At 43.2% G+C, this 144,179-nt stretch overlaps 1 protein-coding gene across 1 annotated transcript; it reads left to right on the top strand.

The window, feature by feature from the left end:
- The first annotated feature begins 77,676 nt into the window (after positions 1–77,676).
- GAP43 (growth associated protein 43) lies at positions 77,677–130,164 on the top strand. The gene is made up of 3 exons (XM_033146540.1): positions 77,677–77,813; positions 105,718–106,330; positions 129,590–130,164. Exons 1-3 carry the CDS (start codon positions 77,784–77,786, stop codon positions 129,676–129,678), a joined length of 732 nt encoding a protein of 243 aa, XP_033002431.1. The 5' UTR covers positions 77,677–77,783; the 3' UTR covers positions 129,679–130,164.
- Positions 130,165–144,179: the final 14,015 nt, after the last annotated feature.

The raw sequence follows: 144,179 nt of genomic DNA, 5'->3' as shown, positions 1-144,179 counted from the left end.
AACCAGGATGTTAAACTAGGACCAAACCATGGTTTATGATCCTTGTTTGCAAATTGATATTTATTCCTTTCTTCTTCTACTTCTTCTTCTTCTTCTTGTTTAGTTGTTTAGTCGTGTCCGACTCTTCGTGACCCCATGAACCAGAGCATGCCAGGCACTCCTGTCTTTCACTGCCTCCTGCAGTTTGGTCAAAATCATAGAATCATAGAATCATAGAGTTGGAAGAGACCAAAAGGGCCATCCAGTCCAACCCCCTGCCAAGCAGGAAACACCATCAAAGCATTCCTGACAGATGGCTGTCAAGCCTCTGCTTAAAGACCTCCAAAGAAGGAGACTCCACCACACTCCTTGGTAGCAAATTCCACTGCCGAACAGCTCTCACTGTCAGGAAGTTTAGGTGGAATCTTCTTTCTTGTAGTTTGAATCCATTGCCCCGTGTCCGCTTCTCTGGAGCAGCAGAAAACAACCTTTCACCCTCCTCTATATAACATCCTTTTATATATTTGAACATGACTATCATATCACCCCTTAACCTTCTCTTCTCCAGGCTAAACATACCCAGCTCCCTAAGCCGTTCCTCATAAGGCATTGTTTCCAGGCCTTTGACCATTTTGGTTGCCCTCTTCTGGACACGTTCCAGCTTCTCAGTATCCTTCTTGAACTGTGGTGCCCAGAACTGGACACAGTATTCCAGGTGAGGTCTGACCAGAGCAGAATATAGTGGTACTATTACCTCCCTTGATCTAGACGCTATACTCCTATTGATGCAGCCCAGAATTGCATTGGCTTTTTTAGCTGCTGCATCACACTGTTGACTCATGTCAAGTTTGTGGTCTACCAAGACTCCTAGATCCTTTTCACATGTACTGCTCTCAAGCCAGGTGTCACTCATCCTGTATTTGTGCCTTTCATTTTTTTTTTTTTTTTTTGCCCAAGTGTAGTACTTTACATTTCTCCTTGTTAAAATTCATCTTGTTTGCTTTGGCCCAGTTGTCTAATCTGTCAAGGTCATTTTGAAGTGTGATCCTGTCCTCTGGGGTATTAGCCACCCCTCCCAATTTGGTGTCATCTGCAAACTTGATCAGGATGCCCTCAAGCCCATCATCCAAGTCATTGATGAAGATGTTGAATAAGACTGGGCCCAAGACAGAACCCTGTGGCACCCCACTAGTCACTTCTCTCCAGGATGAAGAAGAGCCATTGATGAGCACTCTTTGGGTTCGGTCAGTCAGCCAGTTACAAATCCACTGAATGGTAGCATTGTCTAGCCCACATTTTACCAGCTTCTTTACAAGAATATCATGGGGCACCTTGTCAAAGGCCTTGCTGAAATCAAGATAGGCTATATCCACAGCATTCCCTTCATCTACCAGGCTTGTAATTCTGTCGAAAAATGAGATCAGGTTAGTCTGACATGACCTATTTTTCATAAACCCATGTTAGCTTTGAGAACACTGTCCAACCATCTCGTCCTCTGTCGTCACCTTCTCCTTGTGCTCTCAATCTTTCCCAACACCAGGGTCTTTTCCAGGGAGTCTTCTCTTCTCATGAGGTGGCCAAAATATTAGAGCCTCAGCTTCAGGATCTGTCCTTCCAGTGAGCACTCAGGGCTGATTTCCTTAAGAATGGATAGGTTTGATCTTCTTGCAGTCCATGGGACTCTCGAGTCTTCTCCGGCACCATAATTCAAAAGCATCAATTCTTTGGCGATCAGCCTTCTTTATGGTCCAGCTCTCACTTCCATACATTACTACTGGGAAAACCATAGCTTTAACTTATTCCTTTCTTACCTTGTACCTATTTCAGATGTCACAAGGAGAGACCAAAATTGAAGCACTGAAACTGGTACCTGACAGGTGCAGGAGGCACATAGACCTGATGCTTCTTTCAGGTTTAATAAACAATTATTTATTAAGTTAGGAATGTTACATCCAAACTGGCTCCATGCGTGATATTTGCCATGGATTAAAGGTTTGCAGTGGTGGTCTGTCAAGGCAAGAGTAGTGCTTTGTGTGTCTAGAGTATTCTGGCAGATGGCTGGGATATAAATGAAGAAAGCAGATAAATAATTATTCAGATGCAAAACTAGTTTCAAGTGTGGTATTCATTTCTTCACATGAGCTATTTTGTCTTTTATGAGGAAGAAGAACTTAAAGTGCACAAAAAGAATTTTCACTGAGATCGTAGTGAATCTGTAAGAATTAAGACTCTTTACATAAGGTTGATAATTGCAATTCAGTCTGTTGTTGTGGTTGGCATCTGTCTGTCTCTGGAGGCACTGAAAGGGTGTACATTCAGGGGTTAAGTCAAACTGTTGGAGTGTTATAGCTGTGGGTGTAGAGACCCATATGGGAGAGACATGTTTTATTGCAGGTGGGGCAGATGAAGGCATCCAGTTTTGCCGCTCTAGGTGCACCATGATATTTCTTTTCTCTGTGCTCCTCCCAGCAGTCCTTCCTCCTCTGATCACTGCTGTGGTTACACAACTTGACTGTCTGTCTCCAGGACATCTCTGTAATGCCGAGTTGGTTTGCCAACAGGCATAGTGGCTGAAGCCAGCTCCCTGTAGAGCATTCCATGGGGAACCCACTCTTATAACCTGTACTGAACGAAAATGAATGTAGCCTTTCCAGCACTTCTAGCCTTCAAGTATTAAGACCAACCTTTACATCTAACATGAGTTTGGCCAAACTGCGAGAGGCAGTGAAGGATAGGCGTGCCTGGCGTACTCTGGTCCATGGGGTCACGAAGAGTCGGACACGACTGAACGACTGAACAACAACAACAAGGATGCGGGTGGCGCTGTGGGTTAAACCACAGAACCTAGGGCTTGCTGATCAGAAGGTTGGCGGTTCAAATCCCTGCGACGGGGTGAGCTCCCGTTGCTTGGTCCCTGCTCCTGCCAACCTAGCAGTTCGAAACACAAAGTGCAAGTAGATAAATAGGTACCATTCCGGTGGGAAGGTAAATGGCGTTTCTGTGTGCTGCTCTGGTTCGCCAGAAGCGGCTTAGTCATGCTGGCCACATGACATGGAAGCTGTACGCTGGCTTCCTCGGCCAGTAAAGCGAGATGAGTGCTGTAACCCCAGAGTCGTCCACGACTGGCCCTAATGGTCAGGGGTCCCTTTACCTTTACCTTACATCTGTATATCACTGCTTGCCACAACTGGATAGTGCTAATGAGGATCTTTTTGCATTCAGTGGTAAATATTGATCAGTAAGCTTTAATAACATGACAGCTGTTGGGTAGCCTGAAGGCCCCTTTCTGGAATTGCTTGATTCTGTTTTCTTTGGAAAAACAAGTTTATGGTTTTGCCCAAATATCATGCAGCAAACCCAAGAAATGTCAGGGGCACCGAGGAATACTGTATATAGTTTTAGCTGCATTCGGACAGCACTTTCATCCATTTTCCTGATGTTTCCTTTCCCTGATAATTGTTGTGCTTTTTGTGAACTTACAAATGGCAAAAGCCACTTATGGAAATCTAGTAGAATCTAGTGGAAGTTTAGCACTCATTTCCATGTTAATTGCTTCCAGAGAAAATATGTTTCCAGCACTTGTAACCCAGAAAATAATAGGACTTTTGCGCTGCAATTTCCTCTCAGTTTTTCTGGATCGCACCACTGCTGCAAACATGACAAAATTTGGCATTTTGGCATACAGTTATTTTCCACAATTTTCATCGGTGAATCATGGGTGAACAGAAGAAGAGAAGAAGAAGAAGAGTTTGGATTTGATATCCCGCTTTTCACTGCCCGAAGGAGTCTCAAAGCGGCTAACATTCTCCTTTCCCTTCCTCCCCCACAACAAACACTCTTTGAGGTGAGTGGGGCTGAGAGACTTCAGAGAAGTGTGACTAGCCCAAGGTCACCCAGCAGCTGCATGTGGAGGAGCGGAGACACGAACCCGGTTCCCCAGATTACGAGTCTACCACTCTTAACCACTACAGCACACTGGCACACATCCACATGACAACATGTCCAATTACACCTGTTGCGTTATACCTACTGATGTGAATAAAATTTAGCATGACATCGATCAAAAAGCCACAGTACCACAACACAAGAGGTAATACAGTACAAAAGGAACATTACATACTGGGAGAGAAGTGCCAACTTTATAACCAGGAAAACTAACACAACAATTCTCACATCTGAATGCACTCAGCATTTGTTTATTTAAGATCATACTGAGTGTGGCCTATTTGGGTGGGTAAACTATTTTCCCATTGACTCTCTGCCAAAGCTTTTGGAATGTGCATAATGGAGTACAGGAGGAGCATATTAGACCAGCCACAGTGCTGCCACTAAAGTTGCCTCCAGACCACAGAATGTGCTAAATGATACACAGGATGGAATGAAAATGTCCCTCCCAAATTCACCATTCCATTAAGCACTAAGGAGGGGGAAGATCTGCAAAAGGCTCATGGTAGTCTTTGGGGTTTGCATCTTACATCCCATAGGCAGGAGAGGTACATGTTCAAAAATGTTGTGGATTTTTTTTTTAAGTTCCACTGTTGCTATGGCACACACAACATTTGCCACAAGTACAGCACACACACTAGAATGCCCTGAAACTATGATCCAGCCAGAGTATTTGGGCAGGGTGGGGAGAAATTAGGTCCAGCAGCTGGTGGCTACTGAAAGGAGCTCAATAGTTGCCTGAAGACCATTAAAAGAAGAAGTTTGCCACAATGGCTTCCTGCTGGAATGTGCACACTTTTACGAAACACTCTTGGATTGTGTGTGATTATTATGGTCCATTAACAAATGGGAAGACTGAGCCACTAAGGAATACACCAATCTGATGATGGCTATTCTCTGAACCAGACACAGAACCCAAAAGAAGTCTTTAGAGCCAATCCCCCTAACAATAAAACCAGGCCATATGCTTCTCATAACATTGGAGCTATTGAGCAATGTAGACTCTTACAATATAATATTTCATATCATTCCCTCCCCCTTGTACATTCTGTCTAAGAAGGAAGGAAGGGAGCGAACTCTCAAGCACTGTGCGTGTGTGTTAGACAGAGAAAGAAAAATTCCTCAGGTTGGGAGATTAATTTCACAAACTAGAAAATACATTTTGGACCGGGGGGGGGGGGAGATAAGTCTTTGACTGGCAGCCATTTTATAACACACATAGCTATTTAATTGCTTTCCTGCAGTTTCCCCTGGGGGGGGGGAGGGTTACCCTCCTTCATAAACACCTAATTTCATCTGTCCAGACAGGTAGTGAGTGATATTGCTCTTCCAGAGAAATGATGAATGGAAATCATTAATAAGAGTATATCCCAGAGACAGGAGATTCACCTCAAATCTAAATTTAAGTAGCTGTGTCCTCTGTGGCACCAGGGAAGTTCCTTAACACAAAGCATTTGTAAGTAGCTTGCAGAGTTGTCTCCCATTTCACAGGGGATGTTCTTTAAGTGATATTTTGAGAAGCAGCAGCAGGTTGGGGAAAATGAAGGAGAATGGGATTAGTTTGTATTTAGCAATTCCTTAAAAAAACACACGCTTCTGACAAAAAAAAGGTTGTCAGTTTTATTATTTTACCATTATAACAAATGGGCTACTAATAGTTATTCTATACATCAAGGTGTTTTCGTGGAAGTGATCAATGAACACCCAGGCCAATTGGGAAAGTGTATGGTCGGGGGGGGGGGGGGGGGCGGACCCTGTTGCACCAGCAGAAGTCTTTGTGTGGGCTTGTGCTAATGAAACTTATTTATTTACATTACATAAAGTATAATAATATATATTATTATTTACTGATATACAATATTCACCCGCACACAGTTTAACTTTCAAGCATTTCTTCCAACAAAATCATCATCATCTACAAGAGTCAGTTTATCAATTTCAAAGGAAAGCATCTCACTTTAATGTTAAAAGGTGATATTATACCTCATCTCAAATCAATATCCAACAAAATGCTTAGGTAAACCACAGCAAAATAAAGAGATAAATGTTTGGGTATCAGAAAACATTTTGGAAAAATCTTCTACCAAAGGCTGTATAAACCACACCAGTATCTTAGGAATTTTAAATTAGGTTGAAGATGTATGCTGCAAAACTGTGATGCATTAGAAAGTACCCAGAAGGATATTTTCTTCTTTTTAATTCCTAATATAGAAACTTAGGAATCTGCCAGGTCAGACTGTTCGTATAGCTAACTCACAAACTGGCAGCAGCTCTATAAAATATCAGACTAGTGTCTTTTCCGTCATCTGCTACCTGTTCCTTCAGCTCGGGTGTGGGGAACCTTTATTCCTACAGATGTTGTTGAGTCACAACTGCCACCATCCCTGTCCATTGGCTATGCTGGCTGGGACTGATGGGAGCTGTAGTTCAGCAGCATCTGGGGGGCAAAAACTGCTCCACACCTGCTTTAACTGGAGACATCAGGTATCGCCTACATGCAAAGCATATTATCTTCTAGTGAGCTATGGGATTTCCACACCCTCTAAACCAAGCAGTGGGCCTGTTTACTGAGGGCAGTTGTTCACTTCAATAAGCAGTAAGAAGCATCAGTCTGACTTATTTCAGGAGAGAAATAAAATATCTTTAGCAACATAATTCACCACCTGTCATTAGCAAAAGGAAAAGGAGAACTCAAGTGTCCCAGTTTGTGGAATGATTAACCATTATCTACTTCGAATACTAAGCAGCTACTCATAAATGATGTAAGTGGAATGTAAAGCACACATTTCACTGGGTTTTAAAACATGTTTAATTGTACATTGGCTTGCAACTGTAGTCTTTGAGGTACATCATATATGGAAGCATATTAACAGTCAATCAGTACAAAATGCCATGCATGTTGTTGTTGTTCAGTCGTTCAGTCGTGTCTGACTCTTCATGACCCCATGGACCAGAGCACACCAGGCACCCCTATCTTTCACTGCCTCCCGCAGTTTGGCCAAACTCATTTCAGTCGCTTCGAGAACACTGTCCAACCATCTCATCCTCTGTCGTCTCCTTCTCCTTGTGCCCTCATGTTTTCTAACATCAGGGTCTTTTCCAGGGAGTCTTCTCTTCTCATGAGGTGGCCAAAGTACTGGAGTCTCAGCTTCAGGATCTGCCCTACATGCCATAGATGTAGCCTCTACTAAATTGATCCTGGGCTGGTTTAACATTGAGGCTCATGCAACCAGGTTGATGAATTATATACTGAATGAACTTTTCTAGAACCTAATTGCCACTCTCTCCTACATTTATGCTTTATATGTCATAAAGCAGGACTTGGGAGCCCTTCTGCGGATCTGAGCCATTCTTATGACACATGGAAGTGCAGTTTCCTATGCGGAGCAGGAACAGCATTACCATGGAAACAAAGTTTTCTCAGGCTTTAAGTGACAAGATATTACTGTATACATATAAATTATGTCAGTAAGGTCAGAGACCAGCCCTAGACCATCTGGCTTCCTTGCTTCCATTCTCACTTAGTTTATGTGCCAACTGCCTAGCCTTATTTGACCTGACTACTGCAGCTTCCACTTCCAAATACAATTGCTTCTGCCCTAGTCTATGCCCAGATGTCTTGGTTATTAACCTTTGCACAGCTTCCAGATCATGGTGAGTCTTATTGGAATGAACTTTTCATGGCTATCTTCAGCCCTTCATAGCACACTGTAGAGGATGGTCGGGCTTATGACATAACCTTTGACCTAGAGGGCAGCTTGGATAAAAAAAAAATGAAGCATGCTAGAAGGATGGCGTAGAGGAATCTGTGTGAAATGTTATCTGTTGGAGGACTGGACCTCTAAACTCATTCCCAAGTTTTTTCATACCCAACTAGTAATCTGAGGTTGCTGTGCTTTTTTTGGCCCAATATTTGAGTACATAATATTATCACATTATATTATCACATAATAGTTGTCAAAAGATGATTAAAAGCTGAAAACAGATACATGAATTCTGTAAGACAAATTGCCACCACTAGAGGGTATAATGTTAATGATAATTTCGTAAGAAATTGTTGGAAACAGTCTAATTGCATCCTGGTTCCTCCAAACACAACTTATACGAAAAAAAAGAATTATTCAGTATTATATTCCAATGTATTTATCAAAGGATATGAAACATTTTTTAAAAAAAAATTGATCAAAACTGGGATACAATATATTATTGAGAGTGATTCTTCAGTTCTAATATGAGGTATAATGTTTAAGCAGTAAAGACAATAGATGTGTGTGGTATCTAAACATTGAGAAAAACAAAGGAACCAAATCATATAGTGACACCCCCCCTTTTTTAAAAGACAACATAATTTTGGAAGGTTACATAGTGAATGATCAGGAACTAGACCTATCATCTGGTAACTGCAGAGTGCTCATTAAGAAATTGGATAATATAGGATCAAACATGAGAATGACCACATTTAATATGCTAAGTTCCATGATACAGGAAAGTAACAATGTTATCATCACTGTCTTCCAGGATAAATCATAAAAACAACTCAGTTGCTTAAATAAATAAATAAATAAACTTTATGTGTTAAGAATATGGATATGGATTACATCTAAGAACATTAGGGTATGCAAATATAATATATGGAAAAATGTAAGGGGCACATTCCAGTCACCCTTCAGTGTCTCCAAACCTGTGAACAAGAAAGTTCTGCATATCTTTGACTAGATTGGGCACGTGCATACATGGATCTACATTAAATAAAATAAAAAATACTAAGAAGGAGAAATGTATGGACAATATTTTTCAATGGAATGATAAATTGAGTGATAGAAAAAGCTCTACAGTCTCCACTTTTCTAGACAAAATGTTGGATAGTGGCAATTAAAGAAGATTTCATAAACACGGTTTCCACACGAAATTATAGCGAACACAGTTTCAGGATGAACCAAATAAACATGTACATTAAGATGATACTTCGACATCAAGCACATGCTGAAGGTTAAAAGAGAAAACAACAACTGCTACCTCCCCAACCTTATGGGAGAAACACTGAATAGACGCATAAAAGGATAAACTTACTGACCTCTTAGAAAATGGCACCATGTGAAGTCTTCAGAAAAACACAACAATACTACTACTAATAATATCAAAGGAGAAAAGAAATGGCATAGAGTAACTTCAATAGACAACTACAGCAACTGTCTCTTTCTAGGAACTTGATAGTTTTCTGCAGCAGCAGTCCAAATATACTAGAGAAAGGAGTTTGCAAAAATAGGGAGCAAGAAGGTAAGCATGTATGTATATGATTTACACCATAAGGTTAATTGAAGAGACTATTATAAACTACAAGCCAGCTTTGAAATTGGGGCCACCAAGAGGGAGAAACAACCCATTGCAGATCAAGCAACACATGTGTGATTAAGGCCCAGGTAATCTGGAAGATGGCATGTCCCATCTAATCAATAAAACTAATCAGAATTTTTATACTGACCAATTTTATCGATGGGAGAAGGAGGGTTATGGATATTTCTAGTGCTGTGATTTATGATAAAAAAATCTAGAAATACAAATTGATGATTATGGTGAAGGGAGCTCTCAACAAAACCCTGTGGGTTAATTCCAGTTCCCAGTTTGCCAGCCAGCCCAGAATGGAATTATTGTAGCACTGTTTGCACTCACAGTGTGGGCATGATGATTATTTTTGGGGAGAGAGGAAAAATATGCCTTATTTTCACCCACCCTCCTAAAACGTTTTCCCATTCTTCTATATAGCACTGAAGGGGAGATGTTTGTGGTTAGCTGATAGGCACCATCCCAATGATTAGACACACTCTTCATGTTGAAAAAACTCACAGATCCCAATGCCAAAGCAGGACCCCTGTCGTGCAGTTCATCGGAGTTGTCCAAAGGGAAATAACATACAAAATAAAAAGCAAGATTGACTGTTCATTGCTGGAGGAGCCAGCATCAGAAAGACATAATGAGTCAGAGGGGCACATATAATTTTCATATTTGTATTTATGCAATCGGGGTATTATTGACAGACTGCAGAGTGATACCAGGATGTGGCTGACAGACATTTTATGCTGCCTCTGTTGTGTTATGTGCTCACTTTCCAGAATGAGAATAGAACTGGCAGTTCTTATGGTGTTTTGGAGATTGTTCACCAGCTAACTGAGATCCCTGTTTCCTCTAATTATTGTCCAGCCAATTAAAATGTTTCCTCAAAAATGCATATACAGCCAACAAGAGAAGATAGCTCAGAGCATGTTGCCCCACGTAAGCATGGCTTAGTCTCTCCAAACCTTGGCAGAACTCCAGCACTAGTAATTCTGTGAATGTTTATCGTCAACAATTTGCTAGCCGTTCAAGTTTCATTCAGCACCAGCTGTATCTGTTGTTCAGTATCCTCAGGTGACACGGAAGAAGGACCAGCAAATCATAGTCAAAGCCGGGTTTTTGGTTTAACCAGGAGAAAATGTTGTCATTGTCCAACTGCAATTTCTCAACATGTGCCAAGTCAGTCCTCGCATGCTTTTTCTGGGTATTTTGGAAATTGTAACACACTCACTCTAAGCCATCTGGGTTACCCAAGAGCCTTGAGCTTTCTTACACGAGATCTGACAGATTGCAGGCAGAGTCCAACGCAAAGTCAAAAGCACTTAAGCTCATTACGTCAGCCTCAAAATTATGCTAACATCTCAGGAATCATTAGAGTTAAAGATGTAATACATTTGAGCTTTCTTGTAAGTGCCTTGCCCAATAGATGGAGTGTAACCTCCTGCTCTTTCGTCTGTGGTCCTTGACTTTCAAGCTCTCCCCTCTCTCTGCCTATCAACTCTTAAAAGGTATAATGAATGTCTCCCTTCTACCAATACTTCAGAGATGTGGATCACATAGCCGTGGTATGAAGACAGTGAAAAGGAAGACAGCTACACATGCATATGGTCTAATTCATTTTTAAAGGATTGTAATTCATCCAGGAACATTATCAATAATTACTAGAAGAATGCCATAATTCACATCAAGAAGATCAGTTTGGCAGGAAGCCTGCATTGTGCTTAGAAATATCACATGTGTACACACAGGACTGTGGAGCATACTAATTGCCTGTAGGGGGCCAGGAGACTCCCCCATAGAGGCAGATAAGAGCTCTGGTATGTTGGTCAGGGACATTCTGAATAAGCCTTACAGCTACACCAGGAAGCTGCTTTCAGCAAGAGAGTAATGGCTGTAGAGGCAAGACACTGGAAGCCATCCATTTAGCTTTAGTTCTTAGGATTATGCCCCATGGTATTTTTTTTGGGAGGGGTGCATTTTTACAAAGCAAACTGGAAAGTGGCTGGAAGGAGACAAAGACATGTGATAATTCAAAGCAATCTGGCAAAGGAAATCATCTCCATTCGAAGCTAGTTCAGTTAAAAAGGTCATGTAAGGTGACACTCCACTTGGGAACTACATCTCAAAAATTTGCTAACATGCTCTGATTTATAAAACTTGGTATGGTATTTTCAGATGGAAATATTGTATGATAATAACTATTTAATTCAGCATCTTTATGAAGCTTCTAGGAGACACTGACGAGTGCTTTCAGGGGCTGTTCATATAGAACTGTACTTGTCTTCTAGAGGTTGTGGCTGGAGGAGGGTTAACAGGTTGAAGCTGTCAATGGCAGACATGGCAGAAGTCCGACACCCTTAATGGTGGGTGGGGCTTGAACCCAAAGGAGGAGGGCCACTCTCTTTTCTCCCTCATTTTCTGCCATCCCCTTTTCTCTTTTTCTGACACACAAATCTCTCCCCCCCCCCATTCTTCTTCCTTGTCAGCTGCATTAAATCCAGCTGAAGGTCAAATGAAATTAAGCCAAGGTTCCCCACCCCTGTCCTTAGGTCTACTTCACACTTTACTGCCATACATTGCCACCATCTTGTGGCCAACCTCCCACACCTCCTGCCAGTTTCCACCTACAAGGTTAGGCAGGTCACCTGGGATTACTTAGTACACTAGCACTGCTTCCGGCCCTATTCTGAGATGTTATGAAAATAGTGTGTCACTCATGACGCATCCTAGAAAATGTGGATAGAAGCTGCATATATTACCAGAAATGTTGTGGGAGTGAGATATGGCAGCCATGGTTTTTTTTTTTTTTTTGCAGGCATGGAACAGGGAAGCTACATTAGGGTGCTCTGTTGTATGTGCATTCCAGGGCTCCTATGTGAACCAGGTCTCTATGAGGAGTGGGTGGCGCTGTGGTCTAAACCACTGAGCTTCTTGGGCTTGCCAATCAGGTTGGCGGTTTGAATCCCCGCAACAGGGTGAGCTCCCATTGCTCTGTCCCAGCTCCTGCCAACCTAGCAGTTCAAAAGCATGCCAGTGCAAGTAGATAAATATGTACCATTGCGGATGGAAGGTAAATGGCGTTTCCGTGCACTCTGGTTTCTGTCACGGTGTTCTGTTGTGCCAGAAGCGGTTTAGTAATGCTGGCCACATGACCTGGAAAGCTGTCTGTGGACAAACGCCGGCTGTCTGTGGACAAACGTCGGCTCCCTAAGCCTGAAAGTGAGATGAATGCCGCAACCCATAGTCGCCTTTGACTGGACTTAACCATCTAGGGGCCCTGTACCTTACCAATGGGGTACACACAGATAACCAGAAATGGCTATCTGGTCCCTGGTTCTGAAGGAAACAGGTCACACCACCTTGGTGAAGCTAACCAGCTCTGTGTCTTGATAGTGCTTGGATGCAAGACCACATGGGAATTACACCTGGAAAAAAAGACATGATACACATACATGCATAGTTTAATTCAAAAATGCAGTACCCACCTACTAGGAAGGATTAATGACAAAATTAAAGAGAACAGAGTGATATGTGTGTGATATTTAAAATGCTGTCAAACAAACAATTCATATTTTGCTAGATAATAGGAGCTGAAGTTCGCTGTGTTTTCTCGTAAACGTGCTAGAGAGAACTCTGTGAGAGACACTCCTACTGTGCCCTGATAGGGGAGGGCATGGCAATATATTCTCCTACCTGCCTGGGCAAACACTCTTTCTCTCTTTCCATCCCTTTCCGCTCTGCCAGCAACATGACAATGTCTGCCATGTCTGAGCTCCAAGCACAGACTACATTTTAAACAAGATTTAGGCACGTCTTTGTAATTGAATTAGCATTTTAAGCCTGCCTGAACAAAGCTGCTATATCTGTTACTCTTCAATAAGTATTCTGAGTGAATAAATGTTATTTTTACCTTTTACAAGACTGTTTGTGTGATCGGCATTTTAAGGGAGCAATGCCAGGAAAATCCAGTCTGCCTTAAGGCATCCAGGTTTATTTAAACTAAAAGGCTAAAACTAGCCTATTTAAGCTTCCCCTTTAAGCTGCAAAGGGATGGCACTCTGCTAAACTCACAAATGTGAGCAAGGAAGGATAATATCTAATAAATATATGCTCTCCTAGCTTTTATCCACATCCCAACAATATGTTTATCTTCAGTCTTTTAAAATCAAGCATTTTCCAGGGTAAGATACAGATACAGAAATGCACTGGATGAGCCGGATTTGCATTGTATCCAGAGATGTGCTACAGGCCAATTTCTAATATGTTTTAGGATACGCATGTGCTATGTTTCATGCATGCTTTGTAGAGAACAGAGAGGGAGAGAGGGAGGGTGAGCCGAACCCTGCCAAACCCTGCATCTCGTATATCCTAATGTGCCACTGGCCATCTCTTTTCCAGAAGACGGATGTTTGTACTCTGAGTACCTCTCCAGAGAGCTAATGGCCGACATGGCATTATTACCAGCTTGCAATGAGCTCCATTTTTTTTTTATGATGGTAATTTGTTACACCGGTTTGCCACACACCCGCTGCTTCCTTGTTAATCCAATAATCTATATGAGAAAAGCAATTTGACATTCCCCCTTCCCATCTGCCGCCCATCACCCAATCTATATCTTAACTATCAGTGATTTATTAATGGCATCTACATTAAGCACATCTCTGCTTGGTTGGCGCCCCCCCCGCCCCTTTCAGACACACTCCTTGGCTATGTTTAGAGAGCAGAATCAGCAAGGAGATAAAAAGCAACAATGAGATCAAATGGGCTGCTGGGATTCATTCAGATAATTCACAGACAAGCAGGCAGGCGGGGGTTGTGGGGGACGGACGTACCCAGCCAGTCTGGAGGCCATTCCCCCAATGCAGCACACAGGACCTCTCTAGCTCACAACATAGCCCATTATTGCCAGTCCAGACAGAGTTTAATTAATGTTAAAAAGGCAGCATATTGTTCTAATATTAGAGGTGGCTTTCACTCTATTGCCATGTGAGCAATACACACGAGCTGTATTCTTACAATATCAACAATGTAAGGCAAGTTTCAAATTGACATTGTAGTCCTAAGAACCAAGGAGAAAGCATCACCGACTTAGATAGTTGTGGAGTCAGGTGAAGGGTAGACTTTGAGAGTCTGCCATGTAGCTGTTTCCTGGAAACCTGACAACCTACCTCTTAGCAAGCCACAGTGATACAAGTGACAGATTGCTCTGTAGCCCAGAAAAAATGTTCCCCAAGAAAGTTGCTTCTGAGGCAAAAAAGAGGGGGGCGGGGGCGGCAGACCACCTATACTTTTACACTAATCTTCAATTAACCCAGCTTTCTGGGTTCCAGCTATGTGCTGACTATATATACTAATATATATCCATTTCTACCAACTGTGCAAAACTGCTTTTGAAAAACCCATTAGCTGCAGATGCTCTAATAACAGGCATTTGTGTTCTCCATTGTATTCTGTAAGATCCCAGGTAGGTGTGAGCACTTTTGGACATATTGGAAAGAAACATACCGGTATGTAGCTAATTATTTGATTTTCACATATTGATTTCTTCCTTTTTTGAAGGGAAGCAGAAGAATCAGCTTCCCACAGTGCACAGTCAGATGCCTTTGGGAAGCCTACACACAAGGCTTGAGGGCAATAGCTCTTTGCTACAGTTGCTTCCCAAAGGCTAGTATTCGGAGAGGTATAAACCTCTGTACACTGGGGTTTCTTGGAGCTATCTTGTCCATTAACCTTAGCCATTGATTGTCTCATCTTCCATGATTTTGTCTAGTCTCCTTTTAAAGTCATCCAAGCCAGTGCCCATCACCACATTGGTGATTTCCAAGAGTTGATTTATCCATTGTCTGAAGAACTACTTTCTTCTGTCTGATCTACATCATCAACTTCGCTGAGTAACCTGATTCTAGTGCAATGAGAGAGGGAACAAAAGCTCTTTCTATCCACTTTCTCCACAACATGGGAGCAGCTTGGGGCCAGAATACCTAAAAGATCATCTCACCTCTTATATGTCCACTCAATGACTTGCTCTGCTGCAGAGGACATTCTGCAGATAACATTTTTTTTCTGCATAGGAATTGGGCCTTCAGTACAGTGCCACCTAGCCTTTGGAATTCCATCTCATTAAATATTAGGGCAGAACTGTCTCTGTTATCTTTTTGGCACCTACTGAAGACCATGAGCCTCAAATGTGATTGGATTACTCATAATTTTTTGAAAGGGGTGTGGGAATACTTCAGCTCCTAGAACATGAGTGAGGAATCTGTGCCCCTCCAAATGTTGTTCTACTACAATCAACCCCAGCCAGCATGTCTAATAGTTAGGGATTACAGGGTTTGGGTTTATTCTTAAACAATCAAATGGCATGTAACCTGGATGAAATAAGTAAGTAAATAAATGAAGTGGGAGCAACATCTAGAGAACCATGGGCTCATCTCGTTGGATGTCATTTTCTGAAACTTCAATAGCTCTAAATATTATTTAAGAGATGAGGGGACCAGAACAGAACACAGCATACCAAATGTGGCTGTGGGTGAAATATCTTGTCTACCTACCTACCAACCTACCTACCACTGTGATTAACCAAACAGAGGTCCAATTTCTGTTGCAAGATGTTTACCTTCATCCGCTGCAACGTGGCTGCAATATCTATAGCTATGCATTACGATACTAGCTGCTTTATTTTCAGTTAATTTCCTAATAATGTCTAGCACGAAATTTGCCCTTTTCGCAGCTACACCTGAGCTAATGTTTTTCATTACACTGTCAATCACACCCCCAATAACCCTTTCCTGGTTAGGTGTCAGGTGCACGTAGAGTTTCCATCTCTTTCTTTCTCTTCTTACACACAGGCACAATTATACGAAGTGTTTTTCATCCAAAATGTTCCACTTGACAAATAATGTTGAAAGTCAGCATTTCAGTGACTGAAAGGAGGAGCTTGGCTGGTAGTCGGTACCTAATTCGTGGGAGCGAGGGCTGGTGATGGATTGCCTGTCCTTACTGGGAATACCACACTGTGCACAAGAGCTCATTTGGCATATCTTGCAGCAGAAAGATTTCATTAACAGCTTCTAAGGAGACACAAGTGAAATTCAAGAGAGAGTAATTTGTGAACAAAATTGCCAGCAAAGAGACAGGATAACCTCATGACATTTGTGCTTTTGTGCGTCGCTCCAGGTGTCTCTCTCTCTCTCTCTCTCTCTCTCTCTCTCTCTCTGTGTGTGTGTGTGTGTAGGGAGGCAGAGTTATATGAGCTCACAATGCTTTAACCTCTAGCCTGTAATTTAAACTATGCTTGAATTTTTTTGCATAAAAAATAGCTAGGAAAAGTGTTTTGCCAAAGGAAAAACTGAATAATGTACCATCGTGTTAAAAAGATGAAAGGATTTAGCTCACTCTCCTGTTGATCCTGCTCAATGAGTCGTCATCCATGATATTTTTTCATGTATGTTTAATAAAACATATCTACCTTGATTTCTGTTTAGTATTCCTGCTCATTTAATGGCTGCCCTTAATTTGTCAGAATGCTTGCATTTATTTCCTTCTCCTATTCCAAAATTTGTGTATTTATACTTTTATATTATTTGTTCAGTTTTTCGTCAGTCCTTCTGGTAACAAACTCTTGTAGTGAGAGCTGACAGAATTATAGTCCAATGACAAACAAGGTAGCGATCTAAGCATTGTCTTGAAACCCCAAGGTTTGCAGATAAGGGGCTTGTATTCAAGAAAGCTCTAAGGCTAAGGTTCCATCTAGAATTTTCCTCAAGTGAGGAAACTCTCTCCCCGCTGCACCCCTAAATTTGTTCTGGGGTACCCCAACCTTCCACAGCAGATTTGGAGACAGTACATGGAGCATGGAGGAGAGAATGAGGGAGGGAATTTCGTTGACTATAATCTATGGATGGCTTTTAACTAAGTTTTAATCAGAGTAGACCCATTGAAATTAATGGACCTAGCTTGTGAACACTGGAACCAGGTGACTGGGGTCACTTTTATCTGTCTTTCCTACCTGACTGTTGTCCTTCCTCCTAGCCAGTCAATGGCTGGCCGCAGTGAGGGGGCTCTCGTGTCACAGCTGTTGTATGTAAACATAGCCTTAGGACTACATTTCAGTAAGTGAAATAGGAAAATGTTACATTCCAGTAAAACTATAAGCCCAAACCTATGAATTCCCAGCAACTGTTCTCTGAAAACAGTGACCACAAGGACATAAACAAATTGCCCTGCCTCAGGTCAGTGTCATGCTGATGGTTGATAAAGCTGTTTTAATCAGAAACATGACCTTTCTATATATGACATTAGGAAACATGGGTCTTTTTAAGTGAAAAACTAAACAGTAAGGACTGCTTAATTAATCAGCTGTTTTAACTGATTTCAGTATTGTATTCTTATATTGTTGTACCTTGGCCTGGGAACTTAAGGTGAAGGGTGGGAAAGAAACAGCAGCAGCAGCAACAACAACAACAACAACAACAACATTTACCTAGCAATAGGTGCATTTCTTTGCAAAAGAATGGGGCTAGCAGATTGGCTTCTTAATCCTCCATAAGCACATAACATTAGTGTATAGAGCGGCTTGTGTCTATGTAGCTACAGTGGCGTTGAACACTTGCAGGTGCTTCCTGCTATGCCGCCTGGGGAATGCAATCGTATTATGAAAGATTAATGCCAAGTATTCAATACATAAAACTGTGCTGATAAAAATGCTTCTACAGTAGGCAAAATTGATTTGATGCCACATTTAAGATTATATGTCCTTATGCTGGTCCTTATTACATCCCTGTTTGTTTGTTGATTAGGAATTTATAAGCTCAATATCCAGTCTAGAACTATATCACCGCTTTGAATAATGTCACACTCCCCCGCCCCCCAAATATGCTGGCACACCACTCATTTTAAAGCATGTATTTGGACCAGGCTGCTTATATTTAATGGTGCAGTTTTGTTCCAATTCAAAGATTACCAGGTTCTGATGCTGTATAGGAAGTATTCCCGAGGAAAATAAAGTAACAGATGGAGAAAGGAAAATTCCAATTAAAACTGGATGAAGGTTGAACATTCAGTAAAGAAGAATGAACAAATTAATGAATAAACAAACAAACACAAACAGTCTGTGCAATAAGCAAGGCTGCAATCCTGTTCCACGCAGGCCACCCCTCTTTGGCTTGCTTTAATCAGCCATGATAGGCAAGGGTCAAGAGGGATTGTAGGTTGTCTCGATGGCTGCAAGCACCTTGTCCATAACCTTCAATCATAATCCAGCCTGCTTCGTTGCCTAGAGCTCTCAGAATACTGAAGAGCAACCTGGGCTCCACAACGCTGAAATGGACACAGGGAGGATTGTGTTGATGATGCAGCATGCCATGCTACTCCAAAGGGAGACTAGGGCCTTAACAGAATGGCCAGCTCTGAATTCCTCATGCCCCTCACCCCAACCCTGCAAGGGGAAACTGCCACCTTGAGACCAAATCCTACTAGGATATGGTCTGACTATGACATCTTTGTTCGGTTTTTCTTAGAGCTCTCCTCTGGGAGGCAAGTTTGGACTAGAGTCTGATAAGTAAGGGATCCGTGGCAGAATTCCAGTTTATTCTGGAATTTGGTGACAATTCTAGGAGAAGAAACACTTCTTAGCTGTGTCACTAAAAGCAAAAAAAGCCACTGGTGTATTACTCTTTCCTTGAGAATGGAACATCTAGTCACTCCGTGTTAGACTGTGAAATCCTTCTTCAGGTCTCATTTAGCATGCAGTTTCCATATTTTTGATTATGCCTTTCCTCCTGCACTTTGTTATATTTCATGATCTCATTGGATCACAATCTTACTCCCATATTAGCATTAGTCATTAAGCAGAAAGACTGAGTGGCATCTGAATAATTCCAATCATCACTTCCCCTGAATGTCACTTTGCTTCATTTTCATGCCTCTCTTTCCCATGCATGGGTATGTAAACAGGCCAACCATCGACACACAGTATAGCAGAGGAACAAATGCTTATATTGTGCTCTGCCTTGAACAGTACCGCCTCTTGCTACTTCCCATATGAATTTTGTATAGATCTGGATTTCTTTTACCCCTCAGCTATCCAGTAAATCAGTGCTGGGCCCTGTAATCTAAATACTGGACTTGACTTGCATTTTCTTTCTGAATGAGTCCAAGATAACTTTCATTTAGTTTTCACACTATTATATAGGATGGAGCTAGAAGGCAGGTGTAGAGACAAACTTATATCAATGTTAACCGATAGCAGCTACTAGTGTCAGATTAAATTAATGGAAGTTAGACTTCAGTTAAATGCAAGGATACCTAGTGAGGGCAAGGCTGCACGTTTTAAGTTATAAGAGGGCAGATTTGGATTGAACATTAGGATAAATTTTTAATGGTCAGATCAATTCAACAATAGCACTGGTTGCTTGGGCTGGGCTGCAGGTCTTCAAACGAAGGTTCCACAGCCACCTGTTGGTGATACTCCAGCTCTGAATTCCCTGCACAGAGCAGGAGTTAGGCCAGATGGCTTCAATGCCTTTTCTAATTTTGTGATTTTATGATTAACTGGTAAAATGAATCAACTAAATACCTTGAATCGCCTAAAAGGTTGTGCTCTATTAATCAGGCAGTGGCAGAAATACAGGTGTGTGTGTGTGTGTGTGTGTGTAATATTAGTATTTATAAAAACTGCAGTTGGCTTAGGTAAAGGTAAAGGGACCCCTGACCATTAGGTCCAGTTGCGGACGACTCTGGGGTTGCGGTGCTCATCTGGCTTTATTGGCCGAGGGAGCCGGCGTGCAGCTTCTGGGTCATGTGGCCAGCATGACTAAGCCACTTCTGGTGAACCAGAGCAGCGCATGGAAACTCTGTTTACCTTCCCGCCAGAGCGGTACCTATTTATCTACTTGCACTTTGACATGCTTTCAAACTACTAGGTTGGCAGGAGCAGGGACCGAGCAATGGGAGCTCACCCAGTCGTGGGGATTCGAACCGCCGACCTTCTGATTGGCAAGCCCTAGGCTCTGTGGTTTAACCCACAGCGCCACCCACGTTGGCTTACACCACCTTAAAATAAGCATCCACTTCCCCTTTTCTCTCACACAGGAATGAATGCCAACTCTAAATCCATGCCAGCTGACCCAGCTAAATAGCATGCCATCTTATTTGCGGGAGGATCATCATTCAGTGGCAGAACATCTGCAGGAAATTCCTGGTTCAATCCTTAGCATCTCTAGGTAGGAATGGGGATGACCCCTGCCTGAAACCTTGAAGATCTGATGCTGGTAAGTGTCAACAATGCTGAGCTCAATGGACAAATAGTCTGACTTAGTAGAAGGCAGTTTCCTATGTTGCATTCACCCCCAATATTCTAAAATGCTTTTGGAGAGTCTATCAATCATGTTATGTATATAACACTGTACTATATTCAATTATATAGTATGTGAGAGATTATAATTATATAGTCAATTATTCAAGTGAGGGATTTCACTTTCTTGGGTTCCATGATCACTGCAGATGCTGACAGCAGTCACGAAATTAGAAGACGCCTGCTTCTTGGGAGAAAAGCAATGACAAACCTAGACAGCATCTTAAAAAGTAAAGACATCACCTTGCCGACAAAGGTCCGTATAGTTAAAGCTATGGTTTTCCCAGTAGTAATGTACGGAAGTGAGAGCTGGACCATCAAGAAGGCTGATCGCCGAAGAATTGATGCTTTTGAATTATGGTGCTGGAGGAGACTCTTGAGAGTCCCATGGACTGCAAGAAGATCAAACCTATCCATTCTCAAAGAAATCAGCCCTGAGTGCTCACTAGAAGGACAGATCCTGAAGTTGAGGCTCCAGTACTTTGGCCACCTCATGAGAAGAGAAGACTCCCTAGAAAAGACCCTGATGTTGGGAAAGATGGAGGGCACAAGGAGAAGGGGACGACAGATGAGATGGTTGGACAGTGTTCTCGAAGCTACTAACATGAGTTTGGCCAAACTGCGAGAGGCAGTGAAGGATAGGCGTGCCTGGCGTGCTCTGGTCCATGGGGTCACGAAGAGTCGGACACGACTGAACGACTGAACAACAAAATATTCAATTATGCTAGATCAGCAGAAAAGGTCCAGATCTAAGTAATATGGTTGCATATATGCCACGTTATAATGCACTGTGTTTATACATACACAGTGAAAAGTTCTATGTAGAATAAGAGTTACCAACTGAGAGCTGTTCCCCTGTGTGAGTCTTTGTCTCATTTCTTTTCCTAAAAAAAATAAATCTCTGCATATCGGTAGCAAGTTTCACGAGATGAGTAAATGAGGCTGGTGTTAGACACCTAGTGCTTTGCCGTTCTCTAAGGTTTGCTAGTAATTGGATCAGAGATGTGATCTCTTTGGTGTCCCTGGGGCAATGGGAAAAGATAGCATTGACTCTTCTCCCCCCACCCTGCATCTCTGCTCTCCATCCTCCCAGCTTTCCTTTCCTTGATGTTGCTGAACTGGAACCTTGTGACCCTTTCAAGGCAACATGGCAACCTTTCCCATCTCTTCTCAAATTGAATTGTAAATTGGGGGGTGGGGGTTGCCTTAGTGGGAGGCAAGACATCCATTTCAGTTCTGCATCCTTGCTTTCTCTCTCCCTTCTGAGACAAACTGAGACCCAGAGGAAAGGCTGCTGAGCCCGCCTTTATTTACAAAGGCCTCTGATCAGATTTAACTCCATGCTTAATAAGAGCCTGGCCACTTGGTCACATCTGCCCCATTACAGTTCGGGTCAGCTGGAAGCCAAATGCTTGAAGACCAGCACAACAACAGATTCTTAACAAAATTTGCACCTATCCATCTATTTGTGTGAGAAGTGTGGGTTTATTTACACGCCACTTCCCCAAAGCAAACTGTGCCCAAAGGGGTTCACTCACAACAAACAACAACTTTGCATTAAAATATATTTTTTTTCCTGGGGAGGAGGGAGGGAACCCAATTTATTACAAAATGTTTTGATAAATTCAGATAGGATAATAACAAATTTAAAAGCATAGTATAAATCCATGATGACAAAGGAGAAATCTGTTCTAGACATAATGTATCCATGCAGAGCATAGCTGTCAACTTTTCCCTTTTCTTGCGAGGAATCCTATTCGGAATAAGGGAATTTCCCTTTAAAAAAGGGGGAAAGTTGACAGCTATGATACAGAGCCAGATCAAAGATAACAGACAAAAATAGATAAATAAAGCTAACCCACACTGGAAGTGCTGGTCTTGCTGCACTCCATTCAAAGGGCCAACAAAGCCTAGCTTAGGTACAGTTCAGAGGGTCTTCATATAAGACTTCATGATAAAGAAGACCTGCTCAACTGGGTATATTTTCAACAATACTATCTCAGGGGAAATGCAAATTAATCAACCTAATTTATGCGCCTGGATACTGCTTGTTGGTTTTTCTTTTAATTGTCAGATTAATATAGTAAAGAGCATTCTATAAAATGTTATGGTGCAGTTCTGTTATTGCCCCCCCCCCCCCGGCTGTGAAATGCCTTTCCCTCTGACATAGGTGAAGCAGAAAACGCTATTTGCTGCAGATGTCTTATATCTTTTTACCCAAGCTTTCCATGACCCATAAGGCTGGAGCCTGTTTTGTCTGTATGAATTCCCTGAATTCTTGCTTTTACTTGCTTTCATACTACTGTTTTATTGGTTTTATGTTGCATTCTTGTTTTAATCATATTGCTTACTGCTCTTACGTTGCTACATTGCTTAGAGATTTTAAAAACTATTAAGTGGAATATACATGTTTTAAATTGTTAAGTACAATATATTCCAGGCTAAACTGAACCAAAATGCAGCACTGTCTTCAGGAGATAGCTCAGAATTTGCCTGCTCCTATCCTAAGGATACCAGCACAAACCTGGCAGCAGAGAAAGCCCCATGTGCCATTTGTCTCCTTAGATGCTGGGTGATCCTGCCCCATGACTCTGAAGGGTTGAGAGGTCAGAAGAGGAAGATCCAACAGTGTCAAAGGTAATTGAAGAATATACAAATGAAAGAGGAACTTTCGGTATGCCTTGTATTAGAGTTTCATCTGCCATTTGTTTGTTTGTTTCTCTCCTCTCTCTTTCTCTTGCCATTTGCCCTTCTCAGAAGCAACCCTTGTCCTTTCAAATCTCATGGGATGCTATTTGACGATGCCAGTGACTTATCTCTCCCTTTTGCAGCAACCACACCAATTGTACACACACAGCAGCAGCAGCAGCAAAAGCAGCAACATTACATTATTGTTGCTTAAGCTGCAACCTTGTGGAATTGAAGTATGCTGACTTACATGAGCTTTCTCCTACTGAGCAGAAATTATACTCCTAATTGGTGTTTTTTTAAAACAACAACAACAACACACAACCATCTGTTTTTAGCTTACATTAAATAGGGATAAATAAATAGGTTGTGGGTCAAAATATGAAGTCACAGGTCCGTGGATCTGGGAATGATCTGAAAGTCTGTTAAAGATAAACAGAATTTTAATGCAGGACTCTCTATATACATAGGGATTCCTAATGAATTGGCCAGTACAATTCAAGCTATGGCTATCCATATTGGGGGGGGGGAAATCAATGGGAACATGTAGCAAAAGGGCAAACTCAAAAAGACAAGCTTCCTGTGACATGGTAGACCTCGATATGCAGGGTCATCAGAGTCAGCTACACTCCTGGTGGTTGGGTACTTGAGAACTGCAAAACAAGAGATTTTGCCGGTGGTTTAATCACCTGCCATGATGCTGTGTGATTGACAGGTGGGTTGACCCACCCATCCAAGTTGTTCCCTGGGTGTGGAGCCAGATAATCCTTAACACTAGAGTTCATGGACATCCAGTGAAACTGAGTGCTGGATAATTCAGGAGAGATGCAGTTCACAGTGATGGCTACCAACTTGGATGGCTTTAAAAGAGGACCACACAATTCGAGGACAGTGCTATCGACAGCTATTACCCATGATGACTATCTTCTACCTCGACTGTCAGAGGCAGTATGCCTCTGAATACTAGTTGCTGAGAATCTCTAGAGGGCAGAGTGCTGTTGAGCTCATGTCGTGCATGCAGGCTTCCCACAGGCATCTGGTTGGCCACTGTGAGAACAGGAAGCTGGTTTAGACAGGCCATTGGCCTGATCCAGCAGACTCATCTTATGTTCTGATAGATCCAACCCCCCCCAAACCTAAACTGCCTTGAAACATTGTTCTGATAACCCTACCTGACCCTCCACAATCTCTTTAGAGTATAATAAATACAGGGGAAGAGGGCAGATGGAAGGTAGGAATTGGGATTGGAATGTTGAAACTGTTGGATAAGATGAATGTATGTATGTGTGTCCCCTCACCCCAGTATAACCGAATCACTCAGAGGCTCCACTTAAAGGCTCTATTTGTGGAATTTTAGTAATTAGAAGGTAGATTATGAGTGTTTGGGATTTAAGAAGTTACGAAAAGGTATTCGCAAGGGACGCAGGAGGAGGGAGCAGGAGGAAGTTCCACTACAATGTGAGGAAGTAATATTAGGTATAAGAATTATGTATGTTATTATGTTTTGTTTTTATTTGTTGTTTATGTAGTTTTGTTTTAAGTATGTATGTTGTAAAACCTTAATAAATATTATCTTTAAAAAAAGGCTCTATTTGCAATCCAGCGGGATACAAATTTTGTTAAATAAACCACATTCACTTCTACCATGCTTGTTGCTAGCGAAACCTGAGAGTATGCATTTAGTTTCTTCCATCTCCCCCGTGTGTGCTTATTATGCACGATACCGGGCAATGGGACTTAATTTTCTCTCTTTGTGTGACATTTTGTTCTCAAAAGGATTTTCTTTTTGTGCGTCATTTTGTTCTCAGAAGGATTTCACAAATGGAGCTGAAAGCCTAATTTATTTTTGTGGTTCCCCCCGCCACCTCATTTTGTTTTGAAAGGCTTTTACAAATGAAGCCGAGAGCTTACTTCAGTATTTTATAGGCAAAATGGGATCACACTACTATTTAGTCATTGAGGGATGGGGAACTGGTGGCCTTCCAGCTGCTGTTGACTCCAACTTCCTCCCAGGACCTCCATGCACACTGCCCAGGCTTGTGCCCCGGAGATTTGACTTCACTGCCAGAGGGGCACTCCATTCTCTCTTGAGACAGTTCGGTGCCAACAACAACACCCCACTTTTCATCCAAGGGGCTCCCTCATACATGGTACTCCCTTTCTGCATTTTATCCTCACAACTCTGTGAGGTAGGTTAGGTTGAGAGACAGTGACTAGTCCAAGGTCACCCAGTGAAGTTCATGGCTGAGTGGTAATTTAAACCCTGGTCCAGCACTCTCAAGGATTGTAGGCCACCCTCCCTCTCACTGAGAGCAACATATCTTTGTTTATTGGGTATTACTGAATTAATTTCACCACCCTGAAATCTAGCTTGATGAAGGGTGGCGTATAAACGTTTAATAAAAGAAATGTGTGTTGTTGATTTTTAGAGATGTCATTGAAGAAACACTGCTAGTTGAATGAGCAATCATTTTTGCATTTGGCAAGCAGTGTTTCATGAGGTTCAAAGGGGAACTTACACCACTTCTCCCTGCTCCCCATCCCACTGAAAACTGGTGCATCTTGCCAGGATTAGACATGTGCAGATTCTCCTTTGAGCCTTAAAAAAAGCACCACCAGTCCTACAAGTGCTTGTGTATCTGTTTTCCCTCAGCTATTTTTGCAATGCCTAAACTACTCCTAGTCACATCCCAGACTGAGCAAGCACAAAAGGGTCATGCAGGAAGTTTTGCTTTCTGTGGATATGCTATTTGCTTACTACTATGAATAAGGGGAAAGCTTGCCAACCGTGAATTTCCTAAAAAGACAAAGGATTTTGTTTTAGGCAGTGAAGCTTGAAGCCTAATCAGGACTAGCACTTGGATGGGCTCTGAAGAAAGCACAAGGGTGTTTGTGCATGAAATGGGGTTGGGTGGGAGAAAAATGCCCTCTGTGCTATTGGCGGAGGCTTATGAGCAGTGCTGTGTGCAGGATGCATAGGCGCATGTGCGTGTGGTGCAGCATACTTAGTTTCCATGAGTGACAAGCACAAGTCAAACGGAAATATGCCTTTGTGCCCCCTGGGACTCTGCATATCCTGGTCTCGGAACTTGTTGGCACTCCCCCCCCTCCTCCACCAGCTTTACGTGTTTCCATTCCTCTGGGGCATCTTCACTTCAGCTGCAGAATGACCTCCCCTGCCTCACTCCCCACTCTTTTGCCTGCAGTCTTCAAAGGGGGAATTAACACAGGCGAAAACACAAATAATAAAGGCGCTGAAGCGCACATGGGAAGGTCTGTCACAGAAGAAGCTTCTAGGTGTCTGAACCTGCCAATTCTGTCCCTGGAGGATGTGGAAATGGGACAGTTTTTAGCCTTGGCGCCACCGTGTCAACCGGGAATCGCACATGCTTTAATTAGGAGACGCCTTCAGCATCTCGTAGGAGACTTATAGGGGTGGGGGAGCACTGAGAATCTTTTTCAAAGATGAGAAAGGCAGGATCGGAAGCAGTGATCTCACGCTGCCCAGATTGTCTGCTCTTCTGCATTCCATGGAGAAAGTCCTGCCGGTACACCCTGGGCAACGGCTGCTTGAAGGGCAGAGGGCAAAGAACAAAATGTTGGCTTGAAAAGAAATGGTAGCAATGAATCTGTTGTCCTCATCCTAGTTCTTAGGGTCTGGAAGATGATGACATCACCACCCAAATCTCTGGATGAGCTCACCCAGTGGTTTCAAGTAGGTTTCGAGCAATGCTATTTTCTAGAACAAGAGCTGCTGGAACTCCCCACAACCACCTCCCTCATTCTCTTAGGATGGCAATAGGATGGCACCTGAGAGGTGCCGGAATGGAGCTCCTGAGACACCTCCCCCCCCCCAGAAAAAGCTCTGGTTTTGAGTAACATGAAGGAGAAAATGATATGGACCCTTTCTGCATGCCACATGCTGAAGTCAGCTGTTCCTCTGCACTGCCACCAAGAGCACAGTGCCCGCCCAACAAGGCAGCTCAGAAGGCATTGAAAAACATCAAGAAACACAGGGGAATCAGGAGGGATGAGTGCCCCTTATTCATTTCCAAGCCTGTATTTTCTAGCAGGAGCTAGATTGAAACTGATCCAGGTGATCAATTTTCTTTGCATTGCAACACTTTGTGAGGGCTAATGGCTAATGCTGCCTTTTATCAACAGGTTACTGGTCTACTCAGAAGATGCTTATATCCAGTGCTATTTTTCTAGAAAAAAATAGGTGCTGGGACTCACCATGGCGGCCTCTGTTGTTCTCTTATAGTGGCAATGGTGCCCACCTGAGAGGTTCTGATGGATCCAAGTTAGCCCCATAACCTCCAAACAAACTTTTGAGGGATTATGGGGTTAATGTTTATAACTATTTTTTTACATTTCTAACTAGTTCAAAACAGCATAGTAAAATACCAAATTGTTAATTTCCTTTACATCAGCTCTATTTCTTTTTACAAGATAACAGATGACAATTTTTTTTAAAGGAAAACAGGAGGCTGATTTATAATGAGTCAGACACTTTGTCCATCTAGTTCAGTATTGTCCACACTGACTGGCAGCAGTCTTCAGGACTTCAGATGGGGGTCACCCTCAGCCCTACCAGGGATCTTTGGCTTTCAAAGCACATTATCTACCACTAAGCTCCAGTTCTAGTTCTTTATTACCTTCCAACTACCACCATACTACCGTATTGAATAGTGCCAATACACTGAGTTTCCTAAAACCATTTTTGCTTGTTCACGTCCACCTTTCCTGCTAAAATATTCAGAGATATATTATTGTGCTAAATTTAATCCAAGTTCTACTTTTAAAATACTTTGGCAAATCTAGAAGGTGCTAATTAAATTTTAATTTATTTTACAAGTGACTACTAACATTTTCTGACCAGGGACTAAATCTGCACAGTGTCAAAAACCTGCAATTCTTTACTCATGATCCAGAGGTTCCATTTGATTGCTATGAGATAATACCTCAAGGGTACATTATTGCATCTCTGCTGGAGAATATTTGACATTCTTCATGCAGAAATTAAAGATCATGCTGGCCTCAAAGGGTAGCTTCAGTACTGGAAGTGTCTTTAATATATCTAAACTAGTTGATCCATCTTTACTTGCTATTACATTGGCCAAAGCTAGCTCAGTTCCATTGCAGGCTTATATCAGACTATGGCATTTGCAAAACCCTTGTAAAGATTTGCTGTGGTCAAATATTTGAAAGACTATATATATAAAAACAGGAACAGGAATCCTGGGCACCCATTAGCTTTGCAAACACTTCCTTCTGGAGATTGAAAAAATGTGTATGTTATTTGCTCACAGTGCAACCCTACTTGTGCTGCTCAGAAGTAAGTCCAACTGAGTTCAGTGGAATTTATTCCATAGGATCTGTGCTTAGTTAAGATTGCAGTCTTAGGTAATAAACACGAGGATCTGAGGGGCTTCTCAGAAGTAAATATTCCCGAGTAATATACCTAACATTCTATGAAGGGTCTAGTTTGATCAGGTTACAGGAAATCCTGGAAAGAGCATCACTTCACGGCTGTGTTTTTTTTATTATTACTAAAGAGGAAAAAGCCCTCTTTCCCATGTCCCCAATTCCTTTTTTTCATTAGCCTCTAGATGCCAACCTCCAAATAACTTCTAAAGTAAAGAGCACATCAATATTGCAGGAGTTTCCAATACTAAAAGCTGATAAAGTTTATTGCACTTATAAAATAAATAGAAGGAAATGCTTTGGGTTCCCTATTTATAGACCTCCAGGGAAGTCTCAGGTATGATTTATTGCTTCAATTTTTGCAGTGTTATTCCCTCACTTACACACTCTTGTGCACATATATACTAAGTTCTATATATCTTGCTTCTCCCACACTCAATTACCTCTTCCTCCTTGCCTGCATAGTCTGTGTGGTCTTCTCTCACAAACACAAAAAATCATTTGCATCTTAATACCATTTCCAGTCTACAAGTTTGTCATCCTGCAAAGCATGGAGTGACCTCACCACTCAGTGAAGTCAGCAGATACACAGAGCACTTGGGCAGATGCTAGCAAATCCTCAGCAATTCTTAATACAAAGGAAAAGGGTTGCTAACATTTTCCTTGCTCGGTCAATCAACCCCCGTCTTCCCTTGCCTTTGAGTCTCCCCATTGGTTCTCGGTGACACATGATAGAAAAATCCAATCTTGGGTCCACTTGCAGGGTTGTGCACAACTAAGCATTGGCCTTCAACTCTGATCATTTTGATATGTCATTTGTCACAGTCGACGTCATCTCCACCTTCCATTTCCCTTTTTCACTACCTTTCAATTCCACCCCTGCCCCTCACATATCAGAGCCTATGGCTCGAATACTTTCCACTTTCCTCTTTGCAAAACCTACCAACAACTTCTCTGGGTTCTTCACTCTCCATATTTCACGAGGGTGAACATCTTCAGCAGCAGTGCTCTTTTTATTTTGCAGGTTTCTGATTTTGTTTTTGCTAGGAAGTGAAGTCAAATTAATTTGACATCAGATTCTAGTGGAACTGCACTGAAGGAGGAAGTCTGCCTCCCCCAGATGTGGTTGGAGTACAACCCCCATCTCCCCTGACCATTGGCTGTGTTGCCTGGGGCTGACAGGAGTTAGAACGCAATGGCATCAGGCAGGCGCTAGACTGAGGAAAGTTGGCATAATGAAGATACCATGGCATTTTATGGGTAAGGCCTCTCTTTGTTGGATGCATTTAATAGATGCACATCATTGCCAATAAAAACATTAATAAGCCAATTGATTTGAAAAAATCAAGATTATCTTCTGCTGCAAAAAAAGTATATGAGAGAAAAAAGGGCCTTGAATAGTTTGGTGACCTTGGGCCAGGCACGATGTGCTGGCCCCAGGGGTTTGTCCGTGAAGCGAGGTCCAAGTCCAGGGGTCCAAAGGAGGTCAGTCCGGCGGGGAGCGAGGCAGGGAGCAGGTCAAGGTCCAAGGCAGTTGCAGGCACGAGGTTGCAGGTCAAGCATACGTTTGCAACTAAGTTGCTCACGCAACTTGGGCTGGGTCTGGCTGGCTTTTATCTGGCCCTGTGGCTCCGATCTTCTGGAGACTCGCCTCTCCTCTGGGCCTGGAGGCGAGCACTCCTCCTGTAAGCACTTAGCTCTCTTCGCCTCTCTGTCCTGAGCCTCTGCAGCTCAGGAGAGGCTGGTGGGTTACTGGACCCAGGGGCCGCCTCAGCTTCCTCTGAAGAGGCTGGGAGTGGAGCACCTGCAGGCAATGGGTCCTCCCTCCCATCAGGAGCCAGAGCTGACTCTGCTGATGCCTGCACCTGGGGATCCAGCACAGGTGGGGATCCTTCAGGCTCAAGCCCTGGCCCTGGCTCAGCTAGTTCTGGAGGCGGGGAATCCTGTGCAGGCTGGGATCCCTCAGGTTCAGCATCTGAGTCTGACTCCCAGGCCATCACACACGATTTGTGCCCCTACCTCATAAGGTTGTTGCGAGGATGAAGGTGGGGGAAGAACCACTGAGCTTCTTGAAGAAAAAGCAGCATAAAAATGCAATAAATAAATTGATGCCATAGTCTAAAATAGTAGTGGAATGCCCTCCCATCACATGTCAAACAGATAAACAACTACACCTGAAGGCAGCCTGGTATTGGGAAGTTTATAATAGTCGATGTCTCACCGAGTTTTTATATTATGTTGGAAGCTGCCCAGAGTGGCTGGGGCAATCCAGTCAGATGGGTGGGATACAAGTAATACATCATCATCATCATCATCATCATCATCATCATCATCATGCTTTACCAAAAATACTAACAGTCATTTCCATTTTTATTAATGATGATGTTAAAGCTCTGCAGCCTCTTTATGGAGAAAATAGAACTCGTTTTTCAAAACAGTCTCAATCTTGTTGCCCCAACAGGGACAAAAAAGCCTCAGAAAAGAGGATTAAAGAGAATGAAGACAATGTTGTAGAAAGGAACTGAGCTGCATCTCTCTACCCCCCCCCCCCCAACTTTTCAGTTCTGGAAGTGCTGGCAAGCTGTGTGGATACAAAGCTGATAATGATGTCCTATAGGGACCGAATATAAACTGCGGAGTTGCTGTGAGTAGGGGAGGACCCTTCAGCTTACTGCCTGAATCACCACCAGTCTCCTTCCCCACCTCCCAGGTATCTTCACAACAACACAAAGAGATAAAGTTCAGAGCCTCATTTCATTTCAATGGGGATTTTATTACTAAAGTGCCAAGGATAAGAAAAGACCAATTTGTAGTTTTATTGATCTGACTAAAGGTCAGGGGCAGATGTGTAGGTCACAGCGTTTCTTCTGAATAGACATGGCACCATGCAATATTCCAGCTGCTTCTGTCTATGGAAAATTGCAGAGCGAGGAAGCAGGAGGCGAAATAATCTTGCCTATGTTAATGAAGTATTAAGACAGTATTTTAATTATATAGATATCAAGATTTTTTTTGTTACTAATGCTTACACAGATAACTGAACCCCCTAAATATGGAACAAAATTGTTTTAAAATTAGGATGCTGCTAGCTTCAGACTGTGTGTGTAGGATGGAAAGGAAGATTGGCATAAGTACAAAAGGTCCCGTTTCTCAAAGCTTATTTAGTCACTCAGAGCATTGAAAAGTGTGAATTCAGTGTCTAGGCAGGGACCTTGCAAACACAGTAACCCCTGTTCACTCACTTAACACTAATTTAATAAGAAGTCAGTTACCCAATAGGGACAAAGAGAGAGGGGCGGCGGCTTTTAATTGTAGCTAATATGAACAGGACTTGCAGATCTTACAAGGGTATTTTTGCATTAGTTTCACTTTGTGCAGTAATGCTCAAAAACGACACCTTGTGGGGTGGGGTGGAGGCAGCACCTGAGTGGTAGGGTACATGCTTCACCTGTAGTGTTTTGGTTCTGGCATGGTGAGGTTATTCAGGGCTACACATCAAACCTCTTGCAGTCGCACTTTGTTGCTTCCCTCTCTGACCTCAGTCTCAGCGGTTTCATCAAAAGTCACCCCAATAAACCACAGAGAGAGGCCAGCTATGATCTGAGTTGTGCTACAAGTGCACAAAATGGGCAAATTAAAGTGAAGTGAGTGTGTGCGCATGTGTGAAAGGTGCTGATTAACTGTATACAGTACCTCTTGTTTGATTGTCAGCCATACTGTATTCACAATACTCATTAATTAAGTTGAAAATAGTGATTTACTATAAAACCCAGTATTAATTAAATCCACTCTGTCTCCTTATGCCTCTCTCTGCTTTATCAGAAAGCAAGCTGAAAGGCCTTTAATTACATTCTCGGAGGGGATAAGTAATATATTCATTGTAATGACTTCCAGAATATAGTTCAATCATTATGGTCACTTCATTCTCCAGCAATCACAACTGCCTAATCTATGCTTTCAAATTAACATAATTCTTATAGGTGGTCCCAGAAAAAGGGGAGGGAGGCCACTAAAGCATCTAATAGGAGTGAGAACCCTTGCAGACAGAGGGGGGAAAGGTGTACTTGCCTCTCAAAAGTATGCCATGCTCAGGAGTAGCATTGCAATCTGAGATAAAACGGGTTCTCCTTCATGCAGAGCACGTGTTGCGGTGGGGGCCAGCAAGTCACCCCTCTGTTGCTGGGCGGGTTAGGATAGATGGCCACTCCTGTAATTGGGTCCTGGGTGGTGTTGGGGAGATTTGTATGTTGCAATTGTCAATGGACAGCCCAGGGACTATATATTGCTTGGCTCGCAGCACGTTTTCCTCTTTGCTGCGTGCATCGGATCACCTGCCCTCCCTCCCTATTTTTAGGCCTCTGTGTATGACCTTGCTATGCCTGTCATGGAGTCATCTGCTTTTGGGGCAGGGGCCTGGTAGGAATTTTTCCATTTGGCTGATTGGCAGGTGCCATCTGGTTTTCGCCTACTGCATAGCAATTAGTCACAACTTGTAAGGTTGGCGGTTAGGCATTGGTTATTATTGGTTGGTGGAGGGGTCAGAATTGACGGTGGCTGCCCCTCCAATGCTGCTGCTGCACGGGGAATTCCGTTAAAGGAATCCAGGGGCTTGCCATGCTTTTGTCTGTATCCCCCGGTCGGGGGCCAGGGCCATGCAAGAACCCTTGGGAGCATTTGGGGAGAGGCGAGGGTCAGACCCCCGGCTCCCATTCTCTCCCCAAAGTGTTTTCCCCTTACTGACGAATGTCAGTTCTGTCCCCAGCGGGACAGATAGTCTGAACCAATGCCTAAGCAACCACTCACATTATTTGTATTTCAATAAAGTTGTGGCCAAAATAATGCCAAAAGCCTTAAACTTAAATTTTATGTCTGAAGTGTGATTTATTTGAGGGGTGGTTTGGGGACCTCAACACGCAATTAGTGGTTTTGCAGATAAGCATATGCATTCCTGGAAATCACAAATGTGTGGTTCACTATTATGCCAAAGTCCTGTTTGGACAGAGAATGGCTTGGTTTCCTGATCAGCCAAAGTCAAGAGGGTCATCTGCAGCAGCTTGAATGACAATAAGGACCAGTAAAGAGAGTGGCATCATTGTGATGTGACTTCATACCTTCAAAGAGAATGGTGATCTTAGAGGACACAGTCAAACACTGTACAGCACAACTTGATTTTATAAATGGTTTGAATTAAAAAATTAACATTTAAATGCAAATGTGCTGTGAATAAGTGTCTAATGGGTGGGCAAGATGCTTTTGTCAGAATATTTGATTTTTTTTAAAAAAAACTTTGTATATTAAGAGCATACCACAAGCAGAATGAACAGAATGCAAGCGTTTTATACAGTACAGAGCTGGCAAGACAACACCTGACATTTTCTATCCAAGGCAGTTTTGAGACGTGCTTTGCCTAACTGCCACTCTTATTAGATTGCATGAAATCTTATAATTAACTAATGGCAATGAGTGAGAGACATTTGGAAAGTGACGTTGGGCAGCAGCAGCAAAATCAAAATCCGCATATCTGTGCATTAAGGGATGATCCAGCTGTCAAGTTCTGGGAAAGCAGAAAGCAAGGTTAGAGTCATGCAGAAAGCTGACTGAGGTGAGCCATAAATGTAATTCTGCATGAGCAAAAAGTGTGCCATGCCTACTGCATTATCACAATACTCCCAACAGCCCACAATGTCTGGGATCTTTCCACTGAACAGGGATGGGTTACAGCATGCTGCTATGATATTCTCCTTTGAATTGATTCATCACAAGGGAGGAGGAACATGCAGCCTATGAAGAATGACTACTTAAAGTATTAAACCATAAAAGTTCTCAAAATAGTGGGGTAAGGCAAAAACTTTCAAAAGAAAGAGTCCTTCCTGACTTGTTATTTTGAGGTAGGATTTGAACACACCTGGTTAAGCTCAGGTAGCAAAATTAAAGTTGATTTGAGGTTCTAGTGCAGGAAACCTACTAACCCCCACAAAACCAGACTTTCCTTGACTCTGACACTCCTTCTATTTGCTTTAGTGGTTTATTCCCAGGCAGCATCCGTGTAACCTAGTAGTTTTGGATGGCTGTTGGCTGGCAGTTTAAGAATACAGCTCTTGGTTCCCTTTGAGTATCTAACAGCTCTTTGGTTTGCTTGTTGTCATTAAGTAGAGGAGCTTTCCTATGGCTGACCTGTATTAGTTGTTGTCTGGCGAGAGTTCAGACTCATTGTTACTCTTCAGAAAGTCAATAATGTGTAACAGCAGTTGTGCTGGATATAGTAAACTTTCATATCAAACCCATAGAGCAAGGCGGTCCAACACGTGGTCCAAGGGACACATGCAGCCCTTGAGGCCTTTTTTTTGGAGGCCTTCATCAATATTTGATACCCCTCCCAAGCCCTTGCACTGCCTTTCCGAAGCCGAGTAAGGAGGCCTTGAACTTAACTATGGGAAAGGGGCATGAGGGTTTTGACAGGGTTCTGGAGTCCTTGTGCCTCCTTCTCTAAGCCAAGTTAGCATTTCTCCATCTTTGGGAAGGAGGTGGGACGGATCTAGGAGCCTTGCACCTCCTTCCTAAAGCCTAAAAGATCGTTTAGCCAGCTTTGGGAAGGCAGCATGAAGGCTGGGGGCAGCATCAAATTTTGGCCTCGCTCCCCCCCTTGTGTGCGACAAGGCAACATGTCACCTGCAGGTTCCATTTTGAAGTACTATTGCAGCCCACTTGGTATGAAAAGTTGGACTGCCCAGACATAGAAGGAGGCCTCTAAGAATAGATGCCAGTGAAATAAAAGGTACTTCTAGACAGGTGTTTATTATAGGATGGGTGCTCCTCATGCATGCAATTATTTTTTCCAGCAGCCACATGACGTCATTGGTATCAAAATGCCACCTTGTATTCCACCCCACCTCCCAGTTTAACTGGATGTATCCTTTCTAGGAACACTGAAATACTGTGGTACCTTGGGTTACATACGCTTCAGGTTACAGGCGCCGTTAACCCAGAAATAACGCTTCAGGTGAAGAACTTTGCTTCAGGATAAGAACAGAAATTGTGCTCTGGCAGCACAGCAGCAGCAGGAGGTCCCATCAGCTAAAGTGGCGCTTCAGGTTAATAGAATCATAGAGTTGGAAGAGAGCACAAGGTCCATCCAGTCCAACCCCCTGCCAAGCAGGAAACACCATCAAAGCATTCCTGACAGATGGCTGTCAAGCCTCTGCTTAAAGACCTGCAAAGAAGGAGATTCCACCACACTTCCTTGGTAGCAAATTCCACTGCCGAACAGGTTAAGAACAGTTTCAGGTTAAGAACGGACCTCCAGAATGAATTAAGTAAGTAACCAGAGGTACCACTGTAAGTTTAAAACAAAACAACCTGTTGCCAACAATCTGTTTGCAATTATTAAATGCAGGAGCAGCTTGCACAGTGGGGTAGAGCTGCCACAATAGCCTTATGGCAGCAGCTTCACTGATGCTTACTGGGGCAGTGAAGCTGGTGAGGGGTGAGGCAGGGGGTGAGGCTGGGGCTGTATATTACCTACTGTCCCCTTGCCCTCATCTTGTTGGTTAGCTGTAGTGATGCTCCTGGCAGTAGGATATTGCTGTGGCTCTCCTCAACCAGACTAGCTGCTGTTGTCTGAATGACCTACTTGCAATATCAAGACCCCATCTGGGAACCCCCCAAAATGTGGCAGCCCTATTATAAAAACTCTTTTTCACCAAGAGATGGAGAGCCGTTCGATGTAATCCTCATATACTGGGGAAGGTTTGGGTGTCACTCATCTAAACTTTGCTTTTCCTTGCCTGCTAACCTAACGTCGCCTCTTTAAATCCAGCAGCATATCTGAAAGGGTAGAAAATAAGTCCTCTTCCAGGAAGGTCTCATGCCCTTCTGCTGCTGCTGCAGTTGCTGCCTTACTGCCAATGACTTTTCTCTGAGAATTCTTGGCATCCTCAGCACAGCAGCCAGCTGCTTGTGTTATGGTTTCCATGGTGACTCGAGCATGATGTAAAGGTGGTGGCGGTTGTGGGAGCTGTGGGAGGACAGGAGTGAGAGGGCGGGGGGGTGTTCTCTGCATGTGAATGAATGAAAGTGGGTGAGGGGAAGAGGGAGGAAGAAGAGAGAAGGAAAGCGAGAGACAAAGTTATCTATGTGCCCTGCCAATGATGCTGCCATGTTATTTCAGTCCCACAAATCCTAGAATAAAATTCATGGGATGGATAGATGCGCACACAACCCCCCCCCCTGCACAAATCCTTACAGAGTGTCATGTCATGCTGAACCAGGCTATTTCTAGAAGCTTCCATTTTTCTTCTCCCTCTTGATGTCAAATATCCCTGTGTCTGAGTATTGGTTGAAAATAAGACAATCTGTTTATTGAAGATTCATCCTGTTTTGCTTGCACAAAGCTTACATGGAGGTTAGATCGTCTCCTGTCTTTATGAAGAATTAATTCTGATTTGTTTACACGGTGGTTACTTATGACAATGAGCGTTCCATTCTGATTTGCTTGCAGGGTTTTTACACATCTCTTTGTTAATCATTTCTTCATCCCACACTTTCCAATACATTTCCCCATCATTTTCCAAACCACAAAAAGTCTGTTGTTGCTTTTGAAGTGAATTCATTGCAGTAGGGCAACAGAGCACTTACATCTATTTTAATTGCACAAACCCAAAGTTCTGGAATGTGTTTGAAATCCCTCCTGCAGAACAGTAACAGTCTGGAGTTATTCAAGATCCAGTAAATGTGAGCATTAAAATAGAGTACGTAGTTACCAATTCAGAGAGTAATTCTATTGATACATTACAAGTACTAATGCGCACAGTGCTTTAAAGAGTAACATAAACGAGCTAGGTTTCTGCCCCAATGAACACCATGGAGGCAAGAGTAGCAGGGAAGGAACAGATATGTACTTCTTACGTTTAGTTTATGTAAGGGGTGAAAACTGAATGGTTTAAACCAAAGGCTTTATGGGGGGAAAGCTGGATTTTGAGCAGGGATTTGAAGGAAGAGAGAGAAAGAAGTGGTACAATGTAATGCCCTGGGAAGGAGCTCCAGTAGCAAAGAATAACAGAGCCAAGCAGATTCATTTAACCATCAGTGTAATTAAATATAAGATGTGAGCTTTGCTTTCTGTACTCTGACAATCTTTTTTGTTGTCCCTGTTCATCTGAAGTAACTGTGAAGTAACACTGACATATATTTCACAAAAGGTCTTTCATACGCTATGACCTAGAATGCTTTACCAAATAAAATGCAATCTGACGGCAGATCGAAAGAGGGAGAAAGAGAGAACCATAAGGAAGAAAACAGTACTCTCTTTTAAAGGAGCTTCAGCAAGGTGGGGAGACCTTAGTGTGGGGACCATGTTGCCTTCCAGATGGTGCTGGGCTCTGAATCCCATCTACTCTAACCAGGGTGCCAACTTAAATAAAACCTTGGAGGGGGCAGGTAAGGCCCGCCCTACATAATCGATTACAAGATGAGGTGCACATACACCATTTTAATAGCAATACCCACTAACCTGGGGGGGGGGGCTGGTCCCCTCAACAATTTTTGTGGGGGTGAAGGGACCTTGATTCCTAGGAGTTGATACCTATGACTCTAACCATTGGTGAGGCCGACAAGGCCTGATGGAGTCTAGAGTGGGTGAGACCATGCTTTGCTGCAGCAAAGGAACAACTAGGAGCCCACTTTAAGCTCCTGATTCTTTCTTTGAAGCTCCACCCTTACCCACCGTACACCTGGTGATCACCCGTGTACGGTGGCCTGGTGGGCAGAATAGGGGTGCCTGGTGGACCATGGGCTGGAGGTTTCACACTCCTGATGTAAAGCATGTGCTGAACTCACATTTTGAGCTGAAATTCTGCAAGAGGGGAAGGAGCAATGCATCTCACTTTGGTTGCTTCGGTTAAAATAGAAATATGTGAAGTGGGGGGGGGGAACACCCCCCAGAACTCTGTGTAACATGAAGTTTGAGCCTGAGAGACACACAGCACACTGAAACAGCAGATGGTTTTAAGCCCCTGCTGCTTGAATATTTCAGGAAAACGTGTCTGCTTTTTCAACCTATTTCACAGCATGCCAGATCTTTTTTGTTGACTGCCCATTTGGATGAATAAAGCTGTGCTTTTAAAAAGCCAAGTGAAATTGGTCAAGACCAGACTGATTTCCTTTTCTAATTTCAAAAGAAGTGGATTGATTTGCCTTGTTGCCATTTGCCCTGGCACATTATAAAACAGAGGCATTTTATTCATAAACTAAATTCTCCGGTAAACTCAGTGAATCTTCCAGGTGGAATGATGTTGTCATTGTTGATAACCCATGAGTTGGGAATTCAAGTGCACTCTGTATCATTTTGCTATGCCGGAGCAGGAGGAAAGAGTAATCAGGTGGACTAGATAGGATATCATGACATGCAGGGCATTTTTAAAACCAGCTTTCTTATTTTGATAATGCTGGAGTCAGGGAGGCAGGTAAGCATTTAAGCAGGAGAGCCTTGACATAGTAAGTACTTATAACCCTTGAGATGGGCACTAGCACATCCTGTCTAGGTCTGTGCCATTCAACTGGAGTACAAGGTGGTGCCCAGATTAGAGAGCCAGCCAACAAGTTGTTTTGTGTGTGTACTGAAAATCAGGTCCTATCAGAATGCATCTCAGGGCTAGACAAAGACATTTTGCTGTGGGACAGAAAAGCCCCCTTCCTATTCAAGGTGAATATTATGCAAGACCAGTCAGAGAGGGATCCAAGGAGGATGTGCGATGGGTGGAGATGTCTCATTTAGATTCCACCATATTGGTAGAAGGAGGGGGCAAGTTATCTTGTGTGTGAAAAGAACAGCAGATTACCTTCAGAGTGAAACCAAGAAACACACAGGGAGCTGAGCTTTAGGTTCAGTAAGCTGACAACATTATTTGGGGACTTGGAAACTTGATGTAAGAACAATGGACTTTGTCTGCTTTTTAGGAAGAGGCACAACTTAATCACTCCATGGTCACTCAGCCTGTATATTTTATAAATAAACATAAATGTTTCAAAATGCTAATAAACCTCCAGTGGCCTCCTTCCAAAAGGAATCAGACCTGTGTGTTAAATGCTGCACCCCTTGACCCTTCTCATCTTTGGAGAAATGAGGGGAACACAATTACAGGCTACTTCACCTGTTCGCTTGACAACATTCCAGCCACTATGAATAGTTGCTAATTGTTTACCTTCATAGATTTGCAGCTAGCACTGTTCCAGGTCTCAGATTGGACAACATTAGTTATGTATAAGAGAAATACCCCTAAAGGACTGAAACTTAATGTCAGTTAAATTGAAAGACTTGAATTTAAGCCATTTAAGTGACATTTGTGTCAATAGGACTAAGGTGATGTTGAAAACGGTGTATATACATTTTTGTACTGCAGGTGTTATTGAGGGAATTCCCGATCACACAGTTTTTATGTACCAGTCCCCACTTTCGCTGAATGAGGTTTTAATTTTTATGCTGCTTGCATGAAAGAGGCTTGCAATATAGAAAACAAACCAATACCAATGGTTCATTCAAAAAGAACCGAATAACAGCATCTCAGTTGGGTTGCCATATTTCAAGAAGTAAAATTCCTGACACCCGCAAAGTAGTTGAGCTTCTTTTAGGAAGACCCCAAAATTGTTAAGCTTTTATTGGGGAAACCTACCTCAAAATAGGGATTTTAAGGTTTTTGAGCTGTTTCCACAGCTTTTTCCATCGTGTTGGCTTTCCCCTGACATTTTGCTGGTTCAGCAGAATTCCCCCTGACACCATTTTTACACCTGAAAACCAGGACATGTCAGGAATTTTTCTGACATATGGCAAGCCTAATCAACACTTCAGTTCTGTAAGAGGTTCCACCGATCAGTTCTGTGAGGTGCATTGTGTTCAGCGAAACCACGCAAGGATACCCCAGAATTCTTTTCTAGTTTGCTTTCAAGCTAGAACATAGTAATTTGCTCCATAACAGCAGACTAAACTTGCTGGAGAAGGTTCCACTCCAATACCATATTTGTTTTAGAAATGTGTAATGCTGCTGAATAACAAAATAACTCAATGAGAGGCTTATAATCAAAGAGAAACACTTCTGTAAAAAGATTAAAAACATATTTACAGGAATAGGATACAAACTCCTGTCTAATAGGAATAGCTGCCTGTTTACCTACCTACCAAAGATCACATGCTCTTCTCTCTTGTTATGTCTTAACTCTTCAGACTAGGAACAGGGGTTCAAGAGTGCTATGATTCTGCTAAACTCATGCAAATGTTTGTGTGAATATAACTTGAATCTTCTTCTTTTGCTAGAACTAGGGGTTGTGGATCAGGCTGCCTATTTGATGAAAGGCATCAAGGACAAAACATGATGGAGCACCCAGTAAAAATACTAGGAAAATGTAAGGTAGCTGAGGAACTCAATCTCTTCCCACTGAGTGCCTCCACCCAGATTATATACATACACGAACACCTCTAACCCTGGTAGCATCCCTCTCTACTCTGTAATTCTTCACCCTTTTGGCCACTATGCGTCAGCCCAGAATGAATAAGGATTTCACAAAAACAAGTTTATTCTGCAAAGGTAGATAAGGGCAGCATGTTACCTTTCGTGTGTTGCATCTTGCTGCTGCCCTTGATTTTCTCAGTAGGGGAATTACGCTGAATTGACTGATGTGACTGCCATAGGCTGATAGGGTGGGGTGAAAAATCTTGTGGGCTATAAGGAAATGGTTAGATCACCAGTTGCAATGGTAAGTGACAGTGCATGGCTTCAATCATTGCCTGCCATTCCTGCACCACTCTCACTTGGCACCCAGCCTGCCTTTAATGGAATGTGACCCACATCTGGGAATGAGCTCATCTGTAATCCACTTAACAGAACTGTATGAGCAAGACTCTGATGCTACAGTTACTGCCCATCTATTTTTCTTTTTAGCAATTGCCTTTCCCAGTACTGTGCTTGGGAGGAAGAAATCTGATGCATTCCTTAATACATTTTAAAATTATTTTGCAAGGGACGTGTGCAGCTTCTAAATAATTTCCTGAAGAAATCCTAATTTATTTATTTTTTGGAAACCTGATATTTTTCTATTGCCTTTGGGAAATTATAGTTCACAGCACCAGCCATGTTGGAAAATTCAGTCAAACTCCCCCCCCCCCCAACACACACACACACACACAGGAATAAGAAAGTTTTTTCTTTCTTTCTTTCTTTTAAGTTTTGGCTGTGCCACAACAACCACATCAAACCTTTTCAGGAAAACATGGAGAGAATCAACCCTAATGGAGAATCATAGAATTGTAGAGTTGGAAGGAACCACGAGGGTCATCTCATCCTACCTCCCACAGTGTTTTGCCCATGGATACTCTTCAAACAAAAGGCTGCTTGGCCAGCTATGTAGTTCAAAGCAAAGAACTGCTGTCCGCATGCCTACAGGTCAGCTGGCTTTATAGTACACCTGTTTCATAGCAGTCAATGAGAATTTGAGCAAATGTTGGATGTATGGTCTGCTGAATGCATAGTCTGCGTTTACACTCTGGACTGGAGAAGAACCTCTAGAGGAAATGACACTTAAACATGACCAGTTGAGCAAACGTGTATTCTGAGCCAGGTAAATATTAACTTTGGTGACACACAGAATGCCACATTCCCTATGAGAAAAGGTTACAACGTGCAGGGCTTTTAGTTTAGAGAAATTGCCTCTGAAAATCAGTTGTTGGGAATTGCAAGTGGGCAATGCACTGTTAGGTGGGACACGGGTGGCGCTGTGGTCTAAACCACTGAGCCTCTTGGGCTTGCCAATCAGAAGGTTGGCGGTTTGAATCCCCGCGAATGGGTGAGCTCCCATTGCTCTGTCCCAGCTTGTGCCAACCTAGCAGTTTGAAAGCACGCTAGTGCAAGTAGATAAATAGGTACCGCTGTAGTGGGAAGGTAAACGGTGTTTCTGTGTGCTGCTCTGGTTTTGGTGTTGCATTGCACCAGAAGCCGCTTAGTCATGCTGGCCACATGACCTGGAAAAACTGTCTGCGGATGAACGCCTGTAAAGCAAGATGAGCGCCGCAACCCCAAAGTCATCTGTGACTGGACTTAACTGTCAGGGGTTCTTTACCTTTACCTTTTAATGCACTGTTACAAGGTAAAGGTAAGGAACTCCTGGATGATTCTCACTTCAGGCCAAGGGAGCCGGCATTTGTCCACAGACAGCTTTCCAGGTCATGTGGCCAGCATGACTAAACCACTTCTGGTGCAATGGAACACCGTGCTGGAAACCAAAGCTCATGGAAATGCCATTTACCTTCCTGCCACAGTGGAACCTATTTATCTACAGGTACTTGCACTGGCATGCTTTCGAACTGCTAGGTTGGCAGGAGCTGGGACAGAGTGACGGGAGCTCACCCCATCGTGGATTCGAACCGCCGACCTTCTGATCGGCAAGCCCAAGAGGCTCAGTGGTTTAGACCACAGCACCACTTGCGTTGCACTCAGGTTCTGCTTGCAGACTTCCCACAGGCATCTGGTTGGCCACTGTGTGAACAGGATAAACTCTTGGCCTAATACAGCAGGCTCTTATGGTTTTATGCAGAAATTTTTTTAAGGGGAAGTAAATAGGCCCTCTTTGAGTTAGGTGGTATGGGGAAAGGTCTGCTGTTGACAAACTTGTTTAGGAAACAGATGGTCTTGACTGCTGTTGGGTTTTTGTGTGTGTGCCATTTTATTCCTAAGTTCTCAATGCTAAGTACATTCATCTGGGAGCAAGCCCCTTCGAACATAGCTGAATTTATGTCTAAGTAAGCCTGCAGAAGATTAGATTGCATGTCTGCAGTGCTAAGCACACTTTTTACAGTGTGAGCCCAATGGAGCTCAGCCGTTGGACTTCAGGGACTGAACACCCTAGGAAATGCAACGCTGGTAAAATGTACGTGCTAAATTTTATTGATAACCGTCATATTGTAATGGTGTGGAGCTGAAAAGAGGAAATGTTAAAAGTTCACCTCAGGCACTATGAAACGTTGCCCAGCTCCAAAGTCACAACAGCACATTTTAATATATTTAGAGTTGGCAACTGTCTAGCAAAAGTGAAATTAAAAGTGCTGGTCATGGTGGGGAGTGGAACATGCGGTCCAGGAGGAGGCTAGGCTCATTGTTGTTGTTGTTCAGTCGTTCAGTCGTGTCCGACTCTTCGTGACCCCATGGACCAAATATAATTTACTGTGATATTCACATGTAGCCAATGTCCCTGGTCCTAATTTCTATGGGTATGTATGTATGTATGTATGTGTGTGTGTATTTTAAGGGAGAGTAAATAAGGATGGCACAAAGCCATGAAGAGCAACAAGCTGGGTTGTTTCAGCTACCAGTTTTGGCTGCGCTCTGCTTCTGAATATCAGGGAAGAGTGCTGTTGCCCTGAGTTTCAGCTTGTGGGGGTCCCACAGGCATCCGGTTGGACACTATGAGAACAGGACGCTGGACTACATGGGCCATTGGCCTGCTCCAGCAGGCTCTTCTTAATGTTCTTAACTTTGGAACAGAACCTACACAGCAATATGGTTATACCCACTTCCCTGTAGTCTTGCTTCATGTATCCAAGCGCAGGTAACCTCCCGCTTGGATTAGTGCAAAAGACTGTCCAATACAACCATATTATGATTGTGCTTTTCTGTCTGCACTGTCTGTGGCTTGGGACCTGATTACCTCTTCTCATATATTCCTACTTGGATCCTGCACTCACCTTTCTGTGAGTGCCCCCACCAAATGAGGTGTGGTGGTAGTGGCACCCCTGTTATGGTATATCCTCCTCAGAGAGTCTCACCTGGGTACATTATAGTTCTTTTGGTGCCAGTTGATGATCTCTTTTATTTTCCCATGTGTTTCAAATTCTTGAGGGTTTTTTTAGTATTTATGCCTGCTGTTCATATGGGATATTGCTGCTAATTTCATGACTTTTCTGCTTTCATGGAATCATAGAATTGTAGAGTTGGACAGGACCATCAGGGTCATCTAGTCCAACCCCCTGCAATGCAAGGATCTTTTGCCTAACGTGGGGACTTTGATATTAAGCATCTCATGCTCTACCGACTGAGCTATATTCTGTATCTTTTTAATTTTTATTGTGATTATATATCTTGATTTTTGCTGCTTTAAAAAAAATTAATGGCTTTTCTTGTATGTTGTTCACAGTATAGCGAACACTAGTTATTGGGTGGTACACAAATATTAGTAATAATAACATCAGTCGTGTGTGTGGAAATGAGTAAAACATGTTTTGATAATACTTTGTAGCATCGCAGACTTCTGCTGGTTTCAGCTGAGGGACTAGATATAAAAAGGAATTTTTAAAAAAATGACTGTAACCTTTTTGCAAGCATTGTCTTAGTGCTACACTAATTTGCTTTTGTCTGTAGTTAATGGGCCCATTTAAATCACATGGGGATGGAGAATGGAAAAGTAGTAAGCAGTTCTCTAGATTTAGAACCTGTTGTTCCCAAAGACAGGAATTAATCTCCTTGCAGTTCAGAAGAGAACTGAGCAAGGAACAGAACAGATATGGGTGCTAAAAATGACTGTGGACCCTGGGCTTTGTAAAATTGTTTTTTATTTGGTTGAAACCTACTCATATCGGCTCAGAATGGGCTGGATCTTTTCATGCCTTTTGGAGAATTGCCAGGAAGAAACAGAACCTCTCTCCCCCCCCCTTAGCCAGCCCTCCTACCTGCTAGTGTTTCTTTTGGAAACTTACAGCCACCCAGAGTGGGTGGGGAAACCCAGCCGGATGGTCGGGGTATAAATTAACAACAACAACAACAACAACAGCAACAACAACAACAACAAACTGTGGTGGAAGAAGGGAAGAAATGTTGGAATTCATATTTAGCTAAAACTGTACCCTATACCTATGTTTCTATTTGTCCGAATGGGAGGCTTCTGAGCTGGCTCAGATCTCCAATTCTGGGAACTGTAGATTCTTATTTCTCCTGTTAAATGAGTCAAGTGGAATAAAACAACAAATTCATTTCCCAAATGCACCAATGCAGATTCTGAGCATGCTCAAAAGCCTCCACTGATGAGTCAGGAATGGAACAAACCTTGGCTTAATTTTGTAAATGGCATTTTTTAATTTTTTTAAAATTGTTGCTAAATTTCACCTGATCAGTGGACCGGGCCAAAGTCCACCTAATCCAGCATCCTCTTCTCATAGCAGCCAACCAGGTGCCTATGGGAAGCTCTCAAGCACACTGCCTTCAACATTGAAGGGAGAACTTAGGTATGGCAGCACTGCGATGAATGATATTAAAAACTTGTCAGGTGGTTTCTGAATCGGATTTAAAGGGTTCACTAGGAATGCTGTCTTATTCAGGGGTTTACTGTTGGATAATGAGGCTATCAACTCTTCTGCCTCTGCACCTGAGACATTAAACTATAAATCAGTGTTAAGGGAATCATTAGGATTCAGGAAAAGGACCCTGAAAAATCTTGTTGAATACGGCTGGAAAATGAAGTTCCCCCTCTGGATTAGACATGTTAGATAATAACAAATTATTGTACTCATGGCAGCCTTACGAATTTAATTACTGAAGCTTTTGACTACGTAGCCAAATCCAGACGTGGCCATAAATATCTCTGATAAGTAATCTTTTTAGGATTAATTTGTTTAATCAAATTACGAAACTGTAATTGATCAGTGGCTCTATTTTTTAAAGTGTACTTCTACAGTATTCCAGTGTGCCAAAAATGGTTAGCTAGAGATTGAGTGAGTGAATGTTAGTAGGTAGAGATCCTCTCTGCTTTCTTATCCCATTGGCATATATTTCAGGGAATTATGATAAATGCTTGCTGTTCATTCTGGGATTTAGTACACAGGAGAATGTTCATTTCCAACTTTCATTTCATGTCCAACTTACAGTGCACAAGCATGTAAGAGACGTGTTGCAAAAACTAATATAAATATGGTTCAGCAAAACAGTCCGTCTGAGAAAGCGCGGAGTCTCTACATAGGAACTTTATTGAATTATTGATTGCATTTCAATCCCACCTTTTCCTCCAAGCAGCTCCAGGTGGTGTACATAGTTCTACCCCCTCCTCATTTAATCGCCACAACAACCCTGTGAGGTAGGTTAGGCTGAGAGGAAGTGACTGGTCTGAGTGCCCTCTGGGCAGCCTTTCAGTAGCTGGTGGTCAATGTTGTATGATAATGTGGCCATCCCTGCACAAAGTACACCCACCCACCCACACATACACACCCACACCCCATACACATGCTCATATGTATACATTTAGCACAAACACAAAAAAGCTATTAAATCTGTTTCTCTTCAAAGTGCCACAAAGACTCACTGTTGCGGTCCCTTAGGAAGTCACTAAAGTTTTCATGTCTTAAAGCACAAAAATAATTTACATGTAGCTCATTTGAAAGGAAGAATAGGATATAAATTTGATATTTTATGGTGGTTTTAATCTTCAGTATGTTTAATATTAGGGATGCGGGTGGCGCTGTGGTCTAAACCACAGAGCCTAGGGCTTGCCGATCAGAAGGTCGGCAGTTTGAATCCCTGTGATGAGGTGAACTCCCTTTTGTTCTGTCCCAGCTTCTGCCCACCTAGCAGTTCGAAAACATGTCAAGTGCAAGTAGATAAATAGGTACTGCATTTCCGTGCGCTGCTCTGGCTCACCAGGAGCGGTTTAGTCTTGCTGGCCACATGACCCAGAAGCTGTCTGCGGACAAACGCCGGCTCCCTCGGCCTATAGAGCGAGATGAGCATGCAACCCCAGAGTTGTCCACGATTGGACCTAATGGTCAGGGGTACCTTTACCTTTATGTTTAATATTACGGTTGTAATTTTTGGTGACATTTCCCCCCCTTTCTTGTAAAGTGATTTTAGTTTTTGACTGCAATCAAATGTGTGTGTGTGTGTGTGTGTGTGTGTGTGTGTGTGTTAAATAAATAAATAAAGTAAATGTAATAATAAAATAAAAGATTTCTTCTTTACTCCAACCAAGAGAGAATGCCTGTGTTTTCTTTTTCCTCGTTGTTGCTAGAACAAAAGAGAACAGATACATGGAAAATCAAATAAAAAAGTATAAGAAGATGGTGAATGTGGACAAAAACGAATAATATGCTCCTGTCACTGTGATAAGTAGCTTTGCTCTGAATGCTCAATGCAAAAGCAGCCATGGGTCAATCTTGTTAGAGCTAACAATGGAATAGCTGCAGACTAAAATCCAAACAGAATGTTTTCACAAAGTATTCAAATGTAGGTTTTTCTTATGATGATGTGGCCAAATCCCACAAGTTATAGGAAATAGGATAGATCCTCGATAAGGATGGAGAAGAGACAGCTGCATGTCAAGTCTTCTGCTTAGTATTTTGCTGACCAGAAATGAATGAATTAGATCAAATGAATGGCCACAGTGATAAGAAAACCAATATGGATTCATATGAATGCATTGACAAGATCACAGATGACCACCTCTTGGTTACTCCATATACAGAAGTAGTTGACCACCCTCTATGTAAAGGACTGAGCTGGCCCCATATGTTAGACTGTAGTGTATCAAGTGGGAGATCTTTTTTTGTCTATCAAGCTGAGATATACCAGGTACTTTATTACCTCAGGAGGTCCTTAAAGTATACATATAGTACATACATACAAAACACACACACACACACACACACACACACTCCCCCCACAGCAACTAAGTTTTTAAAAGTATTTTTAGTTTTTGAAGCCAAATTGCCACAGAGGATGTTGCTGTTACTGAGGATTGCAGCTGGGGAGTGAGAGTTAAGCCCTACCTCTGAATTTTGCCCACAATAATCAGATTTCAAAATAGCCACTGGAAGGACTTCTTTTTTAACAGGCCTAAAATGCCATGGAAAAATATTTTCACATGGTGAGGGGGGGGGGTTGCGAGGGGAGAATTACGCTCCACTCCAACTGTACCCCCTCATGCCACAATTCAGCTTGAAAAAGCCTGCTATAGAGGTGGGGAAGCTGTGGTTGTGAGAGGAGAGACAGACAAAGCAACCCCTCTGCAGAATCTTGAGGGGACAATAGCTGAGGAGATAAATAAAGGGTCATGCTACGAGGATGTAAAAAAGAATCTGTGAAGATATAAGAAAGAATCTACTGTGCTGTTACTACTTTGTGGGACATAAAGAAAAGATAATAAGCCAGAGACTAACGGTTTAGTGAAATACACATATTAATCCATAGCAGCCTGCTGTCTTTAATAAAGATTGCAGGGCCCACCTGGAGACAGGTGTAACTTTTTTCTATTCTTTTTTTACACACACTTCCTCGCCCCCTTCTTTTTACTGCTTTAAGCTCCTGGGTTTATTGGCACAGGAGTAAAATGCTCAGCTCAAGCCTTCCTTGTTATAAATGTATGCTGTTAGTAAGGACTATTCCTACAAAACTGCCACCATCAAAGTGTTAAAGGTTGAAGTTATTTAAAAGAAAAGAAAGGGGGGAAGCTTGGATACCCCATAAATAAACAAAGCTGGAAAAGTGCTAACTAGGCTTTGGGAAGGATGCATGAGGCATTTAGGACCATGTCAGAGCCCTCACATCTCCTTTCCAAAGCCCAGTGCCTCACTTACCCAGCTTTTGGAAGCCAGTGAGAAGGCTGGAGGGGGACAGGGTGTCAAATTTTGCTGAGGGCATTGAGGGTTGGCTGTGTTTTGGGCCACCATGTCTTAAATAAACAAACAAAGCCCAGGTCTGGGTAAGGTTATGGTGACGTGTACCATCCCTGGCTGCTACATTCTGCATAGTAACACCACCTATTAATATTTGTACTGTGAATTCCAGGAATTGCTGCTGAATACTTCTCTCGAATGGTCTGATCAGTTCCTTCCAGTCATTGACAAGGTCCAGAAAATGAAAGACGCCTAGCCCTTAGAGCTGATGGATTTATGAGGGGAGGTATGACCTTTAATTCTGTAGTTTAGTAATGCCAACCCAGGTTGTACCTAAGAAATAATTGCAAAGATGAGTCAGGTTCATCGTAACTTTCTCTCCCATCCCGGAGCTTTTCAGTAGTGGTAATATATCATTTATGTGAGAATCTAGATCCTGCTTCTGTAACAATTTATGGGAAAATGTGGAGGCAAAGAAACTCGCACAACATAGGGCTTCCTTAAGATCTTTTGTGAGTGATGGACCTTTCTCACTGTGGATTAAGAGTTAATCACTTCATTGCCAGGAGCACTCAGGAAGATTGTTGTTTTATCACATGCCTTTATTATTCAATGACACCAACCATGCACTACATGAGGCGACAGAACGTTTCCAGTACCAAAAAATGGCTAGTGCAAGATTAGATGATATAACACTTTCGTGGATCTCCAAGATCTCTCCTCAAAATTTGTCAGTTTTTTGTGTGTGTAATAATTTGTGGGGTTTGTTTTTTTGCTGATCCTCTGGGTTCCCCCTAACGCCAAATCTGTTTTTGGGGACCCCAATGACCCTCATCTTTTTAACCTAGGTTCAAATCCTCACTCTGTGATGAAGTTCACTGGGTGACTTTCTCTGAGCTGAACATGCCACACAGGAAAGTGTTGTGAGGATAAAGTGGGGATGAATTATGCATGACACCTGGAGCTCTTTGGAGGCAGGATAGGATATAAATGCAATAAATAATAATAAGTAACACAGCATTCACTTGTATAACCAGTATCAGAAAGTTAAAAATACAGAAAAATGATGTGAAAAGAAGTCTATCCAGTACAGAGTTGAAGGCATATGGAAATGCAAAATTGGGCTTTCCCCAGCCCCCAGTGGTCAGCACTGTAGCTATAACTCCCTGTTGTGGCACAAAGTCGTAAAGCAAATCGATACCTCTGTACGCTTAAGAGAAACATGGAATACTGAAATGAAACATGCATGGGTGATTCAGTGGAAGTATGTGCATATGATTGTGATGTGGAAAACTAAATCATATGCTTTAAAAAAATGTTACTATGGTTATTCTATGAAGCAACAGAGAACATACTATGAATATGTTCACAGCTCTGTGAATGACCATTGCCTATATATGTCTATTTAATAGTATGGGACTCAATATGGATCAGTGGTTCAACCTCAGGCATACGGGACAAATGTGGCCTTCAAGACCTCTATATCTGGCCCTTGGAACTCTTCCTAGGTTGCACCCCTAACTGGTCCTGCTTTACACTCAAGTGTTTCGCCCTGCTAGAATATGACTGTGAACTCTGAAAATGACTCTTCCTTGCCTGGATGGTGGAAAAAGAGGGGTGTGTGAGTATGTGTAGAAACCAGTCTTCACATTCATTGCTCCACTCACATTTGTCCCTGGTCCCATCCAGCAACCCTTTCAGCTCTTCTGATTTGGGGAGAAGGTGGGTGAACTTCTCCCCTGTTCTCAAAAGAGGAGCCCTCTAAATGCTGCCTCCCTCCTGGTTGCATAGCATCTCCCTCAATGCCATCTATCTCCTCCCCTCCCTCTGCCTGTGAACTTTCCAAGTCTGCTGCTGTATCTGAGTCTGGGAACTCTTGATGAAGAGGGGCTGAACTAACCCACTCCTGCTCTGTCTGTGACTACATTCCCTTGTCTTCAGAGTCAGACTCTGGCTCTCTCTGTATTGGCATTCCTTCATCCCCAGAGTCTGACTCTTCCCAGGCATTCAATTCAGCCATGCCCCTGACACTACCTTACAGGGATGTTGTGGAGATTAATTGAGGAGTAGGAGGACCATGTATGCCATCTTGAACTCATTGGAGGAAAAGGTGGGGTATTGGGGGCGGGCCAATATCTGGAGGGCCTCTGGTTTCCCATCACTGCCATAAAATATTTAGCTCTCCTTACATTTCTCTCTTTGTTTAATTCATTAAATATATATCTTGCCTTTCCTTCCAAAGGATCCCGGGGCAGCAACATCTACATGTTATGTGCAGAGCGACATTACTTACAAGACAGTAAACAAAAGTCCTTACAGAATTACCTTCAAACTCAATCGCCAATTAAAACAATGGGAAGTGACACTACAGTGGTACCTCTGGTTAAGAACTTAATTCGTTCTGGAGGTCTGTTCTTAACCTGAAACTATTCTTAACCTGACGCACCACTTTAGCCAATGGGGCCTCCCGCTGCTGCCGTGTCGCCGCCGCATGATTTCTGTTCTCATCCTGAAGCAAAATTCTTAACCCGAGGTACTATTTCTGGGTGAGTGGAGTCTGTAACCTGAAGTGTCTGTAACCTGAAGTGTCTGTAACCTGAGGTACCACTGTACTGCCTTATGAAAAGCTTATTCCTACCATATGCATTTCTTTTTGTTTTCTTTTCTTCTGGATTTAGACAGGGCTGATTATCTCTCAGAAGATAGCAGTGTAACTATACATTATGATTTGCTCATATTTGAATGTGCCAGTAAAATGTTTGACAATGCTAATAATGTAACCGTTAATCTATTTTTTTTAAAAAAAAAACCACATCATTTGAGTTTCTCGCTGTTTTATCATGAGATAGATTCTTGATAATAGCAGGAACAGTTCAGGACAGTGAATACAGTGCTCAAACATGTTACTTAAAATACCAGTTGAGATGGTTGCTTTTTGCTTTGAGCGTTGGGATAAACTTCCCCTACGCAGAAGAATTCTGCATACCGAAGAACTGATTTTCCTGGAGAAAAGCATACTGTGTTAAGTAATTCTAGAAGTATGCAATACTGTTCAAAAGTCCCCTTGTTACACAGGCAAATGCAAAAAAGAAGAGAGGAATAGAGGTACAGTCAAACATCGGTTGTCAAACGTAATCCTTTCCGGAAGACCGTTCGACTTCCGAAATATTTGACAACCAAGGCGTGGCCTCCAATTGGTTGCAAGAGCTTCTTGCACTCAAGTGGAAGCTGCATCGGATGTTCGGGTTCCGAAAAACATTCAAAAACCGGAGCATTTACTTCCGGGTTTTCGGCATCCAAGAACCTAAACGTTTGAAAACAGAGCTGTTCGAGAACTGAGGTTTGACTGTACTTTGTATAATGGGAAAAGTTAAGCTAACTAAAGAGAACCACAGAATCATAGAGCTGGAAGGGACCCCAAGGGTCATCTACTCCAACCCCCTGCAATGCAGGATTCCTGACCACAGCTGTCCCTGGGTGGGCTCGAACCACCAACCTTTCGGTTAACAGCCAGACACACTGACCATTGCACCAGATCGTGTCATGGTGCAATTGTGCACATAAGTTAATTCAAAACAATTAAATGCTGGAAACAAAATGCCATTGGGTATCATAAAGCTTGGCCACAGATCTGTTCTACAGAAGTGAAGATAAAACCCAGAGGTGTGGATTCAGGAGAATTCTCATAGCTGTTTTTTAACTTGCTGAAAGAAATATGAATATCTCTATTTTCAGAGGATATGCTGAAGTAGCCTTGTCAGTAGTTGAGTCCACCAGGGAGCTGGTGCAGCACAGAGAATCCCCGCCCCCCCTGCCTTCTGCCATGGGCAACATGAGTAATGGGACTATGAAATTGTTGTTGTTGTTAAATTTATTTATATAGAGGTAGCTACCCTGCTCAACAAGCCCTGTTGCTCCTGGTTGGGACTTTGGATTGCAGCCTTTGAAAGTGCCAATATAGCCATGCAATACGTTCTGATTTTAACCACATTTCTTAAAAAAAGAAAAGAAAACTAGTACATGCTGAAATTTTGTTTGCATTTTGAAGTGTTCACAAAACAGAGTCAAAACACCTGGCAATGTGCTTGCCAGAATGTAGTGCCAAACTTGGAGGAAGCTCTTTTTATGGCTAGCCTGCTGCTTAAAACGTTGAGCAAAGTATTCATCTACTGATGGCATCTTTGCTAGAGACAGGAATATATTGAAGAGCAGATTTCAAAAACTTGTATGGATGTGTTCTATAAGGAAGCATGTCTGTCACAGGAGAGATTGCAAGGATGTGAAATTTGAAAGAGCGCACGCCAGAGATCGAATCAAACTATCAAAGCTGATATTACATCTTCCTGGATATAATGAGATAAAAATGCTTCATAGTTCCATTTTCTAAGAAGTCATACTAGAGGTATTCATATAATCATCACAATACCCTCCTCGGACCTGATTTATTTATTGGATCAAAACTCGAGTGCCAAGTATGCATTGCTACTCTCTCTCTCTTTTTGGAAGCAGGTAAAAAACCCTTTACATTTCTTTATGCAACTCTCCTGATATGCTGCTCTAAACATTATGTTTGTGAGAAATGAGCCAATATCTGGGTTTGGCTTCATCTTTCATTCCCTTAATCTCACTGTCCCCCCCCCCCCCTTTCTGTATGTGTATTGTGTGAGAGCGAAGCCTGGCTCCAAGGGAGGCCTGTGTGTTTTGACCCCAAGTAAAGCTGATATGGAAGGTTGCAAACTACATATTCATGTGTATCTTATTGCCCAGTGCCTGGATCTAATCTTGTGCTTTCTGCAACAATAGCCATCCCATTCTTGTTTCCATTTCTCTGATATCATTCCAGTAAGCGCTCCCTCTGGGACATTTACAGGCCGGGAATGAAATGTTATGTAGCCAAAGAAACATGAGGCATCATCTTCTAACAAGGCATGCTGGGAAAACAAAACACCGTAAAAAAAATATTATTATTATTTATTTAAAAAAGCATGTACCTCCCTCTATCAGACAAAGCAGTGGCAAAATCTATCCCACTCAGAAGGTTTTTGGATTCTTTGATGGAGCCAGTCATTCATCAAAGGGGCAGAATGGGAGAAACAGCCATCTTTTCACTTCTGAAGTAGTCAGTCCAGTTCCAGACGGGAAGCATTCCAAATCTCAAAGCCAGAAATCATTAATTCAGTCAAAATTCTGCTTGGATGGAACTCCTTTGGCATTAATGTGGATATCCCAATGTCATTCTGGAGGATTTCTACTGTAATTTAGCACTAATTAACTTCTGCATGCATGAGTGGCTTGCTGGCCTATTGCCACATCATGCTTTCCAGCTGGGGGCTTGGTGCAGCTAATTGTAGACAGAGAATCTTCAGTGCATTTCTGTGTTTGCCTCCGCATCATTTGAGGGAGGTAGAGAGAAAAGACTTCTAACATCAATACCAACAGACACAGAAAACCGAAAGGACCTTTGCCAATGCTTTTTTTTTAATGCTGGCAATTTAGTAATGTGGTGCAATAATAACAGGAAAGATTTATCCACTTGCATGACCACACTAAATATGCACAGAAAACATGATCCGAAAGCTTATATATGCCAGTCTCGTGAACCAGAGCCCCAAACTTGCATCAATAAATTTCTGTTGCCGTGAGCAAAAGACTTGAGAAAACATATCATTTGTATCTGTTCTAGAGTTAACAGGAAATTCTTGCTTTGCATGTAACCTAGAGCCACTCTCCGTAAGCCTGCCTCTGTGCTCATAAGACACATAAGGATCGGATTATGAGTCCCGAGCTGTGTTCCTGCAGTGGTTTTGACCACAAAAGTAAAGCTTATTATTCAAAATATGCCTAATATAAGGCTGTGTACGCACTATACCTTCAATGCCTGTTTGAAGCACATTTCCCCCTCAAAGAATTCTGGGTGCTGTTGTTTGATAAGAGTTGCTGGGAATTGTAACTCTGTGGAGGGCAAACTACGCCAGCATCTTTCATAGGCCCCAACTCTGTTAATAAAAGAAAAACATTGGGCCTGGTGTCTGCACCTGCCGCTGCCACCATCCTCACCCCCCACCATGCCATGACTAGTTCCTTCTCATGGAAACTCCCTAAAGACTAAGGACATGTTCACATTAATGTTTACTCTGCAACCAGTGTGTTCCCACTGCTAGTTTTTTGAAGCGGTATTCACACAATGTTGGCCACAATCTATATTGATCCTGTAGTTTCTTGACAAAATACTGCTTGATGCATTTCTTCCAAACCAGTTCTAGTCTGACAAGAAGCTGCATGTGGAACATTTGGACCAGCCATCACACATGTGCCTATGGAAGCATCCTTGCCCCCTCTCTGATGTGAACAATGGTGTGCAAATTAAGCTTGAAATGCTGCTGGGAGGGATGATCTCTCTGTATTTTAAGCTGCTAAGGTGTATACATCCTTAGTCAGACATATTTCCAAATCAGCTCATTCGGATTGTGCTTTAAGCGCAGGCAAGTAAGCCTCTGATTTCCACTCCCAAATTCCACAATATTAAGACAAATTTGCAGACTGAATCTTGTCCTTTTGAAAGGGGGTACTATTTCATCTGCATAATATTTGTCTCGCAATGTGCTGTGCAAGCGAAAGGAAGCTAAGCGCATCTACATCTCATCTAGGCTGATGGCACTTAAGTGCACAATTAAGCTCTCAAGTCCTACATACTCCAGCAGGACTTTAAAGTGCCTTGGGTTTGTTAGACTGCATCTGAAGGCTTCCTACAGTCAGGATTTGTATTTCCTTTGGACAGGATTTGAATGTGTGTGTGTGTGTGTGTGTGTGTGTGTGTGTGTGTGTGTGTGTGTTTGTCTGTCTCTGTGTGTATAAAAGAGAGAGAGAATGAATTTTTAAAATTATTTCCGTGGGCAAATTTATAAACAGACTTGTGGGCAAGTATATAGGCGCAGACACTCCTGCAGAGGGTATTAATTAATTTGCTACATGTCTATACTGTCCATCAACTAAATCCTCTGGGCGATGCATACATTTTGGTGTGATCAAAGAGACCCTTCTTATCTCGACACTAGCCCTGTGCTGTTGACACATCCGCCGCAGCCCACTTTCCATCTTATGTCTCCCTATGTTTTTCATAGAAGTAGTACTTTAATTCTGTCGTTTAAAAAAAAACCCACAAACCTCCTCCCACTTTCTCTTCTCAGCCCAAGGAAGTTTTGTTTTCACTGGTGTCTGGTGTTTGTGCCTCGGCAGACAGAGAATGGCAGGAAGACAGTGATGTGAGCAGAGAGAATAACCAGGGAATAAAGCAGAGCTGGCTGAGAATCTGTAATTAGAAGCCCAATTTCCGCTTCCTTCCCAGGCACTTTCTAAAATCCCTTTCCGAGGTTTCTTGACTGCTTCAAAATGGAATGTCATTGAGATTTTTTTGCATCTCCTGTTTCCTTGGCAACAGGTTGGTGATGCTTCACCTAGAAATATGCTGTGTCTCCGTGGAGATGCTGGCGTGGGTGTGCTGTGGCAATCACAATGGGCACACAGCTTTGCCAGCCCCTCCTCTCTGCATCTATTAAATGAGACAGAAGAAGTGGCATTTTATTTTTATTTTTAGCCAGATAGGTGTTAATTTGATTAATATTCAGCACCCTTACCACCAGGACACTGGGTCTTAAGATGTACAGAGCTCAGTCATTACATCACCACCACATAATAACGACACTCGGGCATTTGTACGGTGCTGCACAGTATTCAGGTGTGTCAGATATCCAGGGACCTTTTCATACAACAACCCAGTAAAGCAGATAAATATCTTTTCTCCCAAACTGAAAACAAGGGCCACAGTGAAAAGTAATGTTTTGACCAAGTCTGCCAACTGAGTTATGGCAAAGAAGGGATACTAGAAGTATGGACTGAAGGTTCATAACTCTGCCTCTTAACCTCCACATTACACTAGGTCTCCAAATAATTCATGTTAGAGTCCGTTAGAGTCAAATTTTGACAACCTAAATTACTAAAATGTGAGCCTTGCTGAACTCAAGACTAAAGGATGTGTACTGTTTAAACTTTGCACCTTCAACATCACATGTACATTAAAGGTAAAGGTAAAAGGACCCCTGACCATTAGATCCAGTCGTGTCCGACTCTGGAGTTGCGCCACTCATCTCGCGTTACTGGCCGAGGGAGCCGGCGTACAGCTTCTGGGTCATGTGGCCAGCATGACAAAGCCACTTCTGGTGAACCAGAGCAGCGCACGGAAATGCCATTTACCTTCCTGCCGGAGCGGTACCTATTTATCTACTCGAACTTTGTCGTGCTTTCGAACTGCTAGGTGCGCAGGAGCTGGGACTGAGCAACGGGAGCTCACCCCGCTGCGGGGATTCGAACCGTCAACCTTCTGATCAGCAAGCCCTAGGCTCTGTGGTTTAACCCGCAGCTCAGTAAAACCGGAAAGCTAGAATGTGTTTTGAATGCAAGAACTCCTCTACTCAGTGCTAGTAAATCAGACGCAGTTCACCAATGAGGGATTAGGAGCCTGTGAGCCAGAGCAGTCCACTCAACAGGCACTGCATCCAAAATATGGCCTGGTGCAGATGAGGAGGGGGAAAGAACACAAGGGCTGCAGAACCCAGGACAGTTCCCAGGCTGTAGAAAACTTGCGCAGAAGCATAGGAATTTGTCTTACTTATGTGGGGGTTCCATTCTGGCCCACTGTGCGTGTCACTGGGATGTGTGCAAGTGGGGATTCCCTTGCTCCGCCCCCTTTGGGAGTAGTTTTTGGTGTGCATGTCATTGGGAGTGCGTGTGCTGATCACGCACAAATGGGGAGACACCTGTAGTGAATCAGGCCATTGGTCCATCCATCTCAGTATTGCCTATACAGATTGGCAGTGACTGTCCATAGGTTCTTTCCCAATCCTACCTAGAGATGAGGATTGAACATGGGGCCTTCTGGGTGCAAAGCCAGATGCTCTACCACTGAGCTACAGCCCTTCTCCTACCTTGCTTTGACAAGTATGCTTCTGCCTGTGGGAATATGAAGACAGCCCCCAGCCCTGCTCAAGCCTACCCAGGCCTATGGAATGCAACCAGCTTTCTTTGTTGACTCTACTATTCTTGTTTTCCCTCCTACTGCCATTTCTATTCTGCTTTCATTTTTGGTTATATTGTGATGTTTTTAATGATATTTTACTATTGTGTACTGCTGTGTACGTGATACTATATTCTTAGCTTCTCCTGGTGGGAGACAAACAAACAAACAAAGATGTGAGCCTACATATGTTCTCTATACAGTCATACTTATGTGTGGAAACAATAGAAATGTGACCTCATTCACACAACTGCTTGGTTAAGTCAACCTTTGCAGAGCTTATACTTGACCCAGGACAGTATAGACAGTCTGGTGAACAACCAGGGGTGAAGAATGCCATGATCCTGCTCTCCACTTCTGCATAGGTTCACCCTGGGACCTCAGAACCTCTGAAAAGGGCTTCAGCAAGATTTTGTTCAACTCACTTGTGTACAGCAGCAGCAGAGAGCTAACTGTGAATCTTCAGCTAATCATACAATTCCTTCACCACATAAGAATATATTTGTGGATATTCATTCTCAACACACCAGTTTGGTTTTGGGAGAAGGGGAGTAAGATGGAGAAAGTTGCCCAGTAAAGGGACTTCATAACGTTGTGGCTCCTGCACCAGAAAGCGTTAGGAGATGGAGGGTAGGGAAGAAATAGCTCTGTAATTGATCTGAAGGGTGAAAGAGTGTTGCAAAAAGAGGTATTTCTTTCATTTGAAATAACATTCTGCTTCTTTAATTCTTGTTTCCAATATACTCTGATGATCAAAGAGAAACCACTACCAATAATATCTCCTCCTTCCCACACCAAGCAATGCTAAACAAAGAGCTGGAACTTTATACTTCATGCATCTGATGAAGTGGACTGTGGTCCATGAAAGCTTTCCCCATAATAAAGCTGTTAGTCGTTAACGGTGCCACAAGGCTCTTTGCAGTTTTTTGCATCTCTGTAATGTGACTGTTTTCTTGTATACACCCTTTATACTCCAGGCAAAACGTGCAACCATTTGATGCCCATCAAAGACGGCAAAGAGTCATGTACAAAGAACTTCCAGTTAGTTCTCTGTTGTTGCTTCTGTGATGGGTCAGTAATGCTTTTAAATACCAGTTGCTGGAGGGGAGAGTGCTCTTGTGCTTGGATCCTGCTTGCAGGTTCCTCACAGACATCTGGTTATCAACTGAGAGCAAAATGCTGGGCTACATGGACTGCTGGCCTGATCCAGCAGGTTCTTCCTATGTTCTTATGTACTCCTTTCCTCTGCATATTATGCACATCTTCTACTCTTAACAGCTACCAGAGTTTCTCACACACATTGCTTATCCCAGTTCCACACTTCATCTATGGTTGAAATACAATAGATAAAGGGCAATTTTAATATCTGAACTTCCTGGGAGCTACACTTGAAGAGGAACATAAAGTTCCTATGGCACATTGTGGCCATTTGCAGCCATAGACAGAAGGAATGAAAGCTTCCTAGTTAATCAGAGTCCCTTTTCTCTCCACTGGCTTTTGCTGATATCAGAAAGCTTGGAAGAGCCCTTTAGGAAGGTTTTAGCGGACATTTTCTAGGATTTTTTGTTTTGCCAAATGAGCACAAAGTAGTCACAGCAAAATTAACTCAGATTCTTGGCCATTCGGTGCTAATACCAGCCATGAAATTCTCCTCCATCAGAAAGGCCAATTAAAGGATTAACTGTGACAAATTGAAACCTGCAACATGACAAGGTTTCTTTTTCTTTTTAAAAATGTAATCACTTTTGTAGAGCATTGTTCTGGGGCTCAGCATCCTCAATATTTTTGCTACATCGAGGGAAAAAAATCTGAGTAAATTAGAAGCATTATTTTAAAAACAACAACAGACTGTTATGAAGAATAACCAGAAACTTATTCTGTGAGCCATCCTTTGAAAGTCGATGTATCACAAGCTTGTTCACCAAGTTTTCCCTGGGAAGGAAAGGTCTACATGCCTGCAGGGAGAGCGGCGCACAGCTATAGTCACCTGATCTCCCTTGATGTCTGACTACAGCAACAGAGTGCAAGCAGGTAAGCTGCCTAGAGCAGAAGTGAGAAAAGACTGGGGATAAAATTATTGGCAGACTTTATTACTGTGGAACCTGCAACCTTGTTTACTAGACAGGATCTTAAATGTGCCTTTGCTATTAGGATGCAGAATTTTTAAAATGCATAATGTGTCTGTTGTTTATTTTTGGGGGGAGGGGTGATAATTACTGGGAACTCAGCAGGCATGCAAGAGGGAATTAAACCATTTCATCATATACTTTGATTCTCAGGGGAAAAAAACAACACCCTCATTTCTGAATTTGCTTGGGATTTACTTTGGGGTGGAAATCCCCCTTTAGAGCCAATGGGGGATTTCCTAACAATGCAACTAGAACTGTCAATCCTGCCAAGGCCCTTGCCTTGCTATGGAGCATTGAGATGCAGAGGGCCATAGGTATGATCACTCCTGAGTGCCCAGTCTGGTAATGTGGAACATTCCCTGGCATACCAGTGAGCTAGATGCAATGAAACAGGCCAGGCAATGGCTAGCATGTAGGTGGTGGAAGTCCTGCTGCGAAGATGACTGAAAACATGCCTGAGTTGTGGTCTTTTGCACCAGCAAATCCAGTGCCATGAACCCATTTCATCTCATGTTGTCCATCCTTCATTGTAAAAATGCATAAATTCTTTTTAAAAAGTGGGCTTTTAAAAAAATTTCCCTGCTGACTGTGATGATTTAACATGCAACCCTAACTCACTGACCTCCTTGCAGATAAATGGGGTATGAATGGGGCTATCATTATCTGCAACACTGTCTCTTTCTAATTGATTTAATTGATTATTGCTGTTTTATTGGATTTTTTATGTGATTGGCTGTCTTGGGTGATTTCAGTGGAACGGCAGGATACAAATTTTCTTAACGAACAAAAGCAGATCAATAAATAAATGTGCTGGCAGGATAGGAATAGAGCAGTGAGTGAGAAGGGGGGGGGAACACCCTCATTTCTTCGGTTAAGGCAAAACAGGCTTGGCCGTAGAAGAAATGGCCCAGAGGCAGGGCTCATAAATTAAGATTAAGCCATGAACAATGCTGTATGAACAAAAGAGATGTACACAGCAAATCCTTATGCAGTAAGACAGTGCTGCATATACTTACCCCATCACCAACCAAGCTAGCTGATTCTGAAGCATCTGACCAAAACCTGCCTTTAAAAATGAGCTTGCACTACAATTCTAGAAAGACAATAATTTCAATCTAATATTTATGAAGCATGCTTTGCATTGGAAGGCCCAAATGATTCAGGAATCTGCCCTTTCAAATAAATGTTGTGCAAATATTTTCCCAACTGCTCTTTTTGTTTCCTCACTGACTTCCTCACAGTCACTTCCCCCCCTTGCTTGTCATTTAAGGAACACCTGTAGAATGACCTGTGCAGAAAGGTATTACTGCTATAGTACGAGAAGAGGGGGAAGGAGACATAGAACTTTCTTTTTAGTAGGAGAAGGTTTTACAGAGGGTGGAAGACTGAGGAAGGAACAGCTTAGAAGTCATTTAGAGGAAATGGCAGAAGCCTTTGGCTGAGCAATGGAGCATAAGAAGCTGCCTTATACTGAGACAGGCCTTTGGTCCATGTAACTCAGTACTGTTGACACTAATTGGCAGTGGATGTCCAGGGCATCAGGCACAGGGCATTCCCAGCTCCACCTAGAAATGCCAGGGGTTGCACCTGAGACCTTTTGCATTCAGAACAGATGCACTACCATTGAGCTATAGCCCTTGCCCAATAGACTGATACTGAATTGGTCCATTGGTCCATCAAGCTCAGTATTGTCCATACAGATTGGCAGCAGATCACCAGGGTTTTATACAGGGGTCTCTCTTAGCCCTACTTGAAAACGCCAGAGATTGAACTGGAGATCTTCTACACGCAAAACAGATGCTCTGTCACTGACCTATGGCCCTTTCCCAGATGGACCAAATGGCAACCAAATCCTAGAAAGTAAGGAAAGGTATGAGCAATCGCAATTGTGCTTTGCCGGGAAGCTGCTGAAGGATAAATCCTGTCATGTTACGAATTTAGTGTATTGCTGTCAACATACTCCAAAACTCTGGATGGCTCCACTCTGGTTTCATGTAGATGTTAAACAGCATGGGGGTAAAAACTGAACCCTGTTGAACTCCACACTGAAGTCTTCATGGATTGAACAATATCCCATAAGAGGTTCCCTCTGAAAACAACCATCCAAGTAGGGCTGCAACCACTGGAGAGCAGTACCATCCACCCCCATTTTGGACAGTTGCTCCAGAAGAGATCATGGTCAATGATACTGAAAGCTGTTGAGAGATCAAGGAGAATTAACAGGAAAACACACACACACACACACACACACACACACACACACACACACTTTCCACCCCAGCAGAGGTCATCATACAGGGTGACCAATGCTGCTTACTAACTGAAACTCATCCAAAACAACAGGACTAGAAAGTGTTCTGGATACTTGATGAGACCCATCTGCTGTAATAGTGGAATTAAGGTTCTGGAGGGTGCAAGCAATGTTGTTCTCAAAATGCTTTCCAAACAAGTCACAGTGAGCCACCGTTGATTCTACCACCTGCTTTGGGTCAGACTATAAAAGGCCCCATATTAGACTTGTGATGGGGAGGATTGGAACATAAAACTGTGCAAGTGAGGTATAGGTGAGTGGGAAGAGAATGGGCAACCACCTTTTCTCTTATACAGATTAGTGTGTGTCTGTGACAGGAGTGGATAGCCTATGGCTCTCCATATGTTGTCAGACTACATCTTCCATAAGCCGTAGATGGATGATGGGAGCTGTTGTCCACCAGTATCTGGAGGCCACAGGTTAGCCATCCCTGGTCTGTATGACACTGAAATTCAGTGCCTTCTGAAAAGTACAGATTATATGTGAATGGAGTCATAAGTATATTAAACTGCGCTAACTGAAGATTTTGAGAATCTGGGATATGTTTCACTGAAGATCTCATAATTAGAACTAGGAGGCCTGTGCCAGAATTAGAGTTTGTGATTAACGCACACAGCACTTTAATGCTGCCACAAGCATTTGCTTTTCCTCTGACCTATTTTAATTCAATCGCCAAACACAATATCTGAAAGGAGAAGCTAAGGAACTGGCCAGTTCAAGCTCTCCAGATGCTCTGGACCACAGTTGACACCATCCCAATTAGCACATGTTGGCTCAGCCTGATGGGAGATGATGTCCAAAACTTCTGGAGAAGTGCAGGTTGGGGACAGATTATATATAAGACCTATTCAGGCATATCAAATGGGATTTAAACAGGTGGCCCTCCAAGATGTTGGAATCCAGCTCTCATAATCCACAGCCAGTGTGGCCAGTGGAACAGGGATGATGGGCGTTGTAACCTGGATAGCCTGCTTTGAAAGTCTCAGGCAAAGATTTCTTCCATTCCTGCTGCCAAATATACTGTTAACTGGAGATGCTTAAAATGTAACTTGTGATCTTTAGGATGCCGAGCATGTCCTCCTGCTACTGAGCTAGGGCTATTCAGCTCACTTTGAAATCTTCAGATCTGATACCCAACACCTTTGCACTTTGTTGTATCGTTCAATTAGTATTTCTTCCTGCCACTGGTTGATTTTGAATCTAGGTGATTCTGTCACTGCTGGAACTCCCGTGTGTGTGTGTGTGTGTGTGTGTGTGTGTTTGTACCTAATATAGCGACAGCCTCCATACAAAAGGCCTTTTAAAATCCTGTTATTTTTTAGCTATAGCAACTGGATATTTTCATTCCAGAATGAATTGCCCTCTCAAAAGAAGAGAACAGCCACGACTGGGACTAGATTTGGACCCTTTTTTATCATTCACATATCTTAAATTTGAAATGACAGGAATTGTCTGAGGAGGAGTTAAAATAACTGCCACAAGGTTCTTTTGAGGGAGAATATGGGTTTGTTTGAAGGGAAAGTAGAGGCTAAAAAAATATTGCTGTAGAATCCTGTCTAGTCATCTACTACATATTTCAGAAAGTTGTTTGTTTGCTGTGCATTGAGACACCTCTCTTGTAGCATTGTAACCACATTTTGCATTGTAGTTCCTGAGATCAAGTAGCAGGTGTTCATCTGTGTTTGGATACAATTGGATGCCATTTTGAATTGAGATGGTGAACTGAACCTTTCAATACTGTATTAATTTTAACCACTGATTTCAAAGCTGATTTTTCTAAGAATTCCTGAACAATGCCGGATATGAGGCTGCTAGTTTGTAATAGTTTCTACAAAGTCATTGATCTTGCGAAGTGTTTATTCATTGATGTGCCCAACAATCTCTGAGATGGTCCATGGCTTTTCTCATTTTACAAATGGCAAACCAATGGCGCGACTGATGTTGGCTTAGTACACTCAAACCTACACTCACATTTTCTCCCCCACAGAACTACTTGTGAGCTCTGATTCCCTCCCTCATTCCCTGGTTCATCATACTTTACTTTGCCATGATATCCAAATTGGGAAAACCACCATTTCAAAACCGAGTTTCCAGTTCTGGTTTGTAGTAACATCGCCCTCTGACATTGCTCAGATGAAAATAGGGACATTCTATTCTACAGCTGTATCACTGCCACCGCTGGTGGGTTGCACATTATTAAAGTTTTCTATGATACAGACACCCCCCACGAAGCTCAGTTAGCTCCAGTGGCCACTCTCAAGCCCAATAACCTGATTGCCCCCCACCCCTCAAACTGCAGCCCCTGACAGGCCCACTTCCACCCCACCATATATACCCTTCGCCACTACCTCAGCACCCCCAGGGATTTCTCCTGCCCAGGGTCTCCTCCAGCCTTCTCTTCAGTTCTGACTTAGCTCATTTTATCCTTCTTGTTTTTATTTAGCATTGCTGGCTGGCTGGGGGGCTGGGGGCCCCCCGGGCCAGAGAGTCTCAGCTTCCCATGGCGGGGATGGTGGTGGTGGCATCGTCCCCATTGCCTCACTCCACATTCTTCGTCCTCCTATTCCTATTCCTCCTATTCCTGATACTGCTGCTGCTACTCTACTCCCTCCCTTGGACCCTGTGCAAGCACTGGCGAACAGAGCCGCTTGACCGCCCAGAGCGGCAAATGTGGGGACACCCCCTGGGGGTGGGGTGTCGCTCCATAGCGCGCATGTGTCACTATTCATTGCCCAATTCAAGGCCAGCTATAGTGAATGAGGAAATGAGGTAGGGAATCCCAATGCAAGAGAGAGAGAGAGAGAGAGAGAGAGAGAGAGAGAGAGAGCGAGCATGCAGCATATAAGCAAGCATATGAGGGGGAAATCCATTATTAATTAATTAATTAATTTTTACCCTTTTAATTGTATTAATGGTGATGTTTTATGGCAGGGCTGGGGAAACCTCTGGCCTTAACAGCTAAATGCATCCTTCAGGACTTTCTATCTGACCTCAGAGCTCCCCTTGATCAACACACCCCTCTCCCAAGGCCACACCCCTCATGCTTCTTGCTCTGCAGCCTCCTGGAGTGTTTCTATGTTTGTGGAAGCTATGATGCCTCTTGCTTACCTGACTGGAGGATGGAGAGATAGGCATGTAGAAACCTCTGACTTTTGTGTGGCTGAATGTAGCTCACAGTACAAAGATAAGAATTGTTTGTTTGCTGTACCCAGTTGTGCCTCTGGTCATGCCCACTGTCGCGGGCCCTTCGCCCTGTACAGCCCACCCCCGGACGTTTTACGGTCTATGAGTGCTGCACCAACGACAAACAGTCCCCAGCGGCAGCCCTTCAGACTACTAGCTGGATCCTGCTTACTTCATTCACCACAGACGAGGATATTGTGAACTAAAAAGATGTTTATTGCGTACAAAGCTTGTGGTTGCTGATAAATAAAAGGTTGTTCAATAAGCTTAAAACAGTTGTCCTATACCGGCCTAATACCTCTAAATATTACCGGCCTAATACCTCTAATAGTAAACTAAATATCAATAACAACGCGTTTCACAATCTCATTATCCTCTCTGCTAACATCCACCTAAGACTCTAAACTCCCAGCTCTATCTCTTGACTCACACTTCAACTCCCCGCACTTAACTAACTCACTGCCCACTGGGAGGGGTGTTTTATACCCAGGCTAAGCCCGCCCCTGAGGGTTCTAACTGTCAGAAAAAAATTAACCCCTACCTGGCCTTGGGCTAGTTCTCCACATACCTCCCTCCTTTTTAGGTTTGTGTCAGAGGAGTTACTAGCCAAAGTATCCCTCTGATACAAACAACATTTTTAAACATTAACATAAACAATACATTTTATAACTCTTACCTATATTACCTATCTATAACATAAACAGTTACATCTTCAGTAAAAGTACATATGGTTGTGAACATTATATACATGCAATATTACATAGTACCAGTGACATGCAATATCGTTGTGGTGATGTCTTGTCTTCGGATCAGCCGTGGCTCCCTGGTTTTCGAGACAACGCATCAGCCACAATGTTCAGGGTTCCTTTTACTGATTTGATGGTGAAATCAAAGTCTTGCAAGATTAATGCCCACCTCATTAACTTGCTGTTGGTCTTCATGGATCGTAGCCAGATCAGCGGTGAGTGATCCGTACAAAGTTCAAATGTTCGTCCCCACAGATACGGCTTTAAACGTTGCAGAGCCCAGATGATGGCCAAACACTCTTTCTCGATCGTCGACAGATGTTTCTCCCGAGGCAACAACTTTTTGCTGAGGTAGACGACCGGATGCAGTTCGTCCTCAGCTCCCGGCTGGCATAACACAGCGCCAAGTCCATCATTAGACGCGTCAGTGTAGACCGTAAATGGCTTGCCAAAATCAGGTGTAGCTAGTATTGGTTGGGATATCAGTGCGTTCTTCAGCTTGTCAAAAGCAGTTTGACAGGCTGCTGTCCACGTGATGGGGTCTGTTATTTTTTTCCCTGTCAGACTAGACAAAGGAGCAGCTATTTCACTAAATTTGGGGATGAATTTACGATAATACCCCACCAGTCCCAAGAATGCCCTCACTTTCTTCTTGGTTGTGGGTTTCGGCCAGGTCGCGATGGCTTCTACTTTTGCAGATAAGGGTTTAATCTGCCCATCCCCAATCATATGACCCAAATATTTGATAGAACTGCCCCCAATGTGACATTTTGCCGCCTTGATGGTTAGGCCTGCCTCTTGGATTCTTTGTAGCACTATTTTCAAGTGCCCTTTATGCTCCTCCCAAGTTTGACTAAATATGGCGATATCGTCAAGATACGCAATTGTAAAGTCATATAACCCATTTAAAACTTTATCCATGAGGCGTTGGAAAGTGGCTGGTGCGTTTTTTAGACCGAACGCCATGACTGTAAATTCATATAAACCAATAGGACTTCTGAAAGCGGTCTTTTCCCTATCTTTTGGGTGCATTGGAATCTGATAGTATCCTTTTGTTAAGTCCAAACTAGATATGTATTTACAGCTTCCAATTTTCTCGATTAAATTGTCGAGCCTAGGCATAGGATAGGCATCTGATTTTGTCACATGGTTAAGACGGCGAAAATCCAGACAAAATCTTATAGTTCCATCGGGCTTATCTAATAAAAGAACAGGGGCTGCCCATGCACTGCTCGAAGGAACAATAATGCCTGCTTTTAACATCTCCTGAACTTCCTCGGTTACAGTCTTTATATAATGGCCTGTAATCCTGTACGGAGCCAATGCAATGGGTTTGGCATCGCCCGTATCAATCTGATGCATTACCCCTTTAGCAATACCTGGTTTATTGCTGAACGTGGGTGCATAGTGTGTCAAAATTTGTTTTACATCTTCTTGTTGGGACTGCGTTAGTTGGGGGTCCAACTTAATGTCAGTTATTGGACAGGGTTTCTTCTCCCTTTCCCAACAAGGTATTGGCATGTCTTGGGGATCTTCTTTAATAGCAAATAATGACCACCCTTCTGCTTTATAATAAGGCTTTATCATGTTCACATGCACGACCCGCCTGCCTTCACCGTATTGAATTATATAGTTTACATCATTCATTTTTGAAATGATTTTAAAAGGACCTTCCCAGGTCAGTTGTAACTTATTCCCTTTTACTGGTCTGATTAATAAAATATCCTGTCCTGGCTCAAAAGATCTCACACGTGCCTTTTTGTCATACCAAACTTTCTGTTTGTGCTGAGCAACCTTGCAATGTTCTCCTGCCAGTTCTAGTGATCGTTTGAGAGTGTTTTGCAATTTAAATAGGTAATCAACTACATTCTCCGAATCTCCAACCGGCCGTCCTTCCCAATTAAATCTTAATAAATCTAGGGGACCCTTGACTTTTCTCCCAAACAATAATTCAAAGGGACTAAAACCCGTGCTTTCCTGGGGTATGGATCTATAAGCATATAATAAGGCTTGTATATTGTCATCCCAATCGTGAGGATGTTCCGTTACATATGCCCTCAGCATTCTTATCAGGCTTCCATTAAAACGTTCTGCCAAGCCGTTCGTCTGAGGGTGATAAGCGGTACTGGTGATATGTTTTATCCCACACCTCTCCCACAAACGCTGCATCAGTTTAGAGGTAAATGAGGCTCCAAGGTCTGTCACGATCTGTTCTGCAAACCCTAGCCGACACATATAACTTATTAGAGCTGAAGCCACTGTTTCAGTCTCTATGTTTCGTAATGGAATCGCTTCCGGATACCTAGTCGCAAAATCCACAATAGTCAATAAATAATGATGTCCCCTGCGACTGGCTTTTGGCAGTCGTCCAATAATATCTATTGCTAAACGTTGGAAGGGTTGGGAAATTATAGGCAAGGGGCATAATTGTGCTTTCGTTTTATCTTGCCCATGTCCTTGTAATTGGCAAGTATGGCACGTTCGACAAAATAACTTTATTTGCTTGCCCATCCCAGGCCAAAAGAAATTTTGGGACACCCTTTGTTTGGTTCTGGTGATTCCCAAGTGACCTCCAAAGATACTGCCATGTGCATGTTGTATTATCTTGGTTCTGAATTCAGTAGGTACTATCAGTTGCCTGTGGATCTCATTACCCCCTCTATTAGGCTTTAAAAGAATCTCCCTGTATAGCAACCCATTGTTGACTATAAACCGCTCCGGGCTTTCAGGGGTTAATACTGTATTCACGGCTGTGGCTTGAAAAGATTTCTGTAAATCTGTATCTAGTTTCTGCTTGGCTGCAAAACTAGCTGCTTGACTATTTGTAACTGGCATTATACTTGTATCTTGTGTCAGTTCAACAATTGTATCAGGCCTTTCCTCCTGAGGTAACTGTCGCAGTTTTTGTGCCCTAGTTATTACAAATGCACTCTGTACATGGTCAAGTAAATCCCACCCGATTAACATTGGAGCTGGGATTTCTGGTGAAACTGCTACTTGCCATTTTCCAGACCATTGTTTATATGTCAGATTAACTAATGCGACTGGCAAGATTTCTGGCTGTTTTGATATTCCTTTTAAACTGATTGTTTTGCCTTTAATAAAGTCTTCTGGCTTTAACAAATCAGGATGTACAATACTAATCTGAGACCCTGTGTCTTTTAAGCCTTTATATGGTTTACCATTCACCCAAATTTCTTCTCCTGTTTTGTGTAATAGCATGTCATCTTGTTGAATTATATAGCACCTCACAACTTGGGCCACTGGTAACTCATCAGCCTCTAACTGGGCCTCGGTTGTCGTGGCAACCATGTTGGCAGTTGGCTCTGTCTCCACAGTTTGGACACAATATGTCTGCTTCTGAGGGATAGTATTTGCACTCCTAGTTCTGATTTCAGTTCTACAGTCCAGTTGTCTATGGCCTTTTTTCCCACATTGCCAACAGATTAATTCAGGCCTTTTACCCTCACTATATTTATTTACTTTTCCCTCAGTCCCCCCCGTTGTCATAGGCGTGTTATGGGGAACATTTGCATTGGCGGGAAAAATTTTCTTGGCAGTTTCTGTGGTAAACTTTGTGGGCTGTTGCATTCTCTTAAACTTATTTGTTTCCCACTGTTTGTCCTTATATTTTGGGGCATCATAAGCGTGTTCTCGGATTTCATTTATTTCATCTGCCAGATTAGCAGCTTCCAGGATGGTTTTAGGGCGTCTTTCTTTAATTAAATACTTCAAATGACTATTAATCGTGTCATAAAATTGTTCTAATGCGATCACCTCTTTTATTTTCGCCACGGAATCGGCACCCTCCTGTTCTAGCCACTTGTTTAAATAATTTGTAGTTTTAGCTCCTAGTTGAGCAAATGTTTCCTCTCGCACTTTTTTTATTGTTCTAAACTTTTGTCTCAGTTGTTCTGCAGTAATTCCGAATCTAACATAAACCAACTGTTTAAATGCTTCAAAATCTTTAGATTGATCAGATGGCATTTGAGAATAAATCTCTGTTAATGTTCCACTAATACGCGCTCTCAGTATTTGCATTTTCTCCTCATCTTTTACTTCAAAATCTTCGCAAGCCCTCTCAAAAGAAATGATAAACGCTTCAGGATCGTCTTTATCTTTGAAGTCAGGGAATCTTTTTAAATCCACCCTGCTAGGATTTTGTGTGGAACTATTGTTGTTGTTTCTATTTTCTACAGCTGATAATTCAAGTCTTTTCATTTCTAGTAAATATTCTCTTTCTTCCCGTTCTCTTTCTCTCTCAATAGCTAAGGTCATTTCTTTCTCTTTCAGTTCTCTCTCTTTTGCCTCAGCTTGTAACTTTAATTCTCTCTCTTTTGCCTCAATAGTTAATATCATTTCCTTCTCTTTTAGTGCTCTTGCCTCTCTCTCTCTTTCAATATTTAAGGTCATTTCTTTCTCTTTCAGTTTCATTTCTTTCTCTTGTGCCTCAGCTTGTAACTTTAATTCTCTCTCTTTTGCTTCAGCTTGTAATTTTTTCTCTCTTTCCTCAGCTTGCAATCTCATTTCTAATTCCTTCAGTTTATATTCTTGTTCTAGTTTCCATTTCTCAAATTCCTCTGAGGCTTTAAAACTAGTCCCCTCAGCAGGATTTTTGTTAACTGTTTCAGTACTGGTTTCCTCAATCTGGGAAACCCCATTTTCTTCTTCAGAGCTTTCTACTTGTGAGTCCCTAAGAGCTGTTTTAGTCTTTCTAGGTGGCATTTTCTATTTATTTGGTGGTGTTATTTCTGTACTTAAATCAAGGATGTTTCAGTTAAACTATTTCTCCAGGCTTAGTTTCCACAGTTTAGGTCCAAAGTCACGCCTAAAGTTACCTCAGTGCACTTTGTCCAGCGTACTTTTCCGACCTCTCACTATAAACCTTTCTGCCTGAAATAGTTTTAAACGCAGAGTATCTTTGTAATTCTCTCACAATCTCACAGTCTTAGGCGCTATCACACCACACCCTAGGGCCAGGTAATTCCTCTCTGAATTCCCCTTCTCCCTTTCCAGGTGTATGCGATCCCCTTCCTGACTAGATTGTAGAGTCTCACAGAAGTTTGCTTAAATCCTCTTTAAGCCTCACACTTCACACAATGCGTCACCCTTAAATCTTTCTTGTACCTTGGCACGTTTTGCCAACACTTTAGATCTATATTTGATCCTGATGTGACCACCACTTTATGTCTATTTTTCGTCCCGACGCTGCCACCACTTTAATGTCGCGGGCCCTTCGCCCTGTACAGCCCACCCCCGGACGTTTTACGGTCTATGAGTGCTGCACCAACGACAAACAGTCCCCAGCGGCAGCCCTTCAGACTACTAGCTGGATCCTGCTTACTTCATTCACCACAGACGAGGATATTGTGAACTAAAAAGATGTTTATTGCGTACAAAGCTTGTGGTTGCTGATAAATAAAAGGTTGTTCAATAAGCTTAAAACAGTTGTCCTATACCGGCCTAATACCTCTAAATATTACCGGCCTAATACCTCTAATAGTAAACTAAATATCAATAACAACGCGTTTCACAATCTCATTATCCTCTCTGCTAACATCCACCTAAGACTCTAAACTCCCAGCTCTATCTCTTGACTCACACTTCAACTCCCCGCACTTAACTAACTCACTGCCCACTGGGAGGGGTGTTTTATACCCAGGCTAAGCCCGCCCCTGAGGGTTCTAACTGTCAGAAAAAAATTAACCCCTACCTGGCCTTGGGCTAGTTCTCCACACCCACCACTGGCATGTGGCCCCAAGGGGTGGGGGTGGGGGCTTGGGCTGAAAATGGTTCTCCACCTTTGCTTCATGGCAAACCATAAAACTTATTTCCAGTTACAGGTAGGTAGCCGTGTTGGTCTGCCATAGTCAAAACAAAATAAAAAAATATAAAAAGTTCCTTCCAGTAGCGCCTTAGAGACCAACTAAGTTTGTTCTTGGTATGAGCTTTCGTGTGCATGCACACTTCTTCATATTCTTCAAAACATATTGATTGACTTGTCGCTTCTTATTCAGCTTTTGTGCATCATTGTCTGGGGAGACAGAAGGTACAGTATAGTTAGAAGAGGGAAAAGGCAATACCAGCCAAGCCCTTCAGATTTGAGAAGAGGTCATGTGCCAACCAGGGTTATGGAGGCTCTTTGCTTCATAATGTTTGGGAAGAGTGCACTTGTGTGCAGAGGGGAAGGGAGGATAAGCAAACCCATGTACTGTAATGTAAAGATTCATAGGATGTAGCTAGGCAACCCTGGAATGATTCAAAGAAATGTTTTACTACTGAAAAATGAAGAGAACCTATGTGGCTTGACAAAGCCTTTCAAACAACAAGTATTCATTCCACTTCCCCCCCTCCCCCAAATTAAAATTGAATACACGATTCGAATAAAAGTTCAGGTGTCTGAACATTTTAAGTACCGCACACATGCATGGTGCCGGGATCCTGGAAGGGGATCCCAGAAATTGGGAGTACCCTGGAGAATCCTCGTGGCTTGCAAGGAGACCCTTCCCAGAGCCTGAAGAGGACATCCTTTTCAGGCTCTGGGGAGGACTTCCATGCGAGCCAGAGGCACAGTGGGACTTTGCTGAGGCTTCCCACCAAACAGCTGGTGTGCAGGGTAGAGCAGCAGCCGCAGGTGCTTCCCCGCACATCAGCTCTGGAAGCCACCCTGTCCCTCCGGCTTGTGTGCATGCAAGCCTGAGAGACAGGGTGGCTTCCTTGAAGGGCAGAGCTGAGGCACAAGGAAGAAGCCTCCCTTCGACTCAGCTGAGCACCCCCCCCCAAGCCACTCTGGCTCAAGCAAGCTGGAGAGGTGGGGGCAGGGTTTGTTAAGCCGCTCAGCTGATGGACAGGAAAGGCTCCCCATGCCTCAGCTGAGCAGCCTCAACAAGGCTCTGGCTCATGAGGAGACTGTCCCCAGAGCCCCAAGAGGATGTCCTCTTTGGGCTCCTGGTTGAGCTGGAGGGGCAGCAAGGCTTCTTCAGCTGACACACTGGGAGCTGCTGCTGCTGCACTATCCCACATGTCAGCTGTTAGGCAATGATGCTGATCAGCTCCACAAAGCCCCGCTGCCCCTCCGGCTCACAAGGAGACCCTCCTCGGAGTCTGAAGAAGTCCTCTTTGGGCTTTGGGGTAGGTCTCCTCATGAGCCACTAGGACTCTCCAGGGTGTTCCACATTATATGAGATTTTGCATATGCACGCTGCGTTCTGGAATGGAACCCTCGCATAAATGCAGAGTCACCCGTATGCTGATCCAAGATGATTTCAGAAGGTACTGCCTTGGTCAGACTCCCTCTGGAGTACTGTGTCCTATTCTGGGCACCACAGGTTAAGAAGGGTATTGACAAGCTGGAATATGTGTAGAGGAAGGCAACCAAGATGATATAGTGTTGTGGAAACCAAGCCTTATGAGGAATGGTTGACGGAGTTGGGTAAAACACAAACTGAGTATGGAACAGAGCCAGACACGCAAAGGTGTGGCCACAATGGCTACTCACAACAATTGCTGTGCGCTGTCTCCACAGCCAGAGGAGGAAATGCTTATGAATACCACAGAAGGAGAGAGTGCTCTTGTGCTTGGGTCATGCTTGTAGTCTTCCCATAGGCAGATGGCCGGCCACTGTGAAGTCAGGATGCTGGACCAGATGTGCCATTGGCCTGATCTAGCAGCTTCCTCTTACGCTCTTATGGCCTGGGGCAGGGGCCTGGCCTGGAGAGAGCCCCAGGGACCAGATGGAGAGGCCTGGCGAGCTGCATTTGGATCTTGGGACTGAGGTTCTGCACCCTGGGCTAAACAATGGCTCACTGCTAGACCAGCTGTATGACCAGTTGCTCTATCCAGGAGTGGTAAATGACACTTCTGAACATGCTCAGGAGTGTTATTTCAACTTCTGGAGATTGGCAGGCCAGTCACCTACCTGAGGCAGCGTTCTGGGGCTCCTTTCTGTTGCCTCTTACTCCTTAATTTCAAAAATGTTCTTTTTTGCTGGCGGGTGCAGGGAGAGAACTGGCAAGGGTGCGGGGGGGGGGAACTGGCAAGTTGGAGACAGTTCTACCATCTGGGTTTTGCAATCACTGCTTGTGAATTAGATTGAAAAAAACCCATATTTGTTTTTTAGGTGAAGTGAGGGCTGTTTGCCCATTCCTGATTTTGTCAGGGGGTTATGGTTGTTATATCCAGTCTAATTCTAGATGCACCCCCCTCCTACTAAAGCAGCATTAAACAGGCCACACTCTTAAGACACTGTTAAGGTTATGTTGTTCATTGATTTCAAGAGCATTTCGTGTACATAACCCTGCATTGGATTACAGGTAGGCTGGTTAATTGAGTTTCAACTTTGGAACAAAGACCACGAGAGTTAAAAACAATAAACATGTGGCTGTGTGGGAAGATCTCAGTGACAGATCCTGAGGAACAGGAAAGTTCAAGAAATATGTCAACTGGGGGGAAAGAGATTGATTTTATTTGAGTTTTCATTTCAGTAACTCTGAAATGGCTCAGATCCATGAATTTGGCAGTTAGTCACCCTGCCTCAGATTCTCAGAAGGCGCACGTAAATGTGTGCTGTGATTATTTTTCTGGACGTTCCAATGATAATGTATGCATGATGCATATGTGAATGTTTCCATGCATGCCTACACATATATGCGCTCTATGTGAAGCTACTACTGAGGCTGCCCTGGAAGCTGCAGCTAGTGCAAAATGTGGTGGCTTGGCTGCTCACTAGGGCGGAATATCGCCATCATATAGAATCATAGAATCATAGAGTTGGAAGAAACCACAAGGGCCATCCAGTCCAACCCCCTGCCAAGCAGGAAACACCATCAAAGCATTCCTGACAGATGGCTGTCAAGCCTCTGCTTAAAGACCTCCAAAGAAGGAGACTCCACCACACTCCTTGGTAGCAAATTCCACTGCTGAACAGCTCTCACTGTCAGGAAGTTCTTCCTAATGTTTAGGTGGAATCTTCTTTCTTGTAGTTTGAATCCATTGCTCCGTGTCCGCTTCGCTGGAGCAGCAGAAAACAACCTTTCACCCTCCTCTATATGACATCCTTTAAATTTGAACATGGCTATCATATCACCCCTTAACCTTCTCTTCTCCAGGCTAAACATACCCAGCTCCCTAAGCTGTTCCTCATAAGGCATTGTTTCCAGGCCTTTGACCATTTTGGTTGCCCTCTTCTGGACACGTTCCAGCTTGTCAGTATCCTTCTTGAACTGTGGTGCCCAGAACTGGACACAGTATTCCAGGTGAGGTCTGACCAGAGCGGAATATAGTGGTACTATTACCTCCCTTGATATGATACTGAAAGAATTACATCAGCTGCCAATTAGCTACTAGGCTGGGTTCAAGGAGTAGAGCTCTTTGTCTTCTGAAGAGCCACAGGTTTCCCAAACCCCACTTTATATTCTTACAGTGCATGCCGACTCAGAAGGAAGTCCCACTGAGGCTGCTTCTAGATGATGGACATTCAACCTGACTTGTGACAGTGAAGCAAAGCTTGGCCCATGTGTAGGCAAACTAAAGCCTGGGGGCAGGATCCGGCCCAATCGCTTTCTAAATCCGGCCTGTGGATGGTCCGGGAATCAGCATGTTTTTACATGAGTAGAATGTGTGCTTTTATTTAAAATGCATCTCCAGGTTATTTGTGGGGCATAGGAATTCGTTCATCCCCCCCCCAAAAAAAAATATATAGTCCGGCCACCCACAAGGTCTGAGGGACAGTGGACCGGCCCGCTGCTGAAAAAGTTTGTTGACCCCTGGCTTAGCCCATTTCGCCATCACTTTCCTTCTCACAAAAAGTCCCCATTTGGGGAGAGTGGGCTCGCCCTTCCATTCCACTTTCCTCCAAGGAGTCCAAGGTGGTGTAAATGCTTCTCTTCCTCTGCATTTTATCCTCAAAACACCCCTGTGAGGTAGATTTGGCTCAGAGACTGTGAATGGCAAAAAAGTAACCCAGGTGTGTTTCATGGCTGAAGTAAGGACCTGAACCCCGGTTGCCCGGTTACCTAATCCCAACCCTCTAACCACTATGCTGCACTGTCACTGTGGAACCTGAATATGTCAAAATGTGCCTGAATCTCTGCAAGCGACCCCTCGGGTAAGCACATAACAGGATTCTACCCATCTTAAAGACAAGTGAGTCCGCTGTCCGTGCAATTGCATGTCGCTTCCCGGTTGCCAACGTGTTTGTGAAATCTGCCTGTGCTTTTGTTATACCGGTATGTTCATGTGGCTGAAGGGTGCAGCCCACCAGTCTATACTACGCTGGTAGCACACTGCATGCATTAGCCTTGACTTACTACTTTTCTTTTACACACACACACCTCTGTGGCCCCTGCTCGCTCCTTTCTCTAACCACTACGGTGTGAATGAGTTCTGCATCTTTTTTTTCCTTTTTTTTAAATGACCCACTACGAAACACAGCTGCCTTTTGACAACCATACGTTGCCACACCCCCTGAGCAGTCTGCAATGTTCTCTCTCTCTCTCTCTCTCTCCCCCCCACACCCACCCGGCAATTTTTGTACAGTGGGAAAGTCGCCGGGTAATTGGGTCCAGATTGGATAGGTTTAAATATTCATGAGGCTGGCAGAGGACTTGCGAGGGGGTGGCTGCCTTGATAGTGGTGGTGTTGGTGGTGGTAGGGGGCTGGGGGTGGGGAAGTGACTAGTCACTGAGAGCTGCCAGTGAACAATTCTGGGAAAGAGGGAGGGAAGGAGGGAGCGAGGGGGAGAGCGAGCGAGAGAGCATGTGTGATGAGCAATAGCTGTGGACCTTACAGTTGCTGCTAACTGCCCTGGCGTGTTTGTGAGAGTGAGAGTGAGGGTGTGCGTGTGCGTGTGAGTGTGTGCGAGGAGCGAGAAAGAGGGAGGGGAGGGAGTGGAGAGGGTGGGGGGAGAGATAAGAGAGAGAGAGAGAGAGTGGAGGAAAAAGGAGAGAGGAGAAGGAAGGAACAACAAGGAAGAAAGGGGACAATACAATCATGCTGTGCTGTATGAGAAGAACAAAACAGGTAGAGCTGAAGATTTTATACCTCTTTTCCGCCGAGAAATTCCTAAGACTTGTGGGTTTAATGTCTCTCTATGTGCGTTGGTTCTGCGTGTAGGAGAGAAAGAAAGATTCTTTTTTTTTAATATAGGAAACTGCTTCCTTTGCAATTCTTTAGCATCTTCCCACGGAAGGCTCAGATCACACCCCTTCCTTGTATGCAACGGAGGGGTGTTTTTTCCTCTCTGCCTCCCGTGGAGTTGGCGGGTGGGTGGGGGGAAGGCTGCCTAATGATCAGAACTGGGGAGCAATAAGGGGGATATCCTTGTTAGACACACCTGGGGGGAGGGGGGTCGTGGGAAGATACGTGGCAAAGGACGGATTTGTTGAGGGTGTGTGCATATGGATAGGAGGAAGGAGAGAGGAAAATGGAGAGAGGGGGAGCGTTGTGGCAATTCCCTTTCATACACCCCCCCCTCCCGAAATACCATGTGAATCTTAGCCTAGAGATGCTTTCTGTTTGTGATTGTTCTGATAGAGATTAGAATGAGCTTGGAAGATGGGTGTAGGTTTTCCTTCTCCTTTTCTTTAAGCAACTTGAAGAAGAATAGCTCTACCATTCCTCCCATTGCCTTTTAAAATTTTTCTTAGGGGTGGGGGAAACACATGAGCTGCTAGGAAAGATTAGGGGTGTAGGCTGGGGTTCCCTCTGCAATCCCTTTCATACCGGGGACACTTGGACAACTGTGCACCAGCTGGTAAAAGAGACAGAGGACCACGCCTCTGTTAGCTCTCAGCTATGATGGGATGGGGAAGATGGAATAGTATGTGAACTTGGTGGAAACTGGTTAATTTCAAGGTTTTGAGGGGGGGGGAAAGTGGGGTTTTGCGGAAAGGCTGAGAAGGCATCTTATTTCCAGCAATTAACGATAAAATTGTAAAGAAGCCCTCGGACAGCCTTCTGCCCCTCCCCCCCTCACACCTTTAAACTCCACTGCTGGTCAATGGTCAGTCTGCTCCAAATCCTTCTTTGTGAAGAGCAATTTATCTTATTCATCATGTAGCCTAACTTCTGATTTATTCAAACTGGACCAGGATTTTGTTGTCTTTGATGTCTGGAAAAAGGATTTTGTATATGTATAGGTTTTAAAAGAGAAATTTCAGTAGGTTGTTTTTTTGTTTTTTTAAAAAAAATCTTGCATCTGGCAGCTTCCTTCCAATATATCAGCTTGTTCCATAATGCAGCATCTAGGGTGTTGGGTGGGTGGAAACTGTGGTGATTGAAATGGTTATTTGTGACTACTGAAGTATCTGGATTTTGAAAAGCAGCATGCCTTTCCGAGCCAACATATATGTTAGAAAGGTGGTCTGGAAGATCTCTAGGGTGGGGTTGGTGAATGGGAACCTCCACCTGCAATAGCATCTATTTCCGTGTGTGTGTGTGTGTGTGTGTGTGTGTTTTAGACACACTCCAGTTGGTGGTACATTCACTAAATCCTGAAGCAGAGTGGACATAGAACATGTTGCAGTCAGCCAGCAGAGCATATTCAGTAGCCATATGTGGGATGAAAAGGCAACAGGAGGAAGGCAAAAATGACACAGCAGTGAGTGGAGAGGCTTAACACATTTTAAAATAAGGTAGCAGCAGCCTCTGAAGGTTTTGGGAGTGATAGGCTTATGAGAGGAACAGTCACCATCTTTTCAAAGGAGAGCACATGGCTAATATCCTACCCACCTCATAGCTATGCTCTTATACTTTTTTCTATGTATGTGGGTGGGTTTTTATGCTTCCTAGTTTTCATGTACATTTATAAATCTGTGCCGGATTAAAAAAGAAAAGAAAAAGACACTCTCTCAGACACCAGCCACACCCCTTTACACACCCCTATGAGTGCATTTCCATGGATGCAACCATACATCCAGCATTTCCCCACACATCTAAATATACCTATCAATATACAATTCAGTGCACATACTTTTGCAGACACAAAGAGACACACCCATGCACATACCCACTCATTCATACACACACACACACACATAGGCATAACTGCACACAGGTGCAAACCTCTATTCAGACACACCCACACATGCATCTCTGTTCTACCCGGAGAGTTATACTGCATGCGCACACACACAGATCATGCTCATAAAACACATAGAAGTTCAAACCTATACCTTATAAACCAAAGCTGGAGAAAATGAAGGAACCCCTCTCTTCCCATGCTTGACCCCCTTCCTGCCCTTCCTTTCGACTATTCAGAAAAGGAAAGCCAGATAACAGACGACCGTGATCTGAAGTGGGCGTTTCCAAATTTAAGGGAGGTTTATTTGCTTCCTGGGGAATCCCTTCCTGTATTTTTTGCTTGAAAAAGGACAAATAGCAGAATCCTTTTTGGGGCTGGGAGCTGGGTGTGGGTGGACTCTGAAGTACATATCTGTTTCCATGCATCTATATTGATCATGTGTATTTATTTGAATGTATGTGTGGTATTCTAGAAGCATAGATGTAGAAGCACATATATCCAATTTTAGCCTCTCCCCCCCATCAAAATCTATGCCTATAATTTGTTTGTGCCTGTAATTGGAATGCACAGAATGAAACATTATAGCTAACTGGCCTTGCAGAGGCACTACCTAGATTTTTAACACCTTGGCAGCTGTATGCCTTAAACCCCCCCCCCCCCCCACCATTAAAATGCTGAAAGGTGATGCAGAAGAAGAACAGGAGATTAGGTTTGGGTATATTTTGAAGATAAAAACCTAAAGTTTATGTTGTACTCTGTGCTTGGAAACGTGCCTTATATATGTTCCATTAACCAATGGCTGTGCTTCTCCTGTTTTCTACTATATATTGGAACAGACAAATACTATGTGGGTAAAGTGCTCAGTAATGGATGGAATGGGTGATTAAATGAGAGCTAGCATTTCCCACTTGTAGGTGAGATGATCGTTGCCTTATTCATTGCTTCCCTGATGCAATACACTTGTGTTTGAGAGAAAGAGAGGTTTGAACCCTGCCACACCCATGAAATCAAAGGAAGGGGAGGGGTACAAGGAGGAGGTGGAAGAAGCAGCAGCAGCGAGAGCCTGCATTTCTTCCCTCTTCCACAGGAGTAGCATGGACAAGCTAGGATCTATCTATCTATCTATCTATCTGGACACTGTTTAATGCAGCTGTAGAGCAATCAAAGGTTAGGCAACTGTTTCAGCAATTAATGTTGGATAGTATAGTGCCTTTTAAAACACCAGGAAGGCGGAAAGGTGCAGGGGAAGATGGAAAAAAAGAGAGGAGTAGGCACCAGAGGAGGTTTTATTGCTTCAGGGTATCACCCGTCTCATTTTTTTTAAACACCTCACTTATGCTGCATAATGCAGAGGTTGCAAACTTGCAAGGGGTAATATGTACCTTTAAATACTGAGGCAGGGAGGAGGTGAAGCCATCTTCCCCTTCTTTGTGGGAGGGAAACTCAATCGTCTGCAGCTGATTTTTTTCCTGATATAAAGGGCTACAGCAATATCATGAAATAAAGCCCACAGAACTCTATCACATGGCACTGGCTGTAGATCATGGCTAGAGCTTACCTTTCAGAGAGACATGACATGTGGCTTCTCAAAACTTTTAATTTTAGCTTGAGAGGGTTTTTTGTGGCTAGAGGCTTTTGAGGATCTTATGTTCCATCCATGACTATTGTCTTTGAAGATTTCTTATAAATCAAGCATCTGCATGGAAATATTCAGTCTCAGTTCTCTTCCTCCCCTTTCCCTCCCCTTCCCCTTCCCCTCCCCTCCCCTCCAATTTCTGAACTCCTTGGTTGTTATAGAAATGGATTTTTCATAAATCACTTAAAGTAGCCCATCCCCCGTTGCATAGATGAGCTTCCCAAGAGGTTTAATTGAAAGCAGTTCTTCCATAAAGTAAAAGGGAACCAAGATGGTTAGTGGAAGATGTCATCCTTTCCCACCAGCATTCATAGCAATATTTCAGAACTAAAGGGGCGTTTGTGGTTCTTTAAATTTGTATTGAATTGTATTGAGTTACAGAGTTCTGACATAAGAGTTTTTAAAGCATATTTCATAAGGGAAATAAAGCCCTTCCCAAGAAACACCTAGAAAACATGGCTATGCCAGCACATCTGTCCATAACCACACCCATGTTGGAAAGGTTTTCAGAACTTAGAATTCTCCCAGCCACTTCTTCAGTCAACACCACATTTAGGTGATATGTATAACCTGAGTCTGTCTTCCTGTGAGAGGGCAAGGTGATGCGACTGTTGCAAAGGCAATGTCCACAGATTATATGAATTCAGTATACACCCCCTTGTCTGCAGCTCTTTTATGCTGTGCCTATCTTTTTCACATTAGGTTTGTAAAATACTAAGACCTTTGACCTTCTCTTTCTGTGATTAGTGTGTAAAACAGTTATCCCATGCTGTGGGGGGCATGGCTCTGCTGGTCAGAGGCTGTCTCGAGTGCTTTGCCTTTCACTGTGCTGAAGGGTGTGGATGGTCCAAAACCTCTGCTTGTTCTGTTCTTAATATGTGTATCTATAAATGATTGACTTTCTCAGTCACACAGGGAGCATATAAACTGCTGGTTCCAAGTGGCTCACACTGAGAGGATGTTTGCAGCCTGGGTAGTCTCTTACTGCCCCATGGCGTGATTTTATGCACAACTCCTGAGCTTTGTTTTGTCCCACACCACAGAGGCATACATTATCAAAGGGCTCAGCTTCTCCCATGATCTGTGAGTTTATAACCTGCAGGCTTCTTCTTGCTGCTGTGTGTCAACTGAGAGTTTTTGATATCCCATTTTGAATGGATTTATATACCTTCAGGGTGTAAAGTTTTTTTTTAAGGACATTGCATTGCATATAGAACTTACCCATGCCTGACTCCCATAGAGCCCTAGTTTTCAGGACTGCCATCTGTTACTCCCCGTGAAAGTGAGCAATCAGAAGTAAGGGTCATGACTGCTCTTTGCAATGGTACCAAGTGACTGAGTTCTAGTAGAAGTGGGTTTAATGCGAAGGGAAAGGATTTGGTTCACACCAGTGGTTACCACCACAAAAAACTACTCCATGTTGTCTTGCCTGTAATCTGCAAGAGTCACAGCATATGGGTCATGTGAGTTACTTCCTCACCTGGTTACATCCCATGTCTGCACCAAGGGCTCCAATGAAGGCATGGCATTACTGTGGAAAGGAATAGCACAACCAGAAAGTGTCATATGATTCAGTGCTTGTATATCTTACTGCTGCACTGTGCAGACCAACTACTCAAGAACAATTTTGGTGGTGCCCATGAGGCTGCAGAGAACCATGCCAGAATGGGGCCTAACTCACTCGCTGTGGAATGGGCTTCCACAGGCAGCAATCAGCAAATGGATGAAGCAGCCTGAGACCACATTTGTCAGAGCATGAAAACAGTTGCTAATACCTGTACCTAAAGGGAGTGACTTTCAGGGATGTCTGATGATAGGCCACATTCCGCATGACCTGAAAGCTTCATGTGTTACAAGATGTGTCAAAAACCACACCGAGGAACTTGACAAGGTACTTAAAAGGCAATAGAATGTAAGCAGCCTGCTATGCAAGGAGGGTGTTTTGCTTTGTGTTTTTGCTTATAGAAATGTTGGATAAAGACGAGAACTATTTCCTGAGTTAACATCCAGTTAGGATGAGAAACAGAGCAAATGATGTTAGAAAGCTACAATATTTTAAAAAATGGAAGATTCAGAATCACACTAGTCAACAGTGTCCACACAAGTAAAAAACAACAAGCATGGGAAATGTACCCTTCCATATTGAATGGTATGCCTGTACCTAATCATATTGAATAATTTCTACCTGTTGTTGACTCATCTTGCTGTGGAATGTGTGTTTTCCCAGGCAACATGATTGGGGCCAATTCCATGGGCCTTCACTTCTCAATCACCACCATGCCCGATGGGACTGTAATAATTGTCTGGGTCTTCCTTTCCTGACCACTAGCCCTTTCTCATGTGATTATAGTATTCATACACAGGATGTAGTTGTACTGGATAACAATGCAGCGGAGCAACCTCTATGCAGTTGTGCACATGCGAAGGAGGCCTGGGGTGAAATGAAAACATGGTTTGCTAAAAGGAAAGAAGCATATGGGTCAGTGGAATTGGGTGGGTGGGTTTACACAGGAATCCAAATTCATTTGGAAAAGCTTCTGGCCCAGCTGAGATTGGCAGACTAATCTAATGCATATCTATTAAGAATTAAGTCACATTACATTTACACCTGTACTTTCCTCCAAGGAGTTCAAGGTAGCACACATAGTTCTCCTCCTCGTTTTATCATCACAACAACCCTGTGAGGTAGGTTACGCTGAGAGTGAATAACTGGCCCAAGGTCACCCAGCGAGCTTCATGGCAGAGTGGAGATTGGAACCACCATAGCTCACTGACTCTCACATCGCTGCCACACACTAGTAGAGGTTGGGAAAGTATTCATTTCATACCTTCCCTTTTAAGGTCTTTGGATCTCCCCATGGGGCTCCATTTTATAATCTGAAAATGATTGCTGTGTTTAAAATAATGTGTAGTTTTGGACCAAGGGAGAAGGAAACAGTTTCACATAATTCTAGAGCAATGAAATTGTAATATACAGAAATTTGCTGCAGGTCTACAGAAAGTATCCCGCCCCCCGCTTCATGCATAGTGGTGTGAGAGCCCCTTTTCTGTGATGCAATCCCAGGGCCTGTTTAACTCCATGTGGATGATGTAACCCCCATGGCCAGCTCCCTTTCCCATGGATTTCCACTCCTGTCTAGGCACCAATCAGGTGGGAAAGACTCATGCGATGTGATAGGTTCTGCCCATGTGCAGAATCAGATGCATGGAACTGCTTCATGGGGAAGCAGGCCCTATGCCGCTGCTGCTGTGTGTGAAGATCTTGAAGTGGATAGCTGACCTTTGGAACTCATTGCCGATAGGTTTGATAATTCCCAAATGACTAAAATGCAGGCAAATCAGAAATGCAGTGCTTAATACTGTGAAGATGGCGAGGGAGTTCTTGCACTTTGTGATACTTGTACTTGAGTGGAAAATGGCATTAGTATTGGTCCTGTCTTTTACACTGTATTGGTCCTGTCTTTTAACTCAGATAACAGAGATTACTGAGCTGTGCCCATCATTTTGTTAACCATTAGTATTGAGACATCTAGATTAGGGTTGTCATACTTCAAAAAGTGAAAATCCAGTCAGAAAGGTGGTTGAGCTTTTCTTGCCCATGTCTGGCAACCCAAAGATGCACGTTCTGGTTCTACTTTTCTCCTGTTGGATTTCCACTGAGCGTGTTTCTCTCTGCACGCCAATCTCTCTTTCTTTGACTCTGAGCTAATACTTCACATGGGGATTCTGTGTTTTAATTTAGATAACATTTGCATAACTGTTTTGAATTCCTAGATGCAAGGTCACACATGTTTTCACCAAGAGTCTTTTGTGTAGGGAAAAAAAGGCCCACAATTTTGCTTCTCGGTAATTTGTGAAAACATTAATTACCGGATATAGCTTATTACCAGACAAGTGCTGTCCTGGCTGGATCTCATGGGGAAGAGATGGACAAAAGGTGGAGCTTTGAGTGGGAAGGAAGTTTAAAAAAGAAAATTCCACGAGAAAGCAGGGAGGGATTGGGAGTCAGAGCTGCTGCATTTGTAGGATTGGTGCCTGAGTCTCTGGGCCACAGATGGTTCATGGTTTTTGCTGAACAAAGGGAATCTGATTTTGATAGATTATGATAATTCTCTTTATTGGGTTGTATCCAACTAAGTTCTACTTAGTATTCTTGGGTACAAAATGTTGTTGTTGTTTGTTTATTTTGTGTTGTTGCAGCAAAATAATCCTGTGGTGTGTATATGGTGCTATACATGTTTATTTTATTTCTTTGAAAATCATTGACTGATGCCATCAATCTTGTTCTCATGGACAGATACTTTTGGAATTACTCAGGCCAGAGTAACAGCAGAGTCTTTGTGGTATGAAGTGTTCAGTGATGATGCATGTGCATGGGAAGTACGAGTCAGTTCTACTATGGATCTGCAATTCCATGCACTTCTGCCCAAGCCAAATGAAAACCAAAATGTGATATCCTCATGTCACTATGTGAGAGTGGATGATGTCCTGTCTTGCCCAGTGATGTCCTGTCCTGTGAGGAATCTGATGCCGCAAGGCTTTGTCCTACTCAGCATCACTTACTTTTCCCATGAAGATACCGGTAGGTGCTGCAGCTGAAGTACTGGTACTTTCCCCTGCTCTGGAGCTTTCTGCTTACAATTTACAAAGCAATTTCCACATTGTTGGACTCTGCCTCATAGACAGCATCTCTCCCCTTTCTTGCCATTACATAGACAACCCATCCTTCCTGTTCATGCTAATGCAGCATCCCTGTGGGAAAACACACCCATTTGCTTCTGTGGGGGGAAAAAGCATTGGGAAAATATTGATTTAACTGTCTTTGGTGCAATAAAGGTTTTGTTCTTTTTGAATAAAGTTAATAGCACTGTCTCCTGCAGCTCTTCATTTCCTTTTGCACACCCATCTGTTCTGCTTCCGATTGTTTTTCCTCTCCTGTGTGATTCATGTTTCCAGGTTGCTAATCCCTGCTGTGGACCTTGTGCATACTTAGCCCTTTTATCTGGCCTGTCTTTTTTCTTCTGCCTTTGTTTCTCTGATGGCCAGTTTCTTTGAACAACCCATCTTCGTTCTGCTTAATACTAAAACGATGGATGTGATTACACCTGCAAACCTTCCAGGGAGCCTGTGGGTTTTTGTTTTCTGTGTTGCAAGCTGCATGAATTTATGCCCTCCAACCGGAGGAAGTACGCCACTTCATCTGTGAGCAGCACCATAACTATCACAGACTGCACATCCCAAGCAAGTATGAAATGGTCATCTCTAGGGTGGCTAGGCTGGTCAAGGACAAGGGCTTGCTATGCTGCGACAGGCCAATGTTCTAGGCCACCATTCTCTCGGCTGACAGAGGCAGATATAAGCACAGCATGATGGTTGACAAGCACAGTGTGATGGCGATAGCCACCCACTGTCACTAATCCTCAGCATCTGATAGCCAGAGAAGTGATGTCTCTGAACATGATAGTTGCAATTTGGATATTATGGCTTGCTCTAGCCATCAATTGACCTATCCTCCATGCACTTATTTTATCTGCTAAAGGTAATAATGTCCTGTGAAAATGAGTTCCATAGGTTAATTATATGTTGTGTGAGAGAGTAATTTCTTTTGTTTGTCTTACATCTGCTGTGGATGGCCTTGGACCTTTTTTATTTTGAGATTGTTGCCCTTTATTTACTCTCTTCACACCAATCATGTATCTCTAAAATCTTCATTTTTCTCCTAAGCTAAGAAGCCCTGTTGGTTTCATTTTACATTCTTTTTCTTTTTCTTCTTCTTCTTCTTAAAAAAAGACCCCTTCCAGTGTTTCTACACCTTTGTTTATTATGAAAAAGGAGGTGAACATTGTCCAGAACTGCATGTGTTGCTCTAAATGAAGATTATGAGACTGGTTGTTTAATTTTCCAGTCCTTTTCATAATATTTTCTACCATTATTATTATTATTATTAGTAGTAGTAGTAGTAGTAAATTTGTACACTGCCCTATACCCGCTGTATACCTGTGTCTGCACTAATGCTGCACAAAAGTGACCCTCTGGTGAGATTGCTGGCTGATCAGGCTCAGTGCATACTTTGAAGCCACTCTTGGAATATTTGCATATGGATACTCTGGTGGAATTGGTTCCTGCTCATCTTAGGACTCACTGTGTTATCCTAGCATTTTGTTTTGAGCAGCCAGTAATGTGCTCTTACATTCTTACATGTTGAAGACTTACATGTTGAAGGAGGACCATACCACATGCTTTTTCTAAACATCGCATTATAATTTGTAGCACACATCCCAGAATGTATGAGAACTGTCCTGCTGAATAAGAACAAAGGGCCATGTAGCTCTGTATTTCTGTTCCCCAACAATAGTAGCCAGGCAGATTCTCACAGGAAGCCAAGAAATATGCCACTGGTGATAGTGGCACTGGCTTCTTCTTCTCATCATACAACTCCCTAAATCAGGTATAGGCAAACTTGGCCCTCCAGATGTTTTGGGACTACAACTCCCATGATCCCTAGCTAACAGGACCAGTGGTCAGGGATAATGGGAATTGTAGTCCCAAAACATCTGGAGGGCCAAGTTTGCTTATGCCTGCCCTAAATTACCCTTCGCTACGGTGGTTAGGGCTGATGGGAGCTGTAGTCCAAAATGCCTGGAGAGCACTTGGTTGGCAAAGGCTGCTTTGTTAATTCACACAGTGCATAGCTGAACTATGGTATTCATTCCCAGAAGAGGCAATGATGGCCACCAACTTGGATTAGACAAATTAGTGGAGGATAAGGCTATCAATGGCTGCCAACCCTGATGGATACATTCTGCCTCAGCATACTTCTGAATACCTGTTGCTGGAAACTGCAAGAGGGGTGCATGCTGTTGTGTTCAGATCTTGCTTCTGGTCTTCCTAAGGGCATTTACTTGGTCACTGTGAGAACAGACTGATGGATTAGATGGGCCACTAGCCTGATCCAGCAGACTCTTCTTATTCTTACAGTGTGAGCATTCAGAAGACCATTGCTAATTTGTTTTGTTACCCTGGCCTTCATCTTCTAGTCTTTTTATTCTGCACCACTTCATTTGATTTGGAGATCTCACCCCACGCCTTACTATCATGCCAGATGGTTACGTGATTGTGAACCTACTAAGCAGAACTTAGTTGACCACCAGTATGGCCTTTGAACTCTACACAAGAGTTTCATCCGTCTATACTTGTGGCTGTCATTGCATTATAATCCACATAAAGTGCATTGCAGTAATCCATTTGTAAGGTTATCAGTGCATGGCCTCCTTTAGCCATGGTATCCATGTCCAGGAATGGCTGCAGCTAATGCTGAAGCTGGTAAAAAGGACTCCTAACCACTAAGGCCTTTTGAGTGTCGAGTGGCAATGATGGATCCAGGAGTACTCACAAGCTATGTACCTGTTTCTTCAGAGGATGTGCAACCCTGCCCACAACAGGTAACTGACATATACATTGCAGGAGGTTGGATGAGATAACCCTCAGGGTCCCTTCCAACTCTACAACTCTGTGATCTCAAACAGTAAACCATTCACCCACAAGGCCTCTAATTTATCAGGATTTAGTTTCAGGACCCTTTCACATCACCCCCAAGTGAATCTTTTCCCCAACTGTGAAAAATATCCTAGTTGACCTGAACCACTATCAAAAGCTGCACTATGAATGTAATGGGTATCACCTTTCTGGTACAGTACTGATGTTTGTGGGAGGACAAACGTATTGCCCTAAGAGGATTGCATCACATACTTTTCCTGAATGTTGCTTTATATTTGTAGCATCCTAAGAATGTAAGAACTGTCTTGCTGGATCAGAATAAAGGGCCATCTGGTCAGGCATTATGCTCCCAACTCTGACTTGGCACACAGATCGGACTTAGTAAGGACAGCCTTTATCATAACAGTTCCAGAGTTTCCATTTTGTAATGGAAATGTTAATGTCACTATAGGTCCTGTTTGGCTCACCTAATATCCCCCTCCACTCCTATTTTGTATTGTCTGGATTTGCAAATTGGCAATTCAAATGGAACCTGAGACCATTACACCATGCTATTCGTTCTAATCAACTTATAATCTAGGGTCTAATATACATTATAGCATTCATAAAGGAAAATCAGCTTCCCTTCATTTGAAGCAATAACCAATAGAGAAATTTGCTATTGTCTGTTGATGGCCCTGTTATTTATTAATATTTATTTGCTTATATTTATAGCTTCTTCCTAACCAATTTGGAAGTCAGACCACATAACAGACCAAATAATCTCTTGTCAAGGTACATCCATCCACTCACGTCCCTTGCCTTCTGAGCTGCCTGGCTGCTCCGGACACTGAACCTTTCTGAAGTCCTGTCTAAGTACCCTTAGACCTCACTTCCCTAAACCTAATCACCACTCTTTCAGCTGCTGCTTGTGTCTTGGGGAAAAGGCATGGGAAAAATGAGGGTGTGGGAATTCTCTTGGTTGATGTATGATCAAGCCAATTGAGCTACTAGTAGGTAGTAGCTCATAGTAGCTCCAGTTGACAACCTGCACATGGTTGCACTCAAGCCCATCACCTACCCTTTGGGCCTCATCACTTGATTTAGGTCTCCCCTGCTGCAAAAAACCCCTAATGCTATTCTAGGCCACATCAACAACAGTATAGTGTCCTGATCAAAGGAAGCAATAATAGTACCACTCTATACTTCCTTTGTCAGACCACACCTGGGGTACTGTGTCCAGTTCTGGGTGCCACAATTTAAGAAGGATATTGACAATCTGGAATGTGACCAAGATGATCAAGGGCCTGAAATCCAAGCCTTATGAGGAATGGTTGAGGGAGTTGGAAATCAATTCAATAGGCCTGTTGGCACTAGAAAAGTATTCAGTAGGTCCCCAACTCTTAGCAGTGAGGAAGCCTGCCAAATCTTATGGTATCTGGGATTGGGGGGAAATCTGGAGTTTCATGTAGCCTGATCCCAGGTCCCACAGCCCCAAACTTCCCCACACAAACATAGTGAAGCAGAAGCAGAAGCAGAATAAACAAGTTCCTGCATTGTACAACTTCACAGGGCCGGAGAAGCAGTCACTGCAGGAGCCAAACAGTTTCCACTTACTACCCCTCTTCTCTGGCTAGGAAGCGACAGCAGAACACTTGTATCTCTCTCTGAAATGGGCTTCACAGAACAACCTCCAAGGGCAGGTGCCATAGTAGTTCTTTTCCTGAGCCATGCACTGGAGCAAGAGCAGAGGAACTGAAATAGAAGCAGTTCTCCCTGGAGCTTCTCCCTGGAGCTGAGCTTGGGAAGACCCACTGTAGCTCAGGGAGACTGACCACAGCCATCTGCTTGAGATGGTTGCTTGCTGGTTTGAGCAGAATAACTGAACTTGCATTGCCATGATCTCTCTCTCCTTTTGTAGGTTCCCTCTCCCCCACTTTACCAATCTCACATTACTGGGTGTTGCCACTGGGTGCTGCCATTGGCTGCTATCTGTTTGGCACTGACCTGTGGCAGGGCCTTCTTGGTGGTGGTTCTCCACTTGTGGAATGCTACCCTGGTGAGCTGTGTGTTGATCTCCCTAAGGAGAAGTTCTCAAACATTCCTATTAAGCCAGGCATTTGTTGGTTAAAAGATGCTATTCTTGGCAACATTCAAATTAAATTATTAGCTATGCTTTTAAATATTCTAACATTTTACATCTTTTTAGATGCTCTTAAATGTTTTCGGATGTTCCTATTGTTTTTAAATGTTTTAAGTATGTTTTTATTTTACTTTTAATTGTGTTGTTTTGTTGCTTTGGTGCTTGCTGCCATGGGCTCCCTTAGCAGTAAGGGTGAGATAGAAATTTAATAAATAATAAATAAATACTAAATTGGCATTTATATAGCTGCAAAAACATGGTAATTTACAGAAATGAGTGCAAATCAAACCATTTTTTTATATACTGACCCCTTCTAAATTTGTGAGAGAATGATGGAAGGCAGAGTGGAATTTGAATGGATTTCAATGCATCTGCTCCAGAATGATGCCTTTTAATAGATTCAAATAACTATACAAACTAGTAAGCGACAACAAATTGAGCAATTTGATCTCCGCTTTCTTAAATACCATGGCAACACGGTTGAGTACCAGATTTCAAGGGCCAGGTCAGTTCCCAGAATACAACTGCTTCAACAGGAATAACACAAGCAACAAGATAGAACACCACTGCTTTTTGCCTACAATTCACAGTTGAGGGTGTTGTAATGCATCACAATGGAACTTCAAACTGTTGTCAAGAGTGATCAGCTGGGGGAGAGCAAAGAAGTCACAAGGAGCTGACCTTTGCTGGCACACAGACAGCTGGATATATTGCCAAATTTTTGACAAGAAATTGTAACAGACTGAAATGTTGACTATGGCCTCTGATACTATGTTTTGACTCAGTGGCACTGTCCATTGTACCCGTACCTGCATGCCTATCAATGTCAGCAATTTGCATTGGATAACTACCCTATCTTTTAAATGTAGTGACTTGGCATAGATCATATACAAAGAGCAAGAACACCAAGAAAGGAGTGGTGTCCACAGTACTGGACACAGTATTGCTGATGTGAGTTACAGTTCTTTGGAACATCAACTTGTGTGGATGCATGGAACATATGACAACTGAACAGGCGTTCAAATAGAAACTCCCCAGTATTCTAGAATCAGAATAAAAAGTGAAGAATTGTGTCTGTGAAGCGTTTTGGATTGTTGGAAAGGCTTCAAACCAACTTAGCACACAAATGGAGCCCAGCAAGTTTCTGCTGCGCACGTACCTGCTGTATGTTCTCACTTGCTTCTCCTGTGCCATCCGCAGAGTATTTCCTCTTATCTCGCGCAACGGTGTGTGTGCATGCCAGCAATTACAGACGACAGAGTCCAGCTTCTTTCCTAATCTAGAAGCTTTATTTACAAGGCATAAATTACATCCCAGGAGAGACACACGACATTTTGCCTTCTCCTTCTCCGGACAAAAATGAAAGAGAAGAAAGATACAGAAACAACAAGTATCACATTACACATTACACAGAGTCTTCCGGTGACGCTTTTCCTCTTGTGGGCGGGGCGACCTGGTTGAGCTTGTTAACTCTGAAAGCTCCAAACCTCTACAGTCTGTCACAGATTATTCTGTCTCTATTTTTTACAATTTTCATAGGAAACATTCCCCACTGAATAGATGCTAATTTAATTATTAAGGAGGCTGCAGTCACAGTCACTATATCCAGATCTTCATTCTAGCAGAATAGCAGCAGCTAATGTGGTGTCTTCCAGATTCTGTGAACTACAACTCCCATTGGCCCAAGCCAGCATGACCAATGGTTAGGAATGATGGGAGATGTAGTCCATAATATCTAGAGGACATCACAATGTCATTACTCCTAGAATGTGCATGGTGGGCGGGTGCAGGTTAAATGCATGCCAGCCTCTGTTTCTGACCTACATATGTTTACTATCACTGCATAGAGGCCTGCATGCACCGTTATATGTACAGAGGGCTTTTCTGCACGACCAAGAACCCTATGCTTTCAGGTTCCCCCAACACAAAGACAGAGGCTTATTCTTCTTTGTTGTAATCTTCTTCATTTGCATGGTTTGGGGTGGAGCCATGATGTGACTCTTCCCATGCATTCTTTGGAATCTATTGGAATAACCTTGTAGATCAGGAACAATGATCAGCAACTGTTAGTAGTTTAGCAAAAACCAAAGGGCCAAAGGTTCCCCATACCCGATCCCAGACTCTAGGAAAAGGGCTCATATCTTGCTGAGTTACGCTAGTATAGACAGATTTGGAGAGAAACACAGCTTTCTCCTCTGCCAAGAGAAACCTTGAATAGAGACAAGTTTTGCCTTCTCTGCTGTTTTTTGAAATTATGTTCCTGATGCCCCTTTGGGCAGACTTTCATCCAAATGCAGGATTGGTCCAGTAGGCTTTAAGACATTTCCTTCCATTATGACTACAATTTAACACATCTGCTTCTAAACGTCTGCCACTTTCTTTCTGCTCTGGCCTTATGCGCATCACTTCCTGTTCCCCTTTTTGTGTGTGTGATTTGCTCTGCCGCACACATGTTTATTCTGAACAAGTTAGCAACATGCCTAATTATCCTTGCTGTAAGCATCCTGTGTATCATTAGCTCCTTCTGCTGGGGTGATTGTTCATTCATTTCTGTAGAGCAAATATGGCTTCGATGATCAAAATAGGATCTGTGAAGACAAATTAAAGGGAGGGAGCATAAGCAGACTGACACATAAATCCCAGTGAGAAATATGGCGACATGAAGCTATATGATAAAGTGGGCCTGGGGCACTTTTCAGTAGGTCACTGGGATACTGGAGGCAATACATGGCCATTGATAGCCTTCTCCATGAATACGTCAAACACCCTTTTAAAACCATGTTGGTGGCCATCTCTGCATCCTATGGCTTGAATTCCATGGTTTATCTATGTGTGAAGAAATGCTTCCTTTTGTCTGTCCTGAATAATTGCTGCTGTATTTTCTTCCTTGTATACTCTTAACATGTGCTCCTCCTCCCAATGCTAGACATGGGTGGTATTATTGAACTAAACAGTTGGATGAGCAGAATGACTTCTGCTTGCACAGCAGGACTGCCTTCTACTCTTCTCTTCTCCCTGCATACACCCCGTACCATTCCCAAATCTGCTCTGGAGGGTTGAGGGAACCCAGAGGACAGATTTAGGGCATGAGCTGGGAGAGGAGGAAATTATTCCTCTTGTGCAAGGATATAGCTCTACACTGAATATGACCTCTGGAGTCAATGTGATGGTGCTGCCACCAGTGTCCCTTTCCTGATTAGCCCATTTTCTTTTTTTGCTTTTGCCTCAGTCTTGGTCACTTTATGCTGGGGGTCAAACTAAATATGCCATTGTGAGAATGCAATTAGCAAACACGTGTTAATTACATAAATAACAGCTGCGGGGCCCCCAGAGCAGCTTCAGGACCATACAGGAGGGTAGAGAACTTGTTCTTTTCCTGCCACATTCTGAACTAAAACCACAAAAGCAGCGTCAGAGAAGCATTTCAAGGGGAAGCCTCCCTAGGGAACATTGCTGCTTCAAATGCAAATGGCAGCTTTGGAAAGCCAATTTTGTCAAGTTTGTGACAGGGAAACAAAAATGTGCGTGTTAACTGCATCCATACAATTAAAGTTGCAGCTAGTTTGGCCTTCCCCCCTGACAAATTCCATGTACTGTATAATTTTGTTGGTCGTTCACCCAGTCTGAAGAGATAGTTTTCTCTTCAGTCCACTTAGGTATACACACCATTCTAAATACTTGAGGTCATCTGCAAACTATGCTACCTATCTATGCTGTTTTCTTTTACTGTGGTTACTGCTTAAAGAAACATATTTTCAATCTATAAGAGGTTTACAGAAGATACAGAGAAAAGGAGAATTACCAAGATAATCCATCCCAGCTGCTTTTAGCACTGTATAGTTCCAGACCAGCATTTGTGAAGTAAACAAGGGCCTACAACAGCAGCAGAAGAAAAGTCACTTGGAGGAGGGTGACTATCAGGGGAAGAGTTATGCACACACATTCTCTTCGTGCTACCTCTGCTTCAAAGCACTTTGCTTGCATCCTTGCATATCGTCACAAAGTGAGGGGCTGCACTTTTCTGGAATCTGCTGGTTCAGGGTTCTTTTCTTTTCTTTTCTTTTCTTTTCTTGGAGGAGAATGTCAAAGGAAAGAATGCAGGCGAACCCTGCGTGAATGCTGAGAGATAATGCAAAAGAACCCTCTCATTTCACACACCCTGTCCCTCTTCTGTACCTCCCCAGTTTAAAGGCACCCACTGATGGATCTCTTGCAAAAAACAACAACCCAATAACAACTCTTGAACCATTTTCCTGGGGAAAAGCCCTTCCCTCCAGACCCCTGGGCTTCTTAGCTTTATCCATTGCCAACATTAGTTGCACTTGCTCACAGCTTCTGCTTACCTGTAATGTGGCCCTGGGGCAGCTGGTAATGGAACATGTACAGTGTTTTGCTCCCCCCTGGCAGTTTCCCTGTCAGAAGTGCCCTCAGGCTTTTCTTTGTGCTGGAACCTGAGCAGGAGCTAGCTGTGTCCTAATTGACATTTCCAACTACATTCTTACTCATGCTCTACTGTTCTCTCCCTTCCCATGGAATTCAGAAGGCTTGATTCAGTCAAACATGCTCAGAATGTAAACATGGACTCATTTCAATACACTTGAAGCCTGTTAAGTACCCTCAAGAGAAGTATTTGGGGTCTCTCTCTCTCTGTGTCTGTGTCTCTCTCTCTGTGTGTACTTTGGGGGGCATATATTGGGCCCTGTATATTTTTCAAGTTTATTCAATTCCAGCACTAAGTGCCTTGAGATCCTGTCCATGGACAACTTGGCAAGTTGCTAGTCTGATAGAAGACAAATGAAACTGTTTAGAATATATCCCCACAAAGGTCAAAAACAAATTACTTAAAATAAATAAATGATTTGCTTTTGTATCTTGTCGACAACACATACTATGACTGTAACATAGGTCAAAAACAAATTTCTGATAGGCTGGACAAGAAACCAAAGAACTTTTCTTAGTCAACAAAAAAGCAATATTGTAATCTGTATTTTATTCTGCATCTTGGCTCTGACTTCTCAGTTAACATGCAAATATTTTGAGGCCATGTCTGAGTTGATAGCTACTGTGCACATAAAGAATGTTCACATCCGTAGTCACCAATGCTGTGGTTTTAAAAAGCATATTGGGATAGCTTAGAGCATGTAAGGAGCACGATAGAAGCTCCGTGTTCTCTGCAGGCTGCCTCATCCCCTTGCATAGCACGTCTGGCCATAGACACACCTCCTGTGTGATTAGTGGCAGGTTAGTCCTCCAGTCTATTGTCTGGGATGGAGGAAGGAAGGAAGCTTTGCTGAAAGCAGTCACGTATTAACACATCAGCATCCAAATCAATATCTTCCCTGACAGGACTAATTCCACAGAGACATGCTGCCGCCAGCCACGCTGTAAGGGAAAGCTGCGCTGGTCCAGAGGAAATGCAGATGTGGAGGTTGCCTGGGACCATGGCAGTCCTGGGACTAACACAGCTGGTGTGTAGGAATCGCTGCAAAGCTGCATGGTTTGCTAGGAAAAAATGCCCTTGTATGAAGCTTGGACAGGTTTGTCTCCAATTTCCTGCTTCAGTATCGCTTGTCTTGTGTGCAACGCTCCTGCATCACCCCTTTGGTGCTTTCTCTTTGTCATTGTCTGTTCCGGTTTGGCTTTTTGCTCTTGCTCATCTTCCTTCCTTCCTTCTACTCAAGGTCTTGTAGCACATATTCTTTCCTTCAACCATTTCTCTGCCATCTTTCTCATTGACTTCTCAATCCCCGTCAATCCAGGGTGGCTTTTGCATGCGGGGGGGGGGGGGGGGGAAGAAAGGTGTGGCACCTGTTGCTTATGTTTGTGCTGGAAGGGTGGAACTTCCTTTCAGCTTGTGGTTGCTGCCAGGTGTCGGGAACGAAGATCCAACTGCACAGCTCAAACCCATCCGCCAAGCTAGCTGCTTCCCCAGCCTTTGGGAATTCATCTGCCTCCCCTTTCATCTAATTGCTTGGGATGTTTGTTTGATTTAACGAACCCGTAAACACCACCTCAGAATGTTAATTGCTCCTATTTCCAGTGACACAAATTAAAAACACCACCACCACAAACAGAGCACAAGCAAAACAGGAGCAGGGAGGATACTTTGTTGAACTTGGCACCCTTCTGTTCAGTGGCTGGAGTGAACGTCGCCATCAGCAGCAGTAGCTCATGCTCCACCCGTATAAAGCTAAGTTCAATGTTCAAGCATCCCAAGAAGAACTGGTACCCAAGCATCATTCCTCTGGGCACATCTGGTATAAACTTGTAACATGTGCCCCTTTCTTCTTCCTCTCATAATGCTTTGTCTACCTGATTTATTAAATATGGTAGGTTGTTTGATGTCCTTGAGCTTTTTGATTAGCTCCCTTCGTTGGAACTGCTTGACCAAGACTGTAAACCAGGCATAGGCAAACTCGGGACTCCAGATGTTTTGGGACTACAATTCCCATCATCCCTGACCACTGGTCCTGTTAGATAGGGATGGTGGGAGTTGTAGTCCCAAAACGTCTGGAGGCCCGAGTTTGCCTATGCCTGCTGTAAACTATTGGAGGCAGAAATCAAAGTTCCATCTCCTACAGATGCAACTGGTTCTTGTACCTTTGGGGGATAGGATAAGGAAAACTGCTCTTTTTCATCACTTGTGGATGCTCCGACCATAGTAACGACATCTGCCCTGGCGTAGAAGAATCCTGCTAAGAGAGCTGCAGGGCGGAGGAGGCGGAAACCGCTGTCTTCTATCCTGGTGCCTTCACACTATTTAGCTGGGTTAAGCGCAACTGTCCTTGGTGCTAAATTGCTTCCACACCTCAGAAAGCGTGAAAGGTTTTTTCCTGCCTCCTGTGCCCATGTTACGCTATTTTAGTAGATACAGTCGGCAAATCTTTTCCATCTGCACTTCATTCTCAGCTATTAGATATCAGTCATCTTTGGTTTTTATAACATGATCCCTTTTGTTCTGTCCTACAAAACAGCTATCCGGGGGATCCTTTGGATAAGGCTGAAATTTTTTGTAGTTGCTTTAATTAGTATTTGTATCCCTGAGCCACTGCATGTGTGGGTATATTTGATTATGTGTGTGTACATACTTTTTAAATTAATAAAATAATGAAAATGAGAAAAAGGTGGCTGGTTGCCCCCCACTCCCCAAGTTTTACAATGTAGGAATCCTAGATTGTTTCTGTTTCTCGAGGGGGTTAGACCTGCCAACTAGAAAAGGGGATTACCCCTCTGTGAATCCTGGTACTCCATTAGCAATCAGCCTGAATAATGGGGAAAGGTACATTTTGCATATGACAATTCCGCTCCCCAACCCCTAGTTATTAATTACATAGGAAACTGCCTTATATCGGATCACAACTCCTTGTTTATCTTGCCTGGCAATGTGTACCCTGATTTTGTAGTCGCTGTCCTGAAACTGCAATGGCTGGAGATGCCAGTGGTTGAACATTGGACCCTCTGCATACAAGGCATATTCTCAACAAGTGCCTGGAATTTCCGGGCATGCATAGTGCATCCGGGCTGGCGCTGCTGCTCCCGTGGCGAGCTGGCGAGTGAGCGGCGGCTTGTGGGGCTGCCCCGGCTGTCCGTAAAGACGCACACACGGGGTACTGGGTGGCGAGGGAGTGGTGGGAGGGGCCGGGGAGTGTCACCCCCTCCCCTGGAACCCGGGGTGGACCGCCCCCTACGCCCTGCCCTTCCTACACCACTGGTGGTTGATTGTGGCCACACAGCATAAGCGAATCACTTCACTTTTTTCACCTGTGAGGCTGATAAAAGAGCATCTATCTGTTAGTGCATTTCTGCTGTATCTTCCTCCTAGAGGGAGGAGATGAAAGTGTTCTGCTCTTCCATGGGAGGAATGATGCCAACCCAGACTCCTTTGTTGTTGGTGTGCTACCTGCTATGGGATCAATGGGGGAAGATGGCTCTGGTAGTTCCTCTGGTAGTCCTTCCCCCTATCAGCCCTGTATTAACCTGAATTACCCATCAGAAGCAGAGATGCTCCAGTGTCCTGTACCACCTTATTGTAATCCAGGAAGACAGTGGAAGAACAGATGGGAAATGATTGCTGCATTTCAGTATACGGAACTGTTGAAGGAACACACACAACAGTAGAGGGTGAGGTGGAGAGAATGATGCCAAAATAATGACTGCATCCTATCCTGAACTGGGAATCTTAGATAGTGAGTCATGGATCTACGTATTTCATGAAAAAGAGGTAGAAATATTATGAAGATTTTAGGTTTGATAATGTGGATTGGAGAATGAGGTTAACAAGTCTGAATACAGTCCTTTGGGCAACTAGTACAAGTCATTTTGAGAAGAGATTCCTTGGAGGAGGTTTGGGGGCATGAAAGAAGAACAGAGTGTTCCCTTCTTCCAATATATGACAGAAAGGACTCTGGGGAATACATGTAATGAGGTTTTTTTTTTTTTTCCTTTTTTGTCCAAAGAAGTTAGATCAATAGTGAATTTTCTCAGGGCTGCCAACATTCTATGTATGAAATCATGGGTCTTGCCATCTTAGTGTTCTTTTCTGTACCTCAAGCTCCTAAAATTTAAAATAGTCTTCAAGTTTTAGAAACCAAAAGCTTATTTTAAAATGCTTCTAAATGAATTACTATTCTTTAACATCAGCTTGTTATTTGGGAAGCATGACTTACAATTTTAAAGCCATCCTCTGGTGTACTAACCATGCAACATATGCAGACTGCCTACACAATACACTCCCCCCCCCCCCATTTCAGGTGAATTGCTGCTCTGTGGATGCCTCCAGACTGTCAATATTCATTTGAATACTGGTAAACTGAGGTTTGTGAAGTTAAAGTAGATTAAAGTGTTCTGACTTCCAGACACAACAAACCCACTTTCAAAAACAACACAAAATAGACTTTTTGCTGTAAGGAAAGTTATGGGAAAATGTGGGATGACATTAGATTGGTGGAAAGCCATATAACCTTGACACAAACAAATCAGGGTGTGAATGCTCAATGAACAATGGACATCATACAAACTCCACAGAAACTTTGTGCACATGAATCAGAATGAATAAACAGGTTGCCAGAAGTGACCCGTGTTCATGACAATGCTGAACCAGCTTTTCTTAAATTACTAGAATGTAAGAAACTGAGATCAGCAATGTCAGTTCTGTAGAGCTCCAATGGACCAGGAGGGTCACTGGGGAGACCGCTTGGAAAAAATATTTGAGTCTCAGAGAAGCCAACACTCATGGGTCACTAATCACCTTTTCTTACTCAGCCATCCCATCGCTCTAATAATCTGCAGGCACTAACCAGCTTAATGTCTGTCCCATCAACCCATAGCAGCATTTTCTTCCTGCTAATGCTAGCAGGGCATAATGAGGCAGGCAGGAAAGTAAGCACCCAGCTGGTGACACACCAGCAGCATGGATCCAGGCTGCACAGGATCCCCCTGGCCACTCAGCAGCTGGGTATCTGACCTAACACCTTCCTCTGTTGCTGCTGGTGAAGGCAAGGCCTCCTTGGCTTTTCTCAGTCACTTGCACCACAGTGGTACCGGAGTCCAGAGCCGTCTTTCCTATTGGGCTTACTGGTGCATTGTGCCAGGGTGCTGGCCTCTCGGGGGTGCCCCAGCAAGTTGGGGAGCTGTGCGGCTTTGCTGGTGCCCCCCCCTTTCCCTGCATGCCCACCAGCTGCGTCCTGCCAACTATATGGCTGGCGGGCATGCAGCTTCCTTCCCAACGTTGGCAAGGTTATCCAGCCATGGGCCGGATCAAGCCCATGGAGAGCGGATACCGGAAATCACGTCTCCGCATGTCCGTGACATTGGACATGCACAGTGCGATGCCGAAAATCACGTCTGCGCATGTCTGTGTCTGCGCATGCCCAGACACCAAAAATCACGCTTGCGCAGAAGCGATTTTCAGCGTCTGGACATGCACAGACGCGATTTCCGGCACTGCTCAGCAAGTCCCTGTGTTGTGTTGCGCTGGTTTAGCATGGCGCACAGGGGGTTTGCCGAGTGGGCGGCTCAGTTGGCAGGCGGCTCGTGGCCTGCTAAAACGGCCTTCGTGGGCCTCATCTGGCCCACAGGAGGTTGCCGACCTCTGCTTAAGACGTCCCTGCCGGACCTCTGCTTAAGACGTCCCTGCTGGAGTCTTATCTGCTGCAGCTCACCCAACACCGCTGTCCACATCTGATTCATTGGTTCTTGTTTGTGCATGGCCATGTGCATTTGCATATCTCGTTGAAAGTGATCAGTGAAGACAGATGGTGCCAACAAGCAGTCTGCTGTGCTTTTGAATGTGCATCAGACTTGTGCTGTAAAGTGATACATATGCAGAAGCATGCTTACTTATGAGGGTTTGCTTAGCTGCATTGGTAAGCCTGCCTCTAAGTGGGAACCACACTAAATTGCCTTTGAGGGAACCTGTCCCTGTGTTTAGCTACTTAGCCTGGAACAGTTTGTGTCATGCTGGACAAACCCCTTGACCATGTTGCATCTGCATTCCCATGCTGCAGGCAGTGGTGGCTGCATAAGGCACCTGGTGGGGCATAAGGCAAGGGACCAATGACAGGCACAACCATAGCCAATGACAGGCAGGGCCAATTAATTTTAGTTTTGTTCCCATCCTCTTTTCCGCTGAGTTCTACAAGGGCAAGACTGAGACTGAGAAGGATGAAACTTATAGGCAGCACCATCCGGTGGTGGAGACTGAAGTCAGATTGTGATTGGTGGAGCAGTGTTCCATTTGCACTAATCGAGAGGTCTCCACTGCCTATAGGGCTGTTGGCTTTTGAATGTCTCTTTGAATGAGCTCTCAGCTTTCAGGCTGCATATTGCTTCCTGACCACCACCTCGATTCTAAGAGCAGCCATATTTTGTGGGGACAATCCCACTCCTCTGCTTGTCCTCCTACAGAAGGAGATCGAAAAGCTATTTCAGGTGTGGCTTTCTCCCCCAGTGCATTCAAGCAGAGCTTCAGATAGCTGTGCTGTGCTTTTCATCCTGCAGGATTTCCCTGGGGCTGTGAAAGATCTTCAGGCGACGAGCTTGCAAATGGGTTCTTAATGCATTCTAAGATGCCCATTTGAAAGAACAAATGTGTATGTACAGAACATTACCTTTGGGAGCCCCACTGGAAATTTCAGGATGGATGTTGAGAATGGAGAGGCCATCAGATTCATCCAGCCTAGCATTGTTGACTCTTACTGGCAGCAACTCCCTTGGGACCTGAGCAGAAGAAGGACTTTCCCATTACTTTATGAACATCAAAAACAAGAGTGCTGTAGCCGCCTAAAGACTACTACCATGTTATAAGTTTTCATAGACTGGAGCCCACTTCACAAGATGTATGAAGATGCATACTCAGTTGCAAATATATATTTAAATCATATTATATTATATTAGTGGTGTGTGTGTGTGTGTGTGTGTGTGTGTGTGTGTGTGCAGTGAATTTGGAGGGAAATGAAATGCAAGAAACAGTGACAATGACAATTCAATTGGAGCTAGAATGTATACGAAACAAGTGTAGTGATAGGTGATAAAACAATCAAGATGGTAATGCTGAGTGAATTAACACCTGTGGCAGGATATGAAACTATTGTCTCTACTCAGATCCAAATGATTAGAACTGAACTTCTTGATTAAATACAATCCAGGAGTTTCACATTGGAGCCCATCCCTTGAAATTCCTTTATTCACATTTGGAATCTTCAAGATCAATAGCAGAGCACCCTTGTAGAATGAAATGTTTTCCCACAGGTTTCTGAACACTACCGTTTCTGATGTCATATTTGTGCCCATATGATTTTTTTTTCTATGTGGACTAGGCTGTTTGCCCTGTGTAGAATGTGGAAGAGCATTTCTGACAGATGATAGTAATGTATATGATGAAGATGAACAAGTAAATTGACCTTTGATGATGTGGCTGACATTTTTGGTTCCTGCAATTGTGTTGCCTGATTAGGTGTGTTGGGAGGACAGAGTTGGCATCTGGGTCAGCTGCAAGCTGTGGTTCCACAGGTTGTGTGGGCTATTGTTGCTGGTGAGTAGCTGTTTCAGATGAGGGAGATGTATGTAAGCAAAGACTGGCCCACCAACCATGGGCCAGGAGAACAAAGCATGTTTGATCTCACTGCTTAAAGTTCTCCCCATGTGGCTCTACCTGTATACTGTGAATTACACTATGCATCTGGTAGGTTCTATCTCACAAAAGCTTATTTGTTCATAATTTGTTATTTGCCACAATATTGGTTTTTTTTTCTTTTTTTATACTGCAACACAGATGGCTACCCCTCTGGAAATTGCCTTATATTTACCCCAGCATTGTGTATTCTAATGCGCAGAAGCTCTTTGGTGTCTTAGGCAGAGACTTTCCCCCACTGTCTGCTACATGATCCTTTTCAACAGAGATGCTGAGGATTGAACCTGAGACTTGCTGCATGGCCCAGCCCATTTAAATTTTGCCTCTGCTTTCCCACAAACTCTTTGCTAATTACCTGACCATAGTATCGTGGAATTGTAGAGTTGGAGGTGACCATGGGTGTCATCTAGGCCAACTCCATGCAATGCAGGAATCTTTTGACCAACATGGGGCTCGAACCCATGACCCTGAGATTAAGAGTGATGCTTTTCCAACTGAGCTATAGAGGTCTGACGAGGTCAGCCTCTCTCTCATCAGTCTGCTGTACTCAAGGCTGGTGAATTACTAAGAGAAGATGAACATGTACATAAAAAGAGACCTAAAAGATGGCATTTGTTGATGTGTAGAAGTCAAAACAGAGCTATCCATCATTTAATACCTCTTTAGGAAACATTTAAAGCAACTTAGTGCTTATGTTTGCATTAGATAGATGCTGCCAGTGTGCACTGTAGGTCAGGTCATTTCAAACCACACTTAAAAGAAACCATCTGATAAATGCACCCCTTGGTTTTGGAAACAAAAGGATAGTGTTTCATGATAAATATGTTCAGGTTGTTTTATTTATTTATCTAGAGTATTTATAGGGCACTCTTCAGCAAGGCTTTCAGAGTGGCAGCTTGCAATAAAATAATCAAACCACAATGCAATACAATGAGTCATAAACATCTCAATAAAAGAAGACACAGAGGAGCAATAAATTAAGATAAAACAGTAGCATTAAATCTCATCAAGCACTTAAAAAACCTGGGCAAATAAAAAGGTTTTTACCTGGCACAGAAAAGAAAACAAGGCTAATGCCAGGTACCTCTATTGGTAGAGGGGATTCCAGAGAATTGGTGCCACAACAGAAGAGGCCCCTTGTCTTGCTGTCACCACCTCATCTCAGAGGATATGTTGTTCGGAAGAGCTGTTGCTTCATGAAAGAGCACATGATTTGCCAGCAAAAAGTCCATTTAGGGCAGCACAACTGGTTCCACCACACTGGGCGCCAAGCCTAGGGGGCACTGTAGGACGCTGCCACTATGATGTAGTGAATTGAGCATAACAGAAGGCAATATGCAGGAGTTGGGGTGCCAAATTTTGCCCTCACACAGGGCGTCACTGAAATTGGAAAAAAATCAGAGTTTGCCCCTGCAAGGTAGGATCTCTTGTATCTACAGTCAAAGCTGAGACGAACTCCTTTCTAGAACCTTGGAGAGTTGTTGTCAGGAGTGAGCTAGGCAGGACAATGGTCTGACTTGGTATATGGCAGCTTCTTGTGTTCCTAAGGTGGCGAGACCTTTTACACCCATAAATGTTCATATGAGAATAGGTGCCCCTTCAAAGAACCTGGTGCTGAGCCACTTAGGATTTTGAAGTTCAGAACCAATACTTTGAATTGTACCTAGAAATGGATCACTGAGATGTGTTCCATATATTTGGCCATGCTGCTGCATTTTGCTCTTACTGTTGAACAGCACATTTCAAAATTCTAAATGAGATGTTTAGTTGATGCATATACAGATCCTATCTGTCTGTCTATCTATCATCTATCTATCTATCTATCTATCTATCTATCTATCTATCTATCTATCATCTATCTCTATTTGGCATGACCTGCAAGTCCTGTGACAAGTATATGGCTTTCTCCATGCATGCTTTCTTCAGAGGCATTGCCAAAATCCTGAAGCTCTGGGGACGGTTCCTCTGCAGTGGTTGTCCCAGGTCTGTGCCAACCATGGAAGGAAAGTGGCAATTCAAGCCTGCAGCTCCTAAAAGCTATGGAGAGAGTGCTTTCAAAGTCTCCTTGAATGTTATAGAGCATGGGCTGAACATATTGGTGTGGTGAGCACAGAACATCATTGTAGAGTGGCAGTTGCTATGGGAACGGTGTACAGGCAGTTGAGTGACAGGCAGCTCACCTATCTTCCCTAATAAGTATAAAGTGTCTCTCTTAAGAGTTCAAATTATAATAAATATAGGATTGACATAGCATGTTGAATATGGAATGGAAGCCACATGCTGGATTTTCATTCTTTAATGGTGCATATTAGTAGTAACATGTTTTTCTATTAATGAACTTTGCTTATTACAGCAAGTACCAGGAATGAGGAAAATGAAAGCCTGTTGCAACTGCTTTATGTTTGCTATGTGTGTTCTGCAATATGCTTGCCCAGACACCCTAACTAACTTTCACTGAATGCATTTGCTCGAAAGATTTCTAATCAAACCTCCCCTCTTTTCTTCTCCCCACAAAAGGTTGAAAAAAATGATGACATTGACCAAAAGATTGAACAAGATGGCATCAAACCAGAAGATAAAGCTCATAAGGCAGCCACCAAAATTCAGGCTAGCTTCCGTGGACACATAACAAGGAAAAAGCTCAAGGGGGAGAAGAAGGGAGATGTCCAAACTACTGATATTGAAGCTGGTGAGAAGAAGGAGGAAGTCCTCGCCAATGGCTTGGCGGATGGCAAAGCTGCTATTACAGAAGCTGCTCCAACTGAGAATGCCCTGCCTGCTGATGGCAGCAAAGGAGGAAGCACTCCAGCAGATGAGAAGCAGGGGGAGGGCACAGCTGACACTGGTTCAGAACAACCTGTCACAAAGGCCACTACTCCCGCTGCCCCATCGGAGGAAAAGTCCGCTGCTGTTGCCGCTGAAACGGAAAGTGCCACTAAAGCTTCTACCGATAATTCACCATCCTTGAAGGCCGACGAAGCCCAAGTCAAGGAGGAACCTAAACAAGCCGAAGTGCCTGCCACTGTCACTACTGCCGTTACCCCCACTGCTGCAGAGGATGCTACTGCCAAGGCAACAGCGCAACCCCAAACAGACACAGCAGAGAGTAGCCAAACCGAAGAGAAGACAGGTACACTAACAATAGCAAGGGAGGAAAGCTGTCTTGGAATGGAGATAGAGTGGTGATGTGTGAGCTAGGAAATGGGGGATTAACATTAGGATTAAGCCACCAGTGGTCATTCATGAGGGCAGATGTAGCTTTAAAGCAGGCAGCCATCTATCCTAAATGAAAGTTGGCAATTGACTGGCTCTGTGGTACTGCTCCATGATAGCAGAGCCCAATTTACAGTCCTTGGGCTTTGAGGTGACCAGCAAGAGTTTTATCTCCCTCGCTCTCCCCTGCAAACCTCATAAGGAGGTTTCACCCAGAAGGAAAACAAACCTATTTTCAAACATTATGAGAGATACATTTTAAGTGTTGCAAGAGAGAAGTTTCAAAAACTCAGGGCACTCAAAAGATTTTGAGCCTTGTCCACCATGATAGGGTTCTGTTGGGTGTCATAACATACCCCCCAGCCACCAGATTATACCATTTATAATAAAGTTGCCCCTTTAGAATAGAACGTCTGGCCATTTCTGTCCATGAGTACTGCATTGCCTGATAAATCCACAACCCAGGGCAGCTGAATTGAGGGGTGATGAGACAGCAGTAAATGGTTAGCAATTTAATATATTGTTGTATTTATACATCCAAAAGGTGGGGAGAAGTGTTCAGGTGCCAGAATAACTTGACCAGCTTTGGGTACTGTGTATCTTGACTGGGCAGTGGGGTGGAATGCGGGGTTGAGCAGTACAATTTACTGCTCCACCCCAGGCAGCAAACTGCCTTGGGCCAGCACAGATTGAATTTTTTTAGTTTATTTCATTAATTTCATAAAACGCTTACACCGATTGATTGTAAATCCACAACAACAACCCTCAAAGTGATTTACAAAAGATAAAACAGTAAAATCAGAAAACTTCACAACCATACTTTTAAACCTACAAAAGTTAAAATACTAAAAATGAATTAAATTCACCTCAGCTTTCTAAGCATCTGGGCAGGCTTGTTTTTAGCATGTGCCTAAAAGAGTACAGTGGAGGTGTCTTGCTTGATCTCAAGAGGCAGGGAATTCCGAAGTGCAGGTCCTGCCACACTAAATGACTGAATTCTTACTAATATGGAATGGGTTTTGTGTGGCACTTGTAATAGTGCCAATTCCACCAATCGAAGCTATTGAGTGGGCACATGCAGGGTAAGACGAATGGACACAAATGGCAAAATGGCAAAATGATAGTGGTAAGGTCAGCTGGAGATTTGTGGTGCAAAGGTGGTAAGGGGAAGGCAATAGGCTTTGGTGTGATAACCCAGAAAAGGTGGCTTATAATTGCAAAATCTGAAACCAGCATAGGAATTGTGCAGGTGGGCTCTATACTGGAGACTTAAACTACTAGTGTTTCCCTCTCCCCATCTAGCTCAAGCATCCTGTTCTCAAAGTGGCCAACCAGCAGTTTTTGGGAAGCCGGCCAGCAGAACCTGAGCAAAACAACACTCACCCCACTTGTGATTCTCAACAATTATTATTTAGGGGCATGCCACACAGCAATCATGGCTAGTAACCATTAATAGCCTTATTCTCCAAACAGCAATAAGCAAATAGTAAAATGTACAGTGTATCAGGCAGAAAGAGCAGCCAAACCGAAATGTATCCATTCTCCTTGGGTCATGTTTTCGTATGGCTTGATTCCAAATGACTTCAATGGAGATGGGCCAGAAATGATTTTGAATCACAGTTTCTGCCAAATTGATCTGTAAATCTCATGGGAAAGCAATGTCTCCAGTAACCATAAAGCTAGTAATCTAAAACTTTGAGTGGGATGAACTGAATAAGCAAGGACACATAGGTTATGTGTATAATAAACTTCACAATTCTGGTTGGCAAGGGTAAATTATTTTCATCAGAAACTGAGCTTTTCTTGCTGGGGCCAGGGAGAAGAAAGAGGTGGGGGAAGTGATGGCAAAGAAGGTGCTTAGGGGCATTTTCAGTCAATAGGCATGTTGAAAGAGGCTGCAAAGCTCATTTGCTCCCGTGTAGTCCAATTAATCTCAGTGGAACTGTGCCAGTGGAATATGATCTGTGAAGAGACACTGGGTGTAGATGACCCATCCTGAACTATGGCAAACCTTGCACGACACTCCACTGAGTTCTGATTTAAATATTCCATTTCTGTCATTTTCTGAATCAGCCAATAGGCAGAGTGAGGCTTGTCTTGTAGCAATTACATTGGCACCATATACAAGGCACCATACACATGGAAGCTTCGATACGGCATGTGCCAGTTTTGATTGTATTATGAAAGCACAGTGCAATGTATGCATTGTGTCATGATAATGCCAGTGTAACTCACTGTGAGGGGGCCAAGAAGCCTCAGGTTGCCCATGACTTGGCTCTAAAGTTGTCACTGAACTTTTCCCTCCAGTGAAGTTTTTCATCAGAAAGATAGCAAGGGGTGGAAGGAGAGGAACAACAACAAAATAAAAAAAAACTTGGTTTCAACAGCCCAGTAAAATGGCAGCATCACTAGGTAGAACTGATTCGCACAAACTATTCAACAACTTAGGCCCCAAATAGCTGAAAGATTGCCTCCATCCCTACAGCCTCTCTTGGGTATTAGGCTCAAGAGAGGAGCTCTCTTGATAGTTCTGCCACCTTCAGAAGTGCAGGGAATGCAGCCCAGGCTTTCTCTGTGGCAGCCCCTACATTGAGGAACACCCTCTCCACAGATACACATCTTGCATCTTCATTATACAGTTTCAGCCGTCTTTATCTTGGACTCTGACAATTCAGGTATTTTTGTGGGACCCATCTCTTCTATTTGGGTTAAGCTATTTGGCACTGCTTTTGCTTCAGATTCTTTTACTTCCCTTTATAATTGCATATAAATTGTTTACTTCTTTTATTTTGTTTTAATTGTGTAATTATATTGCTGTAACCTGCCCTCGGACCTTACAGTGAAGGGTGGGTTAGAAATCCAATGAACAACAAAAATATTTGACAGAAACGGGCGAATTTGGATGCTCTCGGGCAGGCAGAACATCTCCAGGTATTTCAAGAGAAATTTCCAAGGTTCCATCTAGGATTTAACACTATACTTGAATTCCAGGCTCTTTGAACAGTTCACGTGCCAGCCTGGAGATTATGCTCCAGTTCACATAGCTGACTCAGCTTATTAAAACTAGACCATGAATTCTGCAAGAAAACATTTCTTTCCTTGAACAAATGAGAAGTTTGAGGGCTTTCCTCTACCCTTTGGCTCATGGTAGCAAAACCATTGCAAAGCCAATACAAAAAGTGATAGAATTGATTATATTAAAATGAATTGTAGGATAGTAGTGAGAAATTGATTGAGCTGATTGAGCTATTAGTGGAATATTGATTGGCTGTGGGGTTTTTTGTTTGGAATTAAGCTGAGCAAAAATCAATGTTTGCTTAGCTTAATTGGCTCTAAACTAACATTGTCCAAACATTTCATAAAATTGTGAAATGAAGACAGGAATGAAAATGTGTGTGTCTACTGATGATGCCATTTTGTGGGCCCTCTTGGATGCAAGGTGGAATTAAAATAGATTGGGTGAGTGAATATTCACTTCCCCTTTAAACTATACTTGAAGGGCGAGCAGGGCCACTCAACTGCTTTCATGGCACACCATGAAGTGGTGCTTGGTCACCTCATGAATGCATGTGGTAACACAGGCAGGGTGCTCCACCCTACCCTCTCCACAGTCAGGTGCCAATTTCCCACAAAGTAGACCCTTTCCTTCTCTCCCCTTAATGACCTGAGGGTGCTTTATGGAATACACTATGCATTGCTCTCTAGAAGGGGCCAATGACAGCTGGCTTGGAGTGTGAAAGGTGGACCTGAACTTTCGTAGGAATTTCCTGAGTCTTCATAAAGATGTCTGACACTTGCTCTAAAAATCGTTGGCATTATTATTTCAGTGAGCAAAGGCTGGCACTGTAATTGGTAGTGGAAGGCTGCCAACAAATAAATAAATCTAGTTGGCTACAAGATGGTATCATTGGCTGGCTAATTTCCAAGGCACACTTGGCTCCCACTATTACAAAATAGTAAATGCAGGTCAGCCCACATTTTTGCAGTGGTGTTCATCTGGAATAAATTTTCCTATAGTTACTGCCTCAATATTCTAATTCAAGGACATGATCTCATGGGTGACATTGACAGTAGACATACCCTTCCCTTTATTTGTCCTATGTTTGGGAAACCATGATGTCATCTGAAATCAGGCAGTATGCAGGAATTGCCTAGTGCATCAAGTAACAGCAATAATCAAGATATTTCAGGACTTACAATTATAATAATCATTTTTATTTCTTAACATCTGGCACAACTGAGCTGGAATGTCTCTTGTGCGGGATCCATTGAGGCGACTGAAGCATGCAACTGTACTTTTATTCTTGTAGAGATGTGGACATGCACTGATCTTTTACAAAAATGCTTTCTTAAAACTGATATTGTATAGGACAGGCATCCCCAAACTCGGCCCTCCAGATGTTTTGGGGCTACAATTCCCATCATCCCTGACCACTGGTCCTGTTAGCTAGGGATGATGGTAGTTGTAGTCCTAAAACATCTGGAGGGCCGAGTTTGGGGGTGCCTGGTAGAGGAAGTCCAGGTTCCCTCTCCTATCCTGTAAGGATAGTCTCTACATTTGGAATTTACTCAACCTATCTCATATAAGGATCACTACTGAACTTGGAAAATGTAACTGCTTCTTCCTAAGGTTCAGAAAATAGCTCAGTTTATTCTGAGTTCCATTATGCTACTGATGCTATCTCTCTGTCAACTTGTGAGCCACCAGGCCACCTTGTTTGTGCAGATATCTTGCGCTATCTCAAGGGGTGGGATGGAGCCTTGAGTGAGCATAGGATTCTAACTAGGTTCCTCTCTTGCCACCTCACACTTCGTGTCCACTGTGCTGGTGGTACTGCTCTTGTGTAAGGGCTCTACCAGGATCAATGCCCTTCCAAGGCCCAAGTATCTCTGTGCTGGCATAAATATTTTTACAGTGGCACAGTGGTGTCCTCTGCCAGATCAGGAGGTGATCCTATCCTGCCTGCTGGGCATAATTTGAAGATATGATTGTTCTGAAAGTCACTGCAAAGTTATCACACATATACCAGCTATTGCTCTAAAGCAATAAAAAGACAATTTATGGTAGATCACCTGGCTGGAAAAGGCCGGGTTTTCATGTGACAATGTTCTCAAGGAGAACGTAGCTATCTGAAGAAGAAAGTATGCCTCTGTACTCAGTAAAGTCAAATTATGCATGTAAAGCTGGAAAAATCTCTCTCTCTCAATGTGGCACTGTGTCTTTACTGCATTGTTCTACATTAAGGTTTTCTCTGTCTCCCCACATTCTCAGGTTGTTTTAGGGGTCTTTATATCTCAAGAACCTATGGATAACTATTCCATTCTACTTTCAGTTTCCTGGCGGACATGGATCTCTGTAGATAGTTTTCAAAATGTTTGAAAAGCGCTATTTTATACAGGATAGTGGTAAAGAGACACATTTCAGCTACTTTGGGTATCACTTGGGCATACAGGATTGAGTAGGGGAAATGTCAGTTGTAATATAAAATGTATGAAGAAATCTAGTTCTAATGTGACCATTTTATCTGAGTATTTGAAACACCATGCTTTGTAGCTGCTATCACACTGAGCAAATTTAGTGCCTGTTCCAATTTCACTTGCATTAATCCAGAGATCTATGCACTGATTTCTATTAAGTGAGCAAACACACTGGCTCCCCTGTGATGGCAATGGAAGGATTAACTATAATGTTCAATCTACTGTAGCTATGCAATGTGTAATTTCCTTCTTCACAAGCTCTGTATAACAAGGGCCACATGTATGTCTAAACTTGAAATCATATGCAACCTTGCATTCTCCTGTGCAATGAAATCCAGTGTGGTTTCAAAAAACTCCTTGTTCTTCCCTGTTTGTTTCTGGTCAGGAATGTTTATTGGCTTTATTGCTAATTATGAATGTTATTGTTTAATTTAACAACATTTTTCATCACCTTGTAAGAAATTTTCTGAAAAGGGGACTATACATTACTTAAGGATGGGATTCACTTAACAGTGTCAGCGGAAGTCCTGCACAGCGCCAGTGGCTTCTGCAATGGGGCTCCCCACTCTCCTCCTCCCATGCACCCCCCATAATTGGCTCAGGGGTGGGGGGAAGAACCCCCAGAACTGCACATGTAGGAGACGGATGATTGTTCCATCTGGCAAGCTGCAACGCTTGCACAGACAGAACGACTGCCACAGTGCAACCTTGAATTTTACCCAAAATAATTAAACAGCATAAAGAGGTTCACAGGTTCCCTAGTCATGGTTTTGGAAATTTGACAGAAGGGCTTTCCTTGTTCCATTTGCTGACTGTTCCCAAGGAAATCACATGCTTCCTCCTCGGTCCCCTTTTAAATTACTGGTATGTCTCTTAATAAGGAGACACAGTACCATTTAGGCTTTCCTAAGTCAGTTTTCTACCTGAAGTAGAGTACCAAATGATGTCACTCAGCCCATGTCTTATTCCAGCTTATTTGAGAGTTGCCAGGCACCCATTCTGTTAAATGTAAACTGCCATGGGATAAATATTATAGGTACCGTATGAAAGCCTTGACTGTCTGAATGAATGAATATTTTTAGAATATGTTATTGCAGCATGATTCCATGTCTATTCAAAAGTAAATCCTATTGAATGAAATGGGGCTTACTCACAGGTAAGTGAGGTTGGGTTTGAAGAGTTAGTTACCATAAGTAAAGTATGCTTCACTGTAAAAAGGGTGATCTCATCACCAAGATCACCCTTAGAGAAAGCAACTCTCATCATGTAGCCCTTTTGTTCCAAAGGGGTTTTCTCATCCCCCTACTTCAAAGCCAGCTCTCATCTATTGCAAAGGACTGCCTTTTCTTCCCTAGGTAACCTGAGCAGCAAAACAGACTTCAGCACAAAGATGGATTCTGCTTTAAAAACTACAACAACAACAACAAGCCAATGTCTCTAGCTTCCACATCACTGGCCAAGAGCTTGACTGATAGCAAGATAGAGATTATTTTCTAATTTCCTCCTAGGAACCTGCATATTAATTGCATCCCAGTGAGGAAATAGCTTCAAACATGCTTGTCTCTGATCAGCTCGATCAAAGTTTTTGAAAGCTAGGGATTGGGAATCTAGGTACTCTTTTAATGCAGAAGAGCCTGCAGACAGGCTGGATCCATAGAAATGTTGTCCCACAACTTCTAAATAAGGACAGTTCAGAAGTTCAGAAATCATTCCCTCTCCTGCTGTTTATGCTCTGTGTCCTAAAGGGGACGTGTGCTGTCCCAGGTCCTGATAGTGGTTTGTGTTATTGGTGGAATGAACATGCTCCCATGTTAAGCAAAATCTCTTCCATGAAAGTGGAATGGGGAATTGATTTTTAACTTCAGGAATCATCTGGAAATATCTTCACTTCTAACATAAGATAACTTTTGCCTATCCAGAGCATGCCCTCTCTTAAGAGTCGACATTTCATTTTATTTCTTGATTATACTCCAAATCTACTTTCCCTTGAACATGTTAACTGAAAATAGTAAGGTCTTGCTTAATTAAGTCTGCATTGGGATCTGGGTAGTTGTCAACAGGCTCAGTTTGCCCTGTGTGGGTGACATACTGCTTGTCCAGGCTAGTGAGAAAAACCTATAGGAGTCTGGTAAACTGGTAGAATTAGAAATTGGTAAGGCTGGCATGGCTCTCTACACCCTTGAAACTCATGTTGAATTGCTAATTGAGAATCTTGTTGCTTTGTTAATTGACCTATGGGTGAGAGTTTTGGAATTTCTAGCAGTGATGGGGAAACTTTTTCACACATGTCCTTCTGTGCAAACTTTCAGGGGCCACACGCCAGTGAGCAGGGTCAGGCTAGAAGGAAAAGTGGCCAGAGCAATGAATGTAATCCCTGCACTTTGTACAGTTGGCTAGTTTCTACACACATGCACATACCTCTCCTTGTTCTTTGGCTACCCCTGCCTAAAATTGCCTATGACACAATGAAGTGGCTTTGTTCCAAGTTGAACACCACTTGCATGCTAGTCTTTGCATGTTAGATGTTCAAGATCAATCTGCATTTCACAGTTTAACCAGACTGTTGATAGGGAATAAACAAGATAAGAGACTATGGGAATATGTGCCTTGAAATAATGGATACTTACTTCTGAGTAGACATGTATACCTGTAAGTTGATTAAGCTGTATATCTGCCAGAAAGTGTCAGAATGCAACTGGATTTGTTTGTGTCAGCATATGAGTAGAGGTGATGGGCCAATCAGGACAGGTATTTCTAGCATCAGAAGGGAGAGATTTTTGAAACAATAAGACCAATTAAATATCATCAGGCCTGTTATAATATCAGCAATAAGATTACCAACTCCTGCATTTCAAGCTAGCTTCTGATAACTATATACCTGGAGACGTTTGGCCCCACCACCATAGCTCTTAAAAGCACAGAGTTAAGTTTTGGGAAGGCAGGAGATATAGTGCGTTGTACAGACATGAGAGCCTGTTGTGTACAGTGGAGAGATGGCAGTGTAGTTTACAGCAGTAACACAATCCTTTAATACCAGAATCTAATAGGCTAAACATTTCAGATGAAAACCAAAAGCTGCTAGAATATATTTTGGGATTTTGTGCTCAAAGGAGCAAATCCATTAGAAAACAGTCAAGGTTATATAGGCTACACTTTAATGTGCATTTCCACCTATTTCACAGCATAAAGATTCATAGCGGAACATCCCTGCTAAGTGCATCTGGGCTAAGAACATCTGTTTATGGAATAATTCACAAGTGCCTTCCAATTTGTGAATGTCAGAGTCAGAAGAGTAGACAAATAAACAAACAAACAAACCAGATACTGGCCAGCAGTTATTCCGAACATCTACAGCAGCTCCATAAGCTTAGATATAGTCTTTCCACAAATATGGAAACAAGAGAGGCACATGTAGTCCTTTGTCTCATTGTAAAATTGTGGTATGGCAATACAGTCCTTGTCCCAACTTTCAATACAAGATGAGTAAGTCCTAGTTATTCCTTTATTTTGTTAAAGCAAAAACCCACCTTATCAAAGGGGCATCGTAACATCAGGTTTCAGAAAAGCTACTCTAGGAGACAGGTGACTGAGAATATGGTCTCATTTTTTAGTACATTGTAGGATTGCTAAGCTCCATTAGGGTCTTTCATGTGCTGAAAAATGGTTTCATTACTGATTTTGAGATGCATTTAAGAAGATACTGGGACATACAAATGCCCATGGGAAAAACTGATGAATGGCTTTGGGGTGTAAGTTGCATTGTCCACTCAGCTGGCTCTTGCCACATCATGTACTGTAAGACTAGTATACTCTTTAACAGAAGTAGCTGCTTTCTCTGTAAACCTCTTACACTGCTTCTGAAGAATGTGGACTAACTTTACAACCTTATATACACTTAGCTGAACAGAGTGGGCAATACTTTTGAATAGGCATGCATAGGATTCCACTGTTAGTCTTTTTTAAATATGGCCCCAAGCACTTCCCTCAATAAATGGGATACTTAAAGGACCTTATGAATCTCATCAGAATAGAATAGTGTGAGTTCCATTCTAACTATATATTAAAAATAGATGGTTTTACTGAAGAAAGGCTGTAGCACTTCTACAGAACATCTGATTTGCATGTAGAAAGTCCTAGGTCCCCAGCATTTTCAGGCAGAAAGCCTGAAGAGTAGCTGCCAATGAGTATAAACAATGTTGAGCTAGATGGACCAATGGTATACTGAATTTCTGCAGAAACCTTGCAACCAAAAATGTGTTGCCTATACCTATATTTTCTCACTAGAGCCTCTTTTGATGCATCCCTCAATTCTCTGCCCTCCCTTCTCTCAAGAGGGGCCAGAACTAATTAAATGCACCTGTTAACATGACTCAGAAGTAATTACCATTACATTTTCACACCTGGGCTTCAATGACTCAGCACAAGAGCTCACTATTCCCTCTCTGGGCTTTTGGGGGTAGCAATTAATATGTCTGGCAGAGTGGGTGTATAAGGCCATCAGATGCTAGCATTAAAGCCACTGCCTTTGTGGCTGGGCATGTGGGAGTTATTCACGGAGGGAAAACAATCTAATTAAGGTTGTCTTATGGATCAGCATCCTGCCACATCATTCACAGAACTCAATTTGTGTTTTAGGGGCCAGGTCTAGGGTGACCAGGTGAAAAAGAGGACAGCGCTTCTGTACCTTTGCTAGTTGGGAAGAAGACTGAAACTTACACCTGCTGAAATTCCCTTTTCTGTACAGCTATTTAAAGTGCAGGAGCTGTTGTCTTCTTTTTAACTAGGCCAACCTAACTTGGGCCCAGTCTTGTCATTTCCTTCATGGGATGTTCATCAAAGCTGAACATGCCTTCCTGTTTTGCCCTGTTTGGCTCAACAAGAGACAGTGCAAATTCATTCATTTCAAATTCCTACACCTTTCACGATTTTGCTTTTTCTTCTTGAAGGACATGTTGTTTTCCTTTGCGAATTATCAGATGCAGGAAATGATCATGGTGGGTAAGAGGATTAAACCTCTTGTGCCATTGTGTATTTCCATAAGTGCTTATTGCAGTGTCTGAGGGCAGTGGTGGGTTTTCTGGGATATGCCCTTGGAAGCTGAGCTATGTGTATCGTTTGATTTTGTTGAAGTTGGAGTGGGTGCATTTTGTCTGTGTGGATTTTAAACAAAGTGTGTTAATTGTGTTGTGTTCTGGTTAAAGCTGCAATCTTATTACCTTTTACTTAGGAGTAAGCCCTATTGAACTCAATGGGAGTTGAAGTATGAGTGGCAGGTACACTTCTTGAGCTAATAGTAGCATTGAAGGGAGTAAGTGCCATCATGAAAGGGTCTGAGTAGTCATGCTTAAGACTCTGCTTATGTGCCACTAGAGCAGCTTTCTTCAATTAAGTACCCACCAGATGTTCTGGACTCCCATTTCCCATCAGCCCCTGTCAGCATAGCAAGTTGTCAGGGATCATGGGAGTTATTGTCCAAAAGGTCTGGAGGACCTCAGGTTGTGAGAGCCTGAACTAGGGAGTAATTTTAAACCAACCAGGGTTGGCAGCTGGAGCACCAAGAGCAGAAGAACGATAAAAATATATTTGAATGGACTTTTTCACTAACTGTCAAAGGATTGGTGCTCAAACCATTACAACTACCACCACAACCACTTTTTTTCGCTGACAGCCCCAACAGAGAACTTACAGTTTGCATGAACTACTGAGGTCCTACTGGAGGTTCAATGTCAGGACCCTGTAGGGAGCAATCTGTTTTTGGATGGGTAGCAGATTTCAGTCTTAAAGTATGGCATTTTTATTTATTTATTACTAAGGCACGCCCACACAGAATTAACTGCTAAAAGAACACATATTTTAACCCATTTGCATGGCAAAAGTCAAATAACTCTGAGAGCTGAAGCAACTGATTTTGACCTCTGCCATCTTAACTGCGAGTGCTGGTAATTAGTGAGAGGAGGTAGCTGATGCTGTGTCCTCATAAGCAATTATGTTAGTCAGTGATAATGCTTGCATCCTTGACAAACTAATAATGCTTGCATGAATATTCCTAACTTCATGTCACAGGTCTGGTCTGGTGTATGTGTTGTATGGTCCTTAACTGACACATCCTACCAAGGTGATACGATTGCAATATGTTAAACTAGAAACTATGGAACACAGGCTCTAACTGGATTTCTATTTGATTATGTTAATAACGAGTGATACTTATAGTCAATCTGTTTCTCTGGTGACACACGAATGTTGTGTGATTTCTTCGCTGGCATTACTGAAAACTTCATGGAGGGAGGGTAGGGAACAGCCATGAATGCTTGGTTACTTTCTTGGCCAGAGTTGGTCATTCAAGAGCAGTAAGACACATGGCAGAGCACAGTATTCCGAAAGCATTGCACACTATGTTTATGGCTCTGTTCCTGAGCACTGTGTTGGTTTGACATTAACATTTTGGTAGTTCTAAGGGAACTTCTGACTGTTCATACCTATGTTAGTGTAGTTCCCTTTACACACAGCTGAGATATGGAAGTCATTCCCCCATACTCCAGAAGCATGTGGATATCCCAGCCATGTGGGCATGGTTGATTGTGTGGGTCAACTTCTCTAGATCATTGCAGCATTGTGGTTGAAGAGCCAAATGACTGGCCTATCCTTTGTGGTAGCAATACATACTGCTCGGTAGCAGTGGATTGCACCAAAGTAATGTAGACCTATCGCTGCATGTGGTGTGTGTCTGTACATTTTTGAAAGGGCCTTTCTGATTCCATTCCATTCAGTTATCAAAGGTCTATCAGAATCCGTTTAGTCACCGCTACCAATATGAGAATAAAGTCTGGAAAACAGCAGTATACAATATTTGAGCAGGTAGTGGGACAAGTCTTTGAATGAAGAAACAGACACATATTGACACAGTCACCTATTAGTTCATGCTGAGATTGCTAGAGTGATGCTTGGAAAACTTGATTCTGTGAACATCTTGTGCGCTTGTTTCAATTTTCTGGGCCACAGGGAGTTAAATGGAGATATAACACTACTGTACTGATTTCACATCATTTCCCCCCTGCAGTGAAAATATGTTGTGGGTGGGTGGAGGTTTTGTATAAATAAATTCAGGTTTGTATGACAAGGTATTGGACCATTGGGTTGGGATGCCCTGCTTTTTTCTACATAGGAGTAACTAGCAAGGCCCTCCTTAATTAAGCTTGTCCTTAGATCAGAAGGAGGAGATCTCTCTGTTTATCATCTCCCCTTATTCCTCTCAAATATGAAAACAACCTCAAATAGATTGGCCCAGTTGACTCTTCTCTTCCTGAAACTTGTTTTAGTGCTATTGCAAGTCTGTGCGTATCTGTAGATATACACTGAGGTGAAAGGAGGTCAAGCAAACCTGTCACTTGGATTGTTGGCCAATTTTCAGAGACAGGCAAAGTCATCTTGGCCACCTCCTTTATATGAGAGGTATAGGTTGGTGATGGAGCACCATCTTTTGAAAAACCTCAGAGCTATAGGTTATCCAGATGTTCTGCTTCTGGTACTGTATGGTCCTTGGAGCAACATTTTAGGCACCTATTGCACAGTATTTAGTGAGAAAATAGCAACAGTGCCATCTGCTGATAATTAAGGAACTGCAGCTATTGCTCCACTCATTGAGGCCTTCAACAGTTCTCATATTCAAACTGAATTCATTAATCAAGTAATTTTTATTATAGAAATCATGTACACAAAGGGGGGGGGGAAGATTGCAGTGGAAAAGCATCTGCTCCTTATGATCACATGCTTTATATAGCATTTAGAAAAATACAGGTTTCCTCTTGTAAGTTACAAATTGTGAGATTTTTTTCAGAGGTTTAGCCATGTTATCACTTTAAAGACATTGATATGTAAATAAGCACATGCAGTCTGCAGCCCACATGGTCTTAATATTATTTTAATATTGCCATAATCATTATTGATATATTTCATCAGGAAGGCAGGTGAGAGTCAACAACAACAATTTACTATTATTATATTTACCCTAGTCACTCTGGGCGGCTTCCAGCACATATGAAAACATAATAAAATGTCAAACATTAAAAACTTCCTCTTACAGGGCTGCCTGTACCCAATGGTTTGTGCCTTTAGTTTGAGTATTATACTAGCAATCTTTGATTCAGGAGATGATGGAACTCTAATAATTACATTAAAATGGTAACAATGGCACAATATAGCTCTCTTTTGCACAGAAAATGGAAAAATGGATTCTGGATGTCATTTTAACACCCATCCCAATTTTGTCATTTTCTCTTGTAGGGATCAATACCATCTCATAGCATGAATCCTTCCCCACCTCTTGTTTCCATGGCAATGCCCAGCAGTCAGGATTTTAAGGCCTACTGAAGGAGTGCCACACATACTTAGGTGACTCATAAATGGCATGCTGCTATTTGACTGTGGAGCTGGAAGGCTACAACTGAAGTGGTATTTTGGGGCAAGGTCATAACTATTTGTTTGGGTCCAGCATTCATAAAGGAGTGCCTCCTTTTGTATCAGCCTTCCCAGACACTCTAAGTGTCCCTGTTTTCCAAGGACAGTCCCGAATTTACAGAAGCCATCCTGGTTTCTTATTTGATCCCAGAATGTCCCTCTTTTCCTTAGGACATCCCTATTCTCATCCTGAGCTAAGGAGATAAGCAGCTATACAACCTTTAGAAGACATCTGAAGGCAGCCCCGTATAGGGCAGTTTTTTTTAAAAGTTTAATTATGTTTTTATATGTTGGAAGCCACCCAGAGTGACTAGGGCAGGCATGGCCAAACTTGCCCTCCAGATGTTTTGGGGGACTACAATTCCCATCATCCCTGACCACTGGTCCTGTTAGCTAGGGATGATGGGAGTTGTAGTCCCAAAACATCTGGAGGGCCGAGTTTGGCCATGCCTGGATTAGGGCAACCCAGCCAGATGGGTGGGGAATAATAATAATAATAATAATAATAATAATAATAATAATAATAAAGTCCCTATTTTCATCAGAGAAATGTTGGAGGGTATGGCTTCCTGCTACATAAAATCTAGTAGTGAGGCATTTATTTGTGTCCCATCTATGACAGAAGCACAGTTGGCTGTGATAATAGTTAGGGCTTCTTCATCGGCTGAACTCAAACTGTGGAATACCTTGTCCCATGAAGTTTAGGTGGTCCATCTTTAATCACCTTCTGCTGACTATTAAAGACTTTTTAAAAATCTGTTACGCATGCACACACCCATAAAATGTATATTGTAGGAAACATCCTGCAGCTATTGAAAATTTCTACCTTTTTGTCTCATCCTGGTAAACTTGTGTCCACTTCAACTGTGTAAAAACATTGACCAGTCCTTCATGGAGACTGCATTCACATGAGCACCAGTCTTCACATACTTCTCTTAGAACAGATTTGAGAGTTTAAAAATAAGCACTCCAAAGGGCTAGGGGAAAAAAAATCTTTGCGGATCAACCACATGGGGGTAGAAATAGCTTTTTAAACACTTGTACATGCAACGTCTCCTTGCCAGCTGCCAGATGTCATCCCACAGCTGGAAACATATCCATGCCTGCATATTCAAGCTGTGAAAAACACTTCACAGCTGTAGTTATGGTAAAGTCAGAATCCATACTTGGTAGGAATATCATGCAGGTGCTTCTGTCTGGGAGAACGGATCTTCGGAAGTCTATAACCCAACCCACCCGCACACATAAAAGCACTTAGCACAGAAAGCCTCTTTTGAATCATTTCCATCTTGGCAGATTTCAGATCCCTAATGTTTCCTGCACTCTGTGGACACACTCAAAACAACATATGCCTCAAGTGACTGTACCACAGAAGGTGAAGCACAAACTGAAGGGTGACGGCATGTTCATTAGAATTCACATGCTTCTACAATCAAACTGTTCTTGAAACAATTATTCCACTTGCATCTGAACTTTTCAGTAAATGTTGTTCTGCTGCATTCTGGATTCCTCCCTCTTTTTTGTTGTTGTTGATGACACATTACCACAGTCTATCAGAGCTTTTTTTAAAGGTAAAAGCTCAAAAGAACAGTGTTTGGGGTGTACCATAGTCTTAACAAGCCAAGATCTAGCACAGGGAATCAGTCAGGGAATCATATCTCAAATTTTAGCTGTGACCTGTGCAATGCTAAAATGTGGAACTCCCTGCCTCTCATGCAGTGTTCTACAGCATTGTTGTGGCACCCCCTTTAGCATGGTGCCCAGTGTGACTGCAGTGGTTGTGTTACTCTAAAACCGCCTCTGGTCAAGGTTCACAAAATGTACCAGAAGCAAAGGTTGAGGAAACTCCACAGTCAAACAAGCCACCAGAGTCAGAGAGATGTGTTGCTTCCTAGACCACTACCACCAATTCCCAGCTGCTGGTGGCAAAGGAATTTCAGGGGTAGTTTACTCATGAGTAGAACCCCTTACTCACAAACCATATGATGACTCAGGATCCATACATGCTGTGGTGTCTCTTTTATGTCAGGGCCTTTTGTTACTTGTGTTTTCATGGACCTCCTCTGACAGCTCCAAGGGCTCCTCAGCTGGTCCGGCACTGGAGGGCTCCTCAAGGGAATCCACAACCTGCCCTTGACCTGTGGAGTGTCTGATTTGTCCATCAAGGACTCGGCATCAGGACCAGGCATGACAAACATTAGGAAAACATGCCGAATAGTGGAGCAGGCTGCCTCTGAAAGTGGTGGACTTACCTTAGCTGAAGGTTATTAAGCATAACCTGGATGGCCGCCTGTCAGGGACATGGTCATTCCATCTAACCTTATAGATCTTGCATTGAACAAGGTCATCATCCCTGACCACTAGTCTTGCTAGATAGGGATCATGGGAATTACAGTCCAAAAACAGCTGGAGATCCAAGTTTGGGAAACACTGGACTAGACGATCTCCAAAGTACCACCCAACTCCTATTGTCAGCAATTAGGTAGAAACACTCAGAGGAGACGGGTGAGGATGGTGGGCCAGGGTGCTGTCCGTTCCCCCAAGTCACCACTTCTTCTCTTTTACCTCTGAGCTGCCCTCAGAGCTACACAGTTGGCTCAGGGCTTCCAAGTGGAGATTCTTCACCTACAAGTCCTGCATGTGAGTGAATCTTTGGGTTTCATCCATGAACCATCTCTGCATACTGCACTGCCTCGTCGCAGCTCCCTGCACTTCCATGCGCTCACTTACCTGCTGACTGAAATAAAACAAGCACGCTGATTAAATGTGTCTTCAAGATGATAGAACCGCTGTTGGTGGAGTGCAGTGTTATTTTCTCTGGAGCCAGAGAGAGTAAATGGTGGGAGGGGGGGCATTCATTCATCAGGGAGACCTTCCCCTCCAAATAGCCCTAAATGTACCTGAGAGTCTGCCATCCCCTCCCTGGGGTGTTTCTTTAGGTACAATTAAGGTTTCTGTGCTGATGGAGTAAGCTCTGATGTTACTGTGTGAGCATGAGAGAAAGAGAGAGGGAGGGAGGGAGAGAGAGAATGAGAGTTGGGAAGGGTGGAGAAATGAGCAGCAAGGCGTATCTCAGGCATTTTGTTCTGCTGCCCGGGATTCTCATTCTCTCTCTCTCTCTCTACTGAGAGGTAGCTGCGGAGAGAGGAATGGGTGAGCTCCTGTTTCCTCCTGTGAATGCAGTCCTAACAGGGTTGAGGCATCACATTCACAAAGAGCATCACTCTCTCTCTCTCACCTCCCTCCCACCACTGCCAGCAGCCCCCTTGAGTGATTTCTCTGGAGAGACATTACTGCTTTTGCCCATCAGCCAAAGTTGGAGGGTTTCCATGGCGACCAGGCAGCTGGTGTCTAGACACAGTGAGAGATGCTTTGCAATGGAGCTGTGGTGCTCTCGCTTCCCTTCTCAACCCCTTACATACAAAAGCACACGCCCTGTGTTGCCTCCCTCCTCGCCATTTACTACACACACACACACACACACGCGATGGTGTTTCTATTCCACAAGCTTTAGCAAGAGGCAAGGAAGGTGCAAGAACCCCAAACAGATCCTCCATCTACTCAGATTAATGAAGTCAGGAGGATGTTGCTTCAATGGATTTGGAGAGTGCTTAATTGGGTCAGGAAACAGCAAGCATCTCTCAGTATAGCACAAAGAGCTCCCTACCTCCCTTCTGCTCTTCTGTTAGGTTGAGGAAAATAGGTACATTAGAGAACACTTTTGTGTGTGGGGGGGGGGAGGAATAAAGTGTGTATGATATACATTTTTTTGGAGCATACAAGGTAATTCCTAAAATACTGGTCACCTGAAGTAAAATTAGCCCAAGACAATGCATTTCTTCTGCAACAATCAACCTGTTTTATTGAATATGTTACTTTCAGCTCTTTATTTGCTTTACTTTTAAATACATTTTTATCCCCCCCCCCTTTTTTGCCAAGGTGGTTTGCATTTTATAACGATAGCTTCTAATCAAAGAGACATGATACAGAGTTGGCAGGTTAGAGGAAGCAAAGCAAATTCAGACAATAGTTCCTTCATACCGGTTGCATAATGAACAACACAATCCTATACATGCCTACTCTGAAGTAAGCCCTGTGGGGTTTCATGGGACTTACTGCACCTGAAGTGTGCATAGGACCACAGCGATAGCTATAGAAGGACCTGGTGAGATGGGCTTTCCGGAGATGGTTCCTGGATTGGAGAAGCTAAATCCAGAAGTGGCTTTCTGGGTTGGGTGCAGCCACGATGCTACCTTCCTGGTACGTGTGCCACTGCTGCTTTTGAGGAGGGAGATTTGTGCAGTGCAGACACATCCGCAGGAATCATAGATTGGCTCTGCTGGTGCATTTGCACCACACTGACCTTCCTGCCCATCCCCTTGCTCCCAGCAAGCAAGTAGCCGTGTTGGCTGTGCTGTGCTTCCACAATCAGAAACATTAACACAAGCTTTACTTATGTTCTTAACAGTGACCCAGCTGCCAGAAAGCTAGTGTTGCAGCTCCACCTCACCTGAAGAGCCCCTTCTGCCCAAATCTTCATTCCATCTGAAAGAGATGTAGCTGTGTCATTGCTGAACTAGAGCCTGCAGGTGGTAATGGGCTGGATATGGCCTAAAAAACATTAAAGCTGAATTCTGACAAGATGGAGGTTCTGCTTGTATGTCCAGAAATTGGGTGTTTGGCTTGTTCTGGAAGGAAACACACTCGCCCTAAAGGAGCAAGTAGGTAATCTGTGGTTGCTCCCAGATCCACCTGTCACTGGAGGCCCAGGTAGCATTTGTGGCAAGGAGTGCCTATTTCCATTTTTTGTCATTCTTGGACCACAGGGTTTCATGCTCCAATAACTTCACATGTCAATTCTTATAATCTGCTACATTAGGCTACACTGGAAGACATACCCTCCAACATGACGTGGCCCAAAACTGGGACACCATCTTCTGGGTCTACAGTTACACATGACTCATGTGACCTGTGCGAGATCAAGGCCCCACAAAAAGCGTTTTATTTTTAGGCACTGTGCCATGCAAAATTTCTGCCCCCCCCAAAGGCCTGAAAAAAGTGGGGTGCCATTTAATAAATTTGTAGAGCACTATTTGAGATCCTTTAACTAGATATCCTGGGATTGAACCTAAGACATCTGTGTGCCAAACATGTGCCCCATTAATGAGCAGTAATATTTCGTTTTTCTAAGATGCTATATCTCCTGATGGAGAAATAGCTTTCCTTTCTTGATGGAGGACCCCACCCATACTATTTTATTATATGTTGGCATATAAATACTTTTATAAATAAAATTAATATATTATTGACATTAATTTATTAGTAGCCTGCTATATAATCATTTCAAGGTGATGAAGAATAAGACCAGAATAAAAAAAACAGTTAAAAACACATAAATATAGAATTAAGTTCCAATTTTAATCAATTCTTAAAGGGAAAAAATCATGTAATATGTTGATGCCATAAAACATCCTTGCATTTCATTATGAAATCTCACCATTATTATTTCTATAGACTTTGGTATACACAAACAGATATCCAGTGGCTATTTAAGAATGTAATGTTTAGTGAATGCAGCTCCATTGAACTTGGCAGAGCCAGAAGCCTGTTTGTTCTTAATTACCATGAGAAACAAATCATATTAGGTTACGAGAGAAATATCACATTGGCTAAGGTTCTTTCCAAAGCCCTTGCTTTCCCACTTCTTTTCTAGATGTGCTGCAGTCATAATTCACCAAACAAAAGATAGTTCCTAGAAGAAAGTATTTTTCAAACCATGGATTATGAAGCTGGCTTGTTTAACTAGCCATTTTTTTTAAGCAAACCAGGATTCCTGGATTGTAATGCTAAGTTGACTCTTGGAAAGCTAAACTAAACTAGGAGAAGTCTTCCTGGATGCATGGGATGGGAATACACCTGCCTGACACTTCACTTGGGCTCTTGGGAGGTTCCTCAACGTAATGCTAAACCATAGTTTAACGTTACATATGAATGCAGCCATTAGCTTTACTAGTCCCAGGCAAATACAAGGCTGGGAGCAGATGAATGCTCACCTGATGAAATGTGGCTAGATTTGGCCCACAGATTTTCTAATGGAAATCTTGCCTCTAGGATAGTGAAATTCAATTGACTTCCAAGTTGCTGTGCCTTAGATCCAGGGATAAAAGCACCGTTCTACTTTCCTAATGGTCAGAGCAAAGGTCAAGGTGGATGCAAGCCAATCAAGTGGTTGATGTTGAGTGCCAAGGGAACTGTAATGGTTGTTTCTGAGTGAGCAGTGTCAACAATAAATATGAAAACCATGAAGGACAAATCCTCTGAGGCTGTTGGAAGGAATCTAGAGTGCTGATATGATTTATTTCTACTGACACTGTGGTTGATCATTTAAAGATCCCACAGATATAAAAACAAAACCATAAGCCACCAGCCACAAAAAGAAAGTAAGATCAGTGGCAATGTGCTGTTGTCTGTTTCAATTTAATTAATCCTGGCAAGTCAAAGAGGGCTGGGCAGATCCCAAGAGACTGTCCTTTACCCAGAAATCCACTCAACCTAATTTCACCAATGTAGGGCAGCAGAAGGACTTGGCTCTCAGCCTACAGGCCATTAGCACATAGTGGAGATGGAGACAGCTGGGAATGCTGCCCTCAGTTGGAACTGGTGCCCCTCCTGCCTGACTCAGTTTTATAGCAACCAAGTTTGTATTTATTCACAGCACTCATTCATTTCCTGATAAATGAATGTGCACATCATCCTTGTCCTTTCAAGGAACTACAAAGTGCACCAAGAAGCAAGGTTCTTAAGAAGCTGTGCCAGCAGGATTTTGCCTTATCTGCTGAAGGCCTTTTTGTTTACTGTAGTATGATACAGAAGAGTGCTGGTGATTCCCAGATGAAGGAAGAGCATTGGTTATTGGAATCTCCAGGTACTAGACTCCAGTTTGCTTGAGAAAAGGTAAACTCTGTGTTAAGCACCTATCAGGTTGTTCCTTGGTTTAATAGTGCTCCATGTGCAGATAGAAAATGTTGAGATTGCGCAAACTGGAAATGGGTGGGGAGGCAGAAGTGGGTATTGAAAGTAAATGTAGATTACTGCATTGTTGGGAGTGAAAGCTAATCCAGTGTGCCCATCATAAGGCATTTACAATTCTTCCACAAGCCATGGTTTGGGAAGCAATGTTATTAAACCACAAAGGGATAAGATGACCTCTTCTGGATCAGACAATGGTCCATGTATTGCAGCGTGCTGTTTCCAACAGTGACAAAGAGGAAGTCCGTGGAAGGGCTATTAGAGGCAGACAGAGGAGGAAGTCCATTTTCCATGAATGTGCAAGGACATTTGCCCACCAAATTGTAATTCTATGCATTTTCAACAAAAACCCAATAATTCTTTTCTGTTAAAAGTCCCATGTTCCCAGGTGAACTGACATGAAAAAGTCCTGCATGCCAAACTGAAGGGATTTCCCAAAGGCCAAAATTACTTTGGAAGAGCTGTCAGTGGCACCAGTGCAAGTGATGCCCCTTTGCTTTGGTTCAGGGAAACCTGGTTTTTTCCTCACTTCAATCTTGCAAATCTGGTCTCTTCTGTTTCTGTCACCCAGATCACTTTCTAGCTTGTTTTATCTGCAGTTGCTTCCATTATTATTTTGGTCTTTAGAGGTGACCCAATAGTAATTGCTTAATTTTTCTATTATACTGTGAATGCCCTCTGTATCCAATCCCTTCTGCCATTCTCCCTCCCCTGAACTCTATTCATTTTTCCTCAGTGTAATTAATTAATTCAGCGTAACTATCACTCCCAGTTTCATACAGTCATCAGCTTCTGTTGGAATCTCCATTTCTCCCATAACTGTGCCTAGAAAGGATAAGGAAGTCAGCAAGGCATGAGACTAGGAAGTGTAGGAGATACGGGAGCACCAAAGTGGGGTTCTTCCCAAGCCACCCCCTTCACTGGCTCTGCTTCACACACCTCTTTGAATGTGTCATTGAACTCTAATAATACTTCTTGTGTGCCTGGATGCAGAAGAAAGAGACAGGTGTGTGTGTATGTGTGTAGAAACGAGCCTGTTGTACAAAGATAACATTTAGATGCATTGCTCCAGGCATGTTTTATTTTATTTTTTTGCCTTTGGCTCTGCCCACCACTGGCAAGAAGGGGAAATCTTTTTTAAAAAAATACTGTGGCCTTTTAAATGTGTTTGTGGAAGGGGGTTATTGGTCTGTTTCTATTATGTATTTTGTGTTCTCATTTTGCATTTTTATGTTGTGAACCATTTTCTGATATTCGGGTGAAGGGCAGTAGACAAATTTAACAAATAATGACAATATGGCACTTGGTCTTGCTCACCTCCTATAAATTCAGAAACTGGTGCCACGTCAAGTTACAAAGCAAAAGGATTCTGCGTTGCCAATTCAACATGAAGCTATTGTTTTCTGGTGTGCAGAGCTACCGTGTTTCTCCTAAAATAAGACACCGTCTTATATTTCTTTTCCCTCAACAAAACACAGGCTTATTTTCAGAGGATGTCTTATTTTAACTGCATCGCATCGGTACGCTGCATAGCCACGCCTCTCCAGGCTGTTTTAATGGGAGGTGCTGCGTCACTATGGCTTATTTTCGGAGTATGGCTTATATTTCGCAAATGCATAGAAATCCTGCTATGGCTTATTTTATGACTATGTCTTATTTTAGGAGAAACACGGTAGGTCTGCATTTACAATTTCTAAGACCATTGGTTTACATAATTTCTAAATCCATACACACACAAACACACAACACCTAGGCCCAGGAGCTTTCTAACCTGCATAGAATTAGTGTATTGAAGTTCCTTTATAACAAGAACAAGTAATGTGTACCTCAGTCAGCCATTCAAGTGAACACGTAGAGGCTTAAAGTGGAGAGGGGATGAGGTGCACATGTTCTGCCCCATTTCCAGAGTTGCAGAGCTCAACTGGAGTCCTCCATGCAATCAGAAGAGGGGGCTCAATATGCTTAGAACCCTGATAGCACGTGTTCAGCCAAATGTGCTTAGAAGCCATCTTTGGACCTTTCCCTGCTCAGGTCTGAAATGGAGCCTTCACATGGGGCGGGGGGCGTATTGGGAGAGGGGCATTCTGCCAACCCTCTTCCTAGCTTCAAGGTCATTCACTTGAACACCCAAATATGGCTCTCAACCTAATTTTTCCACAAGTGTCAATGTGTGAATCGAGGGGGATTAACAGCTTTGCGTTTGTATACCTTTCAGATGCTGTAGAAGAAACCAAACCTTCTGAAAGTGCCCAGCAGGAAGAAGCGAAAGAAGACGAGAGCAAGGCGGACCAAGAAAATGCCTGAACATTAAGAAATGACTCCCTGTTGCCCTGTGCTCCCTTCCTCTTTCCCTGTATCTCCCCTCCCTCCCTTGTTCCAATCTCACCCTCTCCCGCTCGCCCTTGGGGTGAGTCTGTCTGTCTTCCTTGTCCCCTCCGCCCCGCCCCACCCTTAACCCTTTTTCTCTCTGTGTGGCAAACATTTAAAGAAAAAAAAAGCAGGAAAAATCCCAGTCAAACAGTGTGGCTTAAACATTTTGTTTCTTGGTGTTGTTATGGCGAGTTTTTTGGTAATGATGATCCAATCATTTTGGGAAAATTCTTGCACTGTATCAGAATTGTTTGATCTGCGCGTGTGTGTGTTTGTCTGCCCACCACGAGTGCTCTCTCTCTCTCTCTCTCTCTCTCCTTCTCCCTCTCTCTCTCTCTCTGTTCCAAGTGTGTGCGCAATGTTACGTTCATCTGAGGAGTCCAAACCTATTGAGTGAGTTAAGGAAAGGAAAAAAAAAAAGGAGAATGAACATTTTTCTTTTCTTTTCTCCCCTTTTCAATGTGATGATGATGATGTTGGTGGTGGAATGAACTAAAGGAGGCAAAACAAACAAAGAAAAAAAAAAGAAAAAAGGAAAAAAAAGGAAAAGGAAAACACAGAATGAGAATACAACCCCGGTTTGTTTTTAAAAAATAATAAAATAAAATAAAGCAAATGTGCCAATTAGCGTTACTTGTGACTCCCGGCTCCTTTTTCAAACTGCAGAATGACAATAAAGGAGAATAATTATGATGGTATCACTGTGATGCATTTCTGTAGCACATTATATTTCAGTGGATCTTGTGTGTTTTGTGGATAGAAATTCATTCGGATGGTTACCTGTATACCAGACATGCTTCAATTTTTATGCAGAGGACTTTTCTAAGGAGCAGCATATGTAAGAATGGCCACAGAAGTGCAATTTTCAGTCTGACATATACCAATTTAGGATCTGATTTTTGATGCACATAGTAGAATGAAATTACTGCGGCACATAGGTTCATCCATTCTGACATAACAAGATACATGTAGCATCACATACTGCACAGTTTTTCTGTTCCACCTGCAGTTGCAGAGGATGGATGATTCAGGATCACCTAGCCATTCCTTGTACACTTTCAGTGAAAATGAATATCTGACAGATGTCAATATTGTATGTCAGGTGTTAGCTAGGGAGGGATAAGAAATCACCAGAACACCCCAGGACAGGTTACAGCAATACAAAACGCACCATTAAAAACAGATTAAAACAAAATTACAATCACAATTAGAGTTTAGATAGATAGATAGTCAAATTAAGGTGCAATGAAGGTGCCAGACAAAGCTCTGTGGAGTAGGAATTCCATGATTTAGGGGCTGCCACAGATAACTCCCTTTTCTGGCCCACCACCCCATTAATCTCTGAAGGCTTCCTGAAAATGAATGCCATAATACAGCTTTTTTTTGAAATTTGCACTTCTCCAAATTTTGTGATGCAATTCTCCAATCAAATGATGCATAAGAGAACATGTAGATTTGGGGAAAGCATTCCTAAAATGCATATATTTATGAAAATGGCATATGAAATGCATTGTATTGGGAGAGGTTGGTTGCAAAAATGTGGGCATTGCATACAAAATATTAGGAGAAATGCACCCTGAAATGCTGATGAATTTTCAGAATGGTTTTTTTTTGGGGGGGGGGAATCTGCCACTGATGTGGAAATGGGGGTAACAGAATGGATTATTAGAGAAACAAGAAACTGAAAATGACAGTTTTGTCCATCTCTAGCATTAGCAGACCTCAGGCTTCTGGAAACACCAAGATCCAGCAACTGTAGCCAGTGGGAAATAGTGCCTGGGGGAAGGTAGACCCAATTACCTACTGCATCCCATGAGCTATATGCCCCCTTGGACAAGTACAGTTCTACAGCTGATTTATTTCAGAACAGGGATCCTAACAGCATAATTTAGAGAGAAAGAAAGACTTTGTTGTCACTATTGTTAAGCTGCAAATTGTCCAGCGATCTACCTTCTGACCATCCCTGCTCTATGCAACTTCAGTCTCAACTTCCTGTAGCTTTACAGTGCCCTCTGCTGGTTGGCTGCTGTGCTGCAAAAGAGGGGAATGTTTATTAGGCAGTGGTAGAAGGAAAGCACCGTAGAAGTTACAGGGACTACTATAGTTGATGAAACAGGTGGGTTTATATAGTCTAAAAGTCTGACTTAGCAGTTAGCAAATTCCCACTACTTGACAGAAACACGTGTCTCCTATAATGCTTGCAGGTGTTGTAGCAAAGAACCCTTCTGTGAATGAGTAGCTCATTATCCCAGTTATGTACCTGTTAGCTTTAGGCAGCGGAGTCGCAAGGGGTGGGTGGGAGGTGGGCTGCCCCGTGTTCCAGGGGAGGGGAGTGACACTTAGCCCCCCCCCCCGCTGCACGAGCCGCCATGGAAGCGGCAGCGCCGGCCCAGACGTGAGTGCGCACTCCGTCTGGGCCGGCGCTTCCGCGGCAATGTTGCGAGCCTGCCGGGTGAAAAGGCGGCTTGTGGGGAGCTGCTGATCGCGCGCGGCAGCCCCACAAGCCTCCTTTTCACATGGCGGTCTCGTAACGTCGCTGCAAAAGTGGCTGCGGGGGCCCAGTGGCGGAGTGTGCATGCGTGATATTTTGCACGTGTGCACTCCGTCCTGATGTTGCATTGTGACGTCATGACCCAACGTCAGGACGCCCCGCCCCCAGGGGGTGCCTCCTCCGCGCTGCCGCCCCGGGCAGCGCGGAGCCTTCCTCCGCCCCTGGCTTTAGGAATAAAGTGAAAGACAATATAAGCCTCAAATCAGAGATCCTGGAGACCATCTCAGTGCCTCCTACCTGAACTATTTCTAAAGTATTTCCAAACTTTGTGATATATTTAAATACCAGGCCTCCCTGGTCTTACTGGAACCTGAATAGCTCTTTTTTGAGATAGCTTCCCAAACAAGCTAGCTGCGGACCACCTGTTTTGAGTCAGTGGGGAACTGCTTCCCACAAAATCCCACAATCTTGCTAGTGTTCACTATCTGAATATACACTAGGACCAGTTTCCCTTATCTGATGAGAACTGACAGCCTCAATAGCTCAAGGCATGTGTAGCTTGTCCGTGTCTGCTGTTCTCTTTATTAGCTGTGAGAGCAGTTTAATTGTATTACGGGAAAACCATTTTTTAAAGGATCCTTCTGTAAAAAAAGCTCTTAAAATAATCATAAATCCTGCAGGTGATGCCCTCTCACTGCCCTGATTAATGTCACTATATTGTCTGCGAGCCTCTTTTTAATAGGACTTTCTTCTCAGTGAAGGCTGGAAACAATAGCCGCAGTGACCCTAAGCAATAGTGTTATACAATAGCACATGCTTGATAAACCCACTAGCCCCACAGCTGAAACACCCAAAAGGACATTGTGTCTAGAGATGATGCTGAAGTTCTCTGATCTTGGGCTCACAAGTAAAAAGCCTCCTTCAAAGGAGTACCAACAACCAAATGTCATCTCCCATGATCCTCTGGGCTTAGAGTCCTGGTGTGCTGTTGCGCAGGAAGGAAAGGGGATGAGGGGAGAGTGGGGAGTGGGGCTGGGATTTAGGAAACACTGAGGGTTGGTGGACACAGGGACGTTTCTTCCAGGCTCTCAGATTGACTGGTACAATGAGGTTTTCCCATTCTGTCCTCCTCCCCTGGACAACCTCAGTACTTTTCAGAATTAATCCAAGATAAGTTTTGGAATGCGGGTGGCGCTGTGGGTTAAACCACAGAGCCTAGTGCTTGTACCCTGGGGAGATCACTTTGGTGCTGCTAACAGCAGTTTGCCTTCACCCTCAAGACAGATGGAAGACAGTAATGACAACATTTTTATCCTGCCTTTCCTCCAAGGTGGCATACATAGTTCTGCCATTTTCTTCTCAGGGCAAACCCTGAGCAAACCCATTGAGCAAACAACAGTAAATCTTCGGTAACTTTTGAAAAATGACTATTAACTTTTGAGAACACTGCCGATTAGCACAAGTGCCAAGGGAAAGGAAGCAAGGCCTGCTTTAGAAGTCAGGCAAGGTAGCTCAGTCTAATAACCATCACTGACTTGAAAGCTTTTCTGAAACAATGAAATTGTACATTTACGCTTCGCACCGTTCATTGCAAGGCATTTTACAGCCCTTGGGTCTGGAATCTTCAGCCACCTCTGAAACACAGCCGCTGTTTAACAAGGCATAACGAGTTTCAAGGGGAACACTGTTAACAGGTTGGCACTGCAAAGGCAAAGATGAATACAGGCCCTAATATATTAACCAGCTTTTGATCCTTTATTAATTTTTTTAAAAAAAAAACCTAGAAGGACAAGGTTTAGTGCTACTGCTTAGATCAGGGATTTTCAAACTGTGAACACTTTTCGATGAAACCAGACCTTGATACCACGCAGGATTCCATAAGACCAGGTAAGCCAAGTCCACATCTCCTAATAGAGAAGTAAGACGTTTACCAGAACCTTAGCCCAATTGTTTTCTCTTCCTCCTAGCCGCAGATTCCATTTATTCCACCATGATCCTAAACACACTGTGTTCCTCTTCCTCCTACAAGATCCCTCTAGCCCCACTTCCTCCCCTCTCAGTCCTTAACGCTAGCTCTCATTTTACACCATGATCCTTGGTGAAGGTCTGTAGTTCAGCAACGGAGCATGAATTGGTGGTGGTACTGGTAATCTTGCTGGCTTGGTTGGGATCAGCCAGATGGGCCCTAGATAGCACTTTGGGACAGTGCTAATCTCCCCACAACGGACCCACCTGGCTGGCAAGCTCACCAAACCAGGGGTAATGATTCCACCCAGGCAAGATTTTTTCCTCACCCTTGCAACACCCAAAAGCAACTCTACCTCCAGACCTGCTTCAAGATACCTTCTAAAAATGCAGGGCTAATGATGGGATGTCAGCATTGGGTCAATATTGTAGTACCCGGATCAGTGAGAAAAGCATTATTAGTTTAGAGGACGGGAGGAAGCTGTTTTATATCAAAACAGACCATTCATCCACTTGGCTCAGTATCGTGGTTTGCCTGTGGCTCAACAGGGTTTCTGACAGGAGTTTTTCCTCTACCTGGCTATGTCACCAATCTACTGCATGCATAGATGTGCCCTACCACCAGTGTGGTGTAGTGGTTAAGAGCGGTAGACTCGTTATCTGGGGAACCGTGTTCGCGTCTCTACTCCTCCACATGCAGCTGCTGGGTGACCTTGGGCTAGTCATACTTCTCTGAAGTCTCTCAGCCCCACTCACTTCACAGAGTGTTTGTTGTGGGGGAGGAAGGGAAAGGAGAATGTTAGCCACTTTGAGACTCCTTTGGGTAGTGAAAAGCAGGATATCAAATCCAAACTCTTCTTCTTCTTCTACTACCACTGAGTAACAATTCTTCCTCATACTTGACGAGGTAAAGGTAAAAAATAAAACTTGACAAATCTTGCAATAATTAAAAATCCAGCCATTCAAGTAGTTAGCATTTGTAGAAAATAAATAAATCTCATCCTCATATAAATCATCGCCAAGCTCTAATATTAGTTAGCAAATTTACAAAATTCAAGTGAATTGTCCCCAGGGTTCTTCTACATAGTCCACTTCAGTGTATGACAGCAGTCTTGGGGAACATTTTCACAGAATGCTGTGAGCAAAGTAGCACAAGATCTATATTTTGGGAACCAATGTACTTTCATATTTGACTGTTTGAAAATATTAGCACAGAGAAAGGAGTGCCATCTAGTGTATCAGCAACTCATAACTGCTTGTAGCACCCAAAGGATTTTGAAGGCCATCTTCTACCCTATAAAGATTTGCCAGGCTTTGGTTAGCCGGTAAAAACTAAGGGCAACCCAACCTTTGATCAGTTCATAATTTGTACTATAACACCCATCTATCCAGTGTGATACAAAAATAATCTGGAAGGCACCAGGTCGGTGATATAGAAGAATGGGGGAAAGCATATTTCCATGCAGCTTATCGGTGTGTGCTTTTATGTATAATTAAAACGAAGCCTGGCCTACCAAGGCAGAGGGGCTGCTGGTCCCTAGTCATCTCTAGGTGGCAGCAGCCTGGCCTGTTTGCAGTCTTAGCCTCTGTAATCCTTGCTGGTAGAGAGGTCATTAATAATGCTTTCTAGCCTGTCACTGCATGCTGCATCTTTTGAAATCTATGCCCCTCTGGGCCCATTAGAGGGGGGAACTATGTCTGCTGAAACATATGAGTCTGGCAAGTACTGCCTGCTGTTCTTGTCTCAATGCCAACACCACCATCCTTGTACACTAAAGAAGGTTGGGTGGTGCTGGGGGAGGATAGTGAGTGAGAATTGTGGGTTGGGGGGTGGGGCGACTGTTGGATCATTGCATTTGCTTGTGGAAGTGCAGAAGAGTCTGAATCAGAGTTAGGGTTAAAGCTGAAAGCCTGTGTCTCAATAGAGAGAGCAGGAATGGTGTCTAGTCCGAAATCAATGTATGAAAGGGATTCTGGCATGGGGTGAATAAATAAATACAGGAAACGATTTACCAAGTAGTCATCTCCCCCTCTGTGCATATAGACACTTGGAAAATCAGTTATCCATAAGGAGGTCATCTTCCAGGTGCCCCAGTGAGGTAAGTTGGATGGCTGAAGGGAGGGAGAGAAGGAGAGAGAGTATGCTTATGGTCTTGTTTTGTAAAGTGTCCTGGGAGCTTCGCTGAAGGCAAAGGCAACCTTTTAAACAAATATGTTTGGCCAAACATCTACTCTCAATGAGAAATCTAGAGAACTAGAGACTAATAACATTTCTCATTATTTAGGATTGCCATATTTCTAGAAGCTGAGCTTTTTTTGGGGGGGGGGGAATGAATCTCAAAATCTCAGACATTTTCCTGATTTCCCAAAATTTCCCCTGGATGCTATTTTCTCCGGTTAAATCCTGAACATGACCAGGAAATTCCACACGTATGTCAACTATACTTTATTACTACTCTGGAAAATGCCAGAAAAAGTGTCTTAACAGCTGCTTAAATATATGCTATGGTAATCACTTGGTTAATCTGCCCTCTTTACTCACCCTGGATCTCCACACCCTGTGACAGGGGTGTGGAATTTTAGCAATGATATTCTAACAACTCTTAGGCTGCAATACCCACTTGAAAACAGCAGGACTTACTTATGAGTAGATATGTATAGGATTAAACTGCTACAGAACAATCCAAGCCACCCTAATGTTGGACTGTGTTGAATTAGGTGGACACATCACTCAGTTGACCTCCCACTAATTGCCAAACACACGTGGCGAGGAGGCCTGTGGTCAGAATCCTTGCTGGAAGAGGTCAGCTGGAAACCTCTGCATTAGGGCTCTGCTGCTCTGCAGAACCATGCCAGCAGGGGGTGGTTTTTGGATTAGTCTCATCTGCTCAATCCACCAGAATCTGTCTTCCCATGCAGTGGAAGTCCCTAACTCACCGAGGGTTTGAGACTCGTTGGCTAGCCTCACCTGCTTAGCCAGCCAGTCAAAGATGGTGTGGCCACTGTGAGTGTCACATGCTGACAGCTTATAGGAGCCACAGGTGAGAACTAAGTGCAGGGTGGAGACCAAAGTTGGACAAACTACCCCAGAAGGAACACGACGTGTCCCCCACCAGAGGTACTACCACTCTCCTAACATCCCATATGGGATGTATGGGTGGGCATATACCAAGATAACAATCACCACTTCTTTCTTCATTCAGCTGGGGCATATGCAGAGAGGAAAAGGCATAGATAACAAAATCAAGGGGAGTGCTTTAAAACATGTATCAAGTAACCACATCCATCCTTGTGGACGGCAATATCTGGAATAAATCTAGATTGAAAGCAGCATCTTGAGGATGAGCATGAATGATTCCAGATTGAGAAGAATACACATTAGTGCTCTAAATGGGAGAGCCAGTGTGGTGTTGTGGTTAAGAGTGGTAGACTCGTAATCTGGGGAACCGGGTTTGTGTCTCTGCTCCTCCACATGCAGCTGCTAGGTGACCTTGGGCTAGTCACACTTCTCTGAAGTCTCTCTGCCCCACTCACCTCACAGAGTGTTTGTTGTGGGGGAGGAAGGGAAAGGAGAATGTTAGCCGCTTTGAGACTCCTTCGGGTAGTGATAAAGTGGGATATCAAATCCAAACTCTTCTTCTTCTTCTTCTTAGTGTGTGCTTAGCCAAAGACTTCAATGCCACGTAGACATCCTTGGGAGTAAGACCCATTGAACTTCCTTCTGTATGCTCACATCAGATTGGACTGGTTTACTGTATGTGTCAGGATCCTCCCAAGGGTTGCCCATGAGTAACGACAGAGCCTTCAGTTGCTAAGACTATTTATTGTGCATTGCTATTTACAGTGTAGAGCTAGTTCAAAACATGACCACTCAGTCACTTGAAGAATCTGGAAGTGCCGCTCTCCTGTTTCCCGCCCAGCACCAAAGTCTCGGCACCCTAAAACGACGTCTGCGGTGCCTCCTGACCCTCCGATGCTGTGCTGGCGCCGGAAGTGGCAGCTCTTCCTCAGATCCTCTCTGGCTGGTGTTGCTCAGTCTTTGCCCAGAGTCTCCAAGCCTCTGCACCTCCTCCTCCCTTGGAGAGACCTCAGGAGAAATGCTAGAGGAGGAGGAGTCTGTCGACAGAAGTGGCTGGGGTTCCCTGTAACTTAGAGAGACTTCCTCTCGCGAAGGGCTGCTCTCCCAGTCCTCCTCCCAAGGACCTCTTTCCCTGACCTCCTCATGAGCAGGACCTCCTCCCAGCCCTTACTCACAAGGAATACCTCTGCCCCACCGCTCCCCATGAGTAGGACCTCCCCTCGCCCTCTCCTTGCGAGGAGCAGGGCAATCCCTGACAGTATGCAATGTACCAGCAGCCTCAGTTCTTGGTAAGTTGTTTTAAATATTTGAATTTCATATGGTGAAATCCTGGGAATCTTCCAGCTGGTGTCTTATCACATCATTTGTAGTTCTAAAATGTTCTTAATTCTGCCGGAACAGGAACAGGATTTTACGAAGACTTTGGTCTTTGAAATATTCATGGGACTTTAGTGGTCTGTGATTCATTTACTCACCCTCCCCCTTGTCTTAATGGGATGCCTGAGATTGGAAGAGGAGAGAGGAAACTCTGCTGGGAGGGCACCAGAGACAGCTCACTTGGTCACAAACTGAACTGGCCACACTCCACCCTGCACTTGCCTCTCAAATGCTACCTAGCAGAACTGACATTGGCCCAGCAAATGGCCCTGAAGTAGCTGCAGTACAAGAGAAGCAGAGGTCTGCACGTCCTACATCCTTTTCCAGGTTAAATATAAATACATGTGTTATGTAAGAGAGCAGCTCATCACAGAGGGGTAAAAAGCAAAGGAGCATAATCAAGCTGTTTTGACAGATCCATTTGTGGCACGTGCGGGGATGCCTCCATTACACAATTCTAAAAAACTTGCATTTGAAAATTTGTATTTCCATATCACCTAGAGAACTATTTATTCAGTTTCTGTACTACATATGCAACCATATTTTTGAGCTCCTAAATACTGTAATTTATCAGAATGACACAACATAGGAAGGCTAGTAAGAAAACAAGTATTTCCCCAGGTAGTTAGATTTGGAGATATGTGCTAGCTGTCAATGTGGATTCAATATATACCAACAACTAGGATCTGGTTTACATATGAAGTAGACTGAGCTGGACAACTCCTGAAGTGGTATAATACTTTGTACCATCACATATTTCAGGGGAGTGAGCCACGTTTTAATGCTCCTCCATTTTATTTTATTTTTTAAAAAACCCTAGAAAATGAAAATAAAAACACCAAATATATCCTTGAGAAATATTCTGGCCCTGTTAAAGTTTAATGTACATAAAATGCTGTGTTTAAGTGCATTATAAGTTTTTTTTGTATTGGGACAGAGGTGGTGATTTTCCACTTGGGTGCAGTAAGCTGTCTTGTGGCAGTTTTAGGTCTCTCCATTCAACAGGAGATTCGAAACCTGAGTGTATATATGCAAATGATGTTACTTGCGACACAGACACAGAAGCTGTGAGATGTTGGCATGCTGGGAAAGGAAATACTTGCTTAAGTTCTTTCTTGGACCAGAGGAAGATACTTTATGAAACTGAACCATTGCTGGTTCTTCCCTTGTATCATTCTTTGTTGTTATGTAATGTTTATCCATTGTATCCAATAGTTAAGATTGTTCTGCAATTAAAGCTATAAAACTCATTCTTGTGGTGAAGAGCATTCACTTCTGCACAACAGTCCAGATCTGGGAATTCCGTTGTCCAACTCAAACACTCCCTGCTCTGCTAGCTCCTATTTTTTCTCAGGGTGCATTAAAATGGGGAGGTATGACTGGTAGAGAGGTCAGAGGTGGGATCTAAGTAGAGCTGAGGCAGAAGTCAAGGTGGGTTGCCCCTTCCATGGTTCTGCTCACGGCCCTTGAAGAGGGGCTCCTTGTGTATTTTGAGCACTTCTACTCCAAATGCTTGCCACACCACTGCCCTGCAGGGGAAGCCCAAACAATACTGTAGAACGGAGCGTGGGAGGCGGGAAGAATGTGCCAAATTTTAGCATTGTACAGGGAGCCTCTGAAATGTGAGAGCCCAAAGTCCATTACTGCTAGCACCAGCGAACTCGCTCCACTCTATATGGCATATTACCAAAAATAACACTTCTGTTACCAGTTGCCTTCAACTCTTTCCCTAGTGCAACACACTATATACATTCCTGTAAATCAACCTTCTCCAATCTTGTGCTTCCCAGATAGTGTTGGACTACAACTTCCATTATCCTAGACCATTCCCATCATGCATGCTGGCCTGATAGGAGTTTTAGTTGAAAAGGTTTGTAGGGCACCAGGCTGTGGAAAGCTGCTTCAAATTGTGCTTGAGCTGCATGCATTAATCATGCTTCCCCTACACATACCCGCTCTGGGAGGAGAATGTTTATGGAAGTGTTTGCCCTAGAATTCGCAGTATATTCATAAAATTCATTATTGACATGCTCGGAATCATCCTAATTGCCAGGTATTCATTTCCACCCACATGCTCCTCCAACGCAGATCTGCATGGTGTGTCAGTGAATAAGTCTACAGGTTTTCAGCCTGTTGCCATTCAGCTCAGATAATCAAGCATTCAAAGCCTCTGCTGTGTTTTTTTTTAATGAAACAGGCTTGCAAAGCAGAAGGAGATTTATAATAGAAATAGAGAGGCATGTGGGAGTGTGGTCATGAACCATGTCCTCAGATGCTCTCTCTGAGAAGAGAAGAGAAGAAAAGAAACTCTGAAAATTAGTAATGTGCAGGTTTCCCTTGAGCCATAATTGGGTCACAGAGCACCAATGCCATTCTTGAACGTGTGAACCACTTATTTTTCTAGGGAATGTAAATTGTCTCGCAGTGTTTTCCCCATAGATGTTCTCACAATGTCACCCAGTAACTATAGTGTGTGTGTGTGTGTGTGTGTGTGTGTGTGTGTGTGTGAAGGAAGGCAGCATGTTTCCTACACCAAAGATGTTTAGATCACAACTGATCTTTTCCTATACCATTGTCAGGGACTGGGCAGATGAGGAGTGGTAGAGACCGCCACCTCAAAAGCCTTCCAGAGAGGAGGAGAGGGTATGTCTGCATCCAATGTGCATTACCTGTTTGGTTCCTCGCACCTGCAACACTACCCTTGAACGCCTATTCACAAAGCTGTCACCAGACCATGAGCAATAGCCATTTCAAATATGCACACCTCAGTTTAAGTGCCAAGTGATTGTGGCTTATATTTTCCAAATCATATAGAAGGAGGTTTGAAATCCGACGCCTTTCTTCTTCTTGGTGGAGGAGGAAAGTTGCATTAACACAGCTCCCTTTTCCTGCACAGAGCACCATCGATAGCACCGGATATAGGGATTTAGGGCGCTGATCTGATGGGATGCAAAACTGAGAAGATCTATAACTGAGAAGATCCATTTGGGGGTGCCAAATTTTGGGCTCACTCAGCGTTCCTCATTACCAATGTTTGCCCCACCATAAAACATATCCCTGTTCACTAAGGAATATCTGATTGGTTGGGAGCATCCATATGACCAATCCACAAAGGAAATAGAAGCAGTACCAAAGATGCAAATGACATCTAGTGAAGCCAGTGGCACCCAGCGGGATAGAAAAGGGGGAATATTTGGGGAGATATTTCTAAACCCTTCTCCTCAATTACTATTTTTGGACCAACAATAAAAATTGGAAAATAATTATTTGCAGCCCAGAATCTTTAGCACTTGTTGGTGGAATGACACTGGAGTGAACAAGAGAGAAGAAACTTACATGGAAATGCAGAGAGGATGTAGGCAGGACTGTCTTTCTTGAAGAATCTATTTTCCAGCATTTCATTACTTTGAAGTTAATCTCCTGAGTGCTCAGTGCCCCCCCCTTTTTCTAACTTGGTGCTTCCTGAAATGCACTTCCATTTGTCTGCCTTGTGTTAATTTTCCTTCAAATGCCTCGTGCTGGTGAACATCAGGGTCATAAATGCTCCCTCCCTTCTATTCTTCTTTCTGCCAGTTCCCTAAGCATGTCTTGCTCTGTTAGCTCTGCTATCAGTCAGCGGCAATGAGACTGACTTTCACCTTTTGCTGATCCAGTGCATCAGGAAGGTGAGACTGAGAGTAAATGCAGGGCGCCCCGGACTTGACCCATGGCATTCCAAATCCTTGGTTTCTGGAGTACAGTAATAGTCATCAGCTTAGATTCTTAAAAATGGCAAGTTTCCTCAGGATTATAGCCTGTGTGAAGTTGGAATCCATGTTGAAACCTAGGGTTCCAGGGCAGCTGAGAGGCAGCTTTCGAACTGCTAGGTTAGCAGGAGCTGGGACCAAGCAACGGGAGCTCACCCCATCACGGGGATTCGAACCGCTGACTTTCTGATCGGCAAACCCAAGGCTCAGTAGTTTACACCACAGCGCCACCTGTGTCCCTAGGGACTCAACTATAAAGCTGTGAATCTAATGTTTTAAGTGTGTTTTGAGTGCATTATACAAGTGTGACACTAGATGGCGATGGTGAGCTTATGGCAAATGCAATTTATTTTTCAAAATGCTTTTTTTTTTTTAAAAAAAAAAACATTTTCACAGTGTTTTTTTTTATATGTGTCTAGATTCCACCCAGCTTTCAACCTAACCTGCCTCACACGGTGTCCAAATAACAAACAATCACAGTTCTCACTTCATTCATTGGCTAAAAACCACTGGTAGGTGGGTACAGCCGAGTGGCTCATCTCACATAAATCACTTAGAAAGGTGCCTGCACATTCTCCTTCATAATTTTCTTTCCATGAGGCCTGGAGAGAGACACAGTACATAACTACCCCTGCACCTGCCTAAGTCTCTGCTCCTTATGCCTCAGAGCCCACCATGTTGATGGAGACAGAGGCTCCTCTAGCTCTGGTGATGCGTCCTGCTGTTCTGGTTTCTGTGCACTGACCCCCTAGCCCCTCATCATTCTCTGTCACTTACTACACCAAACTTTCTGTCTCAATCCTCAGCTTGCCCTGGTGTGTCCCAGTCCCAGTTACACCCCTTCCAGGGATCCTTTCCCTCCTCTTCCTCCTTCCCATTGTCGATCAGAAGGTCGGTGGTTTGAATCCCCGCGATGGGGTGAGCTCCCATTGCTCGGTCCCTGCTCCTGCCAACCTAGCAGTTTGAAAGCACATCAAAGTGCAAGTAGATAAGGTAAACGGCAGGAAGGTAAACGGCGTTTCCATGTGCTGCTCTGGTTTCACCAGAAGTGGCTTAGTAATGCTGGCCACATGACCCAGAAAAACTGTCTGCAGACAAATGTCGGCTCCCTTGGCCAGTAAAGTGAGATGAGCGCCGCAACCCCAGAGTTGTTCATGACTGGACTTAACTGTCAGGGGTCCTTTACCTTTATGAGCAACTCAGATGGATTTCGATAAGATTTAGTCATACCATTCTCTGGACTGTGATCACAGACATTCAGGCTTCCCAGGTTCTTTGAAGCAGAAACAGGGTGGAAGGATATTCTTGTAAATAGATGTTATTTAATGAAACAATAAAATGTCATTTTCTTTTATTCGTGAATATGGTGCAATTGAGATGTATAGCACTTCATATAATAGCTTTATAAATGGTAAACAGTAGCAACTGTATGGGGGATGGGTGATTTTGCTCTCTTCCCCATTCCTGCCCATTCCATTTTGTGACACAGACCCTCCCCATAAACATAGACATGACAACAAATGAAGACTCAGCTCCTCCTTTTCACGTTTATTTCATTTTTGTTTTTTGTGGGGTTTTTTTTAAGACCACAGAAAGAGCAGAGCATTCATAGATGTAAATAAACAGAGACACAAAAACAGAAGTTAAATACATTGATAAAAGAAAAAAAGAAAAAAAGCTTTTGTCATTTTTTTTTGTTTTTACATACACACTGCGCTTTAAAAAAAATTCTTCCACAGACCTAGGTTTGTTTGTTTGTTGAAAAACTGATAGAAAT

The sequence above is a fragment of the Lacerta agilis genome, chromosome 4 (genome assembly GCF_009819535.1).
Source record: "Lacerta agilis isolate rLacAgi1 chromosome 4, rLacAgi1.pri, whole genome shotgun sequence".
Lineage (NCBI taxonomy): Eukaryota > Metazoa > Chordata > Lepidosauria > Squamata > Lacertidae > Lacerta > Lacerta agilis.
Note: the sequence above shows the minus strand (reverse complement) of the source record. Positions and strands in the feature narration are given on the sequence as shown.

Coding starts and splice junctions, on each gene's coding strand:
- GAP43 (XM_033146540.1), top strand. CDS start 77,784: ATGCTGTGCTGTATGAGAAGAACAAAACAG. Junction 77,814..105,717: donor GTATGAGAAGAACAAAACAG/GTAGAGCTGAAG, acceptor TCCCCACAAAAG/GTTGAAAAAAATGATGACAT. Junction 106,331..129,589: donor CCAAACCGAAGAGAAGACAG/GTACACTAACAA, acceptor TATACCTTTCAG/ATGCTGTAGAAGAAACCAAA.